Genomic DNA, 103,845 nt, shown 5'->3' with positions numbered 1-103,845 from the left:
GGAATAAAACCCTTTCCATTCAGACTTTAGGCCGTCCACGAGAGCAAAGTAGTGGCTCGTTGGATTGACCTGAAGTGCCTAACTTTAAGATAAGGTTTAAAATTCTTGTAAAAGGGAAAAAGAAGTTTAAATTTAGGTATGTGACTTTTGTCAATTAATTGGTGTTATTCTTATTAAGGTACACTGGATTTGAATTTGAGATCATCTTCTAGGTAATGGGCTTTTTAGGGTTTAAGATATACTTGTCAAAAATAGGGGGATAAACTCTAAATTATTTTAACATATATATATATATATATATATATATACACACACACTACTACTACTACTTAAGAGACTTACCTTGTTTGAGATCTTCAATTTTGATGTTCAAAATATATTTAAAATTACCATTTCGTAAAGCTTAAATAATAAGGTTATATATGTAAAATTGTTAATTTAAAAACTCCTAAATTCTAGCTCCTACCTAAAACATAGCCTACAGAATAGGACAACTCTCCATTAGTTTTCAAACTCAATATTCAGAAAATTGAATTGCTCCAACTCTACTATATTCCTTCAATCACTCACATTTTCTTTGTTCTTTTTTTTGCGCTTTATCAAGACTTACCTTTTTCTTTTTAATTTTCAATTTCCCTTGCTCTCTATTCTCACTACGTTTAATTTAATTTAATTTTTTTTTTCACCTCAATGCATAATATGATTAAACATACACTTAAATCTCATATAGAAAATTAAAAGACTACACCCAATGAGGCTAGTATATGTGTGTGTGTGTTATATACAAACATTACGTTACCCTAAGCCACATTGCATTTTTGGTTAATGACTTTATATGATTTGAGATGTTTATCTCATATTGGTTGTGTGTGTTTAGTGTCCGCTATTTATAACCCCAGTCTACAATTACAAATGTTAGGCCATTTTGTAGTTGTACTTTGGTTATGTAATGTATTATAAACCTAGTTTAAAACACCAATATTACTATTTTCTTGTCTGTTTACTAAAAAAAAACTTTATATGATTTGAATTAGAAAGCTTTTGAAAGATTGGAATTTAATTTCAAAGTTTTGAAAGTGTGTGACATCAGTGGGTGGTGGCATAACTTGCTTAAGTGTTTAACTTGTGATTGATTTACAATAATTTACCTAATCGGTTTTTTGTGTAGGCGGGGATTGAAATCCAGATATTTTATTCAATTATTAGAAACTTTACCAGTTGAGCTAATTAAAATCTACAATAAGATACCTAACCTAAAAATTTATAAATAAATAAGTATTTATTCTATCCAATCGTACCGCGATAAATTTCAGAAATATTTTATAATATTACCAGAAATCGTATATTTGAATGGGTATGAAAAACATGTTTGCCACACAAGCGTGCGGCATATTTCCTTCCTTAATGAAAGGTCAATAACTAACCGTAATTATTCCCTTTTCTTTTAGATAATAGAGTATTTTACTTCTCCACCACCTTTTTATTTTTATTTTTTGGGAACATTGTTGAAGACAACTTGTAGATCTATATTCCGTAACAAGACAAGGGTGGCCCGTGGCTGTCTTATTTGCTATATCGCGACCAAATTGAGAAGGCATCGCACACAGAGATGAAAAGAGGAAAAGTATTTTTCTTTTATTCTGGGACCCCAAAAAAAAAAAAAGTGAAAAGAGATTGGATTCCACAATGCAACTTAAGTGGAAACCAACGACAAAGAACTAGTTCTTTACGTGTTCTAATATTTACCCACTTTTATTCCATGGCCTAGCACAACTGGCTGAAGATTACACCTCACCTAGGAAAATTTATTTGTTTAAATATTTCAATTTTTTTTTATACGTTAAAAAACTCATTCATAAAAGCATTTGACTAATAGCCACCTGCGGCTCTAGAATCATATTTTAGAGGGGTTAATAAGAAATATAAATTTTAAAAAATCTAAACAGATGGGAACTTGAATATATCAATATCACTTAAAAAATATTTAAATATATAAAGTTTTACAATTGCTTTTTACAAGATTTCATATTTTAAAATCGTTGCATAATATCTTCATTATCATTTATACGAACTAATCTCTTTCAATGTATACAATCAATTAATTATTCATCCTGATTGATTGTATACATTAAAAGAGATTAGCTCGTATAAATGATTATGAAGATATTATGCAACGATTTCAAAATATGAAATCTTGTAAAAGGCAATTGTTCATCCTTTCTCAAAAAAAAAAAAAAAAAAAAAAATCAATTATTCATCCACTGATCTTCCACGTGGTTGATTTGTTTCGAATTTGTTATGATTTAAATGAGTTTTTTCTAAGGTTTAAGATTAACAATTAATATTTACTTTCGTTGTTGGGCTTGTTATTATTTCCCAAAATTTAGATCATTTTTTTTTTTTTTTTTTTTTTTTTGTGCGGGTTTAAAAAGGCCAAGATATTGCTAAGAGAATCATATTTGAGCTTATTTTAGTTATACTTAAAAAAAATTAGGTCAAAGTGTTCAAACTTTTATTTTAAGGGAGAAAAAAAAAATTTTAGGGTTTCAAATGGGGCGCCGTCTCTTGTAATTGCTCAATAGTAATAACATTGTTTGTAATATTTCATGTTTGTTGTTTGAATATTATATCCCCCTCACCCACTATCTACCTTTTTTTTTTTAATAACTTAAAAATCCATAAAAAGTACTCAGGTGCTTGACTCAAGTTATACTAAATATGGAAGTTACACAATCTAATAATTTTATATTAAATTAACTTTATTTAATTCAATCCATTTTTAACTATTTTAATGCTAATTATTTAGATCGAGTTATTAATTATTCAATCCATAAAAATCCATAATATATTAAGTAATAAACTCTAAAATTTTAAATCATATAACTTAAATGTAACACTTCTTTATATATATACACATATTCACTTTTGAAGTATTTTTTATTCTTTCTCTCTCCTTCGTTATTTCTTATGGTTGGAATGACTTGTGCTAATAATCTGAACATATGCTCTTTTTATGCAGCTAAGGCACCTTCATGTAATCACATTCACTCGATTCCTTTACTTTTCAAATATTTTCCCATTCACTTTACTTGTGGAAGGCAATAGGGTAATCTTTATTACTAAAGCAGGCATATTCTTCGTCTTTCTTATTATATAAAAAGCTCACTAGGGGTTTCATAACTCCTCAACCTCCATTCGCTAGACAAAACTATAAGAAGAAGAAGAAGAAGAAAAGAAGAAAAGCACAAAGAAACTCACATTAGTTACTACTTGACACATATCCAAATGGCTGCAAGTACAAACAAACCTCATTGGGATTCGCTTCCCACCGTGCAAGCAGAAACAAAGGTAAGCATTATTTTTTATGTTATAAACAATTTCACATACTTAACACCCGTATAGATTAACCTACTATTGTGATTATAAGATTATTTAACAAGGATAAAATATGGGAATATATAGTTTTTTAAGTGCAGTAACATTAAAATTTTCAATTAAATTTAAATATATAAATAATATTATTGTCCTTTCTTAGAACAAATAAATTCAATATAACTGTGTTTGATTTTAATTAAGGAATATAATGTATTAATGCACTTAATGAATTATACCTAAATTTTAACTATTAATCAAATATGTGCGCAAGTGCGTGTTAGAATATTATTGTTACATATTTATATTTATTATAACTTTTTATGATTTTTTGCAATTCAATAACTTATTGTTGGATGAGTATTTAAAAAAATTCATCATTAGATTACATTGTCTCTTCGTACTCTTATGTTTACAATACATCAAGATAATTAGAGAATTTTAAAAATCTTATCTATGCTTGAATTTAAAGTTTTTTTTTTCCAAAATTATATAAAAATATGCCATTTTATAGATTGGATAGTAAATCATATCAAATTAATATAAAATTCAGCCATGATGTTAAATTTCTTTTATATGATAAATACTGAATGCAAATGGTAAATCAATGTTTATATTAATTACAGGATAATAAATATTACCTTTTCGTCCATTTACGAAATACTTCACCATATAAATATAAGTAAAAATAAATGACTTTACTTCCCTAATTTAAGTGAAATTTAAAACTTGTTTACGTTCTTTATATATATATATATATATATATATATAATTGAAGTGGTGGGGCTATTTGATCACAATTGCAAGTTTCCTTTTCTTTTACTCCTTAATTTAAAGACAATTGTGCTTTTTTTATTTTTTATTTTTATATATTTATTTATATATATATATATATATATATATAAGATATAAATTCTATTATAACCTAATCTAAATGTATATGTATGTAAAAGCTCTCTTCTGAAGACTTGAATCCCGATTCTTCCCCCCACACCCCACAAACACTTATACTTGTGCCTTTAATACTTGATAACAAATCATATAATAAATGTGCTTTACATGTTGTGGTTGCATTAAATAAATACTGTCTCCCGTTTTCTTTATGTAATGTAGACAATCCTTTTGCTCTTTTTCGTTTTACATATTTAAGAATTTTTATCCTGATTAACCTAAGATATTATATTTATGGCCTTTGTTAAATGTTTACTACAACTGTACAACATGATATGTTTGTATTTTTGTACATGTATGCTTTTAAATGTTCAAGATTTTAATTTATATATTTTACTAAGACAATGTTTTTACACATACAGACAGAAAATGGCATTGTGACGACTAGATATCCTCCAAAAAAACTCAATATCATATGGGGCAATGACAGTCGATACTGGCGCTTACCACAAGAGTAAGTTTTAAAATTTTATACGCATGCATGTTTCATTTTTTTTTTTTTCCCTTTCCTTTCTAACAACACTTATGTTTAGTGTCAATATTTGTACACACATAAGAATGAGGCTTTTGTTTTGAAGTTAAGCACTTGGGTTCAAATCTAGATATAGTGCTTATAAGAAAAAGTAGAACAAAGTAAAAGAAAGCTCGTGCTTTTGCTTTAACATTATTTATTATTGTCACGAGTCACAACTTAGGCAAGTCGAAATACAATTAGAGTTTCTTATGACTGTTTATATGTTCTTATTCTTAGTTTGATTAGTCTAGTAAACGTCTGATATATAATTTGGTACATGTGTACGCATACAAAATACATGGTTATCCGATTCAATACCCACAATAAGAAGTATGACGGTTATATCAGTGCATTTATTTAATTAATTTTATCTTTTCTGGTATTGTTTTGTTTTGTAGTGCTAATGGCAGTCCTGCAGAATTGATACAAGTGTCTTGGCTGGAGGTAACTGGTACATTCGATGGAACAAAAGGCAAGAAGTATGAAATAGGGTTTGAAGTATCATTGACACCAGATGCATTTGGATGGAATGGATGCCATGTTTACGTGATGGCCAAGGTTGGAAAAAGGGGAAAATACTCTTGGAAAAGATCATCATTGGAGAATCCCAAGTCAGGGAATTTTCAGATTCCTCTTGAAACTCTTGATATCAAAGTTGATGATAATGCCAATAGTACTGACAACAAGATCTACTTCGGTATGTATGAAGTCTGGAGTGGGAAATGGAAGGGAGGTCTCAAAATTTACAACGCAATCATCAAAGAAGTTCCTGTAACTCCTCCCCCTACAGCTTCTTGAAGTTGATAAAACATATAGACTCTATTATAGTTTGTGGTTTGTATTTCACTTATTAGAGTAAGTAGAGCACGAATGAGTGTCGAAATTAAATAAAGAGTGATGATCAGTGGGGCTTATATAAACCCAAATCATAGACAGTTCCTACAATGTTTTGTGGGAAATAATACAATAAGATTGCTATTAATATATGTACACGTACATGTATTTGTGCTTTATGAAATAAATGAATGATTTTTATTTTTGGAGCAGAACATATATAATCAATATTTCTGAACTTCAGCGTTTATGTATGATTAAGGGAGTCTTCCCTTCACATAATTCTAGATTAGCAATGTCCTTATGTTACATAATGGGCATATATAGAGAAATACAACAATATATCAAAAGTCTTGTGACTCAATCAGTTGATATTTTTTGAAATTTGTGAAGGAAATATTTAAAATTTAAATCCTCTGTCCCCGTTTTGTAATGATTGAATTATATATTTATAATGTTTTTTTGAAATGAATTATATATCTGTAATTGATTTCCTTTATGTATTTTTTTAAAAATATTATAAGCACTAATCAATTATTATACATTTCACACTTCAAACTTCATAGAAAATAAAAAACAGAAGGAATTTTTTTTTCCTATTTTATGCTTCAAGATCTATAAATAGAAAATAAGAATAGGAGAAGAAAGAAAAATAAGGATGTAAGAGTATTATTTTCAAAAAAATTAAAATAAAAGAAATAATAAAAATAAAATAAAATAAAAGAAGAAGGAAGAAAGAGTATTAATTTTTTTTACAATAAATGTAGCACTATTTTCTTTCAGGAGTGATAAAAAAAATTGATCATAGATGCCAAATTCCTTATTAATTAGTAATTAATTCTTCTTCATAATAGTTTGTGTAAATAAATTAATTATGGGACAATTACATAAACAAATTCTATCTTTTGATATTTGTGGGGGCCAGTTAATTAGGAAGCATTGTTAAATCAGTATTAACTGGGCTTATGGCCCTATCCGAGGACGTTAGACCATCCGACGAGGACCAAATAAGATTATGAGTAGAACAGAATGAAGAGAAGAGTAGAGACAATATGAGATAGGTCCAATAAGCGTCCGAGGAAAAAAGCCTTCTCGGCAACATGTGTCTAAGGTAGATCTGAGTGTCATATCATCACGAACTTACTTCGGAGTTACACCACAACTAAGGGTGGGACATTGGACTAGGGGTAAGAAAAGAAAGGTAAATAAATATCTTCAAAAACTGCTACCTCCGCATTAAATGCCTCTTAGCCAACTCTCTGACTGCATTAATGTGGAAGTGATGCCTGAACAGTGATCAAGCAGCCTTACAGCTACTGGTTGTTGGTTCTGGGAGGTGCTGGATGGGACAGGAAGGAGTTCCCCGAATCTAACCTACACGTGTATGGTAATGATGACACTAAAATTGTAGTATATAACATGGAAAGATGTACTGAAAAAAAAAATCAAGGAAAAAGACTAGAACTCTGGTACAATTTTATTGATTCAACAACACCATATGATACAAAAAACTTGATCTATTCCGAAGATAGATTTTCTCATCTTACTTGTGTCTAACCGTCTTGAACCGTTAAATCTAATTATTTTTCTTCTAGGATAGATCTAATTCTTCTATCCACGCTTTACAAATTTATTGTTTGGGCCGTTGGGGTTTGAGTCCAATCCGGTTTTGAGACCAATCCAATTTCAGTCCTTACAATATTAATTTTAAATTATATTTTAAAATGTCAAAGTGCGCACACTTTGGATGCAAAGATGTTTCTGATATAGTTTTAAAGTTTTTTTTGAGAGTGATATAGTTTTAAAGTTATTATTAAAATTTGAACATTTTACAGATATAAATTAACCAAAATAACATAAATTATGAAAGTTTTACTTGGGTTCTGTCTAGCTACCAAAATTCCTTTTGAATCTTAAGTAAAATTTTAAACATATTGAAAAAGAACTTGGAAAACAGATTTTCATTTGTAAAAAACCGTAATACGTAAACACAATATAACCAATATGTTTATCTCTCTTTTTTTAGGTTTTTCTGTATTAAAATATCACATAATAATATTCACAATGGTAGGCCTTTCATTTTCCCAATATATTGACTCATGTTGTATGTGTATGTGTGAGAAAGAAAGTTATAATTTTTTTCCCCTTAAGGTCAAATTCTTGCTAACAATGTTTTTTTTTTTTTTTTTTTTTTTTTTTCAACAAAAGATAAGATCCAATTAGTAAAGCCTTTCTATCAATCTTACTTGAAATCCCGATTGTAATAAACTTGCCAACAAGTCAGTTGTGATGGCTTGGAATACCTATACGACAAACAAATCTTGATCTATTCAAGTATATATATTGGATGAGTTCAAGAAAAAAATGGCAGAAGAGTTTTCTAAATAAGTTTGTTTTGGATAAAAAGAGAGAGAAAATAAGAGATTCGAACTAATCATTGCTTTATGAGACATACCCCGCCAAATCAAATGTGGTAGCTTAGATTCTACATGTTCTATATCCCAAAAAAAGAAAAAAGGGCTTAGGGTCTACGTGACACACGTTTTAGCGGGTGATCGAGATCAGGCCATGACAAGAATCACGTTGCTAAAGGAAAGAGAAATTTGGGTAGGACACAACTCTCAGCAATATTCGATCGGGTGTGATTGTTAATTTGCTTTACACTTCTTTATTAAAGTACGAAAGAAACAGTTATTCTTTTGACCCAAAAAAGAAAAAAAGAAAGAAAGAAACAGTTATTCCCAGCAATATCTTACCAGTCACATGATAATATATATATATATATATATATATATTGATAGTTTCGGAGAAGATAAGATTAATATCCTACTATCTTATCTACCTCCTAAACCCTTATACTACTTTCTACATGAACCATGTTTATGTCAGATCTAGCTTCTTTTTTTTTTTTTTTTGAGAAAGATGCATGTCAGATCTAGCTAGTTAACTAATATTTGGAAAGGGCTCATAATTAATTAATATATAGCTAATAACTTGCCTAAGTATAAAAACAATGAACCTCCATCTCCTTTTGATTATAATTAATTAGAAGAGGAAAAAGAGTTGATGACATGCATTCATTAAGCATAATTAATTACATAAATATACTCATTTCTTTGTGTACATTTTATTGTATACCGTCTGCCTTTGCTAAGCTAGCTAGGACAAAAAACAAATATATTTTAGGGACAATTATTAGTTTATATTGTGCTATCAATATAAAATTTATACTATAGACTAAAAAAATGTGTACAATATTATATATATTTATAAAAAAAAATGTACAATATTGTATGCATTTGCATAAAATTAAGTGTAACATTATACACATTTGTTCAGTCTACCATGTGAATCCTATATTAATAAATATAAACGAATAATTTTCTTATACTCAAGATTCCCTATAATAATAATACAATTATTGTTTTTGTTTCGTGTGTACTTGGTGTTAAACATTCACTTTAGAGATAAGACAGTCCTTTACGGTTTCCATTCTTGCCTAGCTTTTGAGAAAAGATTGAAACGTATGATATAAGAGGAAAAGGTTAAAAAAAACAAAAGAAAGCTCAAGGAATATATACGTTGCTTTCGGTTGAATGCTTATCGTAAATCATTACACGTAACTATGACACATTGAGGATAGTGGATACGTAGTAGTGAAGTACCACTTTACGCCATTAATGGCTTCACAATATTGCATGCATTTTTATATATGTACATTCAAGTTTCTTCATCATATATATATAGTTGATAACAATCTGAAGCTATTTGTGAAACCCAAATTTATATAGCTTACAGCTAAAGTTAAGATGGAGTACTCACATGAACATAGAGATGGTCACTCTAATCCGCATCGAAAAGCTGTGAGTATATATATATGTACACTCTTATATTCTTATACATATTCATATTCATGATCATCTTCAAACAATACATTAGAAACTCTAATCGGTTTATATTACATTTGCACACTCGATTCTTAGATTTTTGTATAGTAATGTCATTAATTATGTTGTTTTTTAACTTTGATTTCAAGGAGGATACATTTAATTAATTATTTTTCCACAGGAATCCTCTAATGTAGGAGTCGACCCAAACCCTCAAGGATCATTTAAAGTCCCTATCAAAGCTCTAAACATCATATGGGGAAATGATCCCCGTTTTTGGCAACTGATTAGTCTTTCAGAAGAGGAAACTCAGTAAGAAATTCAATATAATTCTTTGAATACTTGTTCATTGTTTTGAAATAATGGTTTTTAATTGATCCAACTTCGCTATTTATGGTATTTGTTATATAGGTTTTGATTTATAGATGCATTGGCAGATCCTAGTGCCAAAACATATCAGATTCAAGTTGTATCATTAGAATTGTATTAGGGTCATGTCTAATTCAAAAAATGTTCAAAAACAAGCAAATTATATAATCTGCTAAAAAATAATGAGTTGATAATCTTTAATTTATGTCTTTTAATACACCATAATGAATATTTTTTAATCAAACTTGTTTCATTGTAAAAGTTTCTATCTTTCAGTATTTCTTTATGTATCTTTGTTCTCTTTTAATGGTACCTTGGATTCCCAGGTTGACAGGGTTCAAAGATGGTGCAGTGCTGCTCCAAGTGAACTGGATTGAGGTCACAGGGAAAGTACCTTCTTCCAATTTCTCCAAGGAAGCTCCGGCTTCAAAATATGAAATATACTATATTGTGAAGTTCAAGGTGGATGCTTTTGGGTGGCATTCTGTTCCAATCAAATTCAAGGTGAGAATCAATGGAGAAGAGACTGTGAAGAGCATGAACCTCGAGTCCTACCGGGAGAAAAATGACGTGTGGCATGAGATCCCCGGCGGCGAATTCTCAGTTGTCAAGGAGAGTACTGCTGGGAATGTGGAGTTTGGTATGTTTGAAGTTGAGAGTGACTGGTGGAAAGGAGGCATGGTTCTTGCAGGAATCAAAATTAAGCCAAAAGTAGCTAATTAAGAATGGCAGAAGGCCTTAATTTGTTGTGGGGTGTTTGAGGTTAAGACTTGAGACTTGAGAGAGTGTTTAAGTTTTGTTATGTTCCATCATCATTTAGTATTTATACATAGGTATACGCATGCTTTAGTTTTATTGTATTAGAAAATGTACTAGGAAAAAATAAATCAAATATTTGTTTGCAAAAGAAGTAACTTGTATTTTATTCACCTAGCCATTCGGTTCGTCTGGAAAATATGTTAAATATTTGACCCCACTACTTTTAAGTATGTATGTGTCAAATAAACTATTAAATGGTGAATTTAACCATTATTCTGTGTAATACATAAAGGTGGTAATTGACAACATGAACAACAATTTGAATCTACTCCAAGTCACTAGAACTTCAAACAAATTATAAAATGTTAAAAAAAAAAAAAATCATAAACAAGCGAGCAAGATTGACAAAGATTGGTTTGCATATCCTGTAATATTTGAATCGACTGGAGGAAGTCAATTAAATATATAGTTTTGCCTTTTGTTCTTACCAAATAATATAAATCAAATGGTTTTAATGAGAATATTAGGGTAGTAAAGAAGAAAGTGTGTTTCTTTGGTTGTTCTATTTTACATATATATATAGTGGTATGGATGACTTCATGGTGTATCAAAGACAATGGTAGGAGAAAATATTTCTAATGTTTGTTTGTATAAGTATTCTCTCGCATTTTATCCACCCTAGCTGGGGTTTGGCACGGGTGGAAAATATGTCATATACCTGACCCTTGCATGTATAACATAAGAAAGTGATTTGATAATCTGATAATGACAGGTCTGAATCTGCTACAACCTATATATTAAACTTCAAAAAGAAAAGGAAATTGTAAATGCTCACCACAGTTACTGGTTTGCATAAGGTTCAAATGACTTGGAGGAAGGCAACTGTCAAATATATATATTTTTGCTTTTCATTCTGACCAAACAATATAACACCATATATATATAGTTCAGTTGTTTGTCAAAAAATAAATAAAGTTCATTTTGGAAAATATTTTGATTAATAGTTGAGTACCAACATGGAAATCCCCCACTCTATTTGATAAAATTTCACCCTTTTTCATCATTTGAATTCTCTTTCTTCAAATTTTCCCAGGGTACATATTGGCAAGGAGACTACTTATAAGTAACACCCCCCCCCCCCACCCCACCCCCCCCCCCCCCCCAAAAAAAAAAAAAATAGCGGTAGTGTAGCTTCATCCCTTGAATGTTGATTTATGGGATTTCCAAATACCCTGACACAGCGGCAAGCAGCATGAGTTTAATAAATTGCACTGATAAAAGGAGCCAATATGTTTTATATATATGTGGGGACTTGATTTGAACTTCTAGCCCAACGGATGTGTGGATTTCAGCCCAAAGCAGCCCATCACAATAAATTTGTAGAGAATGGGTTGAGGGACTGGGCTTACGTGAACCAAATAGCAGAAGTACAGGTTTTGATGCCAAAAAGAAAAAGATAACAGAAGTTTGTTAAGGAATAATGCTCTCAGACTGGTCCGAGGACACTGATTCTTAAGTATTTTTCACTTAAAGCTCTATTACAGATTTGATTACAATCCCCTCCTCTTCATGGAGGGTTTTTCACGTTATATAGTCCTCTCTGAACCATCTTGATCTTACATTTGTTGGCCATCTAAACCCTTACTTGAGTACCTTTCCCATCTGGCACCGTCCTTGACTTTCTATGAGTCGCAGTTGCCACGACATTACTGTTCAGGGGTTTTCTCTACACAAATGCGGCTAGAAAAGTAGTTGTTGTGCATTTAATGTGGTGGCAGCAGCAGCTTTCCTTCAGATATATTATATTTTTCCTTTGGGGTTTTCATCTCTCTTGCACATTTCGGGGGTACGTCCTTGTCATCAATGCATCCTAGGGGGTTGCTTTGATCATTAGGTCTGGCGTTTGACCCACTCTGAGTAGGTCTGAGGAGACGCTCCTCTTCGAACAACCTTCAGCTCCATGCTCTGCTCGTAAAGTCTGACCCAAAACAATTTGTACTGCTTGCCTGTCTTCGGATCACTTACCTCCTCGGACAGGGCCCAAGGCCTAGTATGTGATCCGGCCCCCTACCCCACAATATATATATATATATATATATTCTAGATTTTGTGATGATGGGCTGATAGCACAAAGAAATGTGATAAGTAGTATCTCAACAATCAAGTGTATGAAATACAACTCCAGTGTAGACAACCTACTGAATACCTTTCCAAATTAAATGCCCTCACAATGAGCTACTACTAAGGTTTTCAAATCCAGACCGTTCATTGAACCGTAAAAGGGAGAGGTTCAAGGTTTTTGAGGTCAAATCGAGGTCGAACCGTGATAATGTCATAATTAATTAAAACCTAAATATAGATATTAAATTTATAAAATTAGCAAAATTGATAATATATCTATATATATGAGGGAAATTTAATGATTTCCAAGCATATATTTAATAATTAAATAAGAAAGTTAATAAAATAAAATAATAACCATAAAAACATTAAAATTTATGATTAATTTTTGAAGTAAAGTTGAATATTTTTGAAAGATTTTAATTATAATTTTTTTTTATTCCTTGTAAGAGATGGATAATTTAATTAACCAGAATAAAATTGTGTTAAGTTGTGTGTGTGTGTGTGTGTATGTTTTTTTTTTTTAATTGCTAAGGGGTTGGACTGCACGGTTCTCACTGGTTCATGTGATCCAACCCCAGTTTTAGAGGTTCACGGAATTAACAAAAAATCCAGTTCTTTAGGCTTAAAAAACAGGTTTTTATCTCGGTTCCCGATTTTCACGGTCCGACCTCCCAGTCCAGTCCGGTTCTAAAAACCTTGGCTACTAGATCAACCAGGTAATGTATCATAATTTCGTTAAATTGCTAGCTTCTAAACCTATTTATCATTTGAGAAAGGAAAGGCTTTGGTGTTGATTTTTTTTTAATAAGTAATAAAATTCAATTCTTATTAGGATGTGTACTTAGATAGAATAAACAAAATAAAATTAAAATAAAATATGTAGAGAAAGGAGAGAGGAGCAAATCACTTATATCAAAAAGAGAACTCTTAGTGGCTACATCTTTACAATTTAAAATCGTTATTTTACCATGAATCTTAAGTAGGGTATATATAAGAACTAATGCTGACTTAAGAGAATACTTGATTGTAGTAAAATCAATGACAATTAATGTTTTTGGTTTTTAGTCAATCAAGGATATAAATATAAAGAAATGTTATGTCTACAACATTTTCACAACAAATCTCATGTGTCAGGTTGTTACTTGCTGTTACTGGTGTGCAAAAAAATCATTTAAGTGGTGGATTCAGATTAAAAACCCATAACAACATGTTATCTAAGATTTGTTGTGAAAGTGTTATGAAATGGTTGTGGATGTAATACTGCTCATAAATATAAGCTACATGCAATACACATGATACACTATCTCTCCTCAAACTCAAGGAAGAAATTTTTTTTTTTTTTTTTTTTTTTTTGGGTTTATAATTCGATCATTCAAGTTCAAGGTGTGGGAATTTGAATCATAAACATCTTTATTGCTCTAAGAAAAACAATGGCTTGACTTTGGGTCCGTAGAAGTAACAACTCTGCTGCCCACACTATTACAAAGTTTGCTCTAGCTTAAGAAGTCTTGTTTTTTTAATTCGGGCAACCTTTCCCCTAGTCTGGTAGATGTTTGTAAGGAAGATGCCCCCATGTGTTTTCTCTTATTTGATTAATGCATTGCAGATTATCCACACACACAAAAAAAATAAAAATAAAAAGTGGCTGGTAGATATTTGTAAGGAAGATGCCCCCATGTGTTTTCTCTTATTTTATTAATGCATTGCAGATTATCCAAAAAAAAAAAAAAACAGTGGCTTGACAATGGCAGTAGGTGGCGGTCCAAGACGACCAACAACTAAGCCAAGCCATGATTGGGCAATAGGCTACTTGAAGTCTAGTGAAACTGAAGTAAAAGGTGTAGAGAGAGTAGAATCACGAAGAATTACGTAATTCGATCTAATAACCTACATTCATATAAAAAAAACCTCAGTGGGTACATATAATCAATGACCTTTTTTTTTTAAGTAAATCAAAAATATCAACATGTGCTAATACGATGTGCACAACAGGATGGAGGAGAGATTTCTTTCTTTTTAAAAAAAAATAATGAAATGTTGTGGAAATACATGCAAAACAATAAATAGCAAGCACTACAAGACAAAAATTAAAGGGGTAAAGATTCAAAACTTCTCCTATCACTAGTTTTTTCTGTCTTTCCTATATTTATAATTTGTAAACATAAAGTCTTTAAAAGCTATTGCATTTTTTATTATAAGAAATATAAAAAGATTATATCAAATGGATGAATTTCATTGCTCAATGAAAGCATAAATTTGAACCAAATTAAATAATGACTAAAAGAATAAAATTTCAACTATTCTCTGATCTCTTTTTTTTTTCCAAATCACACATTCAACTACATACTCATTCATGTACTTATTTTCTCCAATAGTTAGTGATCACTTTTAGATATACTAGTTGAGTTTCCGCATGATGTGCTGCACGATGTGCGGTGCAATTTATTATTAATTTTCTCTAATATTTCAATAAGTTGTAACAAAAATCTTGTAATTTAACTGATTAACACCTCAATTTCCAATAGAAACAATCAGGATTCATATCCCTACCCCAACTATTGATGTATAAAAAAGATATTTCAATAAATTTAATTGTAAAAAATTGTAATCTTTAGTTATTTTATATATAGAAAAAATAGAAATACACTAAGAGTAATATAGTGATTTGATCATACTATATATATGTGTGTTTACAAATTGAAAATTCATGATATAGTAACTAATATAGATAGACATGTTTCATATGCCTACTAAAAAATGCATATATGCTTTTTTTTTTTTTTTTTTTTTTTAAATTGTTGATTGTGTGATACTAAAATTTCCCCTCTTTTTGTTGGACATAGTTTCAATTGTTGCAAAAACAACTAAATTTGAGTAAAAATGCCATATTTCAGATCAATTGTTTCTTACATAAAAAAACCAATTGTTTCTCATATAAATCTTAGAAAAATTATATTAAAATTTCATTATACTTAAAAAAATCAATATAATTAACAAAATAAATATATTTATTATATTAGTAATTGTGGGGCCTGAAATTTGGAATCCCGACCCACTTCACATTAATGGCCCAAAGCCCAAGCCGAGGAGCCCCACTGCCAAGGAGGTATGAGGAGAACCCCTTGATGGCCCAATGATATAGCCAAGGACAACCTCACGCCCAACGCCTCACAAAACGCCTAAAGAAAAGGACAAACTCAGTACAAAAGCAGTACAAGTTAGAAAGCTGCCAACACTATAACGTGGAGCCCAGCACCTGACAAACCCATACCCCATACCATGCTATCCAGCTTTTCCCAACCACTCTGACGTGAAGATTGATAGGACGAGTAACTGCCCCAAACAAGGAGAAACTGACACGTAGATGAAAAAGGGAAATCGAATACTAGTATAAAAGGGAAGAAAGGAGGAGAAAAAGGGAGAGGGGGGGAAGGCCCCCGGAGAAAGGAGGAAGAAAAAGGATGAATGGTGAGAATGTAATGCTCCTCGGACTAGTTCCGAGGAGTCAAACCTTTCAAAATACATTGATGCAAGGCTCAGCTATGCAGTCTAAACTCATCTTTGTATGATCGCTCATGAAACCGGGACCAGACCGAAACCCAGCGCCTAAAAGCAGGCCTTTCCAAACCCACTCTCTACAAATCATATTGTCCGGGCCCTTTACACACGAGCCCAACGTCAACCCTAGGTCGTTAAAAATTGTATCCCTACAATTGGCGCCGTCTGTGGGAAGGCTTACGCATTGGCCCAGGTGGCGGTGGAGTTAACTCTCTAGCAAGTAGAGGTTCGCGGGGTTTCCTCCATCTCCGGCGACATGCAGTTGTTGCTCCGACATAAACTTCTGCTAGGGGCTACGCCCTGCAGTGCCAACGGCGCGGGCAGCTCTAAGGGCTTCCGGCCTCAAGCCAACTCTCCCCGCCATGGTCTAGGGGCTGACCTTCGAAAAACAAATAAATACAGAGAAAAAACTACTCAAAGAAAAATTACAAGTTTTGGACAGAACCAAGGCCTTGCATGGTCCTCGGACTCAAGCCTATGGGGAAACCAAGTACTCAAAAAACTACAAGTTTTGGATAGAACCAAGGCCTTGCATGGTCCTCGGACTCAAGCCTATGGGAAAACCAAGCACTCAAAGAAAAATTACAAGTTTTGGACAGAACCAAGGCCTTGCATGGTCCTTGGACTCAAGCCTATGGGGAAACCAAGTACTCAAAAAATTACAAGTTTTGGACAGAATCAAGGCCTTGCATGGTCCTCGGACTCAAGCCTATGGGGAAACCAAGTACTCAAAGAAAAATTACAAGTTTTGGACAGAACCAAGGCCTTGCATGGTCCTCGGACTCAAGCCTATGGGGAAACCAAGTACTCAAAAAACTACAAGTTTTGGACAGAACCAAGGCCTTGCATGGTCCTCGGACTCAAGCCTATAGGGAAACCAAGTACTCAAAGAAAAATTACAAGTTTTGGACAGAACCAAGGCCTTGCATGGTCCTCGGACTCAAGCCTATGAGGAAACCAAGTACTAAAAAAAAACTACAAGTTTTGGACAGAACCAAGACCTTGCATGATCCTCGGACTCAAGCCTATGGGGAAACCAAGTACTCAAAAAACTACAAGTTTTAGACAGAACCAAGGCCTTGCATGGTCCTCGGACTCAAGCCTATGGGGAAACCAAGTACACAAAAAACTATAAGTAAGCCTATGAGGAAACCAAGTACTCAAAAAACTACAAGTTTTGGACAAAACCAAAACCTTGCATGGTCCTCAGACTCAAGCCTATGGGGAAACCAAGTACTCAAAGAAAAATTACAAGTTTTGGACAGAACCAAGGCCTTGCATGGTCCTCGGACTCAAGCCTATGAGGAAACCAAGTACTCAAAAAACTACAAGTTTTGGACAGAACCAAGGCCTTGCATGGTCCTCAGACTCAAGCCTATGGGGAAACCAAGTACTCAAAGAAAAATTATAAGTTTTGGACAGAACCAAGGCCTTGCATGGTCCTCGGACTCAAGCCTATGGGGAAACCAAGTACTTAAAAAACTACAAGTTTTGGACAGAACCAAGGTCTTGCATGGTCCTCGGACTCAAGCCTATGGGGAAACCAAGTACTCAAAGAAAAATTACAAGTTTTGGACAGAACCAAGGTCTTGCATGGTCCTCAGACTCAAGCCTATGGGGAAACCAAGTACTTAGAAGAGACAATACGGGGGTTGGACACAACCTGGACGTTATATGACCCTTAAAATCTATCCCGCGAAAGAGTTCCCCATTGATAAGTGAGCTAATCCCAAGGCTGCATGTATTTCCCAGCCTATCCTCGGTACCAGAGGAATTGGTGCGACTGCAATATAGTGCCATACGTGGTCAGAACGCAGTTAGAGTCCCTCACTGCTCGGTTACCCCCTCAGATGAATTATTTAGAGTTTATCGTTCTCGGACGATCTCCTCGCATGTATTACGGAATATTCAGCTGTTATCTCGGTTAGTTTCCTTAGTTTAATTTACTGTGAATTATCGTTATTATGCTTGGTAATGTCGGTAAATTAGAATTAGTCGGACTATGTTTCAAGGTTTCCTGCTCTAAGTATCATTGAAGAAAAACACACATGGAGCACACACATTCACAAAGTAGTTGTTGCAAAAAAAAAAAAAAATTCAAAACAAGTAAATAAATTCCTCTTTTATTAAGACAAAGAAATAGTACAGCGTACAATGAAAAACTGGAATAAGCTTATATCAAAGCTAACTACATAAGCGAAAAGAAAGATACAAGAGAATAAAGAGAAAGTCGAGGAAGTAGTACAGAGGAGAGGTTGACTGCTGTTTCAAGACGTTGTTCAAGGAAAATCATTCCTCAATACTTTTACATGCCTATAACTCAGGCAGCCAAAGAGCCCAACTCGGGGCCTGCACCGTTGAAGAAAAGGCATAAAGAGCCCGACTTCGGGCTAGCGGAGTTGAAGAAAAGGTGCAGAGAACCCAACTTGAGGCCAGCACCGTTGAAGAAAAGGTGCAGGCAGCCGGAAGTTGATGGGCCTTCATGGAACCACGCCTGCGGTATCGCAGACGGCGCTGATGGCGGAAAACTTTTCTTCTGACACACCAAAAATCTGGTGTGACCAGAACCTGCTTCGGATTTTGACTGAAAGAGGGGAGGGTACCGTTCCCACCATATCCAAGCGGGAAGACACCTTAAATCTGTGCCTCCCCTGCCCAGACCACATCACTTTAAGTCTTGGAAGGGTCCGGTGCCTCTGTGGCGGGTGAAGTTCCTCCACCTCCACCCAAGCCTCAAACATATGGCACTAAGGGAAGACGACACTGGAGATGGGAACTGGTTATGGAGAAAGGGTTATGATTCTGAAGAGAGCAGAAGGGTTTATATGCCAGGAGAACAACCACTTGTCCTACTTATATAAAGGGTAAGGAGGTGTCATTTAATTTAATTTGAGCAGATTCCCAAGAAACGCTGCAGACAAGGTAGCTCTGGCACAATTTCCAACACCATCCTCCACCACAAGATTTAAAGGTCCTCGTGAAGGCGCGCCTCGAATACTGAAATGACAAAGGGCACTGCGCAGATGAAGAATAAAGTAATGCCTCTTAATTCGGCACATCTCCCATGCAAATGGAAGGACACAAGCAGCAGTAAGGCACGGAACTTGAACAAGTCACGAGGTGGGCTCAACATCACCAAAACCCTCCTTCCAAACTAAAAAGTCGGGAAGCAGGATTTCGAGGGGCTATTGTGGGACCTGAAATTTGGAATCCCGGCCCACTTCACATTAATGGCCCAAAACCCAAGCCGAGGAGCCCCATTGCCGAGGAGATATGAGGAGAACCCCTTAATGGCCCAATAATATAGCCGAGGACAACCTCACGCTCAACGCCTCACAAAACGCCTGAAGAAAAGGACAAACTCAGTACAAGAGCAATACAAGCTAGAAAGCTGCCAACACTATAACGTGGAGCCCAGCACCTGACAAACCCATACCCCATACCATGCTATCCAGCTTTTCCCAACCACTCTGACGTGAAGATTGATAGGACGAGTAACCGCCCCAAACAAGGAGAAACTGACACGTAGATGAAGAAGGGAAATTGAATACTAGTATAAAAGGGAAGAAAGGAGGAGAAAAAGGGAGAGGGGGGGAAGGCCCCCGGAGAAAGGAGGAAGAAAAAGGAGGAATGGTGAGAATGTAATGCTCCTCGGACTAGTTCCGAGGAGTCAAACCTTTCAAAATACATTGATGCAAGGCTCAGCTATGCAGTCTAAACTCATCTTTGTATGATCGCTCATGAAACCGGGACCAGACCGAAACCTAGCGCCCAAAGGCAGGCCTTTCCAAACCCACTCTCTACAAATCATATTGTTCGGACCCTTTACACACGAGCCCAACGTCAACCCTGGGTCGTTAAAAATCGTGTCCCTACAGTAATCTTTCTAATTACATATAATACATATTACAATGTTAGTTTCACAAACACACACAAAGGAGTTAGGAAATTTAAAGGATTAAAATTAATTTTAGTGAATTAACAAAAAAAATTTTGGCTTTTGTGACAATTATTGTCAAAGCAACTAAACATAAGTAAGAATGTCATATTCTAAATTTTTTATTATTATTCCAACTAAAAATTATTTTCTATATAGATTTTATATAAATAATCATATAAATTCATTTTATATAAATAATTAATGCATAACAATAGATAGTTAATATATGCATTTATCTATTGGCTAATTCAATAAACTAATACTTTAATATAAATGCAAATTTTATTGAAGTAGAAAACTAAATAAAGAGAATTTCAAGGAATGTGCCATATGACACAACCTCCTACTCTCCAACATGAGTTTCTACTTTTATATATATAAATATTGATATTATTTTGTGCTTACACAATTTCTATATAATTCATCGAACAAATATTCATGCTACATATGCACATTATTCAAATCAAATGCAGATGAAGAGAAAATGGTATTGCAAAATTGTTTATTATAGCCCATTTACATATCTTTGGCATTTCCCTTAATCCATTTAAAATTACAGCTTTCAAAAAACACGACATAATTTAATATCTCCCAATCATTCAAATATCTTTTAATTCAGTATTATAATGCATTGTAATCCAATTCTTAATCTAAATATACAAAAATAAATCAAAATGTGAATAAATTTAAAAACTAACATTAAATCATTTTCCAAAATAACATCATTAATAACATTAAAGAAGTTAGAGGAAACTTTGTAGTTATTTTTAAGTATGAGAGTGTATAACAATTATAATGGGGTAAATTAATTTGTAAGTCAATAGATCTATTCTCCATGAAATTTCTCCATCTTCTAATATCAGCTATAATTAGAATTTTTATTTTCTCAAATTTCTGTGTTCCAATATTTGTTGCAATTGGTGGTTTGAAGTTTTGATCACAACACATCAATCCCGCAGCTATAATAGACACACACATACATAAACCTTTTTTTTTCATGAATATATATATTATTAACTTTATGAACCTCTCATTCCAATTTACTTACATATTAACATAATAAATAAGTGGCTAAAGGAAACCCAAAATATGGGCCAACTCAAGATACGGTAGCCTAATTGATGTAAGCCTATCTTTTCCTTGTGTCGTAGTGACAGAGTCAATCTTCCTATTAAAAAGAAATCCTCTGAACTTTGAAGCTGGACCAAAAGCCAGTCAATATACTAGCCAAAATTTTATTAACAATGTGGAGGGTTCCTTCCACTACTATCTTTCCTAACTAAATTGCACTCCTAAGCATACAACAAAGGCTTATACGGTAGCAACAGGGCATGAAGTGATTTGCTTGACCCAAGCTTTAATAAGTTTTCCCTTCCAATCACAAACAGTCACACCAGCTTTCTTAATTTAGCACGCAAAGATAGGACAGCAACAACCATCTCAATCTAATTTAGACGACCTAATTTAGCACGCAAACTTTCAGGCTTGTACCACAATGAGAAATCAGTTCCTTTGCTCTTCAATTTCTCTGTTGCAGGTCCAATTCTCTCCAAAAGCTGCATTTCAGAAGATTAAAAAATCTAAGCAATTTAAGAAAACTAGGCAGACCCAAGTGAAAGTTGCAAGTCAATTATGATATGCAACATCAGATACCCAACTGAAAAATAGTCTTAGATTCTTCAAGTTGAATCCCCTCAGAATATGAAAATAAGGTTTTTTATTTTTATTTTTATTTTTTTAATGAGTAAAATGAATTCTTTAAAAAGAGCATAAAAGGAGAGCAGCCCAAGTACATGGGAGTCATACAAATGAACACTGGGGGGTGCAGGGAGAGAACCCTACAAATTTAACATCTAAAATTCATATTATAAATCAAATAAACCTGAAGAGGTAACTGTCCTAGCAGTTTGCTCCCATATGTGTAAAGATCACAAGAATAAAACTTCACCTATATTATCATGAGTTCGCGGCCGTCAAAAATACATGTTACTTTCTCTCCAAATACTCTACATTGAACTGAGACAAATGAATAGCCCCCCAGATTTTGAACTGGACCTTTTTTCCGAAGAGCTTTTTCCAACAATTTAGCACTTAAATAGTGAGAGTGCTCAAATAGTTGTTAGGGTGTTAATTGCATTTAACCCTAGTTGTTAATCAAATCAAGTAAGAGACAATTTCTAAACAGCAATGGATTTGGTTTTATGTTGTCATTATTAAATCATGACTTTTTAGATCTGGCCATAAATAAATCATATGACTTTTTAATCAGTCATGTGACCACTGCAAGACAGATTTAAAATCATCAGATTAGATCTTAATTGATGGTTGTAATCATGTCTTTGCTAGGCCAAAATTTTACCAAATGTTTGTGGCTTTTTTCTCTCCATTTCACTTCAGGATTGAGTTTGGTTGCTCTTACTGATTTAAAAACTTGAACTAGCTCTTAGATTTCCGTTCTTAAATCATTTTTATTCTTCAAGTCATATACGAATTGCATCAATAAAATTTATTCCATGTCAGCACCAAGATAACTAACAAAAAGATGTTGATATTCACTAGATGATTGTGGGGGTGAAAAGCAGCAATAACTAACCTTTTCATGCAGTGCACCATTGGATACTAAAATAGATCTATCAAACACAGAACTTTCCGCCATCCATGCGAGTAACTGTGCCACCAGCTTCTTCAACTATCTGCAATAAAAGGCATGAAACAAATTCACCGAATAAGCAAAAGATGAATTTGGAACAATTTGATTCCTTCAAACAAATAATACCTTTGGAGAAGACTTAGAATGAAAATCCCGATGAAGCATACATAAATAAGCAAAAGATGAATTCGGAACAATTTGATTCCTTCAAACAAATAATACCTTTGGAGAAGACTAAGAATGAAAATCCCAATGAAGCATACATAATCGATTTGTGTCTACATTTTGGTAAGCCACCATGCCCAACACCCTGTTTGCATGTTGAAATGGGAAATTGTATCTCTTGTCAACGGATATAGTAGTACTCAAACAGTGCGCCCCCCATTTGTGTGAACAGAACACAAATGAGCACACGGAGAATATGGTAGAACTGGTATAATTCTAAAGAATATTTAAAGCCCAATTATATTAGGAGTCTAAGCTTTGTGTAAATTATAGCTCAAGATCAGTTGAGGTCTTAGAGGGAAAAAATGAAGTTGAAATAAAGATTTCATTGTCTATGGTTAAATCACCAACCAAAAAGGTAAAAGGATATTATTTGTTATTTCACCAATTTCATAACAAAGGTAGATCATGCATATCTATCAAAACAAACAGTGAAAATTATACACTACCAAAGCAACAGCAGCCATATCCCATGGCTTTAGACGATACTCCCAATATGATCCTGCAATTCCCAAAGCTACATGGCACACGTCAACTGCAGCGGCCCCGAGCCTCCTTACACCCTAAACATAAAATTCAGCAAAATGAAACACTAAGAGGAGACAAAGGCATGAAACAAATCACTTGGAAAAAATATTATAAAATTAAATTAATGAATAAATATAAATAAAAAAAGCTGGTACCCGGCTGACATCAGTGAAATGTTTAAATAAATCTAGGTTGGTAGGCCATGGATCATTATGTTCATACCCAAACCCAGTCACCAGAAGGAATCGCTCCACCTTAAAACATGTGGACAAAAGTGAGCATAACTACCCTTAAGAAAATCATTAAGTGTTTTGTTAGTACTAATCAATTTTACCACATGAAGTCAAAAAAATTCTGTCGTTAACATCTCATTATAAGATCAGAAGCAACATAATGAAAATTTTAGAGGCAAATGGCATAGGAGCACTGCTAGAAAGAGAAAAATTGTCAAGGTATGTAAGGCCCATGCCTCAGCAAGTCCCTTGATCCCAGATATCATCAGAAAATGGCTATCATAATATTAACGATAACTATTCAATGCATCACTTTTATCCTGTGTCACACCAGTATTACACAAATCAGAGAGTATGTGCCCATGTGGCTATAGCCATCTACTTAAATCAAAAAAATTACATATAGATATATTACCATAGATATCCATTAATAAACTTTTTTTATTTATAAGTATCCATTGATAAATGATCACTCACCAGATCAGTTTCAATGAAATGAATTTTTTGGCCATTTCAGAATGCTCCCCCACCTATCATAATGGAGATCAATTTTCCAACCACTAATATATAGTTGACTTAAGAGAATAAAAAGAAGCAAACTGTAGAATGTCAGAGTTTCTTACCAGCAGTTGCAGAAAATATGTGGGTGTTCCAACACATAGGGCCCCGACAAACTCTACCTGAAATTAATACCCACATTAACCTTCCTTTTCATTTCAATAATTAAGCAAAAAGTATATTACAGCTTGTCTTCTACAAATAATAAAGGCTTATTACTATTGCCTCTCTTTTTTCCCCCTCCTGTAAATGTAAATCCTACGTGAACAAAGATTTTGAAGACAGAAGGTCCTTTCATGATTAAACCTTTTTCCTCATCTGCTGGTGCTTTATAACTATGATTCAATTTCTCATGAAAATACATCACTAGTATGGATGCATACTATTTCTCATGCAATCTTAATTTTTATTAAACTAGTCCACCATTGAGTGGCTACAGTAGATGCCATAATATGAAACAAGAGAAATTTGCTTTGCTTGTAATTTGGTCATTGTTCATCGTTAAAATGATGATCACCACTGTCATTGCAATCTCAGTTTTATTCATAATTTTCAGGACTGGGAGATAAGGGACCAAATTCTCTCATGAAACTGCTATACTTTCATATTAATTTTGTTGGTGGACCAGGTCGTATGAGATGGAGACCTACTAGTAATGGCAAGTTTAGTGTTTGACTGTATTATGAATGACCACGAGATACCAAGGGACTTCATCCTGAACTAATCTAGAAAGCTCATCCATAACCAACACAAAGAGATATGGACTCAACATTAATCCTTGATGTAAACCAATTGTGATAAGAAACTCACTTGTGATGCCTCCACTTGTTCTTACACCAGTTACAGTTTTTTTTTTTTTTTTTTTGTAAGTGAATAAAGATTTTGTTGAGGAGAAGACTACTTGATAACAATGCTTTGAACTGTGACCCTGAATATACTTTAGAGAAACTCCTTTATTTTCTAAAACATATAACTTTGACACTTTATTGCATGATATTATTCTAATAAATTGCAAAGAGCCTTGTAGTTCAACCGGTTGACATTTCTTTGTATTTCTAACAAGAGATCTAGGATTCAAATCTCCCCATCCCCAACAGGATTCTATGCATCTTCATCCCTAACTTCTCAAAATTCCTCAACAAACCCTACCAAAGATTTCCTTTAGGCCAGTGAAGTATCACTAGGAAAAGTCTAGGATCACGTATTGGATCATACTATCATGTGGGGTCCTGTTAACAGATGTCTTTAAGACAATTGTTAATAAACCAACACTACTTTTATAGGAAATATAAAAAGCCGTCAAAAAAATTAATTACTTTTTCTTTTCCCATAGAAATTTTCAAAAAACATATCTTAAATAGTGCCCATAGGACATCCATTAATTTTTCCCTATCATGTATTACTTATCAATTTCACTTGATATTGCAAACCTTTGGGAATAAACATTTTATTCTAATAGCATCAGCAAACAGAGATACTCATTAATGAATTTGCAGCCAATAACCTGATATGAAGTCATGCAAATAACAAATCATAAACAATTTAAATTAGTGATCAATGCCACAGCAGCTGCGGCAGGATTCCCTCGAAACAAAACTCCAACATAAACTGCAAAGCTAGGATAACAATGTGCAAAGTTCGTTGTCCCATCTATAAGGATATAAGACATCAGCTAACCTATATGGTGAAAGCAGCTTACTTCTATAAACGGTAACTGAACATATAAAGAAAATTAAAGGTCAAGCACATGTAAGACACTAAGTAATACGTATGAATAGGTGGAGTACATCTGACAGAGTCCATAATGACAGAATCAGTCCTGCAGATAAGTCATTTCAAGATGTAACTCCTATATTCCACTTTACTCATATAATTAAATAAAAAACAAGAAGTCAAATAAAAGCTCAATTTTGCTTTCATTTACATATGTTTAATAAAATTCTGCACTTTGGGGCTCCTATTTTATGTAATTAAGCCCAGAAAGTCCAAGGTATATGTTATCAACAAAGTTTAACATCATTGGAGCTCCCACTGCCCTCTATTAATTTAACTGGATCTAATGCAGAATTTGAGCTGCAGGGTAGGCAAGCGATGCAAGGAGTGAGAAGACAATGTCATTTTAACTTTGTTTTATTTAATTTTAGAAGTCAATTTTTTTTTTCCTTTTTACTACTGATCTAATTAAGTTATAAGTACTGTATTTTATTTCTTCGAGTCAAGGATATTTTTGTAATTCAATAATTTGGCTTGACCTAGGACAATTAGGATTAGGGTTTAGTCTTAATAGTCTAGATAAGCATGCTATTGTACTTGTATGAACTTATGAAGACAAGTTTATGATGAATTTGAGTTTAGTTGGAATTTTTTGAATGGCTTGTAGCTAATTCCTAGGTTTATTTTATTTTATTTTATTTTTTTCCTGTAAATTTCTTCAAAAAAATTTGCATTACATCAAGTTTGGTATCAAGCTCGTTGTTCGGCATCAGCAAGAGATTGTTATATCCATCCTATTCTTTCATATCAATCTAATTTCAGAAGATACAGATTCAAAATTCAAGAAAGTGATCCATATGGGGAGGGTTATTTCCTCTAAATATGGGGAAGGTAAAGGGGGTTGGAGTACTAAAGTTTGTAGGAGGGCTCATGGCTGTGGTTTGTGGCGTAGTATTAGCGAAGGATGAGAGAGCTTTTCTAAGCATTTCTCTTTTGTAGTGGGTGATGGTACCCAAATCCTCTTCTGGCATGATAGATGGGTTGGGGCTGATGCCCTTAAAATCCTTTATCCTGAGTTATATGTGATTTCAGCTAATAAGGAAGCTTGTATCTCTGAGGTATTATGTCATCAGGAGGGGGGAAATGTTAGAACCTAGAACTTGAGATTTTATAGGGAATTCCAAGACTGGGAGTTAGCTGCATCTTTCTCTCTACTTGCTTTTATTCAAGCTCATCTTCCACAAGGAGTGGGCAGCGACACTTTGAGTTGGGGCCTTAATGGAAACCGTAAGTTTGATGCTTGTTCTTTTTATAACAAGTTATGGAAGACTCCTAACTGTATTTTCCCTTGGAAGGGCATTTGGAAAGCAAAGGTTCCCAAAAGGGTGGCTTTTTTCTTGTGGATGGCTGCTCATGACCGCATTCTTACTTTGGATAATCTAGGGGTCACCCTTTCGCGAATTGGTGTTGCATGTGCTGCTGCAGTTGGGAATCTGTGGATCATCTCCTTATTCATTGTCCTGTAGTATACTCTTTATGGGGTACTTATGCTTCCAACTTTCGGTATTCAATGGGTCTTGCTTGGCTCTGTGGAGGGGTTATTACTTTGTTGGAGTTACTGGCTTGGGAAACATAATTCAGATATTTGGAATTTAATTCCAGGCTATTTGATGTGGACTATTTGGTTGGAACATAATCGTCGTTTCTTTGAAGATTCTGAGAAAACGTTGGTTGAGTTAAAAGACTTGTGCTAGCGAAGACTTTTTTATTGGTCTAGGTGTTGGGGTTTTACAAATGGCTTCTCTTCTACAGATTTTTCTTCTCTTAGACTAGGCTCCTAATTCCTTCTATTCTGTTTACTGTTTATGCTTTTCTGTGTTCATCATCATGAACACCCTGTATGTTTCTTTCTTATTTCATTAATAATAGATCTCATATTACCTATCAAATATATATATATATCTACAAAATAACATGTTCCAATATATAGGACCAAATCCTGCTAAGTTTATTTTATTTTAACCTAAAAAGTTGCAAATCAAATTAACATTTATAACTGGTCAATAAAAATTAGCTTAACTCACTTCAGCCTTGACCCCAATTAAATTGTAATTTGATCTGCAAATTTTTAGGATCAACTACATATATTCTTTTCCGTCATTCTAAAATCATACTCTTTGTCACCTCCCTATTTAACATGTGCTCTTAAGCATTTCTACCTATGTTATACTAGACCCCTTTTACCTCTTTTCACTCCATCTACTTCAATTAAATCACTCTTTCTTATGTTTTTCATGGTGCATTAATCGGTCTCCATTTTTTTTATAAGAATGATTTTATTAAAAAGAGACTGCTTCATACGCAAAAGGCACAAAGTAGACTAAATAATTACTACAACAACAACAACAAAAAAAAAAAGAAAAAAAAGAAAAAAGGAATTACATACAAAAAAGACAATGACTCGAAACACCAGCATAGAATCTCTATTCATAAAACCCCTAGCTCGAGACCAAACCATTTTATGCCTATCTATCATCATTTCCTCAATAGAACCACCCCTACATTACCCCCCGCCCCCCCCCCAAACACACACACACACACACACACAAAAAAAAAAAACCTTATGCACCGTGTAACTATTATTCCCAAGAAAAGTGTATAAAAAAAGACAAACCTAAAGGATCGATGCACCAAAGGTAATCAAATGAAGTATCTCCTATAATTCTTCCCTCCTCCCCAAGAATGAAGTGATTGTCAAAATTCTTTTTAGCGACTTCTAAAATAGCAGCCTCACTCATTTTATCAGTCCAGCAAGTAAATTTTGTAATCATGTGAAATTTTGTTGGCCAAAATTAATCCTTTATTATGTAACGGAAAACCAAGCAGATGTAATTCCAAAATCTTAAAACAATAAATCGATGTAAGTAGTTATATATAGAGCATTGAGTCAGAATGGTCAAAAACTTCCAATATCTCAAATAACATATATGGAACATTAAAAACTGACATCTTTAACTTATCAATGAACGTTTCTGTATCACAGAGAGGTAGGGAGGGAGGCAGAGAGAAGGAAATTTTCTCAAAAACATCTCTCTACCTTGAAAGGATGTGAATATATTTGTGAAAAAGCAAACTCAAGGTAAGGACAAATACTTGTATCTTACCACAGCAAGAATTCTTTTCTCTTAAATATATCAAGAAAACTGACGGAAAGCAATCAAGTTCTTTGTATTTTTCATTAACATTTAACAGACTAAAAAAAAAATCTTTCTGTGTTTTCATGCAAAGAATAAATTTTCTTAAGATTATAATCGTATAACGAGAAGTTATCTGAAACATAACAACATAGACCAATTGCAAGAAAATTACAAAAAGATAAGTTACAAAAAAGGTCCTTACTCAGTCACCAAGTCAGTAAGTCCTATATATGTAATATTTCGAGGCTTATTAACAGCTTCAATCACAACCTGGAAAGAAAAGAAAAGAAAAGAAAAGACAGATGTCAGCAACCACAGTGAGATAATTGATGAGTTATAGGCCACATATTTGTTATAACCCTATAATAAACTGAAACAACTAGCAATCTAGTAAAATACTAAGTCATTTGGAGCAAACTACACAGGATGGACGTTTTCCTCTAGACATTCTTCGACAAAGTCAGTCATACTTCTTCATCTAAAATCGATTCTCCATGGCCATTTGAAATCAATTTAACTCTAGCATTCTTCATGTTTTTTTTTAGGTTACGTGACTGAAGAATCTATAATTATAAACTTTAGTTTTCAGATCTGTTAGAATTAGTAAGGACTAGCATAAAACAACAACAACCAAGCCACAGTCCCAAAGTTCTAGGGTCAGCTACAGATCCTCAACAGAGACTAGTCAAGGTCAGCCACATGAATTCTTTTTCACCTTTCTATTCTATCTAAAGTGATACTCTTTGTTATTTCCTTAATTGACTTCTTTTTTTTTTAAATACTTCTGTTAATTCTATTTTTTGTCTTCCTCTACCTTTTCCATTCTCTTAACTCAAATTAACTCACTCTTTCTCCTTGGTGCATTAATCGTTCACCTTTGAACATAATCAAACTTTCTCAAGCAACTGTCTTTTTATCAATAGGGCCACTCCTAAGCAAATTTCCTAATTTCAAATCCTATCTTTCCTTATATTTTCACTTATCCATCTTAACATTCTCCTCTTAGCTACTAATAACCAACTTAGATAGGGCTAGGAAATTTAGTTCTCACTTAGACTCATAGAATACTACTATATGTGCATGGACCCTTTTACCAAAAGACAAGCCCACTCAGCCGCAAATGGTAGCTGAATAAAGCCAAGTTTTGTAAGCTTTAAGCTTCTTATAGACTGGAAGGCAAGTAAAAAATCTTCCATCACCTAACCAAAATAAATCTCTATTGAAACTAGCATTCACAATGAGATCAAATACTAAACATCATGCCCTAAATGGCCAAATCAACTAGATAATCACATGGATAAATTTCAAAGATCATTAACAGCACACTTTTCCAATAAATAAAAATTATAATAAAATAAAACAATCTGCATTTAAACCAGGGAAGGGGGAGAAAAATTAAATTACCATCTTGGTACTTCTTATAACAAAAGAATGTTAGCACAAACTAAGAGGAAGAGATTAAACGTCAGCACCAATCTTAGCAGCAATCTCCACCACTTGAATGAGCTGGCTAGGTGGAATTGGTCCAGTTGATTGGGCACCAATCTTTGGGGTACTGTTTCTGGTTGGGAATTTCAGATAACACAGCCTTAGAGCACTTCTCTTGTGGGTTTGATCCTCAAAAATTGAGTCCCACCAAACCCATGATGGAATTTTTTGGTGAAATCCTAGTGCGGACACCACATTATAGCACATTTGTGGAGATTATCTCTATCATTTATGCTGTTTTTACTTGTGTTTATCTTTAGTATTGGATTAGTATTTGAGATTGTTTAGGATTTTTTTAGGAGAGCTTATCCTTATCATTGTGATTCCTAGAAGCTACATATAAAGCTCCAGATGATTTCTTTTGTATTTTCAGACTATGATTATTATTATTCAGATTATTTGCAAAGTTTGCATTATGTTTGTTTGGTAGTGAATCCAAACACCTTAGGTGGGAAGCTACTGTGGGACTAATCTAGGTGGGAAGCCTAGGTTGTCCTGCATCAACTTGGAATGGAAGACGTTGATTTGGTTGAAATTGTGGTGGAACTGATCTGGGTGTTGGAGAAAACCTGAGAGGAATGCTAGTGGAGAAGACCAAGGACCTCAGTCACCTGACCATTTGAATTTGAATGGAAATTGAATTCCAAGTTCCAAGCTTTTGGGTGCTCTTTTTAATGCTTACTTCACTCACTTAAATAAAACCATCTCATCGCATTATATTGAATATTTATGCACCTAAGCATGAGCTACAATCTGATGAGTTATATTTATGTACCTTGAGATATTTATGTACCTAGGCATGAGTTATATTTATGTACCTTGAGACGCATATATATTTGATGGTAGGACATACATTCCAGATCCCTCTGTCCCAATCTGGGATAGCCTTTCAGCAATTCTCTGGCCAACTTCCATGTTTCCATGGATCCTACAAGCACCAAGAAGTGCTTCCAAAATCACTGAATCGGGTTTTACGGGCATGTTTTGGATGAGAGCTTCAGCTTCAGAAATTTGTCCTGCTCTCCCAAGGAGATCAACCATACAAGTATAATGACAAACCAAAGGGGTAATTCCATAATCTTTGCTCATGGAATTAAAATAGGCCCAACCTTTATCCACAAACCCTGCATGGCCACAAGCGCAAAGAACCCCAAGAAAACTGATTTCATTGGGAAAAACCCCTGAGGCTTTCATTTGTTCAAAAATCGCAATCACCTCTATACCTAGTCCATTCTGTGCACAGCCACATAAAACTGCATTCCATGTGACTATGTCTCGGTCAGGCGTCTCTTCAAAGGCACAAAGACCATCCAGATTCCCACACTTAAAATACATTGTTATAAGAGCATTACAAACAGACAAACAAGAATTAATTCCAAGTTTGTACATTAGGGAATGGATTTGTTCCCCAAGCTTGGCTGCACCAAGGCATGCACAAGCACCAAGGAGGCTGGTAACTGTTAGTTGGTTTGGACTCATTCCTCTAGCTAACATGTCAAGGAACAATTTAAAGGAAACATCTCCTTGACCTGCTTGCTCATAAGCTGAAATAATTGCAGTCCAAGAGACCACATCCCGTTTTGGCATCTTTTCAAAAACTTTCAAAGCATCATCCAACATGTAATTCTGTGAAAGCCTAGAAATGAGTGAGTTCCAAGAAACAACATCCCTCACCCTCATTGTACTAAAAACCTGTGTAACATCTCCCATACTTTTGCACTTTCCATACATGGAGATCAGTCCATTTCCTACAAAAGAATTGAATTGACACCTTGTTTTAATGGTAAGTGAGTGTATCTGTCTACCCACCTCAACATCTCCGATGTTTGAACAAGCAAAGAGAGCACTAGTAAAACTCGAATGACTTGGAACATTTCCTGATCTATGAAGCTCTGCAAACAACTCTAAAGCTTCTCTACTATGTCCATTCTGTACAAGCCCAGAAATCATGGCAGCCCATGAAGCAGCATTTTGCACAGGGATATGCAAAAAGATATCTTTTGCTTCTTCAATCATTCCATTCTGTGCATACGCAGCAACCATAGCATTCCGCATAACCACATTGGGGTTAGGAATCTCATCAAATACATGTCTGGCTTCATATATCATCCCCCTTTGAGCATATGCAGTTATAACAGTCGCTCGTATAGCAACACCCTTTACTGGATCCCTCTCATAAAATGCAATTGCATTGTCCAAACTATGACATTGTGCAAATGCTGAAATCATTGTGGTCCATGAGTACTCATTCCTTTCTGGCATCATCTCAAAAAACTTAACTGCATAATCCAAACTACCAATCCTGGTATAAGCATCCAAAATTGCAGTCCCCACAACCACATCTCCCTCATACCCTGTCTTGATTGCTAGTGTCCTCAAAGTTTCAACCAACTCTAAATCATTCAACCTCATTACCGCTGATAAGGCCACAACCAACACCGCCTGGTCCGGTCTCACCCCACTTCTCACCATCATCAAAAACACACCCCACGCTTCTCCATACTCACTTATCTCAATGAACCCAGATACCATAACCATCCAAGACACCGAATTCCTCTCCCCCATTTCCTCAAATAACTCATATGCCTCCCTTGTCCTACCACAATGGCAATAGCCAGTAATCATTGAATTCCATGACACAACATTTCTCTCAGGCATAACATCAAACAATTCTCGAGCACTCCTCATATCACTATTCTGCACATAGGCACTAATCATAGCATTCCAAGAAACCACATTCCGCTCAGGCATTGCCTCAAAGAGCACTCGGGCCTCATCAACGAGCCCGAATTTGGAATACCCAGTTAACAAAATAGTCCAGGTTCTCACATTCTTGCCTTGAAATGCATTGAAGAGTGTTTGTGCCTCATGTAAGAGACCATTTTGGGTGTACCCAGAAATCATGGAGTTCCAAGAACCCGGGTCTCGGTGAGGCATTGAATCGAACAGGTGGCGTGCCTCGGTGACACGGCCAAGTTTGGAGAGGTCTAAGATGCTTTTGTTGCATTGAAAAAGATGGGTTTTTTGGAGAGGAGAAAGTGTAGAGAAAGAGCGGAAGTGAAAGAAACGACGTATTATCATTGAACATAGTGGGAGTTGTTGGAACCAATGATAAGATCTCTTAGACCAAGTTTCTTTGAAAAGTCCAGAGTACGTTCACTGCAATGGCCTCAATGTCATAGAGGAGCATCCCAAACAACGCTGCTATGCATTACCCTTGAGCATCCCAAACCAAAATTTGATGAGCTTATCAAACTAATGAAATTCCAGTACCGCTCACAAGCAACTAGTCCACCACCTAAAAAAATTTTGGAAAAAAAAAAAAAACTCATTCAATTGCATATAAAGAAACAATGATATTGTCAAAATGCATAACTGACCACATTTAATATGGTTAATTCTCAACATTGCAATGGATATAACACATGCAAATCTAACAACTCAAATCTCCAAGTTGCATAGTTAGCAAGAATATATACCGATGGAAATATTCCAAAGTGAAACATAGTATAATTAAAAGAACTAGATATACATATTGCATTAGTGCTTGTCCTTTGCATATATAAATGGTGTTTATCTAGAAGCTACTTAAGCATGCGATTAAGCAACTCATATTCACAGGCATTGCTAATAAGCAACTCATATTCACCAAGAATAAAGAGGCATTTGTTTAAACATGATCGCACTAAAATAATGAAATTCTATAGCTGTAAGGAGAACAGTCGGTCAAAGGTTTGATGATTGTAAAGACAAATTTTCAGACTATGCTCCAATAATATAGGAGAAAGAGATCCGTAAATATTCCAGGCATACCAAGACCTAAAAAGGGGGCAGTAAATCTAAAGGCATGAGATTAAATAACAAAACCATGCTGTAGGTGGACCCATATAAGACTTCCTGAAGGCTCTAATAATGCTGCCTCAAAAAATGAGTCAATATACTATCAGGGTGGCATTTAGCCACACATTCAAATTCAGTTTAGATCCTATGAAGGAACAATTGTGGCAGGATATACAAGAACTTTGAGGGAGAGATCCAGCTAATCTTGCACTAGCGCTTAGGTTTGCTATATGTCTTCCTAAAGATAAACATAATGGAATCACCTCCCAACCAACTAGATCAAGCCAGATGAATTCAGATGAAATACCAAAACCATGTTATAGCCTTATAGGTAGACAGACAATAGCACTGGAGACCGCCAGGTAGACAAATCAAATTTGAAATGCAAGTAAAAAATATAGAATAAGGAAGCTCTACTCATTCTGCAAACATCTATGGAAGAATAAAAGAAAATAAAACAACGAATGCTGCCTTCCTAATAAAGCCATCCCAGAACTTTGAAGAAATAATAAGAAACAAAATCTTTGGAAAAAAAAAATGTACCTTAAGTGTAAGCTAATTCCTACATGGAGCTTAGCCTTTTTCTTTACTCACAGAGCAACTCAAGCTATCACAAACAGCAGGAAGTTCTTTGACCAGAACTCTGTTAAGTAATACAAATTGGACCAAAATAACTGATCGTTCATATAAAAATTGAATTAATTAAGTAAATAGATAAAAAGTTGTAATTATTTAATTAAATAAATATAATAAGAGAGGATAGCACCACCAATATGAACAAAGGATACAGATCAATTTGACTCTCTAGATGCAAATTCCTAAGGCTTTAAATTATATATACCTGTGTATACAACAAAAAAGATAACCTTTCTCAGCATCAAAATTCCAATTTTGAGAAAATGGGCTAAAAAATGTTCTATTGTTATTATTATTGATAGGGAAATTACACTTTACCACCCTAAATTATACCCCAAATTACACTTTGCATCATAAACTTTCAAAATGCATGGTTAGCACCCTAAACTATATCCTGTGTTACACTTTGCACCCCACTGTTATTTTTGCAGTTATCTTGGATAGCATCATGTGAAAAGGCCCAATTGCCCCCTCTTCTCAATCCCTTAAAAACAAATGAGATATTATACTTTACCACCCCAAACTATACTTCCAATACACATAAACTATACTCTCAATTACAAATTGCACCCTAAACTTTGGTTTTCCCATCAAAGTAAAGAAATATAAAGACCATGTCCTATCAAAAAATAATAATAAAAGCTTTGGTTTCCCAACCAAGATAACAGCAGAATTAACAATGAGCGTAACACAGGTTATAGTTTAGGGTGCTAACCATGCATTTTGAAAGTTTAGGGTGCAAGGTGTAATTTTGAATATAGTTTAGGGTGATAAAGTGTAATGACACCTTCTTATTATTATTATGAAAGCTCAACCACCCTTTTACACATTCTTGAAATCCTGGCAGTTTTTTCTCATTATTAGTGTTATTGTAACCAATGTTATGTAGTTATGAATACCGTTCTGGATCCGTTTCGGTTTATCTAATGGAAAGTAATAGTTCGGTGCCGGTCTTTAACATCAAAGAACTAAATATCAAATAATACAAATCAATTTGGTATCAAGTCTTTAAAATCAATATCACATCACAAAATAAGAAGATTTATAACAAGTCATTACTCATTACATAAGTCCATAACAAGCCAACAAGGTCTATAACAGAATATTACACCTCCTCATCATCATTTACCAAAAAAAAAAAAAAAATTCAAATTCATCATAAAAAGAAATCCCACAGGAACTACCAAGACCCATTGGAAAATTTGTCAAGCCTTGTTCATTGTTGTTGTCGTTGTCAATAGTTTCAAGGTTCAAAATAATTATGAAATAAAATTCAATTAAATGCAGTAGCTAAAATTTAATTTAAGTTTGCTACACTGAATGACTGAACAAACAAACCACACCACCAAAAAAAAAAAAAAAAAACCCAAATGAACAGTTAATCACTACTCAAAATCTCAGATAGCATAAATCACATATCTGAACTCTTAAGTCTTAAACACAAATCATATTGCAAAAATCATTATTTAAAAATAAAAAAAAAAAAAAAAAAAAAAAAAAAAAGAAGAAGAAGAAAGAGAGAAAGAATAGAGTGATACCTGAGATGGGCGGAAAACCGAAGCAATGGGCTGAGGAAGGCAGCGGCAGAGAAGAGAGGAAAACGAGAGTGAGACTGTGAGAGACAGAGAGCTTAGAGCGCGAGAGGTTCAGACTGAAGTTAAAGAATTAGGCTACGTTTGTTTGGTGAGAAGAGAGTTTTTTTTTTTTTTTTTTTTTTCACCCTTCAACCAAGAAAATATTTTAATTTTCACAAACACAAATGTGAAAAATTTGAGGAATGAAAAAATAAATTTACTGATATATCTTTATTAAAGAATAATACTCAATTAAAATAAAAAAAAAGTGACAAATAACCAAAAAAAAAAATCACCTAAATTTATTAAAAAAATAAAAATCAAGTCCTAAAAAAATCACATCTAGTTAATAAAAATAAATAAATAAAAAGAAGAGAAATGCCCTGAACTAGGCCCTAAAAAATCAAAAGTATAAAAACAAAAAACAACTAGACTAAGTCTATGTACACATGGGTATTTTTGTCAATTACGACAAAAATACTTTTTCCCTAGTTTTCTCTCCATTTTGGGGAGAAAACATTGTGGGAGGCCTAAGAATAAAACATTTAGGTTTTACTATTTTTTTTTTTTTTTTCCTACCCAACTAAACACACTCCAAAACAGTTTTTTTTCCTATTTTTTCTTCAAATTTTTCCATTTACCCTATTTCACCTCCAAACAAATATAATCTTAGAGAATAAAGGGGGATAATCAAATGTGAGGAGAAAATATTTCGTCCCAATAATTTTTTATCTTTAACTTTTCATTCAAATTAATTAAAAAAAAATCTCAAAAAAAATTCATAAAAATTTATGTCTAAAATGGAAAACGCATCCTTTATGTTCACCAAAATTCATTTTAGTTCTCTAACTTTGCTTTTGTTCATTTTAGTTCTTTAATTTTCAAGTTTATTCAATTAAGGTTTTTCCATTTATATGTGGTTAATTATCCAATTTTTAAAAAATTTCTTCAAATTTTTTAAATTGAAAAAATTCAATCAATGTTTGAAAAATATTTTCCAGATTTTTTTTTTCAAAAAAATTTTAAATAAGGTTGATAGAAAGACTTTAATTGAATAAATCTGAAATTTATAGAACTAGAATAAACGAAAGCAAAATTAAAGGACTAAAATGAATTAAGAAAAAAACTTAAATGGTTAGTTTTACATTTTGGCCAATTTATTTTTATACCCTTAAAACAATTTTACTCTTTGTGTGAAATTACATTTATATCCTTATTTCTTTATAGATTAAAATGATAAAAGTATAAATACATTCAATTTCTTTCATTTCTCTTCTCCTTTACACTCAAACACGTATTTTCTTTTTCTTCTCTTTTATTTTTTCTTTCTCTTTTTATATATTTTTCTCTTCTCTTCGCTCTAACAAAACATAGTCTTAGATTCTTTTTAGAAGGGAGGGGATAAAACGACATAGTTTAAGGTTTTTTTTAAAAGCCAAAATCCAGAATTGGCCAAATTTTTCATATGATAATTAGATAATATTTGTCATTGTAGTATACTTGGAGAAATTGTAACAATTTTTAAAATTCATTACATAAGAATTATATGTAAAATTTTGATTAAATTATATAATTATATATATATATAATGTAATATGATAATCAGAAAATTGGATGCTATTTGTCATTGTAGTATGTCTAGAGAAATTGTAACAATTTTAAAATTCATTACATCATAATTATACGTAAAATTGTGATTACATTTTATGTATTATAGGTTAACAAAGAATTATAAGTAATGGGGAAAAATTTTATTAATCTATATATATAAAGGATTTAGAAGAAAATGAAAAAAAAAAAAAAATAGAAAAGTAAACAAAAGGATTTAGTAGTAAATGAATCTTTTTAATAAAAATTTTTAATGAGTCTCTTAGTTTTAAGAAGTGATAACGTGTCATCATAGTGTGTTTGAAGAAATGGATATATGCCATGATGCCATCAATGTGTGGATCTTTCAGTTTGGGGGATCCAATTTTTATAATATTAATAATATATAATATAATAGATAATAGATGAGCTGGACAGAATAGAGAGATTTCATATATACAATCTGTTACTTCAACAGTAAATTTTTAAAAGTAATATTTCAATACTTCAAAACTATATTAAGGACCTGAATTGCTGCCAATAGTCTTATGGTTCAATAGCATTAACTGATTTTTTATTGTAAAAAAATTGGGAAAAAAAAAAATACATTGAGAGATAGAGAGAGAGAGAGAGAGAGTATCGAATAACAACATACCCAAAAAATTACACTATGATTCGTTCTGCCAACTCACTTCAGCCCAATGGTACCAGATGCAAGTTCAGTGGTCCACAATTAAAATTGTGTTAATAGATAGCTCTCAAACTGGCCATCTAAATTCTAAAAGAGACAAAAGCATCTTATCTTCCACTTGCACAAAGTAACTCAAGATGCTCATCACCTCCTTTGAACACCACTCTTTCAACTTAACAATTCATAAGGAATATAAATATATATACAATGCTTGTCTAGAATAAAACTCTCTTTAGAAATGGAATGTAGAATCTTTATCCTATTTTATTTTTATGTTATTTTGAAGTTCATCCATGTCTATATATAATAATATCTAAAAACTAAAGCATAATAATATCTAAAAACTAAAGCATAGCATTTATTGTCCATCCAGTCTATTTCCATCTATTTTGGCCTATTTCAGTCTATTACAATTTATTTCAGTCCAATTCGGTCCACTTAAGTAATGCTTTGGGAGGAAATATTTGAGTAGAAAGAGGTAATACTTCATTGACAATTATGTCACATTCTCAGCATAAAGTTGGTATATTCTTAAACAATTTATATGTTGTTAAAGTCTTGTATTTTTTTTTTTCTAATATAAGTAATGAATTTACATCTGTTTGTTCTTTAGGGGATAAGTAATACAATATTGTTAAGAAATTGGAGATAATTCATGCACACAGGTAGTGTACACAAAATACTCCTTAAAAATACACCCTCCCATTGTTACATGCAAAAAGAAAGAGAGACTAGGAGTTTAACAAGTGGATTGTTGCTTTTATTCTGACATATTCTCCTTTTAAAAGTTCTTATTCGGATCCTCTCTTAAAAACTAGCTAAAATCAAATTTTAAAGAATAATTTGACAATTGAAGTAAAAGTAGACTAAATTGAATTTTAACCTTAATAAAAATATATGAAAGATGTTAATTATAGCCAACTCAGATTACTAATTTGACCCAAACATGATATATATAAGGAGTATTTTGCATGCAAGAATGTGACCATGAAGAGATGGGTATAGCACCATCACGAGAGGAGGCTTCAAATTCAGAGCAAATTCAACAAGATAAGTCCAGAGAAGTCCAAGTGAAGGGATCACGAGAGGAGGCTTCAAATTCAGAGCAAATTAAACAAGACAAGTTCAGAGAAGTCCAAGTGAAGGAGAAATCAACAGAAACACAGCCTAGTGCCACTGCCAACAAAGCCAAGGCAGTGGAGAATATTGGAGCTGCACCACTTGCACTTGCACATAACTGCGAAGCCATATTGAAAGATGCAGGCTCACCAGTTGACAACTCCTCCAAGGAGAGGCTGTATGAACAGCTCTATGCTGGAGTACTCTTAAACCAAAATACAAAGGCAAGTCCAATATTTATCACAGCATAAGAAGATTTAATGGAACGTTTTCTAACTGATTGAAAAGTTATATAAAAAGTTATACTTAGTGTACAAAACTTAATCTCATTTCTGCGAGTTTTGGATAGAGTGCTTTGGTCAGCAAGTCTGTCTCAAATACTGTGATGCTTACTTCAATTGAAGAAAACTTCATCATATCTTCAATCAGGATAAATGGGTGAAACTAAAACCATAATCAACTTCTTGGTTTTGATTGTTATGTTTTTTTTTTTTTTTCTTCTTTTTTATTTATTTATTGGTGAATTGATATCTTATATGACTAGTACGCAGCACCCCTCTAACATACATGTAGAAGTCATGCATGCGGATTTTTCCATATGCATGCAAGAGAGGAGCGTTACATATATCTGTTGTATAAGATACTTTTGGCAGTAGAGGTTTACCATGTTCCTCATTTTTATTGTTATTGTTGCAGAAGTATTGGATTGACAAGAAATCCAACAACGCCTTCTTCTTGTATGCAAGGAATCTGTCAATTACTTGGGCTACAGACACCCGTTACTGGCACTGGCCACGTCTTAAAGAAACGAGGTACCTGGTATTAATCTCTAGTCCTTGTCATATTTCTTTTATTCCCTTAAAACATTTTTTGGCTGGAACAGAATGTAGATTAAGCCATATCCAAGCCAAAAATGCATGAAACTGCTAGAAGTGATGATGTAGATCATTACACTGCAATGTTATAACTTAAACTCTAGAAGGCAACCTTTGTCCTAAATATAGATGTACGAGATAGAATTACTCATAAATGTATTTCACAATTCAATTGCTAACTATATTACGGTCTGACACTGCAGTGATGTGTTGGTTGATGTCGCCGAACTATTAAACGTGTGTTGGCTAGAAGTGGGTGGAAAGTTTGAGACAAAGAAGCTCTCACCAGGAACCTTATATGAAGTAGCATTTGAGATAATGTTGAAAGATCCAGCTTATGGATGGGAAGTTCCAGTGAATTTCAGACTTACACTACCAAATGGAAACAGGCAAGAACACAAAGAAAATTTGATGAAAAAGCCAAGAGGGGAATGGATAGAGATCCCCGTAGGTGAGTTTGTAACATCACCAGAAAATACTGGAGAGATAGAATTCTCAATTTATGAATATGAAGGTGGGCAATGGAAGAGGGGGCTTGTCATCAAAGGTGTTGCCATTCGGCCCAAGTATTAGGTTCTAGAATAGTCAACAACATATGTGTTGGGAGATACTGTTCTCTGGATATCAATGTGAAAGCAGGAAATTAGCTAAAACAAAAAATAAATGTGAAGGCAAGAAGCAAGGTTACAATATGTAATGAATAACCCAAAAGATATTAATAGAAGAAATGCTTCACCTTTCAGTACAATACTCAAACTTAACATCCTGCTATCCTCATTGCACTTTTATTCCTCAATTGGTCAGCATAGACAATGCAAACTATTTCAAAACTTTCTTTCCCATAAAAGATATTAATTGTCAGCCGCCCTTCCCCATTGTTTAGAAGTGAAGACTTCAGAATCCAAAAAGTTCTACCACTTTGAAGTACCAACTTCATTTTTATGTAAACTTGGTAATGGACCAAAAATTGCGATCAAATGAGTTTACTTCTGTGTTTTCAAAAGATTAAATTCTACATGGAAGAAATAATATGAGTCCCATATCTACATGGGAAGAGGAGTGGCAAGCAAAATGGAGTTTCATATTCAGCTCAACTCAACTAAGTAATATGGAGTTTCATGATCTTACTGCAGCACAATCCAGTGATCCACTAGTAGTACCATAACAAATATTATCACTGGGACAATAAATTAACAATCCTAATATTTCTATGTAAAATTTCATTTGCAGAAGTATTGCGCAAGAACCATAAATGCAAGCAATCATGGAAACATGTTTTAAGTATCGAAGAAAACAGAACATCATGCTAAAAGAATGCTAATTATATATAGATGAGGGAAAATAGTATACATACAGTCACAAGCAAGCTCATTATGATAGGTACAAAAGTCTAAAAGTTACTAATACATGCTTACCGCTGATTCATAATACCATTAAGTAATACAAGGGCAATAAAAAAAGTGACAGACTAAACGTAATCGTTTCCTCCATCATCAGCATCTTCATGGAATCTTCACAGTCAACAGCATCATAGTCTCATTTTCATCCTTTCTTCTGTGTCCTTGAAAATTCAACAAAAATTTTTTTGTGGATTGCTTGCAGATCCCTGGCTCTATATCAAGATCAGGGAAATTGAACTCCTTTTTATTTCTCTTTTAATAGTTTTATTGATGAAATCTAGGAAAATTGATAAGTGAAAATATCATTGAAAGCACTGAAAGCAACCCAGTTATGCCGCAAGGACACAAACATTTGAATCCCTAATGTGGTGTTTTTTCTCCTTATTCAGTAACTCAAATCACTTGTCAATGATTAAATTGGAGGGGTGGTGGGTGGGGGGATACATTGATCTGTAGCAAGAGAAGTCTTATGTATCATGACCTGTGAGCTAGTAAGCCAGTAGATATTGACTAAGAAAAAAAAAATGAAACCACATAATTGGGAGAATATAAAAATAACAATTCTGATTACAACAGAAAGGAGAAAGCACCTGAGCTGCAGCAATTTTTTTTAGCAGAGTACGCAATAAGTAAACAGAAATCTGGCCATCTCAAAGATCTGCATGCAAACTGTCAGGCTTGTACCACAATGAGAAATCAATTCCTTTGCTCTTCAATTTCTCTGTTGCAGGTCCAATTCTCTCCAAAAGCTGCATTTCAGAAGATTAAAAAATCTAAGCAATTTAAGAAAACTAGGCAGAACCAAGTGAAATACTCTAGCACTTTCTTCCCTTCCATTTAAAGTTATTTTATTTCCCAAGAAGTTGCAAGTCAATTATGATATGCAACACCAGATACCCAATTGAAAAATAGTCTTAGATTCTTCACATTGAATCCCCTCAGAATATGAAAATACAGTTTTTTTTTTTAATGAGTAAAATGATTTTTTTTAAAAGAGCATAAAAGCAGAGCAACCCAAGTACATCGGAGTCATACAAAGGAACACTTGGGGGGGACCCCTACAGATTTAACATCTGAAATTCATATTATCAATAAAATCAAATAAACCTGAAGAGGTAATTGACCTAGCAGTTTGCTCCCATATGTGTGAAGATCACAAGAATAAAACATCACCTATACTATCATGAGTTCTCTGCCGTCAAAAATACACATTTAACTTTCTCTCCAAAAGCTCTACATTGAATTGACACAAATGAAGAGCCTTTTCCGACAATTTAGCACTTAAATAGTGAGAGTGTTCAAATAGTTGTTAGGGTGTTAGTTGCATTTAATCCTAGTTGTTAATCAAATCAAGTAAGAGACAATTTCTTGAAACAAGGATACAGCAATGGATTTGGTTTTATGTTGTCATTATTAAGTTTCCAGGTTACAAGTCTATTTAGATCTGGCCACAAATAAATCATATGACTTTTTAATTAGTAATGTGACCACTGCAAGACAGATTTAAAATCATCAGATTAGATCTTAATTGATGGTTGTAATCGTGTCTTTGCTAGGCCAAAATTTTAGCAAATGTTTGTGGCTTTTTCTCTCCTTTTCACTTCAGGATTGAGTTAGGTTGCTCTTACTGATTTAATAACTTGAACTAGCTCTTCGATTTCCCTTCTTAAATCGTTTTATAAGTCATGTACGGATTGCATCACTAAGATATATTCCATGTCAGCACTGAGATAATGTACAAAGTGATGTTGATATTAGCAAGATGATTGTGGGGGGAAAAGCAGCAATAACTAACCTTTTCATGCAGTGCACCGTTGGATACTAAAATAGATCTATCAAACACACAGAACTTTCCACCATCCATGCAAGTAACTGTGCCACCAGCTTCTTCAACTATCTGCAATAAAAGGCATGAAACAAATTCACTAAATACGCAAAAGATGAATTTGGAACAATTTGATTCCTTCAAAGAAATAATACCTTTGGAGAAGACTTAGAATGAAAATCCCAATGAAGCATCTAAATGATCTCAGTTGCCACTAGGGGCATCTTCTCTAGAAGGATATCTTTAAAAGTTTGACATAATTATAAAACAACTGTTGGACAAATCCTGTTTGAATTGATCTAGAACATCCTGTCCATTTTGAAGAATCTTCAACCCAATGATGGTATGTCAAGCACATGTTGACAACGCAGTCATGATCACCCTAATATCTATTCAAAACTCACTCCTGATGCCTCCACTTGTTCTTACACCAATTACAGGTTTTTTTTTTTTTTTCTTTTTTTCTTTTTTGTATAAGTAAATAAATATTTTATCGAGGAGAAGACTACTCATGCACATGGGAATGAACATAAAGGAGTCAAAAAAATTACAAAAGATTATATACAGAGTTACAATGACTCAAAGAAATCAGCAATGGAGGTCCTGATAGTTAAACCCCACGCTCGGAACCAATCAAACAACAATGATCTTGATAACAATGCTTTCAACTGTGACCCTGAATATACTTTAGAGAAACTCCTTTATTTCCTAAAACATAAAACTTTTACACTTTATTGCATGCTAATAAATTGCAAAGATAGAGGTGGCATAAAATGACCAAACCGAGAGATAAAGGTGGTCTTGGCCTGCAAACAGCCAAGGGGGGGAACATTGACCTTCTTGCTAAATTGAACAGGAGATTGTACACAAAAAAAAAAATGCTCTATGGGCAAAAGTTCTTGGTGCAAAATATTGTACTAGCAGAAGGTGCAACTCCAGTAATGCTGATAAACTTCCAAGCTCTCAGATTTGGACAGCTATCAAAAAAGGAAGGGAGGTTTTTATGAAGGGTAGTAGGTGGACGGTTGGTAAGGACAGCAAGATCAATTTTTGGTATGGGAATTGGACTAAACAAGAAGCATCCATGCTAGAAATTAAGGATGTGATACAAGACTCGGGGTGGGATTGGAACAAGCTACCTTTTGAGTTTCCATTGGATTGCAAGTTAATGCTTTCAAGCTATTCCAGTTTCTCTTCAAGGTAGAGGCAGTGACAGATTAGCATGGGTGGAAAATCCTAGGGACATTTTTGACTTAAAGAGTGCTTATGGGATTGCAATGGGAGATGACACCAATCTGCCCTTCACCACAAATTGGATATGGAAGTTAGCGACGCTATCTCGTATCAAGTTTTTTTCTGTGGAAGTGTGCCCATAATAGCATTGGAGTGAAGGACTGCCTTGTAGGGCGAGGAGTGGGCAATGATAATCAGTGTTCTATATGCAAAGGGGATGCAGAAACTATACTCCATGCTTTAAGGGACTGTCCTCAGGTTCAGCTAATTTGGAGACAACTAGGAGTGCAGGATACTAATCATGGCTTTTGGCGGTCAGATTTGCAGGATTGGTTGAGCTTAAATGGGAAGTTGAGCAAGAGTGTCATTGATGGGCACCCTCCTTGGAAGTTGTTGTTTTCCTTTGCTCTTTGGCATATCTGGAAGAGTAGGTACAATTCTGTCTTCAATGGGAAACCACAAAATCCAAGATTGGCTGCTGAGATAACCAACCAAACCATGGAGTTCATGTATTGCTATTCCTCTTCTAAAATTCCTAGTGGCAGTGCAACCAAGTTGGTGCGATGGGAGAAGCCACCAAGAGGCTGGACAAAACTGAACACGAATGGGGCTTCATTGGGCAATCCAGGTGTAGCAGGTTGTGGAGGTGTTGTATGGGATGAGAGCGGCAACTTGGTGGCTGGGTTTTCTAGGAGGATCAAGATCACCAGCAGCTTTGAGGTAGAGTTATGGGGGCTGAGGGATGGGCTTACCCTTTGCAGCAACTTAAATATTTCTGCTCTTATAGTTGAATTAGATGCTAGAGGAATTTTTTTTCTAAATAACAATAAATATTAAAAAATTTAGTTAGTTGTCACGTTTCAAAACAATGTTGAAAACTAGCATCTCGAGTGTCTAAAACTCAAGTTTCAATATAAAACTCAAGTTTTTAAGTCTCGATTTGCATGTGGTGGTAAATTCCACGTGAAACTCTAGTCTTAGAGACTCGAGTTCCAATGGGTACTTGTACAAGAACAGATCCACGGAGAAAAAGAAAAAACAGAAGAAGAAAACATGGAGAAGAATCGCTGAAGATCAGATCGTCCACCGTCCACCTAGTCACTGAAGATTAGATCGTCCACCAGCACCAGATCGCGTCCAATCGGAGCTCCAGCGTTCTTGCTATGTTCTTCGTCTCTGTTCTTGCTGCGTTCTTCATGTTTCTGTTTTTCTTCAAGTCAGAAAAAAATCGAGTTTGTAAGACTCAGTTTTGGTTTTTAGAGCTCGAGTCTTATAGACTCGAGATCTATGTGGCTAAATTGGTACACGGCAGCAGTAGAACTCAAGGGAGTTTCATCATCGATCTCGAGTTTTAAAAACTCGAGACGCTAGTTTCCAAAATCCTTACAAACATGCGTTAACTTATTATATTCTTGCTCCCTACTGCGTTAGCCTGCAAATTCCCTCAATGCTAAAGGGATTGTTGATATTTTTCACAATGCTAATTATGAGAGTAATATTGTATCTTCCATTTTGGATGACTGCAGGCAGCTCATTTCCAGTCTCGATCAGGTCCAAATTAAGCACATTTATCGCCAAGCAAATCGCTGTGCAGACGCTCTTGCTAGGATGGGTGCTGAGCAGGATATTAGTTTTTTTTATCTCTTTCTTGTCCGCCTGTGGACATTAGAAATAGTTTGGATTTTGACTTATCTGGATTGTATTCGATCAGGCATGGTCCTGAGCTGAACCTTGTTCTTTAGTTTTAATGAATTCGTAAAAAAAGAAATGGATATATGCCACCATTGTGTGGATCTTTCGGTTTGAGGGATCCAATTTTTATAATATCAATAATATATAATATAATAGATGATAGATGAGTTGGACAGAATAGAGAGATTTCATGTACACAATCTGTTATTTCAACAGTAAATTTCTAAAAGTAATATTTAAATAAGTCAAAACTATATTAAAGACCTGAATTGTTGCCAATAGTCTTATGGTTCAATAGCATTAACTGATTTTTTATTGTAAAAAAATTGGAAAATAAAAAAATACGTAGAGAGATAGAGATAGAGAGAGAGAGAATAACAACATACTAAAAAATTATACTATGATTCGTTCTGCCGACTCACTTCTACCCAATGGTATCAGAAGCAAGTTTAGTGGTCCACAATTAAAATGATGTTTTCAAAGCTGTTTTGGATTGTTTGAATTCATGTCATATTCCTAAGGAGTTTAACTTCACTTATGTTACTCTTATTCCCAAAGTGAAGAACCCTGAAAAAATATCTGAATTTCGACCCATAAGTCTTTGTAATGTTATTTACAAGTTGATTTTGAAGGTGTTAACAAATCGTTTAAAACCTTTGTTACCACTTATTGTTTTCGAGAACCAGAGTGCTCTCCAAGCTGGCAAGGTAATTACTGACAATATACTCATGGCTTTCGAAACCTTACATTGCATGAAAAATCATCAGAATGGTAATACAAGTTTTATGGCTCTTAAACTTGACATGAGCAAGGCTTATAATCGAGTTGAATGGTCCTTTGTGAAGGGTCTATTGGAAAAAATGGGTTTTCACAGAAAATGGGTTGATCTTATGATGGAATGTATCACTACCACTGTTTTAAAAACCGGACCGGACCGACCGGTCCAACCGGGAACCGGAAGCCAATCCGGTCCGGTTAAAAACCCCAAAACCGGTCAAAAATCGGTCAACAACCGGAAAACCGGCCAAAAACCAGTCAAAAACCGGGGTTGAACCGGAAATTCCAAAAAAAAACGGTTCTATGTCCGGTTCGGTTTTTAAAACCATGATCACTACTGTCACTTATTCCATTTTGATTAATGGGGAGCCGTCTCACACCATTCACCCTAGCAGAGGGCTGAGACAAGGGGATCCTTTATCTCCATATCTCTTCCTTCTTTGTACTGAGGGTTTGCATGGCTTACTTGCTAAGGCAGCTGCCTCTGGAGAGATTAGAGACATATCTATTTGTAGAAATGGACCTCGATTAACCCATTTATTGTTTGCAGATGATAGCTTACTTTTCTACAGAGCTTCAGTTCAGGAATGTATGCACATCCAGGACCTTCTCTCTATTTACGAAGATGCTTCCGGACAAAAGCTGAATAGAGATAAAACCACTCTCTTCTTCAGTAAAAACACGGATAAAGGGATTCAGGATTCCATCATAGATCTGCAAGGTGTTCCTGAAGTAAAGCAGTATGAAAAATATTTAGGCTTGCCATCTTTTGTGGGAAGGAACAAAAAAGCAAGCTTGGCTTTCATCAAAGATCGGATTTGGAAGAAGCTTCAAGGGTGGAAGGAGAAACTTCTATCCCAAGCTGGGAGGGAAGTTCTCTTGAAGGCGGTAGTGCAAGCCATTCCCACATATTCTATGAGTTGTTTTAAGCTTCCTATCACACTTTGCCATGAGATTGAGGCAATGATTAAAAAGTTTTGGTGGGGTCAACGAGGCACAAGAAGGCGTATTCATTGCGTTAAATGGAGTAAAATGTGTAGGCCTAAATCGCTTGGAGGTATGGGTTTTCGGGAATTACAAAAGTTTAATGATGCAATGCTTGGCAAGCAAATTTGGCGTTTATTACAAAACCAAGATTCTCTATTCTTCAAGTTTTTCAAAACAAAATTTGGCGTTCTAAAGTTCGCATTTGCAGTGATGCTTGGCTACCTGGGTCTCGACAAGGCATTATTTTATCCCCTGTAATAGATGGTCAAGCTGATGCAAGGGTTTATAGTTTAATAAATCACGAGAGTATGTGCTGGAAGGAGGATGAGACTGATAGGTTTTTTGTACCTAAGGAAGCTGCAATCATTAAGGCCATTCCCCTTAGTCTTTTCAATAGGGAGGACACTCCATATTGGCTCCATAACTGGGACGGGGTCTTCTCGGTTAGGTCTGGGTACCGGCTCTGTTTGGACCAAGCTGAAACAGAGGCAGTTAGTAGCTCAGATGTAGAGGACACTACGACGGTGTGGAAGGCTATTTGGCGTCTCCGAGTTCCAAACCGAGTTAAGACCCTTCTGTGGCGTGCTGGGAATAATTCTTTACCAACTCGGGCTAACCTTGTCAAAAGGAAGGTCCTCGATGATGCGCTATGCCAGGAATGCAAGCTTGACACAGAGGATACTCTGCATGCGATCTGGTCTTGTCCGAAAGTGATTGACACATGGAAAGTCCAATTCGATCAACTGCAGGCAACCACGACACATTGCGCATCCTTTCTCGAAGTGATTGATAGAGTTTCACTTGTAAAAACTTCTTTCGAGCTTTTTGCAATGACAGTCTCTGCAATTTGGATGAGGCGCAATAAGGTCCGGCTGGGTGAAACGGCACTTCCACTGGGACAAATTCCGACCTCGACTTTTGATGCTCTTTAGGAATTTCAGCAGCTACGTCCTACACATGCCAAGATACCACAGACAGCTCGTGCAGTACGTTGGAGACCACCACCTGAAACCTGTGTCAAGGCGAATTTCGACGGAGCGGTTTTCTCACAAGTTGGACTAGCTGGCATCGGCATTATAATCCGAAATGAACAAGGATTAGTTATGGCTGCTCTCTCACAACAAATTCCACTACCTGCTTCGGTGGAGATGGTGGAAGTGCTAGCAGCTCGCCGGGCTTTGGTTTTTGATAAGGAACTCGTTTTTGACAGAGTGATAGTGGAAGGAGATTCTGCAAACACTATTACCTCTATTAATGGAGGGCACATGGATCATTCGGCTATGGGTCATGTGTTGCTAGATATCAAAAGTTTATTTTCTTGTTTTTCTTATATTTCAGTTCAGTATATTAATAGAGAAGGAAATTGTGTGGCTCACAAGCTTGCTAGACGAGCTGCCAATGTTCTTTTTTTGGTTTGGATGGAGTCTATTCCACCAGACATTTTTGAGGTGTATCAACTCGATTTATTACGGCTGCAATAATAAGATCTCTACCCCAGAGGGGATTTTTCTCAAAAAAAAAAAAATTGACCGTCTAAATTCTAGAATAGACAAAAGCATCTTATCTTCCTCTTGTGCAAAGTAACTCAAGATGCTCATCACCTCCTTTGAACACCACTCTTTCATCTTAACAATTCATAAGGAATATATATATATATATATATATATATATACACGATGCTTGTCTAGAATAAAACTCTTTTTAGAAATGGAATATAGAATCTTTGTTCTATTTTATTTTTATGTTATTTTGAAGTTCATCCATGTCTATATATAATAATATTTAAAAACTGAATTATTGCATTTATTGTCCATCCAGTCTATTTTCGTCTATTTTGGCCTATTACAGTTTATTTTAGTCTAATTCGGTCCACTTAAGTGATGCTTTGGGAGGAAAGGTTTGAGTAGAAAGGGGTGATTCTTCATTAACAATTATGTCACATTCTCGGCATAAAATTGGTATATTTTTAATAAAATTATATGTTATTAAAGTCTTGTATTTTTTTTTCTAATATAAGTAATGAATTTACATCTATTTGTTCTTCAGGGGATAAGTAATACAATTTTGTTAGGAAATGGGATAATAATTCATGCACACGGGTGTCTCTCAAAAAAAAATTCATGCACACAGGTAGTGTGCACAAAATACTCCTTAAAAATACACACTCCCATAGTTACATGCAAAAATAAAGGGAGACTAGGCGTTTAACAAGTGGATTGTTGCTTTTATTCTGACATATTCTCCTTTTAAAAGTTCTTATTCGGATCCTCTATTAAAAACTAGCTAAAATCAAATTTTAAAGAATAATTTGACAATTGAAGTAAAAGTCAAGAGACTAAACTGAATTTTAACCTTAATAAAAATATATAAAAGATGTTAATTGTAGCCAACTCAGATTACTAATTTGACCCATACATGATATATATAAGGAGTATTTTGCATGCAAGAATGTGACCACGAAGAGATGGGTATAGCACCATCACGAGATGAGGCTCCAAATTCAGAGCAAATTAAACAAGACAAGTTCAGAGAAGTCGAAGTGAAGGAGAAATCAACAGAAACACAGCCTAGTCATAGTGCCACTGCCAACAAAGACAAGGCAGTGGAGAATATTGGAGCAGCACCACTTGCAATTGCACAAAACTTCATAGCCATATTGAAAGATGCAGCTGCCAACAAAGCCAAGGCAGTGGATAAATTTGGCGCAGCACCACTTGCACTTGCACATAACTGTGAAGCCATATTGAAAGATGCAGGCTCACCAGTTGACAACTCCTCCAAGGAGAGGCTGAATGAACAGCCCTATGCTGGAGTACTCTTAAACCAAAATACAAAGGCAAGTCCAATATTTATCACAGCATAAGAAGATTTAATGGAACGTCTTCTAATTGATTGAAAAGTTATTTAAAAAGTTATACTCAGTGTACAAAACTAAATCACGTTTTGCGAGTTTTGGATAGAGTGCTTTGGTCTTACTTCAATTCGATAAAACTTCATCAAATCTTCAATCAAGATAAATGGGTGAAACGCAAACCATAATCAACTTCTTGGTTTTGATTGTTATGGTTTTTTTTTTCTTTTCTTATTTATTTATTTATTTATTGGTGAATTGATATCTTATATGACTAGTACGCAGCACCCCTCTAACATACGTGTAGCAGTCAAGCACGTGGATTCCATATGCGTGCAAGAGGAGCGTCACATACATCTGTTGTATAAGATACTTTTGGCAGTAGAGGTTTATCATCTTCCTCATTTTTATTGTTATTGTTGCAGAAGTATTGGGTTGACAAGAAATCCAACAACGTCTTCTTCTTGTATGCAAGGAATCTGTCAATTACTTGGGCTGCAGACACCCGTTACTGGCACTGGTCATCTCTTAAAGAAACGAGGTACCTGGTATTAATCTCTAATCCTTCTCATATTTCTTTTATTCCCTAAAAACATTTTTGGCTGGAACAGAATATATATTAAGCCATATCCAAGACAAAAATGCATTAAACTGCTAGAAGTGATGATGTAGATCTTTTCACTGCAATGTTTAACTTAAACTCTAGAAGGCAACCTTTGTCCTAAATATAGATGTACGAGCTAGAATTACTCATAAATGTATTTCACAATTCAATTGCTAACCATTTTACGGTCTGACACTGCAGTGATGTGTCGGTTGATGTCGCCGAACTATTAAATGTGTGTTGGCTAGAAGTGGGTGGAAAGTTTGAGACAAAGAAGCTCTCACCAGGAACCTTATATGAAGTAGCATTTGAGATAATGTTGAAAGATCCATCTTATGGATGGGAAGTTCCAGTGAATATTAGACTTACACTACCAGATGGAAACAAGCAAGAACACAAAGAAAATTTGATGAAAAAGCCAAGAGGGGAATGGATAGAGATCCCCGTAGGTGAGTTTGTAACATCACCAGAAAATACTGGAGAGATAGAATTCTCAATTTATGAATATGAAGGTGGGAAATGGAAGAGGGGGCTTGTCATCAAAGGTGTTGCCATTCGGCCCAAGTATTAGGTTCTAGAATAGTCAACAACATATGTGTCGGGAGATACTGTTCTCTGGATATCAATGTGAAAGCAGGAAATTAGCTAAAACAAAAAATAAATGTGAAGGCAAGAAGCAAGGTTACAATATGTAATGAATAACCCAAAAGATATTAATGGAAGAAATGCTTCACCTTTCAGTATAATACTCAAACTTAACATCCTGCTATCCTCATTGCACTTTTATTCCTCAATTGGTCAGCATAGACGATGCAAACTATTTCAAAACTTCCTTTCCCATAAAAGATATTAATTGTCAGCCGCCTTACCCCATTGTTTAGAAGTGAGGACTTCAGAATCCAAAAAGTTCTACCACTATGAAGTACCAACTTCATTTACATGTAAACTTGGTAATGGACCAAAAATTGCGATCAAATGAGTTTACTTCTGTGTTTTCAAAAGATTAAATTCTACATGGAAGAAATAATATGAGTCCCATATCTAGATGGGAAGAGGAGTGGCAAGCAAAATGGAGTTTCATATTCAGCTCAACTCAACTAAGTAATATGGAGTTTCATGATCAAACTGCAGCACAATCCAGTGATCCACTAGTAGTACCATAACGAATATTATCACTGGGACAATAAATTAACAATCCTTGTATTTCTATGTAAAATTTCATTTGCAGAAGTATTGCGGAAGAACCATATATGCAAGCAATCATGGAAACATGTTTTAAGTATCGAAGAAAACAGAACATCATGCTAAAAGAATGCTAATTATATATAGATGAGGGAAAATAATATACATACAGTCACAAGCAAGCTCATTATGATAGGTACAAAAGTCTAAAAGTTACTAATACATGCTTACCGCTGATTCATAATACCATTAAGTAATACAAGGTCAATAAAAAGTGACAGACTAAACGTAATTGTTTCCTCCATCATCAGCATCTTCATGGAATCTTCACAGTCAACAGCATCATAGTCTCATTTTCATCCTTTCCTCTGTGTCCTTGAAAATTCAACAAAAAGTTTTTGTGGATTGCTTGCAGATCCATGGCTCTATATCAAGATCAGGGAAATTGAATTCCTTTTTATTTCTCTTTTAATAGTTTAATTGATGAAATCTAGGAAAATTGATAAGTGAAAATATCATTAAAAGTACTGAAAGCAACCCAGCTATGCCGCAAGGACACAAACATTTGAATCCCTAATGTGGTTTTTTTTCTTCTTGTTTTTTAGTAACTCAAATCACTTGTCAATGATTAAATAGATTAATAAGAAGGTATCATGTACAGTATACACTGTTTGAACTAATAATAGAAAAATGGGTTAACAGTGACATACAAAAAAACTAATTGTTAAAACCATAAGGGACTAGTCATTCCTTAAATTGTTGTTTACAATAGAAATATTTGATTAAGAAAGAACAAATCCTTAACCCATGTCCATCTGTCTGCCTGTAGCAAGAGAAGTCTTATGTATCGTGATCTGTGAGCTAGTAAGCCAGTAGATATTGACTAAGAAAAAAAAAATGAAACCACATAATTGGGAGAATATAAAAATAACAATTCTGAGTATGACAGAAAGGAGAAAGCACCTGAGCTGCAGCAATTTTTTTTAGCAGAGTACGCAATAAGTAAACAGAAATCTGGCCATCTCAAAGATCTGCATGCAAACTTTCAGGCTTGTACCACAATGAGAAATCAATTCCTTTGCTCTTCAATTTCTCTGTTGCAGGTCCAATTCTCTCCAAAAGCTGCATTTCAGAAGATTAAAAAATCTAAGCAATTTAAGAAAACTAGGCAGACCCAAGTGAAATACTCTAGCACTTTCTTCCCTTCCATTTAAAGTTATTTTATTTCCCAAGAAGTTGCAAGTCAATTATGATATGCAATACCAGATACCCAATTGAAAAATAGTCTTAGATTCTTCACATTGAATCCCCTCAGAATATGAAAATACGGTTTTTTTTTAACGAGTAAAATGAATTTTTTTTAAAGAGCATAAAAGCAGAGCAACCCAAGTACATCGGAGTCATACAAAGGAGCACTTGTGGGGGACCCCTACAGATTTAACATCTGAAATTCATGTTATCAATAAAATCAAATAAACCTGAACAGGTAATTGTCCTAGCAGTTTGCTCCCATATGTGTGAAGATCACAAGAATAAAACATCACCTATACTATCATGAGTTCGCTGCCGTCAAAAATACACATTTAACTTTCTCTCCAAAAACTCTATATTGAACTAACACAAATGAAGAGCCTTTTCCGACAATTTAGCACTTAAATAGTGAGAGTGTTCAAATAGTTGTTAGGGTGTTAGTTGCATTTAACCCAAGTTGTTAATCAAATCAAGTAAGAGACAATTTCTTGAAACAAGGATACAGCAATGGATTTGGTTTTATGTTGTCATTATTAAGTTTCCAGGTTACAAGTCAATTTAGATCTGACCACAAATAAATCATGACTTTTTAATTAGTCATGTGACCACTGCAAGACAGATTTAAAATCATCAGATTAGATCTTAATTGATGGTTGTAATCGTGTCTTTGCTAGGCCAAAATTAGCAAATGTTTGTGGCTTTTTCTCTCCTTTTCATTTCAGGATTGAGTTAGGTTGCTCTTACTGATTTAATAACTTGAACTAGCTCTTCGATTTCCCTTCTTAAATCATTTTATAAGTCATGTACGGAATTGCATCACTAAGATATATTCCATGTCAGCACTGAGATAATGTACAAAGTGATGTTGATATTAGCAAGATGATTGTTGGGGGGGGGGGGGGGGGGGGGGGGAAGCAGCAATTACTAACCTTTTCATGCAATTACTAACCTTTTCATGCAGTGCACCATTGGATACTAAAATAGATCTATCAAACACACAGAACTTTCCACCATCCATGCGAGTAACTGTGCCACCAGCTTCTTCAACTATCTGCAATAAAAGGCATGAAACAAATTCACTAAATAAGCAAAAGATGATTTTGGAACAATTTGATTCCTTCAAAGAAATAATACCCTTGGAGAAGACTTAGAATGAAAATCCCAATGAAGCATCTAAATGATCTCAGTTGCCACTAGGGGCATCTTCTCTAGAAGGATATCTTTAAAAGTTTGACATAATTATAAAACAACTGTTGGACAAATCCTGTTTGAATTGATCTAGAACATCCAGTCCATTTTGAAGAATCTTCAACCTGATGATGGTATGTCAAGCACATGTTGACAACGCAGTCATGATCACCCTAATATCTATTCAAACACTTTCACAGGTATAAATCTGTATATATTAAAACTGTGCAGAAGTACAAGTGCAGCACTTCAAATCCTTTCTTTACTCTCTAAAGGTACTTCTGCATGCATCTATAATATGGTCAATTTTCAAAATTGCACAAACATAATCGGATTTGTGTCCACATTTTGGCAAGCTGCCATGCCCAATGCCCTGTTTGCATGTTGAAACGGGGAATTGTATCTCTTGTCAATGGATCATATAGTAGTACTCAAACATAGTGCCCCACACCCCCCCCCCCCCCCCCCCCCCCCCAAATAATAATCATGAAATGATAGATCTTCAATAAAATGTATTTTTCTGTTTGAGTTTTTAAGTCATTTTGTAGTCTTTTTTGGTGCCAAAATACAGTCTGGGATTCATGTGAAAGGTGTTCAGATAGGAAATAAGTATAGTTGAATTGGGTTTTTGTTATTTTTAGTTCAAGGAGACTTACAGGGTATTCAAATTGCAATTAAAACCATCAGGTTGAGATTAATGCAATTGAAATTTCAAAGTTTAATTTGAAACCAATGTCAAACTCTGGGATGTTTTATGTGATTATTATTAGAAAAAGAGAAGCATCACGTAGCATTTATCCAAGAAAAAATAGATTTCTAAATAAGGATTTCAACTGTAAACAAAAAGCTCACAACAATGCCCCTAGTTTTTCACGTACCCATGTCTGTCACATTGTCAATCAACACGACAACTATATGGCTTAGTGCGAAGTCCGCGTAACAGAATTATCAACTGGTACAGATCAATACCTTACTTTATTAGGCCTATATGCTGAGAGTTAGTGTTTAATCCTTTAATAGATAATCACGTTTCAAGCCACCCATTTGTGTGAACAGAGTGCACACGCTCACACAAAGAATATGGTACAACTGGTATAATTTCTAAAGAATATTTAAAGCCCAATAATATTAGAAGTATAAGCTTGTATAAATTATAGCTCAAGATCAGTTGAGGTCATAGAGGGGAAATAATGAAGTTGAAATAAAGATTTCGTTGTCTATGGTTAAATCACCAACAAAAAAAAGGAAAAGGATATTATTTGTTATTTCACCAATTTTATAGTAAAAGTAAATCATGCATATCTATCAAAACCAATAGTGAAAAATATACACTACCAAAGCACCAGCAGCCATATCCCATGGCTTTAGACGATACTCCCAATATGCTTCTGCAATCCCCAAAGCTACATGGCACATGTCAACTGCAGCAGCCCCGAGCCTCCTTACACCCTAAACATAAAATTCAGCGAAATGAAACACACAGAGAGGAGACAAAGGCATGAATCAAATCACTTGGCCAAAAGATTATAAAATTTAAATTAATAAATAAATAAAAGCTGGTACCCGGCTGACATCAGTGAAATGTTTAAATAAATCCAGGTTGGTAGCCCATGGATCATCATGTTCATACCCGAACCCAGTCACCAGAAGGGATCGCTCCACCTTAAAACAAGTGGACAAAAGTGAGCATAACTACCCTTAAGAAAATCATTAAGTGTTTTGTCAGTACTAATCAATTTTACCACATAAAGTCAAACAAATTCTGTCATGAATATCTCATTAGAAGATCAGAAGCAACATAATGAAATTTTTAGAGGCAAATGGCATAGGAGCACTGCTAAAAGGGGAAAAATTGTCAAGGTATGTAAGGCCCATGCCTCAGCAAGTCTCTTGATCCCAGATATCATCAGAAAATGGATGACATAATACTGACAATAACTGTTCAATGCATCACCTTAATCATGTGTCACACCAGTATCACACAAATCAGAGAGTATGTGGCTATAGCCATCTACTTAAATAAAAAAATTACATATAGATATGGTACTACAGAGATCCATTAATAATTTTTTTTTATTAGTATCCATTAATAAATGATCACTCACCAGATTAGTTTCACTGACATGAATTTTTTGGCCATTGCAGAATGCTCCCCCACCTATCATAATGCAGATCAATTTTCCAACCACTGATATATAACCAACTTAAGAGAATAAAAAGAAGCAAACGGTAGAATTAGTCAGAATTTCTTACCTGCAGTTGCAGAAAATATGCGGGTGTTCCAACACATAGGGCCCCCAACAAACTCTACCTGAAATTAATACCCACATTAACCTTCCCTTTCATTTCAATAATTAAGCAAAAAGTATATTACAGCTTGTCATCTACAAATAATAAAGGCTTAATACTATTGCCTCTCTTTTTTCCCCCTCCTGTAAATCCTACGCTAATGAAGAGTTTGAAAAGAGAAGGTCCTTTCATGATTAAACCTTGCTCCTCATCTGCTGGTGGTTCATAATTATGATTCAATTTCTCATGAAAATACATTCACTAGTATGGATGCATACTATTTCTCATGCAATCTTTATTTTTATTAAACTAGTCCACCATAGAGTGGCTACAGTAGATGCCATAATATGAAACACAAGAAATTTGCTTTGCTTGTAATTTGGTCATCGTTCATCGTTAAAATAATGATCATCTCCATCATTGCAATCTCAGATTTATTCATAATTTTCAGGACTGGGAGATAGAGGGGCTAAATTCTCTCATGGAACTGCTATACTTTCATATTAATTTTGTTGGCGGACCTAGTCGTATGAGATGAAGACCTGCTAGTAATGGCAAGTTTAGTGTTTGACTGTATTATGATTGCCCGAGAGATACCAAGGGACTTCATCTTGAATTAATCTATTGAAAACTCACTTGCGATGCCTCCACTTGTTCTTACACCAGTTACAGTTTTTTTTTTTTTTTTTTTTTTGTATAAGTAAATAAATATTTTATCGAGGAGAAGACTACTCATGCACATGGGAATGAAAATAAAGGAGTCTAAAAAATTACAAAAGATTATATGCAGAGGTACAATGACTCAAAGAAATAAGCAATGGCGGTCCTGATAGTTAAACCCCATGCTCGGAACCAATCAAACAACAACAGTCTTGATAACAACGCTTTCAACTTTGACCTTGAATATACTTTAGTGAAACTCCTAAAACATAAAACTTTGACACTTTATTGCATTCTAATAAATTGCAAAGAGCCTTGTAACTTAACTAGTTGGCATTTCTTGGTATTTCCAACGAGAGATACAGGGTTCAAATCTCCCCATCCCCAATTATCAATGTATTTTAAATATATCATTCTTATAAAAGAAGAAAAAGGAATGAGTAATACATTGTCAATCTCCATGTTCCCATTCCCCAGCTATCAAGTTGACTGTTATCCTTAATTTTCTTGATGGGAGAATTATCGAGAACTCCAGAAGACTTTTACCGTTGGCATTTTTCATATTTATAGTCTACATTATGTAAAGTTGAAGCTTGTTGGGATCATATACAAGTCAATTGTATGTGTTTCATCAGCTGCCTAAAACATGGATCTTGGGATATGAGGAACAGAGACATAAATGCAAAAATCCCCCAACTCTGGCAATACAACGGACATAGGCTTCTATGCATCTTCATCCCTAACTTCTCAAAATTCCCCAACAAATTCTACCATAGATTTCCTTTAGGCCAGTGAAATATCACTAGAAAAAGTCTAGGATCATGTACTGGATCATATTATCATTTATTACTTATCAATTTCACTTGATATTGCAAACCTTGGGGAATAAACATTTTTTGATAATAGCATCAACAAACAGAGATAATCGTTAATGAATTTGCAGCCAATAACCTGATATGAAGTCATGCAAATAAGAAATCAAAAACAATTTAAATTATGTGATCAATACCACAGCAGCTGCAGCAGGATTCCCTCGAAACAAAACTCCAACAGAAACAGCAAAGCTAGGATAACCATGTGCAAAGTTCGTTGTTCCATCTATAAGGATATAACTCATATAAGACATCAGCTAACCTATACAGTGAAAGCAACTTACTTCTGTAAATGGTAACTGAACATATAAAGAAAATTAAAGGTCAAGCACATGTAAGACTCTAAGTAATACATATGTATAGGTGGAGTACATCTGACAGAGTCTATAAAGACAGAATCTGTCCTGTAGATAAGTCATTCCAAGATGTAACTCCTATCTTCCACGACAATTCAAATAAAAGCCTGATTTTGCTTTCATTTACATATGTTTCATAAAATTCTGCACTTTAGTGCTCCTATTTTATGTCATTAAGTTCCAAGGTATATTAATTATCGCCATAGTTTAACATCATTGGAGTTCCCACTGCCCTCTATTATTGTAACTGGATCAAATGCAGAATTTGAGCTTCAGGGTAGGCAAGTGATGCAAGGAGTGAGAAGACAATGTCATTTTAATTTTGTTTTGTTTAATTTTAGAAGTCAATTTTATTGTCTTTTTCTTTTTTACTGTTGGTCAAATTAAGTTATAAGTTCTTTATTTAATTTTTTTCAAGTCAAGGATATTTTTGTAATTCAATAATTTGGCTTGACCTAGATCAATTAGGATTAGGGTTTAGTTTTAATAATCTATATAAGCATGCTATTGTACTTGTATGAACTTATGAAGACAAGTTTATGATGAATTTGAGTTTAGTTGGAATTTTTTGAATGGCTTGTAACTAATTCCTAGGTTTATTTTATTTTCTGTTTTGTTTTTCCTGTAAATTTCTTCGAAAAAATTTCCACTACATCAGCTTTAATATCAAGCTCATTGTTCTGCATAAGCAAGAGATTGCTATATCCATCCTAATCTTTCTTATCTACCTAGTTTCAGAAGAAACTGATCCATCAATATCTACAAAATAACATGTTCCAATATATAGTACTAAATCCAGCTAAGTTTATTTTATTTTAACCTAAAAAGTTGCTGATCAAATTACAGTTTATAACTGGTCTATAAAAATTAACTTAACTCACTTTAGCCTTGACCCAATTAAATTGTACTTTGATCCGCAACTTTTACAATCAACTACATATATTCTTTTCTGCAATTCTAAAATTATACTCCCTATTTAACATGTGCGCTTAAACAATTCTACCTATGTTATGTTACGCCCCTTTACCTCTTTTCACTCCCTCTACTTAAATTTAATTATTCTTTCTCATGGTGCATTAATCTGTCTCCATTTTTTTTATAAGAATGATTTTATTAAAAAGAGATTGCTTCCTATGCAAAAGGCACAAAGTAGACTAAATAATTACAAAAAAAAAAATACAAAAGAATTACATACAAAAAAGACAAAGACTCAAAACACCAGCATAGAATCTCTATTTGTAAAACCCCTAGCTTGAGACCAAACCATTTTATGCCTATCTATCATCATTCCATTTAAAGGAGCCACTCCTACATTTTCCAAAAACAAATCTTAGTATCATGTAACTATTATTCCCAAGAAAAATGAATAAAAAATAAATAAATAAAAAAAGACAAACCTAAAGGATCAATGCACCAAAGGTAATCAGATGAAGTATCTCCTATAATTCCTCCCTCCTCCCCAAGAATGAGGTGATCGTCAAAATTCTTTTTAACAACTTCTAAAATAGCAGCCTCACTCATTTTATCTGTCCTGCAAGTAAATTTTGTAATCATGTGAAATTTTGTTTGCCAAAACTAATTCTTTATTATGTAATGGAAAACAGAGAAGATATAATTCCAAAATATTAAAACAAAAAATCAATGTAAGTATTTATATATAGAGCATTAAGTCAGAATGGTCAAAAACTTCTAATATCTCAAATAACATATATGGAACATTAAAAACTGACCTCTTTAACTTATCAATGAACATTTGTGTATCACAGAGAGGGAGGGAGAAAGGGAAAGAGAAGGCCAAGGAGATTGACAGAGGGAATTTTTCTCAAAAACATTTCTCTACCTTGAAAGGCTGTGCACATATTTGTGAAAAAGAAAACTCAAGGTAAGGACAAATTCTTGTATCTTACCAAAGCAAGAATTATTTTCTCTTAAATATATCAAGAAAATTGATGGTAAGCAATCAAGTTCTTTGTATTTTCATTGACATTTAACAGACTGAAAAAAAAATCTTTCTGTGTTTTCATGCAAAGAATAAAATTTCTTAAGATTATGTAAACGTATAACAAGAAGTTATCTGAAACATAAAAACATAGACCAATTGCAAGAAAATTACAAAAAGATAAGTTACAAAAAAGGTCCTTACTCAGTCACCAAGTCAGTAAGTCCTTTATATGTAATATTTCGAGGCTTATTAACAGCTTCCATCACAACCTGGAAAGAAAAGAAAGGCATGAGCAATCTATTAACTGCAGGGAGATAATTGACGAGTTATAGGCCACATATTTCTTATCACCCTATAATAAACTGAAACAACTAGTAATCTAGTAAAATACCATGTCATTTGGAGCTACTACACAGGATGGACGTTTTCCTCTAGACACTCTTCTACAAAGTCAGTCATACTTCTTCATCTAAAATCAATTCTCCATAGCCATTTGAAATCAATTTTCCTCTAGCATTCTTCATTATTTTTTTTTTAGGTTATGTGCCTGAAGAATCTATAATTATAAACTTTAGTTTTCAGATCTGTTAAAATTAGTAAGGACTAGCACACAACAACAACAACCAAGCCTTAGTCCCAAAATTCTAGGGTCAGCTACAGATCCTCAACAGACTACTCAAAGTCGGCCACATGAATTTCTTTTCACCTTTCTATTCTATCCGAAGTAATACTCTTTGTTATTTCTCTAATTAACATTTTTTTTAATACTTCTATTAATGCTATTATTTGTCTTCCTCTACCTTTTTCTGTTCTCTCAACTTGAATTAACTCACTCTTTCTCATTGTCGCAATTATTGTTCATTTCTCTGAACATGACCAAATTTTCTCAAGCAACTCTCCCTTGTGCCACTCCTAAGCGAATTTTCTAATTTCAAATCCTTTGTTTCCTTCTATTTCCACTTATCTATCTTAACATTCTTCTCTCAGCTACTAATAACCAACTTAGATAGGGCTAGGAAATATATAGATTACTAATATATGTATATGGACCTTTTTACAGAAAGACAAGACCACTCTACCGCAAATGGTAACTGAGAATAAAACCAATCTTTGTAAGCTGTAAGCTTCTCAGACTGAAGCTAAGTTCTATAAAAATAAATAAATAAATAAAAATCTTCCATCACCTAACCCAAATAAATCTCTATTGAAACTAGTATTCACAATGAGATAAATACTAAACATCATGCCCCAAATGGCCAAATCAACTAGATGAGACATGGATAAATTCAAAGATCATTAACAGCACACTTTTCCAATAAATTAAGATTAAAATAAAATAAAACAATCCGCATTTTAAACCGGGGAAGGGGGAGAAAAATTAAAATACCATCTGGGTAATTCTTAAAACAAAAGAATGTGAGCACAAATTAAGAGGAAGTGATTAAACCTCAGCACCAGTCTTAGCAGCAATTTCCACCACTTGAATGAGCTGGCTAGGTGGAATTGGTCCAGTTGATTGGGCACCAATCTTTGGGTACTGTTTCTGGTTGGGAATTTCAGATAACACAGCCTTAGTGCTCAGTTTTCTTGTGGGTTTAGCCCTCAAAAATGGAATCCCACCAAACCATGTTGGATTTTGTTGTGAAAATCCAATGGAAGACGCTGGTTTGGTTGAAATTGAGGTGGAACTGATCTGGGTATTGGAGAAAACCTGAGAGGCATGGTAGTGGAGAAGACCATGGACCTGACCATTTTGAATTTGAGTTTGAGTGGAATTGAATTCCAAGTTCCAAGCTTTTGGGTGCTCTGCTTTATTATGCCACAATCTCAAACTCTATATATATATATATATATATATATATATATAGTCTGTAAAATGGCATGAGATGAAGATGAGTGACTGAAGTATCCTCTGTCACACACATGACACACGTTGTTTTGTTCTACTTTGGTTTATTTTTAGTTCGTTGGGTCGTTTGTTTCTTTACTTACCTCACGATATGCCAATATGCCATGCCCTTTCTCAATTTTTAAACTTGGGCACATTTTTTCAAATAGGTTGTTTTATTTTGACTTTTATATTTGCAAAAAAAAAAAAAAAATTATAATTTGTTAGTTTATGTTGGATTCCATTTTCATGTTGATCATACCATTCATTTTCATTAGAAAATCATACTATATATTAAAGTCAAAAGCACAAAAACTGAGATTATTACTTCACTTACTTGCATAAAACTATTTCATCATTACTATATTGAATGTTTACATGCATATAAGTGACAATCTAGTAGTGAGTTATAATTTCAAGCCGCCCACACATATTGGCCCTACCGTACCATGCAGAGCAAGATTTCTCACCTTCCCACAAAATAAGGGGAAAAAAATCATTCATTAATTTCATTAAAACATAAATGTAGGGAAATCAAGATAGCATTGACTTAAACTCAAAAAATTAAAATAAAATTAAAATTTGAAGTAGAAGATAACATTAACTTGATTTAGAATATTGAACAGAAATATATGAGCAATAATCTATCTATCTATATTATCTATAAGAGAATTCTTCTCTTTGGACTGAACTTTTATGTGATTCAAAATACTTATAAACCTTACGTTTAACAGGTGAAAAAACTTAAGGACAACCCGGTAAAAATATATCTTCAACTCCACTTAAAATGCCTACAAAATAAGACACTTTTCTACTAATTTATATTTTCAAAACAAACTTATCCAAAATTTATCCAAAAAATAGTTATCCAATTTTTTTTTTAAAATAATTACAATAGACCAAAAAAGAAAAGGTCTCATTGCCAGCGTAAAGCGTGTGTGATGAGGATAGTATATATATATATATATATATTGGCTAAATTATATGAGCTATAATTGATAGGATAATGAACATTTGAACCTGATATGAGATCTAGATGAAATTATAATTGGATGTGTGGATCATTCAGATCCATCCAACATGTTATCAATTTCGGGACCTCAACAAATTATTAACTATCCTTGCAAATCATCTAGAAGCATACTATTTTATACCCAAGATTTTCTCCCTATTTTATTAACCAGAATGCATTATGCATCAACAACATACACACTAAACAAAGGGGTATAAGAGAAATCTTACATACACAACATTTTCACGATACTTTCACAACAAATTTTAATTGGCAAGTCGTTATGAGTTGTTATTAGTAGGCAAAAAAAAAAAAAATTCAATCATTAGTAAAATTAAAACTAATAACAACTTACCATCTATAATTTGTTATGAAAGTGTTGTGAAAATATTGTGAATGTAGCATTTCTTGAGGTATGAACTATAAACTCGTGATTATCACAAGAGATATACCTTAATACATGTGATTTTTTCATGGCACACAATTCTTCCTCTTCTTATCAAGAGACTAAGTCAACCTTAAGCTCTCTCTCACTACGTTAAGGAAAACTAATTAATTTTATCATCATCATCTATAATGTAGCTAGATGGTTGTTTTGAATAGTATTGAAGGAAGGAATGATTCTTCTTATCTCTTCCTTATCATATTTTTGTTTTAGGTCACATGACTAAATAAGGGTCCCTCCCTTTATAACTTGCCTTTTGGTTTTCTATTCTCTTTGCTATGCTGTTTGCTTAGCCAATGTTTACTAGTGTCACATAAAAATTGTTTATGCAGTCATTTAAGTTTAACTACCCAACCTGCTAAAATATTTAAGTGACAGATAATAAATAAACACTCCTAAAGCTTCAATCCTTGACCCTGCCATTCCCATTCTCTCTCAAATCAATTCTCAGTAATCCATTTTCCTTGACATACAAAGTCATATTTGATTCTTGCTCATGAGTCACTCCAGCAACCCTCAGGGCCCAGGTAATTTTTATCAAGATTCTATGTTTATTACTGTGATCATGTTTTATCACTCAGATATCATTTTTTTTTCAAGAAAAAACTACAAGTCCAACTTAAGATAATGAGAATCACTACAATTCTCAAGATAATGAACCTAGAATTGTGATTCTCAAGATAATGAACCTACCTCTCAGATTAATAAGCATTTTAATATTACTATTAATTGTTCTTCCAGAACCATAAAATTTTTTGTTTTATTTTTCAAGATAGTTTGGTGTTAGCAACATTCTGTAGAATTTAATTGATGCCTTTGGTAATTGATTTTGCAGTAGATTATTATCCTCCAACTGGTGGTGCATATGCTCAAAAAGGTGAAATACACCATCAGCCTCCTCCTGGTGCTGCTGATCCTCATGTGTCTTATCCACCACCACAGACAGCTTACCCACCAGTTGGTTACCCCCCCATGAACTATGGTCCTGGAGGTTACCCTCAACAACCACCTCCCCAAGCCTATAATGCACCAACTAAGAACAAGGGTGATGGGTTTTTGAAGGGATGGTAATTAAGCCTTTTCACTCTCTCTTTATTTTGTTAACATTTTTTTTTCTAGTTCTTTTCCAAAGACAATCTTTAAACCCAAAATTTTAATGAATTATTTGTTACTACTCTATTACAGTTTTGCTGCCTTATGTTGCTGCTGCGCTCTGGATATGTGCTTTGACTTTTGAAGGATTGTAAATTTTTTGCTGACTTGGTTCCTTTCAAAATATCAACTTTTTTTATTTTCCTGGGTGATATTTTTGTTATTTTCATTGCGAATTACTTTGCAATGATACAAATTTATCATGTTATCAAGACCTTTTTTGGGGGATCATCAAGTTTATGAGAATGGGTTGGACAATGTGCATTGTACATTGACAATGTGATCTGTCAAATTAATTGTACATTGAAAATAAATTATATACATTGTACATACATATTGGGTGCACTTCCAAAGTATTTTCTAAATATTACCAGTCAATGGCTACTCTACAGCCACCGGCGGAGCTAGGATTTTTATTTTTTCAAAAATTATTCTTGTAAGTCAACAATTATACAAAATGTTATTGGCACCTGGAGCTTGATATTCAATTGCACAAAATGTGATGGGGATGTACCTGGAGCTTGATCTATTATGTTGGTTGTACCCAAGATTCAAAATACTGTCCATACAATTATTAGGGGAATTTCTGGTATTTTAGTACACTTTAGAAGCCCAAGTTCCTTTATTGTAATTTCACATATGAGTGTAACCCAAGTGACACACACATGTGTGCGCGCTCGCGCTAATGATCCATGTAACTTCTATTGCATCTATTATAATTAAATTGCAGCAACCCCTTGGCTTTTCGACATGGTCTCTACCACCAAATCTCCACCATTTCGTTGTGATACCACCATCAACGAGACAACCGTTGATTCAATCAATCCAACCGTCAATTTAATCTTATTGAATTGGTCATCAACCCAACTGCCTCTAGTTGACTGCAGTTTACATACTTTTTTTTTATACAAGATAAAAATTCAATTCTAGTCTAATCTAATGGGATGTTTGATATGGGGTAATATTTTAGGATTCTTAGGAATGTTTAAAGATTCCTATGTTTCTTTGTAAATCATGCTAGGAATCAAATGCCAGGAGAATTTGGATTCCCCCTTTAAATTCCTCTCAGTAGGAATGTGGATTTCCTTTAAAACAGACAGGTATTTAGATTCTCAAGCGTAAAGGAAATTGTATTTTTTATAAATTAACAATTTTAACTATTTTTCCTTATCATTTAAGCAATTAAGATAAAATATAAAACAAATCATCAATATCTTTTCTCTTATCTTTACCTTTTCCCACCAAAATAACATAAACAGGATAAACAATTTTGTTGGTATATTTTTTAACAAAGTTCTATTTAGGTTTAACGTGTGGAAAAAATATATATATATTTGAAGGGAACCTCCATTATTGTCAGGTATTCACTTTTACTGTTGTATGTGTATTGCTCAACAAATTATTAATAGTTTATATTTTGCTTTTCATTATTTATTTAGAAGAAGATTTTTTTTAAAGGACTTGGTAATTCACATTCAAATCTAAGGATAGAATGAGAAAAATAAATAATTCATTTAAGATTCTTAAGAATAAACCAAATATTATCATCTCACATTCTTAAGAATCTTAAGAGATTCCCAATGAAACCAAACATAGGAATAACTACATTCCTAAGCATCCAGATTGTAAGCAATCACATTTCTAGGAATCTAGATGCCAAGAGTAATGTATATTCCCCTGTACCAAATGCCACATAAATGTATATATGTATGAAACTCTCTTCTAGAGACTTGAATCTCAACCCTTGCCCCCCACTTTCCACAAGAACTTATACTTGATGCGCACACACATACTTTCAAAAATAAAGTGATTGGGTTAGTCGCACATGTTAGTCTTATTTTTTTGGAGAAAAGAAGTTTCACTGATGACACAGAATTTTTTTGTACGAAATGGATCCCTTCTATCAATAATCTGTCCATTTATTAATAGAGAGATCACATGCCTCTCACATAAGCTATTTTAAAACCAAATTGTTCGTATGATAGCCACAAATCCATCTTCAGCCGACACCAGAGTCAACACTCCTCATCACCATGATCTATCTTCTATCTTCCTATGTAAATATTACAAAGACCCATTGCCAGTACCTAAAGAAACCAAAATGTCTAGAGAAATACAAACCATGCCACCAACGACCTACACCTAAACTATCACAACCTCAACCTGAACAAAGCCTAACATAGAAAGAAAACCAATTAGGCCCATATTAAAATAAGACTTCTTCTTTTTTGATAAGTTAAAATAAGACATTAATTTCAAAATTTTTGGGCATTTAAGCCTGCATTTCCATGGAATATAAGTTACATTTGTTACTCTTCTTGTAGAAGTATCACATACAAAATTTTGCTCGAGAGACCACTAGGGTCAATACACAAGATATTGTGACCACCGGTACATTGTGAATCACATAAACTATCTTAATAAAAAAGAAAAAATTAGATAAATTTTAATTAATTATAAAAATAAATAATAAAAAACCCTCTATTGCAGAGGCAACAGCACCCTATTGACCCCGCCTATCTAATGCATTGTAAACTGTCGTTTATCATCTCCATGTCCATGTCTACCGTAAGGGTTGCTCTCACTGAAACCATGTTTACCTCCTTCAACTTTTCGCATTTTCCTTCTGAACTTTGAGGCACCACTATCTATGTTCAGATTCACCTTTGGTGGGTTTGAAAAACAGAAAGAAGCAGCGACAGCCTGCACAAAATACCCAGAACATGAGCATTATATTATATGTTGTATATTATGGCACAACAAATAGAAATTCCTCAATTTGTCTTTTAAAAAAAAAAAATCAGAATCAGAATCATTTGAACTTATGTCAACAAGTATGCCAAATCGGTTACACAGCTACACCTCCAGCCTAAACAAATCAAGTCGATGTCTACTCCAGCCTAAACAAATCAAGTTGATGTCTAATAATGTCAGGGTAAGTAATCAGCACAGTCTGAATCTTGATATCTTTTTTTTTTTTTTTTTTGATAAGTAAATAAGTGGGGTGATTTTTTTTAAACATCGATAGTTGGGGGTGAAGGGATTTAAACCTAGATGTCTCTGTTGGAAATGGCAAGAAGTGCCAATAAAGCTATAGGCTCTTGGCCTTGACATCTTTGAACCAAATACATGCTAATCACAAGCTACAGCATAGCTGGTTCTGGTTGAACCAAAAAATTCAGTTGTCTTCTCCCAAATAATACTTCAAATGCCCTGAGCTCCAGCCTGATGAGAAACAAATGCCTCTCCAAATATAGAAACCAGTCGAGCTGATTTCCTTTTTTTTCATCCCCTCATGGAACATACCACAAATGCCTAGAGGTTACAGCCTAAAGAACATCCAAAGTTCACAGATGATGAGATGTTATTGTAACCCTTAGATGAGGCATTCAAGCTCTATGTTGATCTAGGACTTTTTCTTTTCTTTTCTTTCTTTTTTATATATGATTAGATATTTTCCCATGCATATGTTTGGTTGGATAACATCTTTAGGTTCACAAATATGGAGAGGAACCTAATCCCAAAACTGAGGGCTTAGAACCAGCCCATTTGGATTCAAATGGAGACTCCATCTAGAAATCCATTGTTTTTTTTTTTTTTTTTTTTTGATAGGTCTAGAAATCCATTGTTCTATATGAACATGCCATAAAAATAAGTGTTAAAGAATTTAATAAAAATGTGACATCTTTTCACAACGTGCTTAGCGCCATCCCTCAAGGATCAAAGAAAATACAAATTTTCAAAATGGGACACTCCAAAGGAACCTAAACTGAAAGGGTCCTTTCCCAGATTTAGTGGATATAAAGCTAACCCAAAACACCAATTTAACCAGCAAGGTGATACTTATTTGGAACCAAATTGCTCCAGACACGTAAATTCAAAAAAAGGCCATTACATTTTATACTGGCTAAAATATTATTTTTGTCTCTAAAAGTTCGAATGAAATTTGCTTTTCATCCCTAAACTTCAAAAGGATCGTTTTTTGTTCCTAAACCTTTTAACGAGTTCCTCCCCCCCCCCCCCCCCCCCCCCCCCCAAAAAAACCAAATAGTTTAGGGGCGAAAAGCGAGATTCATGAAAACTACAGGGACAAAAACAATATTTTAGCCTTTTATATTTCTAGAACATTCCTATCACCCTTAAAATTGTTGTCAACAATACATACTAATATGTTGACACTGAATGACTGCAAGGATATTTAAAATGATAGAAGCTCCCGTTTACCAAGGAGAAAAGCTTTTACCTGCAGATCAAGGCGGTGAACATCAAAGATGTCTTTCATAGAGTGAGAGTTATATGCTAATATGTAGGATCTGTATGCATCTTTAGCTGACTGATTCAAGTAATAGTTACTGCCCACCAACTTCTCCTGCAATAATCCAAATACTCCAAACTAAATCCTGCAGTTTAATATAGAAGATATATTGACCATAAAATGTGGAAGCAGTAAAGTACCAGTTGAGACTGCACATTAGCCAACTTCTTTTGATCAAATTCATACTCTTTAACGGTGACTTTTTCTGCCTGAAAGTAGACATATCATCTTAGGATGCAAAACAAGCAGCTATACAGCAACAATTTATTATGAGAAACAAAGAGAAAACCTATTGGCCACTAATTTAATCCCTGCTCATTTTCTTCACAGGACATTCCTCCACAAAGCAATATAGTCTTCTTCTTCTTCTTCTTCTTCTTCTTCTATTTTATTTATTTATTTATTTCTAAATATAGGTAAATTACACATGCACTTAATGGGCCTTGGACCCAAGTCCCCATCCCCATTATTCATTTTATTCTAAACTTTAAGTTATACAATACCAAAAAAAAAAAACCCTAGCCTCTTCACTTCCTACTATAGATAGAGGTGTCTACTTTAACATAAGGATTGTCTAAATCAGTGGCCTCCAGTTTGGTTTGTGGATAGCTTTTCCTTTTCTTATTAGGTGCTATACCTTTAGATAGCGAAGAAATTGCAACTCTTCAGGTATCAGAAAAAGCAGAGCATTTCCTATTGCACCTTCCCCACGAGCTGTTCGGCCAACCCTATGAACGTATTCCTGAGAGCAGTAACCCCAAGCTAAATTACAACAGTATTCTGTATTCTCAACATAGACGAATAGAATAGAAAACAGAGATTATCTTAATTAGTGGAGGACGGGGGTATGGTGAAGTAATTACCTTGGGATCATCAGGGGGATCATACTGCACAACCCAATCCTACAAACGAAGAAAAGGGAAAAATAATAATAATAAAAATCAAAACCATATCAGGAATAATAATTACAGAAATTAATTTTACTGAAAACATAATAATTGGGTCACTTAGTAAACAAAAGAAGCATACCACATCAGGAAAATCAAGCCCACGAGCAGCAACATCAGTACATAGCAAGATCCCCTTCTCTGCTTTGCAGAAGTTAAAAAAGGTAGTTGTCCTTTTCAGCTGCTTTTGCTTTCCATGGTAATCAAGGCAGTCCACCTGAATGTATCTCAGTAGTTCGGAATGGAATTTGACCGAGTTGCATGAAGAGAAGAAGACCATTACTTTCTTTGACATATTCCTTTTCAAGAAGGAATACAAAAGAATAAATCTCTTGGCGCTGGGCACAACACAATAGCCTTGCTGCAGCCCTTCATTGGTGACCTATAACACCCATGACCTTGTCAGATTTCAAAGGTAAGGGCTGCAGAAGAAGCAACATGATATAAATTCAGGACATCCAAACTAAGTGGTTAAATGAACAAGGACACTGACACAGGACATGTGGACATGGAAATTCTTGAAAAATTAGGACACCAAATGGTGAAGATACGATATTTAATTACTTAATCAATTAATATATATTTTTAGGCATATTTTATGTTTATTTTAAGTTTTCAAAATAAATAAAAACTATCAAGAGATTCAAGACCTTTAAAATATCTAAAATCCAAGGAATTTTTAGAACATCTTTTTTTTTTTCTCCCAACACACTGAGGACAAGCATGCAGTCCACAGCATTATTGTCCGTACTTCTTAGATTTCCACATGAAGAGGGTCTCATTCTTAAAAAGACGATATTACCAGGCCATATTTTAAAGCCACAGCCTTATACTCAAAGACATCCAATAACATTAGTGTGAAAATGTACAATAAATATCAAGTTAACACATGTGACAGCAGTAAAGCTGTAAATAGCAATTATTTGATAGAAGACCGCTCACCGTCACAAAAAGCTATTTCTGTGTACTGCATGTCAAGTAGTAGTATGTAAATTAAATTTATCTACCTTATTTCTCCCGGCATCAACATCAATATAGATAGGAGTTGTCTGAAATGATAAGCGTGCCAGATCCTCAACCTACAAATTTACATAAAAATTAGAATCCAAAGTAAAACCAAACTATTAAATTTATACACACACACACAAGAAGAGAAAAAGTATGTTGATACAAAATTATTTTCACCAAAAAATAATGAATTTAAAATGATAAATAGCATAAAATATTTTTTAACGTAAAACATAAAAATGATTAACTACCATGTAGTTTGGAAATGACTAACCTTCCTAGTCTGGGTAGCTGAAAATAAAGCGGTTTGCCTATTCTGCACGTTGAGTAGTGATGCACAATCAGTTAAATAACCTTGGATATTACCACAAATGTTATAGCAAATGATTTCAACTACTAACTGAGAGAGTAAATGGAAATGAGAATATTTCCAGATCTAATCAATACATTGCCAAACAAAGCTGAAGCTTTTCAAAAAAATAAATTGCATGCTATATGTAGAAATTGACTAATAAATAACAACTATGTCCTTAGCAGCAATGTCCTACTCCTAGCATCAGAGCCACAATCCTAATTCCAAGTGGTAGAATATTGGAATCTATGAATTAGCTGACATAGTGTGTGTGTGTGTTTATATATCCTCACCCTCCAATCATTCTTGTGGGAGGAGAAGTGTCATAGGACCAAAGCTCATTGAAACCAATAAGTGAGACGGTTCTTTCAATTAGTACATCCATTCCAAGGAAGCAAAGTTATCAACCAAGACCCAGGTTGAAAAACTAGTTATTGCAACTACAAGAAGTAAGGCATTTTATCAACTTGCTTTGTCAGTAAAGTTAACAACAACATAAAAAGCCTTAGTCCCAAAATTTTGGGGTCAGTTGTGGATCCTTGACAGATTAGTTAAGGTCAGCTATATGTATTCTTTTTCTCCATTCTACTCTATCTAAAATCATACTCTCTATTATTTCCTCAATTGACATGTTCTTTTTATTATTTCTACTAACGTGATTCTGTCAGTAAAGTTAACATTGTGTTAAAAAATGCACGTCTGCTCAGCCCAGTAATATAACCTTCTTCAGAACAAATAAATATTTGTTCACGCACAACTTTACTTTCCCTCCACTGGGATCTTGGGAAGTACCAAATGGAGGAAGGAAAAAAAAAATCTAAATTAGTTTAGAAATGCTAGGGAAACAAAGTCAGTTTCACACCATTACCCTCTCCTTTCTATTTCTTTTTCTTTTTCTTTTTTCCTAAGAACCAAACACAACCTGGTTCTACGGTTACATTTGGTGAAAGTTTGACACAGCATAATTGCCATATAGATTACCTTTGGTAGCAGCTTAATAATCTGCTTCATTTCTTCCTCAAAGTTTGATTCTAGTATCCTGTCAGCTTCATCAATCATTAGACACTGCAAGTTCAATTTTAAAAAGAAAACAGTAGTTAGAACGTGTATAGAGAAATTGCATGGTATAACTAGCTTTAACTTAAGAAAAAATAACATTATTCAAGATATCATCACATAACAACTTAAAATTAAGGCCCCTTGCAAATCTTTTACTGGTCTGTTTTTTTGGGTCAAGACAATTTTTTAAGTGGTTAATAGAATCAAAATGGCACAAATGATGTGAATACATTTTTTAAAAAACAAAATTAAATATTAAACAAATTGGCCACAACAGAAAACCCTACTAAGATAGGGATCATGCATTGACTATTTTATATAATCTCTAGAGACTAAGGATGAACAAACCAACTTTTTCTTTTCTTTTCTTTTTTCTTTTTTTAATAAGGATGAGTAAATAAGCAATATATTGGCTACGATCAATGTCACCTTTGGGGAATTTACAATCAATCAAGTCAGTACACATTAGGGATTTAAACAGTATGATGACTCAATGAAAGACAAAAGAATGCTAGTCCAACTGATTGGCATCCCATAGTGTTTCCAATAGAGACATCTGAGGTTCAAATCTCCGAACCCCCAACTATTTAATTATCCAAAAAAAAAAAAAAACCAAGAGCCTTGTAACTCAATTGGTGACACCACCTAACATCTAGGGTTCAAATCCCCCTCCTCCAACTATCAAATTATCAAAAAGAAGCACAAGAGAACACAATATTTTTTTGTTAAGTAAGTTTTGGCCCCATGGAAGGGGAAGTTCAACCTAGTGATCTATGCTTCATGGGGCATGGTCCCTAGCCAATTGTGCTACCCTTGGGGTTACAATTATATTAGTCTTTTGTGAACTGAAATTCTTCCCATTCCCATCCCTAGTCTCAAAGAAAACTTCGCCCGAGGAAACAAATGGACTTCAACTATATTGATGCTCATAATTTATAAAATAATTAATGTGCCTCATTCCAAAGAAATTAATTAAATATGCATTATAAGCTAAAGACTCTATCTAATGAATAAATCACACCCCAGATTTATTAGAGGCAAATGTAATCAAACACAGGAGTGAACTCAAACCTAAGCAAGAAACTAGCCAAAATTCAACTCAAAATCCTCTCAAAAACGGACCATTGCCATCACTCATATGCAATACTGAGAAATAGTACGTATTTATTAAGCAAATATCAAATTCTTAAACAGTATCTATCCATATCATCTCTTCTTTGTTGGTAGGTTGTAGGCCCATAATGCAATCCAAGAAGGGCTTGTTTCATAATGTTGTAGCTTTGTGACAGCTGCTTGAAAGAAATGCTGTATAAAGCAGCTGCGGCATTTTTGCTATAATATTGTTTGATATATGATTTGTAGAAGCATCCGTGTACATTCAAAATGCTTTGATTAGTTTAGTAAATATTATTGAAGAAGTGCTGTAAACATTTGAAGTTACCAAAATGGATATCATGGTATGATTTGAGGACAACATTAGAATTTATAACAGCAATGCTTTTTTTTTTTTTTAGATGACGTGGAAACTCACCAAGTAGGGCCCTTTGGACCCACTCCTAGGAGTAAACCACCATCAATCAGAACCGTGTATCACGTAATCCAGGGAACTCCTAGTAGAGGATCAAACAAAGGATGTCTAGGTCTACAACTCATCCCAAGCATCCAAACACTAGGATGCACCCTGACGGGTTACAACAGCAATACTGTTAAAAGTTTAAAGTTACAAAACAAGTTCCAAGGAGAAAATCACCCATAGCAATATTCTCCTAAACAGCTAATAGCGCATAATACATAGAAAAATATTAACAACAACAACATCAATAATGTTAAAGAATTGAGTGTGCAATACCTTCAAGCTTTTATACATGAATCCCTTGGTATTTTGAAGATGGTCAAGCAGTCGACCAGGGGTTGCAACTAATAAATTCACTCCCTTGACAATACGCTCTGCTTCCGTTCTTCTAGCTGAACCACCAATAACCAAACCAAGAGTTTGGGAATGGTACTTAAGAAGGTCTTTTGCCACAGCATGGGTTTGTATTGCTAGCTCCCTTGTTGGGCAAATAATGATGACTCCGGTTCCATTACGAGGAGCAAAACGGATGTGATGTAACAACTCGACAGCTGGTATTAGAAAAGCAAGAGTTTTCCCAGAACCTGTCCTTGCAGCTCCAAGAACATCTTTACCAAGCAAGAGTGGCGGAATTGCTCTCGCTTGAATCTACATTGCATTTTTAAAGAAAAAGAAGTAAAAAATAGTAGTAAGCATAAGCATTCTTCCTCAAACATAAACTTACAACAAGAAAGTATAATAAAGACACTATATTTGATTAACACACAAGACATAACATAATGACCCATGAAACAATTATGCATGAAATCCATTCTCTAGCTCTATACAAAGTGAGACAATTTCCATTGCTAGAGACTTTTACATAATCACCCAAATATTTTCACAGCAAGTTGTTAATGGTCAAATGTTGTTAAATAATGATAGTTAAGCTTCAATTGAAACGAGGAAACCAAAATTATAAGAAATAAAACATAGTGAGAGAGAGAAAGCAAAAGAAACCTGAGTCATATGTTGAAATCCTATATCCTTAATAGCATTGCGGGTGGGTTCAGAGAGACCCAGAGATTCAAATGACTCAGAGCTCATAATCCCACCACCACCACTCTTCACCTTCTTCTTCTTCTCCTCCTCCTTTGATTCCTCGCCATTCTCTCTCTCTTCCTCTTCCTCTTCCTCTTCCTTCTCTTCTTCAATCTTCAACTTCTTCTCCTTCTTATCCTTCTTCTTCTTCTTCTTCTGTTTCTTCATTTCATTCTCCTCCTCGACTTTGTTAGCTTCTTCTTCTTCATGGTTTTGAGGCAGCTCAACCTCCTCAGCAGCTGAATTCTTGTTAGGCCTATTTCTCTTCCGCTTCTTCTTCTTTGTTTCATCCACGACCGTCGTCGTCGTCGTCGTCGTCGTCGTCGTGTGCTTTTGCTCTGCTTCTTCTTCGGCCATGGGAGCAGCTGATTCGAAATTCGGAAGAAGATTGTGTGTGTTTCTCTCTATAGGGTTTTTGGTCAGCGAATATTACTAAAACCCTAGCGGCCCACCAGCCCAGATACTCACCATTTATAGATTCGGGCCGGACTAAGGCTAAAACCCAGTTCCACGAATAGTTGGGTTAATCATTTTTTTTTTTTTTTTTCATTTTAGTTTGTTAAATTTAAAAATTGACATTTTATTCCATTGAATAAATTAATTTTTATTCTTAAAATTGCAAAACGATGTCGTTTTAGGAGTGTTCGGTGAAATTTTTTAACAGCAAACACATATTAAGAAATTTATACAAGTAGATGAGATAAGTATCAAGTTTATGCGAATCTCAATCATCTTCCCATTAAGGAGTTATACAATATAACGTCTCCATGTCCTTGCTCGGTTTGGGGTATTGACATCACAGGGAGGATTGCCCTAGGGCTTCTAATGAACATTATTATATCTTAGTGATTATAAACTACTTTACCAAGTGGATAGAGGCAGTATCTTTATTTGACATTGAAAGCTAAGCATGTGGCTTGATTTATTGAAGTAATATCATTTGTTGGTTTAGGATTTTGCACAATGCAGTTACTAATAATGCCATGCACTTGATGTTCAAAAGGTTATTTCAAACATTCAAAATCATCATAAGTTTTTTTCCTTACAAACCTCAGACCAATGGAGCAATGGAAGCGGCAAATAACAACATCAAGGTCATCTTGGAGAAAATGATTAAAGGCCAAAGGAAATAAGCTAAGAAACTACTGTTTACTTTACGGGGTTATAGGACATTGATCAAATCTTCTACATGGGAACACCTTATTCTTTAACCTATGGTACAGAGGCGATTCTACTTGTTAAGATCAAAGAAGTCAAAGGCGACAAGGCGCCAAAAAGGCGTTAGCTCAAGTGTAGCGAGGCACCAAATTCTAAATATAGTTATTTTATATATAAGGTTCCAATCTAATGTATTTATGTATAAGAATATTATATAAACAAACTTGACTCCGTTCCTATTGGATAGGAGCTGGTCTATAGAACCAGATTTGGGGTTTGAATCCCAGCTAAAAAATTAGTCTCCATCCAAATATCAACTAAGTCTAAATATTAACCACAAATCACCATCAAAAAATTAGTTTCCATCCAAATATCAACTAAATCTAAATATTAAACCAAAATATTGTTCATAACTTCATATTAAAAAGAAGAAAACTCCTAAACAAAACATTGAACTTCATGACTATCCATGACAAAACAAAAGCATTTGAAGATTGAACATTCTAATAGGCTAATAGCTTGAACATGGTTGTTAGTTTTAATCTAAAGGTCATCATCAGACTCTTCACTCAAGTTTCCATCACTTTCAAAGCCACTTGAAACAAATTTATAACCATCAACGTTCTCTTCCTCAGTCTCATCAGAATCAACATATTCCTTTTCAATATTTGGTTGTGATGTTGAGGCCTTTGAGCTTGCCCTTGATTTTGTTTGGAATATAGTTCTTTGGTTCTCCAACACCAACAACTCTTGCCACTACACCCCATGTCAAACCATCATCGTCCTCATCAAAAACCAACTCATCTTCAACATTCATATATGATTCAGCACCCATTTCCCCCAATAGCCATTCATTACTTTCATCTATATCATCTAAGGTGATAGGATCAATAACATCACACTTATCATATCGTGCCTTCATCTTTTGATTATACTTCACAAAGACTAAATCATTTAGTCGTTTTTGTGCAAGTCTATTCCTTCTTTTTGTGTGAATCTACAAGCATTTATGAAAACTAAGTATTAGACTATTAGTGAATAATTAAACCATTAAAATTTTCTATGAAATAAAGTAGCTCATCAAAGGATAAAATCTATTTATCATACTTTAAAACTCACCTGTTCAAATACACTCCAATTACACTCACAACCACATTCACTACAAGTCAAACTCAAGATTTTTACAGCTAATTGTTGCAAATTCAGAGTTAAGCTCCCATACAGACTCCACCATTCAGCTATCTTAAAAAAATGAATAATGATATACGATATACATAGAAGTTAGATTTTTTATTTGTAAAAGTGCCACTGTTCTAATCATTTTAAGTTAGATATAAATGCTTTCTTATCCGGAGCCCTTGTCTTTCTTGGTCTTTCCACCAATGGAATGCCAAAGAGTCCTTCAGCTTTCCTATACATGGATAGCTCAAACATGATTTTGACCTGAATTTCAATTCTTGGAACTAGTCTTTCTATACAAGCATACAATTCTTCATTTTTCTCTATCTTAAGATCGAAATAGAAATACTCTAGATTCAAGAAATGACCTACTGCATGCAAAGGCTGATGTAGTTGACATTCCCATCTCTCATCAATGATTTTAAAAATATTTGAATGCCTTTCTTTATTCTCATTAAAAGTTTTTATAATAGCTTCTTTGGCCTTATCCATTGCCTTATATATATAACCCATAGTTGGTTTTCTCTCGTTATCAACAAGGTGAAGAACTCGAACAAGAGGGCCCATAACTTTAAGAATGTAAACTATAGTATTCCAAAAAGAAGGCATCAAAATCCTTTCTACTACTCGTCTAGCATTTGCTTCCTTTGCCCATCTACTACGAACCCACTCCTCAAAAGTAAACATGACCCTTAGGTTAAGCCTTTGCTTATAAATGTAAGATGTGAAGTGCAATTTTCCCAACCCTAATTAGCTCTCTTTGGTTTATGTATTCTCTCATCATATTTAACACACCCCCATGGTTGTAGATATATCCAATTAATTGAATGGCTCTTTCCAAAGTTTTTGCAATTCTAGGAATTTTTCCAATGCCCTTCAATATAAGGTCAGTGCAATGTGCAACACATTGAGTCCAATACAATTTGGTCATTTTACTTCCAACAACTTCCCAACCAACACATAATTAAATCCATTATCTAATACTACTTGGACTACATTAACCTCCCCAATCTAATCTACAAATGCATCAAGTAATTCGAAAGTTTTTTCCCCAGTTTTCATAAAAGATGATGCATCAATTGACTTCACAAACATGGTTCCATATGGGCAATTCACCAAAAAGTTTATCAAGGTCCTATTGGTTCTACTAGTCCACCCATCAGACATAATAGAACAACCATGTTTCCTCTAAGATTCTTTGTGACCACTCAATAACTCATTTGTGTAAGCCACCTCCTTTTTGAGAATTGAAACTCTTAACTCATGGTAACTAGGAGGCTTCATATTTGGATTATACTGCCCAATAGCTTCAACTGTCCATTTAAATTCATCTAAGCAAGCAATATTGAATGGTATACCGGCTATATAAAATAGCCGGCTAATATACTGACAAGCTTGTGCTCTTTTCTCTTTGTCAAATTTATCATAGATGTTAGTTTGCTTCATCCTACCATGTTTTCTAAGCTCAACCACTTTTTTTGGCTTTAATGTCACAAAAGAATCCATGGGACCTTTCAATTTTTTAGACTTTGACATTAATTTCACAGTTTTCATTCGGGTGCTACTACCAACCCCTTTCCTATTAGAGTTAGACATGACAAAACGGGTTAGAATTTGAGAATCAACCCAACCCGGCTCGAAAAATACCTGACTCGAACCCGAATTTTTTAAATCGAAGCAAAACGGGTTGACCCATGACCCGACCCGTTAAAAAAAATTCGCTAAAAAAATATTTAGACTACGTCCTGATACTAGGTGCATAAAGCACAAAGTACCATAACCAATAGTCAATAGATTATAGATATTCACACTTCACATGAGACAACAGACAAGACAAGACTATCACTAAGAACTTCACATTCAATTTGACTATTTGAGCTTCACAACCAATAAGAGCTTCACAGACATGAGAGTGTGAGACAAGACAACCATTAAAAAAAGGAAAAGAAAAGAAAAGAAAAAACCTCATTAAATTTGACTAGCTGACTAACTGTAGTCCAAAGGCACAAACGTGAAACGTGACAAACCACAAACGCCAAAGCTTCCTTAGTTCCTCAACTCTTGTGCCTCTGCCCTTCTTTTCACACTTTCACACATTTCACACTTTTTAAGTTTCACACAAAGCTTGCGCCTCGACCCTTTCAGCTTTTCTCCGCCTCTACTCTTTTCTTTTCATTTATCTTCTCCTCTTAGTTCTTTCAGTCCTTAAATCTTCACTCTTCAAACCAATCTTCCTCTTTCTCGGCATATATGCTCTACACTCCACTGCTGCTTTCTTACTTTTGTATCTCTCACCACCCACAGGTCACACAGCCTAGATCTCGCCACCTGCTGACCCATTTAAGAGGAGCACAATCATAAATCATCAACAAGGGTGAAGGTAAGTTAAATCCTTTTCATTATTTTCTTAAATTCCTAAATGTTTTAAGTTTTTGGATTGATTTTTTAATATTATGATTTAGCAATAGTAATATAGTATACTGCTCTACTAACATTATATTTAATTGTTTGTGTGTTTGATTGTTGAAAAAATTGAAAATGTCATTGACTCATTGTCATTTGGATGAATGTCTTATGTTCACAATTTCTTTAGATGTTTTAAATAGACTAGAATTTTAATTATATATTTTGCTTTGATAATTAGAGTACACCGGCTTCTCCGACTGTAAATTTGGAAAGTGATGATGATGCTGTAATTATAGATACTTCTACTAATCCTTCACTATCTTTAAGAGTTAATTCAAAATCAAAGGTTAAGAAACAAAAAAGAGTTTCAGGGGAAAAAAAAAAAAAAAGGAAAAATAACACACTTCTTTAGTTTGGAATGAATTTGTGAAATTGCCTATTGATGAAGAAAGGGTTAAGTAAGGCTATTTGTTAATGGTGTGGGAAAATATTTTTGGTGGATAGTCATAATGGAACATCAAACTTGTATTGCCATATTCTCAAATGCTTAAAACGAAATGAAATAAAATAAGATGGTGAAGAAGAGGGTAGGGTATTACAAAACAAGATAACTCAAGAAGAGTTTCGTAAAATGTTAGCGGAGGCTATTATTAAACATAATTTACCATTTAGCTTTGTTGAGTATGAGGGCATTAGACAAGTTTTCAACTATCTAAATTTAGATGTTAAACATATTTCTAAGAATACTTCAAATGCTAATGTTCTAAAACCTTACAAGAAAGAGAAGGACGACGTTAAAAATAAGTTGAAATCAATTCTTGGTATAATATGTTTGACTTCGGATTGATGGACCTCTGTTACCAGTGAGGGATATATTTGTTTTACGGTGCATTACGTGGATGAGAATTGGGAATTGAAAAACATCATCTTGAATTTTTGTCATATGCCACCTCCATACACGGGAACTCTTTTATTGGAGAAAATTTTAAGTTTCTTGGAAGAATGGGGTATTGAGAATAAAATATTTTTCATTACTTTAGATAATGCATCTAATAATGATAATTGTCAAGATTGTAGGATTATGGCTGGGTTTGGATCCACGTCCAAGTTTTGCGTTTTGCGTTTTGCATTTTTTTTTTTTTTTTTCTACACACGTTTCAGGGGACAAGCCCTGTTTTTTTTACTTTTCTGTCAATCAGTGGGTCCATGCACTGTTCATGGACCCACAAATTTCATTTTTTATCAATTTTTTCATTAAAAATGGGTCCCACAGCACTATTCACACATTTAAAAATTATTTTGCTACAGTGTTTTCAGTTTTCAGTTTTCAGTTTCAGCAAAATAAGTTCTATCCAAACACACCCTATATCTCCTTAAAGAAAATTATATGCGGCCCACATTTGAAGATGAAACTCATGTCTTAAGTTTCCTATTTGTGAAAGTTACATTTTAGATATAACATCCTTTAGTAACTCTCAAATGGTGTAACCCATTTGGTTAATAAACACCATGAAGTTAGAACTTTTAAGCTCCTTGATGGAAGGAGAGTTATGGAAATCTTCATCTAAAAGGGTCCCTAGTCTAGCCTATATATATAGCCTGTGTTTCCATCAAAAGGATATGTGTGAGGAAAATACCATAGATTAGAAGACCCTTTTATATACACTATCATCATATAGTGAGTCTTTTTTTCTTCAAAGATTTAAACAACTATGGCTGGAGGTATGTGTATTTTATTCCGCAACTCTAAGTTTATCTTACAAAGATTTCATAAAGAAAAAACTTAATGAGGGGGGTTTATTATTATGTGATGGTATCTTTTTTCATGTGCATTGTGGTGCTCATATATTGAATCTTATTGTTCAAGAAGGATTGAAAGTAATAGATGACTCGATGATTAAGATCCGAGAAACTATGGAATATCTTAAAGGATCAAAGAGTAGAATGTGCAGATTTGATGAATGTACTAAGATAGTTGATATAAAGAGAACAAAGGGTTTATGTTTAGATGTGTGTACAAGATGGAATGCAACATATGACATGATTGACAGTACTACGAGATTTCATTCTGTGTCGAACCATTTAGCAGAGGAAGATGCTAATTTCAAGCATTGTCCATCAAGGGATGAATGGAATAGAGTTGAAAGGATAACTCGGTTTTTAAAACCTTTCAATGACATCACAACTCTATTTTCTAGAACTGATTACCCTATAACAAATCTATATTTTCAAGAAGTGTCTCAAATTGAATTGCTCTTACTTGAAGAAATGGAGAGCCAAGATTCATTTATCAGTAATATGGCAGAACATATGAAATGTAAATTTGACAAATATTGGGATTGTTATATTGTGGTGCTAGTTTGTGCCATTGTTCTTGATCCAAGGTATAAGTTGGATTATGTGGACTTTACTTTCAAGAAAATAGAACCAATTGAACACATTACTGAAATGAAGGTGGAGAGCGTTCAAACTATATTGTATAAGTTTTTTTCAGAATATGAATGCCCCAAGCCTGTGGCCACTACAAATGTTCCATCTTGTGTTGGGAGTTCTAGTCATACTAGCGGTGCTGTGGATGATCCCGATGATGATGAAGATATGGAAGATGATGTAAGTGAATTGAATTTTGTTTGGTATATGTTGTGCTATGTTTTTTTAATAATAAAGATTGTAATGCTGTGTGGTATTATTTTTCATTGCAATTTTTTTTAATGATTAGGAATTTGAGCATTATGAAAGTGGACGTGGTGCCAAAACAAAAAAATCTCAGTTGGACTTGTATTTAGAAGAACCTAGACTTAGTAAGAAGAAAAATTCAAAGTTGGAAGTTCTCTCTTGGTGAAAAGAGAATTACAATCGGTTTCCAGAGCTCTCTTTAATGGCACAGGATCTCATGAGCATTTTGATAACCACTGTTACTTCTAAATCAAGTTTTAACACTAGGAAAAAAATTCTTACTCCGAATCGATCACGTCTTTTACCTGAGAATGTGGAAGCTACGTTGTGTACTAAAAGTTGACTATGTGGATTTGAAGGTAATTTAATTTATTTATAGTCATAATTATACAATTTTAATTCTTTATTGATTTGCTTTCATGGTACCTTAAGTTATATTAAAATATTGTATTATAGATAAAGATGCTGACGAAATTGGCCAACTTGAGCTACGATTTGCAAGTATGAATATTTGTAGTGCTGAATCTGCTACTAGCGTAGAGTAGATTGAGATTGAAGTGTAATATTCATAAAATATTTACTTATTCTTCTTTACTTAATATGTTATGTTTATTTTGAAATATTTTTTTGTTTAGTTTATTTTTCTAAGTAATCTGACTTTACTATTATTTTAAATGCAATTGGAACATGTGCACTTAAGAAGGCCAATAACTTGATATGGTCCATGACATGTGGTTTTTTTTTTTTTTTTTTTCTTTTTCTTTTTCTTTTGTGGGAATGATATTATTAGTGATGTAAACTTAAAATATACTTTTTATAAGTTTACAAGTTTGCTATCATGTGTGTGAATTACTTACCTTTCTACAAAAAAATCAAACATTTATTTTAAATATTTTGATTTTCCATGCTAATTATATATTTAAATTTTTACAGAGTAAGAATCTGAACTTTTTGTACTGGTGCTAAACTTATTGATAAGGATAGGTCATGATTCATATTTAATGGTTACATATATTTATTTATTTCTTGATTCATGGACACTTTCTCTGGTGGCACTAGTATGTATAGAAGTATTGTCCTCATGTGAAGTGGTGTCCTGTGACCTAAGTATGCAAATACTTCTTTGATAAAGGAGTTTGAATGTAGAAGCAAACTTTAGCTTACTAGCAGGATTCCCCTTCTAACACCCATTCTATTTTGGCGATCTTTAAAGCTGATTAAGTTGGTCTTGCTAGCTACTACTGGGTGGCTTTTCTACATATTGGTGTAGGACAATAAATTGTACAGCTGATATTCAGATTAGCTAGTTTTATTGACTTTTGCATCATTAGTAAAGCTGATTAAGATGGTTTGCTGGCTTACTTGTTTTGTTTTGTTTTAAGATCTATCTATTTTTGAAGTTGTAAACTTGTAATTATATGCATTTTGATAGTGAACTATTAACATTGAAGACTTTTTCCATCATGAATTTATGACTATAAATAATTTTTATCATGCTCAAAACTGTCAGAATTGAAATGATATTAACAAGTGGCATAAAGTGCAATTCATTTCTTTAATTGATTTTATTTATTCTCTCTAAACAAGTTGTCATTGATTTGTTTTTGTAATTGAAAAAGAAAAAAAAAAAAAAAAAACTTGTTTTAAAAATACAGGTCAACCCAACCTGACCCGCGACCCGACCTGAACTGCCCGTTTTGCCACGTCTAATTAGAGTATGATTTTTCCCTTTTTGGATAACTTCTACTTCCTCTACCTTATCATCATTTACATCCTCAATTTCAATCATATTATCTATATCATCAAAATCAAGCATTTTGTCATAGTTTTCCTTCTCAGTCTTCTTCTCGGCCATATAATGTGCAAGCTCTTTTCTAACATGATCAGGACATTTTAAACACTCTGTAATGTTTTTAAAATTCCCCACTTGATGTTGCTTTACTCTATGTATCCCTCCCTTTGTGACTTTATTACAAAAGAGGCAAGTCACTAAATTTTTGTCTTCAACATTAACTAAATAATTATATTTTCATCCCGGATCTTTTCTCTTCCCATTATTTGAAGCCATTCTACATATAAAAAAATAAAACCCAATACAATACATTTAATAGGATTCTATATTAAGCTAGCTATGTATCATTTACTATGGTTTAAGCTCTAGAAATTGAGGGAAGCAATGAGTTTAAGAAAAGGAAAATATAGGAAAAGAAAATAGCGAAAGATAAGGGAGAGTTGCTGTGAGATAGTCAGAGTCTGAGAGAGAAGGGTAAAGGAAAAAAAAAAACAGAGAAAAAATAGAGAAGGAAGAGTTGCTGGAGATAGTTAGAGTCCAAGAGAGAAGGGTAAGGAAAAAAAAAGTAGAGAAAATACAGAGAGGAGAGAGTTGTTGGAGACAGTCAGAGTCCAAGAGATAAGGGTAAAGGGTAAAGGGAAAAAAAAAGTAGAGAAAAAGTAGAGAGGAGAGAGTTACTGGAGACAAAGAGTCCAAGAGAGAAGAGTAAAGGAAAAAAAAAAAAAAAAAAAGCAGAGAAGAAATAGAGAGGAAAGAGTTGCTGGAGCCTGGAGGCACCAAGGCAATGAGAGAGTGTAAAAAAGTAAAATAAAATAAAATAATAGGAAAAAATTACTTGATGTTGGTTGATTGCCAGCAGCCATTGGCCCACTCTTAGTGGACCCTCTCTTCCAAACCCTAGAAGAAGAAGAAGAAGAAGAAGAAAGACCAATGCTATGCTCTGAAAGTTGTTGAAGAAGAGTGGTTCTCAAAATTTCTTTTTGAATCTTTTGTTTTATGCTTATTTTTTTATTAATTTATTTGAACTAATGCATGACAATTCATCCCCACTAAAGATAACAAGTTTAAAACTAACATTGCACCCCTTTAAATTTACAAAAAATGCCATTAATGGCTTTAAAGTGACCAAATTTACTGAGGTGCTCGCCTCTCGCCTAACAAATTATGTTTGGGTGAGCGCCTAGGTTCTAGAGGCGAGCACCTTATGAAAGGCGCCTTGCCTCAATGCCTTTGAGGCGCTTTTCTGGTGCCTCGTCTTGCCTGAACGCATAGGCAAGTGACTGGAGCGCCTTTAGCTACACTGGTTAAGATAGAGGTAAATTATTCAAGAATGCTCTTGGAGTCCCATATCCCAAAATAAAAATGGATGAGGGGTTGTCATGATGAGTAACTATTACTTACCGATGAGAAATGACTTAGAGCACTCTATCACTTTCAAGAATATAAACGACTTATGGCAAGATCGTTTAATAAGAGGGTGTAGTTGTGAGATCTTAAGGTTAGGGATTTGGTTCTCAAATAGTTGAAAGCTGTAGTTTTTGATCTTAGAGAGAAGTTTTGGCCAAACTGGATCGATCCATATATAGTCAAAGTCATTCTTTATGGAGGTGTAGCCAAGCTCATGAATTTGGATGGGGATGAGGAGTTGGCCTAGCTTGTGAACATAGACTGACTTTAAAAATATTGTAGGTGAAAACAAATATATATATATATATATTTATTTATTTATTAATTTATAATATTCTATAACTATATCCAAAACAATTGTTCGTTTTCACTTTTATGGTATGTTTGGTTGTGATGATTTTGGGGAGAATGGAAAAATGTAAGGGGGAAATAAGAGAGAAAATGGTTAAGAGAGGAAGGGGAGAGAAAACTGGAAGGGTCCTACTGTTTTCCACCTAAACTCACCAAAATGTAATATCTACAAATTAGTGAGAAAATAGAGAGGAGAATGGGAGTTTTAGTCAAATTACTTAACTACCCTTACTTCACAAGTATTTTAAGCCTTTAGAGCATTCACATCAGCTCTTGGATAATTGTGTATAAATGTGTAAAATACACATTTTGACAATTTTTACATATTTTGAAGCAAAAAACACACTACATCAGTCTTTGTAAAATCGTGTAAACCCGTGTATAATTTTCAATGAGCTACAGTACCCGTGTAAATTTACACGGGCACTGTAGCCCGTTTATAACTTAAAATAATATTATAAGTACAGTAAACAAAACCTCATTTTCGCTCTTTTTTTTTTCTCTCATCTCACTGAGCACACCAACGCCTCTCTCACTCTCAGCTTCCCTCTCCCTCTTGAGTTCTTTCTCTCATATTCTTTTGCTCATTCTCATCACCGAATTCTTTTGCTCATTCTCATCACCACGGGAAATAAAATGTGATCGGTTTAGGAGTTTTGCAGTTCCGGTGAGGAGGGTGGATCATTGGGTTGACGGAATCTTCTCTATTGACAGACGTTGGGGCTGATTTCTCTAAAAAAGGTATGAGTTTTTCTTATTGAGATTTTAGAGTTTTTTGGTTTCAATCAAGATTCTTGGGAGTTTCTCTAAACTAATTTTTTTGGGGGTTTCTTGTTTCAAATTTTTTCTGGTTTGGGGTTTTTTTTTATGGATTCTTCAAAGCACACCCGAAGTTATTTTTGAGAGCTGGTGTGCTGTTTTAGTACCTCTATGGGATAGTTCTACATAAACAAGTTTTAATTTATGAACTTTGTTCTTGATAGGTCAAAAAAGTTTCAATCTATGTTTTAATTTATGAACTTTGCTCTGTTTGATGTTCATAGTTTACAGAGTTCTAGCTGATTTACTGTGTGGATATTTGGTTGTTAGCTTTATTGCCGTGATTACCTTGTATTTGGTTAGTTAGCTGCTGAGATTTTGTGCCTGGTCAGTGTGTATGTATAATTGGACTTGGCTGTGTAGTTTAGCTGGTTTTGTCAAGTTGTTGTTTGGGGTAGCTTGCCCTGTATTGTAGCCTTTGGCTGTTGTGGCTGGTTTTGTTGCTTAGCAAAAGTCACTAGATTATCGGGCGGGTGTATTGAGTCTTGTCTGGGCAGCAAAAACTAGTCATTTTCCATTTCCACTAACATTTCTTAGATTAGAAATCTTCAACATACAGCCTAAACTACTCATTTTCCCCAACCAAAAAGAAAGCCATATAAATGCTGTGGAACAGGACAAAGAAGACTAACCCTTAATAGAATCAGTATTAGCACTAAGTAGCTGCAGCTAGAAGCACCCACCAACACGGAGACGGCGATTAGGAGTCCCCTACAGCGTCCAATCTTCAACTTCTGCCTCTCATTGCGTATGTCTCTGCCTGTGGAGCAATTTTAATCTAGGACTAATCTTTAATTTTTTATTTTTATTCTAGGACTAATCTTATAGGTTGCAAACAGTATAGCTAACTGCTTGTCTTTCTGTCTCTCTTTTGCAAGCCAAATTTGATAAAATCAGTCTTTTTTTAGTTCTTCATTTGAGAATAATTTGTGGGAAATCGGTTTAAATTTTGGTTTATTTTTGAATTATGTTGAATACTTGTTATTTCTAAGGTTGAATTTCATGTGGGTTTTATCTTGTGTTTGAGGTTTGAGGTTTGAGGTTGAATACTTATTATTTCTATGGTTGAATTCCATGCTCTCAATTCTGTTACTTTGAGGTTTGATTTTCTTGTGTTTGTACATGAATTGGTCAATGAATTAGACCATAAGGGTGCTTGGTTATGAATTAGACCATAAGGGTGCTTCATCTATGCTTGGTTGTGGTTGAATTCCATGCTCTCAATGCCATTTCTTTTTTGTTTTCAATTTTGTTGCTTATTAGTGCTGCTTCTGAATTACTTTGGTGTTTGTTAGGTGATGGACTCACAAAATCAAAATCCCTTCTTCCTTGACATTTTACAAGACAATAAACAAGGTTTTGAGTCTTTTGACAGTAGTAATTTGATGTCCACTCAGCATTCAGACGTCAATGTCCATCAATCTCCACCCCAAGTTGAAATGGGACAATCTATACCCCCTATTGCAAAAAAATCAACTACTAAGAGAGGTCAACGGGGAATCAACTTCACCATAGATGAAGACATTAAGCTAGTGTCGGCGTGGCTCAATGTTAGCTTAGATGCCGTGACATCGACGGACCAAAAACACACAACATTTTGGGAGAGAATTTGGTCTACCTTCCACAATGACAAGAAATTTAACTGCACTAAGGATTCTTTAAATAGTCGGTGGTCAACAATTCAAAGGGAGACCAACAAGTTCTGTGGATGCTTGGCCCAACTTGAGAACCGGAATGAAAGCGGTAAAACTGAGCATGACAAGGTATTTCAACTCAACATTTAATATGTATTGTACATCCAAACACTTTTAGTTTTATGATTCTTACTATTTTCAATTTTTTACTTTTGTAGATTGAAGATGCAAAAACTATGTATCAAATTAATTGCAAAAATGCATTTCAATTGGAGCATTGTTGGAGAATTTTGAGGAATGAAGCTAAGTGGTTGATTCTAAGAGATAGTTTGAAGGCCCGCACAAGACAACCAACCACACGACCAGCCACACAACCAGCCATGCAATCCTTTGCAAGCTCAATAAATGTAGATGAAGATAATGAAGAGATGAACTCCGGCGAAACCTTGGAGAGACCTATAGGCAAGAAGGCCAAAAAGGAGAAATTAAAGAAAAGAAAGAATTGTGATGACGTGATCCCAACACTTTCCTCCCAATTGGACGAAATCAAAGAAGAAAAGAGAAGAATGCATGAGGAGAAAAAGAAAAGTATGCTCATTGCATTAGAAGAACGAAGAGAGGCAATGAGCATTGCATCCGAAGAACGAAGAGAATTGATTCGTATCAAGGAAGAGAAGAATGAAGTAGAAAAGAGGAAAATGGAAGATGAACTTATGATGAAAGATACAAGAACTATGGATCCTGAGCAAAAAGAATACATTCGTCTACGTCGTTTGGAAATCTTGGAGAGGTTAAGGTCTAAATATGCATCATAATGGAATATTATTATTGTCAATATCTAATCAAATAATTTTTTGTATAGTGCAAAGATACTAGCACATAGTTGACATAGATGATTTGATGTTAGACATCTCTTTTGTAGTATTTACTTGTGCAAGAAATATGATTATTCAATCTCTAATCATGTTAGATATATTTCTGTAGTCTTTACTTGTACAAGGAAATAGATGCAATGTTGTAAATTTTGTATTGTGCACGAACAATAGCACTTGATTATTCAATTTAATTTGTGATTCTGTTCTTGTCATTCTATTTTGGGTGAAGCAATGTCTCTGTTGAAGGTGGTTGTACTTGCTGATTTTATTGGTTGTAAATGTTATTTGAATGTAAATATGCTATTTTATTGGTTGCTGATTTTATTAGTTGTATATGCTATTTTTCTGCACTTTCTCAACAGGTGGCTGTACTTGCATTGTGTCATTTTTCTGCATAATGTTATTTTTCTACATAATGTTATTGTTCTGCATAGTGTTATTGTTCTGTAGTGTTATTTTTCTGCATACTGTTATTTTTCTGCATACTGTTATTGTTCTGCATAATGTTATTTTTCTGCAGTTTTATTTTTCTGCATACTGTTATTTTTCTGCATAGTATCATTTTTCTGCATAATGTTATTTTTCTGCATAATTATTTTTCTACATAGTGTTATTTTTTTGCATAGTGTTATTGTTTTGCATAATGTTATTTTTCTGCAGTGTTATTTTTCTGCAGTGTCATTTTTCTGCATAGTGTCATTGTTCTGCATAGTGTCATTGTTCTGCATAGTGTTATTGTTCTGCAGTGTTATTTTTCTGCATACTGTTATTTTTCTGCATAATGTTATTTTTCTGCATAATTATTTTTCTGCATAGTGTTATTTTTCTGCATAGTGTGATTTTTCTGCATAGTGTCATTTTTCTGCATAATGTTATTTTTCTGCATAATTATTTTTCTGCAGTGTTATTTTTCTGCATAGTGTCATTTTTCTGCATAGTGTCATTGTTCTGCATAGTGTTATTGTTCTGCAGAGGCATAGTGTTATTGTTCTGCAGTGTTATTTTTCTACATACTGTTATTTTTCTGCATAGTATCATTGGGTTTAAAGTTAAAAAAAATATGATCTTTAGGTTTGAATTTACCATTGGGTTTAAAGTTAAAAAAAAAAAAATATATGACCTTTAGGTTTGAATTTACTGTTTGAATTTCAAAATTATGACCGGTGGATATAACAATAAAAATTATGACCGTTGGGTAAAAAAAAAAAATGACCGTTGATCGAAGACATCGATTCAACAGCATCAATTCGGTCACCGATTCTAGTAATACGGTGGTCGGAGACATCGATTCGGCGGTGGTCATCGGAGACATCGATTCGGCGGCAGTCGTCGGAGACATCGATTCGATGGCAGTCGTCGGTGACACTATTACAACAATCGGCCCATCAGTGATGGCGGTACAATGGTCGGAGACACCAATCCGGTGGGCCATCGGACCTCCATCACAAGCGGCTCTATTGGCCGAGCCACCGGTGTTGGTAGTTTACTTAAAATATAAGTTTAAATTAAAAAAGTATAACCATTAGGGAAAATAATAAAAAATTTATGAATAATGAATATTTTATTGAATAGTCTTGTAAAATAGATAAACTGATGTGGGTGTTTTGTAAAAGTAATGGTGTAAAATAGAAAAAGTAGGTTTTTTGTGTAAAATAGACGTAATTTTTTCCACGAGCAGATGTGGTTGCTCTTATATGTTACAACTCTTTTTTATTTTTAATTAATTTATTTTGGATGCACCCACACTTTTTTTTTTTTTGGTTGTACACCCAACCATATCAATGCTGTGTCCTTTTATTTATTATTATATTTTATTATAATAATTATAATTTGTATTTTTTTTAAAGAAAATTTTGTATTTAATATAAAGATACATAATGCCCAAAAAAAATAAAAATAAAATAAAGGTACGTAATAGTAAACTTAACAAACAACATTTCTATCTTCACAACCAAAGTTTTCCATTCCACAAACTCATCTCCAAATTTTCCTACCATGAGAGGGAATAGTATTTTGGGGAAAAAAAACCGACCCATACCCGAATCCATTAGTCACCGGATCTTGTTAGTTGGAGACAGAGAGCACTGAGATTGACTGCAAGAGCAGCAATATTTCAATTTTTATTTCTTTCCTTTCAAAATTGAGACTTTCGAACTCGAACGGACCTCATGGCGAAGCCCGAGCCCGAACCCAGGGCTCGAACCGTCCTCGAACCACTCACCCAATTTGACCTCTCTACCCACTCACAATCCCCGACCCGATCCCTCGCCATCACCACCGTCTCCGATTCCCAAACCCTCATCTACATCGGAACTCTCGCCGGAACCCTAATTCTCCTCCAATCCTCTCCTAAAACCACCTCCTTTTTGCAAGCCATTACGGTCGCCGACGGTTCTCCGATCGATCGCATTATCGTCCTCCCCGAGATCGCAAAGCTTCTCGTTCTTTCCGATGGATCTCTGTTCTTGCTCGATTCGTTTCTGTCACAGCCCGCCAAGAAGCTCGCTTTCTTCAAAGGAGTCTCCGCGATCACCAGGCGATTTCGTAGCACTGGTAATCAAACCGAGAGTACGGATTTCATCGACAGCACCGCTTCTTCTTCTTTGGAGCACGCGAGCGCGAGTCAACGGCTTTTACAGAGGTTGAGTGGTGGAATCAGATCAAACGGTTTGAAAATCAAAGAATCCGAACAACAACAACAACAGCAGCAGCAGCAGCAACAGAGTGAAGCTAATAATTTAGGTCATTTCGTTTTCGCAGTTGTGATTGGTAAACGATTGATACTTGTAGAGCTCGTTTTTGGCAATAGAGTGAACAAAACCGACGTTGATGTTAATGGCGTATACGGTTCTCTTGTGGTTTTGAAAGAAATTCAATGTATCGATGGGGTTATCACACTTGTGTGGCTTGACGATTCCATAGTTGTTGGTACGGTTAACGGTTATAGTTTGTTTTCGTGTGTTACGGGACAGAGTGGGATTATATTTACGTTGCCGGATATGTCTACCCCGCCACGGCTCAAATTGTTGTGGAAAGAGTGGAATGTGTTGTTGTTAGTGGACAATGTGGGTGTTCTTGTTGATGAACACGGCCGGCCAGTTGGTGGGAGCTTGGTGTTCAGGCGTGGCGGACCGGATTCTATTGGGGAGATGTCTTCCTATGTGGTTGTTGTGAGGGATGGGAAGATGGAGGTGTATCATAAGAAGTCGGGTAGGTGTATTCAATCGATAAGTTTTGGTGGGGAAGGAGTTGGAGCTTGCATTGTTGCTGATGAGGAAGTTAGGAGTGGGAAACTTGTTGCTGTTGCAACACCCAACAAGGTATGTAAAACGAGCTTGATGGGGCTTCACCCATTTTTACAATTGATGGTCTATTTTGTTATGTAAAGGGTACAAGTTGTGTTGTATTTAGATGTTCACATTATGCCTTAACCAATAGCTTTTTTTAGTTCTGTTCTCGAGGGGTCTTGATAAATTCTCCTGTTTCATGTAAAATGGTTGCTAGGTTATTTGCTATCGTAAATTACCTTCTGAAGAACAAATCAAAGATGTTTTGAGAAAGAAGAACTTTAAAGAAGCCATTGCCTTGGTGGAGGAACTTGAGTGTGATGGTGAATTGTCAAAGGATATGCTCTCCTTTGTTCATGCTCAAGTGGGTTTTCTATTGCTGTTTGACCTGCATTTTGAGGAAGCAGTAAATCACTTTTTGCAGTCAGAGACAATGCAGCCTTCTGAAATATTTCCATTTATAATGCGAGATCCAAATCGCTGGTCACTGCTGGTATACATCTTTTCTAATGTCTATGTTTGGTCTACTCCTACGTTCTCTGTTGTCAAAGATTGCTTCTACCTCATACCATTGATTATGCTAACTATAAACTCACTCAAAAAAACCAAAAATGTAAAATAAAAAATACAATATCTGCCTAATAATTGATGATACCATACTTTCAGGTTCCTAGAAACCGATATTGGGGTTTGCATCCACCCCCTAAACCTGTTGAAGATGTTGTAGATGATGGGTTGTTGGCTATCCAAAGAGCTACCTTCCTGAGAAAAGCAGGTGTAGAAACTTTAATAGATGATGATTTTCTTTTGAATCCACCAAGTAGAGCTGATTTATTGGAGTCAGCAATCAAGAACATTATCAGGTGCTTACATTTCTTGACTTGGTGTGTCTTTTTTTTTTTTCTTTTTTCCTTTTTTTTTTCCTTGTGTAATTGCTGCAGCATGCCTCTCTCCCTAACCACTGCAGTGCCATGGGGTAAAGTAAACGGGGGAGGGTGTTGCAGGATCAGGTATTGGATTATCTAGTTTTCAATTTAAATTGTGCTAGCATTCAGATAAGAATGATCCACATTTTTTTCCCTCATCAGATTGTTTTAATACTTTTTTTAATGTTTTTTTTTTTTTTTTTTTTTTTTTTTTTTTTTGTGGCATGTGATCTGAGTAGTGGTGTCATTGTTTAACTCTATTGCTCTTACTATAGGTATTTGGAAGTTTGTCGGGAGAAAGAGTTAACATTGCCAGTGAGAGAGGGAGTTGACACACTATTAATGTACCTTTATAGAGCTTTAAATCGTATTAATGACATGGAGAAGCTGGCATCTTCAGAAAACAGTTGTATCGTGGTATGTACCAATATATACATATCACACACACAGACCTGTCTGATCACACACACATACATACATTTTGTATATCCTTTGCTTTCTTAAGTTAATATATTCATTATTTGTCCAGACTAATAGGGGACTTATGACAGAACCGCATCCCCCCCTCCCCTTTCCAAAAAAAAAAAAAAAAACTGATTTCTTCATGTGTAAATAATTGTCGAGGGGAGTCAAAGAAGAACTAGAAAACCTGAGCATTAAGAAGTTGGAAACATTGAATTATGGTTTCTAATAAAATAGAATTTTGAGGAAAATGGATGAGAAAAGTTCTCTGAAATTACTTGTCTAGAAAAATGGTTCTCAGTTATTCTGGTTACCTTTTCTAGGAGAAACAAAAAGAAAGTAAAATCAGAAAATTCACATTTATTAGATAAGAGAATCCTAGGAAGAAGTGACTGAACGAACAGTAAGATCACAAACAAAAACTAATTTTGTCACTCTAGATCCATGCTTTTCTTACACAGTTTTAGATTTCAACCACTAATCAAGCTATGCCTGGCTTTTCCATTAAGATGTATATTGTAAATCAAACAAACGAAATGAAGTTTTTAATAAGATTTGATTAAGATTTGATTAAGAATGAGAACACAAAACAATTAAGCAGTAGTGTACTGGGAAAAAAGAAGAAGGGAGATTAAGTCAACTGACATTCTTTTATCAGACAACTATACAGTGGTCTCATCAGCTTGGTCCCTGTGGCCTGAATTCGAACCTGTGTTCATGCTAATGTTCTAAAAACAAACAATTATGAGAGATAGAGAGAGAGAGAAATTGGGGGGGGGGGTGCTTTCTTCAAAAACAGTATAGGGTTTGAACTGGAAGGGTTGACCATCAGATCCATCTAAAATTGTTATGGATTTGGAAACATTGCATTTTTGTTTAGTTGTTGGGTCTGGATCAAGTTATTTTATAGACCTCAAGACAATGCAATATGTGAGGTTGGTGGTACACTGGAATCTTAGTATTCCAATGCATTGAAAAACAGAGTCCGTTGTCTGGAGCTTGCTTGAAGGATGACCGGTCAACTTGCATGGACGGTGCAGGAGGAGTTGGAAACTTTATTAGATGACTCTGGCCACCAACGGACGCTTGCCTTCCTCTATGCAAGTAAAGGGATTAGCTCAAAAGCTCTTGCTATTTGGCGCGTTTTGGCAAGGAATTATTCAACTGGTCTCTGGAAAGACCCCACTCTGGAGAATGACATACAGGATACCAGTAATAATGGTATCTCCAGTAAGGAGATTGCTGCAGTTGAGGCATCAAAGATTCTTGAGGAATCTTCTGATCAAGATTTGGTTCTACAACATCTTGGATGGGTATGCGCATTTCTTATACAAGTTTGGTGATCTTTGAAGAAAGCCTAATAATGAATGTGCTTGATGTACTTAATGGCTAATCAGGATCTTCCCGATGTCTCTTTTTAGGTTGCTGATATCAACCAGGTGCTTGCTGTTCAAGTTTTAACATCAGAAAAAAGAGCCAATCAACTTTCCCCAGGTGGGCCCCATGCCTATAAGAATGGTCATGTCATGATGAACTTTGGTTTTGATGTTATATATTTATTACACACGCACACACGTATGAATATATGCATGTGTATATTGATTCAAATGGGTGCCAATCTTTCTTTCTCCTGCTATGGCCAATAATTTTGTGTTTTCTCATGTGGATATCATAGGTGGTTCATGCCATCCTATTTTGTGTTTTGCAACGTTTGGAAATTTATTTCTCATCGCACTGGTTTTCCTCTTTGTTTCTTTTTATAAATCCTTTAGTGAAAATTTTTGTAAGCATCACGTTGTACCAATATATAATTATTTTTTAAATGTAGGGAGCTTTTTTAGGAGAATAATTTATTAGGAAGAAGAAATGCTCAAATGTGAGTGCCCATAAAGAATTATAAACAGACACTCATGAAGTCCAAACACACAATACACCCCCCCCCCCCCCCCCCCCCCCAATAATATTTGAACAAAGATCTCAAAAAGCTATTTTTAATATCTTGCATGGATTTCTCTTTGTTCTCAAAGATCCAATGTTTCCTCTTTCTCCATATGGTCCACATAATGCAATGTGGTGTACTTACCTCACAACCCTATTATGATGACTTCTAAACGCCTCTCTCTAGATGGTTAACAAATCAATGACCTGGCCTGGCATCACTGAAAGTACCCCAAAAGCCATAAATGCAAAAGACCATAGCTCCCTTGCAATAGTGCAATGCAGCAACAACTGCTCAATTGTTTCGTTCTAATAGCCACAATAAGCAACTCCATTTCACATGATCATAAGCCTTCTCTATATCCAATTTGAGTACCACTCTAGGTATCCTATCCCTTAATTTATTTTCTAGGCACTCATTAGCTATCTAAGATCTGTTGTCCTCGGACAAGAGTATTTTGATATTTAGATACTAACTTCCCTAACACCATCTTAAGTCTATTGGCCAAAACTTTTGCTAATATTTTTATACAGGCGACCCACCAAACTAAATATAGGGAACTTGATAAGATAGTTCAATATCTTATCAAAACTCAATAAGATAAAGGTTGCATATTCATCTCTTTATTTTCTTGGCTGTAGCAAGATGAGTGTCGACCCTCTGATTTGTGTCACTTCTTGGATTAATTTTATTTTTAAAATTTTTAGCAGCAGTTGAGTATGTAGCCTGTATGCTTAAATTGTCATCCTAGATTGTTTTACACTTCAATTATTAGTACAGATATCATCATTTCAAAAAGAAAAAAAGGAAAAAGAGTTCATTAAATTTTGCTAGCTGCAGACCTCTGTAAATTTTTTCCTTTCCTTTTTGTTTTTGTTGTAACCGGTCTAATATATTATTTCATTACTTATCACAGATGAAGTTATTTCAGCAATTGATCCAAGAAAGGTAGAAATTTTTCAAAGGTATGTTCATCACATACACTGCACCCCAGCTTTGCAGCAGTATAATTGTATGAAGTTATTTATATCAAAGGGTGCTCAACCTCTCATCTTCCACCTGCTTGGGATCTCTCTCATTTTGATTCGTTCACTTTTTTAGCTTTGTAAAACGATGATAGATAGACCACAAAGCTTCCACTTGGAACTAAAGCTAATAGATCATATTTATACTTGTAAAATAAGAATTATGTTGGTAAAAAGATAATTACTTCTGTTCCTTTTTTTTTTTTTTGTGTGTGTTATTATTTGCCCGATTACAGATCCATAAGCTTTAGCCATTGCTGTAAACATGCAATGCTGCTTGTTAATATTGTTTACAGTTTCTATTTTGATTTTGATTTTTGGTAAAGAAACAATAACTGTAAAGACTGATTAAAAAAAAAAAAACTGTAAAGAAAATAAAAATGAAGCTTGTTGGGTAGCCCTTGGCCAAGGCTGGATTTCTACACTCATTATCCAAAAAAAGGGGAGGGGGGAAACCTTGCTGTCAAAACTGTTGTTCAATTTTTCAAAATAAAAGGCCATTTTTTTTTGTGGCTGTGTGTTTTTCATTAAGAAACTTGTAGATTGGATATGGGGCTATGATATCCAGCCTACTTAAGAGAGCAGCTAAATCATATGAATTGTGAAGATCCATAGACTCTGGGACTGGTGTCAGAGCACCAATATGCGGTCCAGAATTTGTTGTATGCCTTCCTAAATGATATATGAAGGGAAAGTCAGAAAATAGTACTGATTCAAATTGCCCTTCTCATCTATCATGAGCATGTAGCAGGTTACTTTGATGAGGTAGCCTCAATTCTTTGTCTTTGTGATTGTATTTGGAAAGGTATTGATTAACATCTTCGTACTTGACCTTCCCTTTTCTTTTTTTAATAAAATTTCATGTTAAAAAGAAAAAAAGAAAAAAGAGGGAGCCTTATCTGTGTGTAACATATATTGAATGACAAAAAAGAAAAAGAAAATATATCCAATACTCCTAGGATATTCCTCTTTTTTTTTTTTTTTTTCTTTTTTTTTAATTATTATATATATGGAAACTCCTAGGATATTCTTTGATACAGCTGAAATTCATGTCAAATTCAATTTAAAAGGTGTATATTTTTAAGGTTGTAGGAAGGGTATAAGACGTCTTTTTCTTGAACTATACATTAAATTATTGAAGACTATAGTTGTATGACCTAAAATTATAAGTCATGCAACTATAGTCTTTAAGAACTGAAGTGTCCTTGCCATAAATTTGTTACCATTCAGGTAGTGTTGTTTGACTATCTATAACAGTAAGAGATAAAGGATTCATATAACTAACGGTACAGTTTGCTCTTCTATAAGTCTATTTTTCTCATCTGTGAGATTATTTCAAAGCTATATATAATACGGGTCTTTCATAACACAATTATGTGGTATCTTTTATTTTTGTTACAAAATTTTGTTCCTCATGTTTTTCTCAACCCCTTTTTCCCCCCTATGCTTCTGAAGCTTCTTTCTTATTTTATGTGCCTTTCAGAGTGTGAATTTGTTTTCACCTCTTTTAATTTCGCAGGTACCTCCAGTGGTTGATTGAAGATCAGGACTGTGATGATACTCAATTCCATACATTATATGCTCTATCACTTGCCAAATCAGCAATTGAAGCCTTTGAAGCTGAAAATACTTATCAAAACAGTGACATTGGAAGGGTAGATGAGACAGTAATTTCTGATAATAGAATGAACTCGATCTTTGAAAGTCCACTTCGAGAAAGACTGCAGATATTTTTGTCGTCTTCAGACTTGTATGATCCAGAGGAAGTTCTTGACTTGATTGAAGGATCGGAGTTATGGTTGGAAAAGGTCCATTGGAACTCTTATAATTACTTTGTTGTTGGTTCTGCCCATTGACTTGGCTGAATCTTCTGATTATGTACTATTGAGATCGTTTACTGCCTAATGATTTGCATCATTTCTTTCAAACTGTTTTTAGGTCAGGCATGAATGGCATTGATACTTTTTTAGTGCCAAATGGTAAATGGTCTTTGCTTATTGCTAAATATTATTCCTGACTTTGACAGGCAATTCTTTACAGAAAACTGGGTCAAGAGGCATTAGTGCTCCAAATTTTGGCATTGTAAGTTTCAAATTTTAACTACAGTCTTTTTACTTTTCCATTTCAATTTTGTTTTAGATTTGTTTTTAAAAGGCACTTCTCGTATATGAAAATTTGCGTGTAAGACACCTGAGGGCACAATACTTGTGTCCTGCACTCAGAAGATTTCAATAAAAGAATTTATCTTGTTCTGTCTTATGTGGAGCCAATGGCAGGAGATAAGTTTTAGGGTACTAAGCATTATGTAATTAAGCTGAAGCTATTACTTCTGAGATAACTCATTAATTGGATTATAGCAGTTAGTGGCTTCTCTTGTACTACATTCTTTAGTCTTGTTTTTAAATTGCAGATGTTTTTTAATTACTTCAGGGGGGAAAAAAATTTGCCGTCATTTACAGAAGGATAGGAGAAAAGTTGTTTTACATGGGTCTTATGCATTTTTTCTCAAATAATGTTTATAAGTGATTATACCTTTTCCTATCAATTTAAGCTTTCGGGATCAGTGAAAGTTTTTAATGAAATTTTATTTACCTGTATAAAAAAAATTATTTTTCATAGTTTCAGAGCAAATGGTCCTAAGTTTGAACGTTGTCTTCTTCACTCTTCCTCCCATTTAAAAATTTAAAACTTCCATTTATTGGGCCCCACTTTATTAATGGGGAGTATGGGCCTATATGTGGGGTGTAGTGTTAGAATAATAGATAATTGATTAAATTCACAATTTTCTATCAGCTCAAGCTTTTGGGATTAGTGATAGTTTATCGCGTTTGTTTTCTCTATTTGGTATGTGGAATTGACATGTTGATCATTGACCTTAAGATGTTGTCCCATATGAACTGCCTCATGTTGGTGTGCATGGTATCTCAAATCTCTTCCTCTCATCTTTTTCTCTGAAACCTTAACCAATGCCTTAAAGTTCTACTAAGATTGGAGACATCAGGAGAAACCTCTGCTTGTTTGGCTGGTGGTTTAGCTTCCATGGCTGGGTGTATTGATTTTTTGATAATTTGATAGTTACAACTCAGGAGAGGGGATTCAAATTTTGGTTCTCCTAATAAAGGAGAGCTTACTATGATACTAAACTACAAGGCTCTTGGCACTGGATGTATAGTCTATCAATTTCCTTGTTCTTGCAAGATGCATTACAGAGGGGAAAAAAAAAACAAAAAAAGCGTTGAACTTCTAAATTTTATTTCTCAAGAATTGTAGCTAATGTCACTTTGATCAGGTCGTAATAGTGGTGGGATTTTTGAGGATGTGGGATAGAAAACCGTTACAATATTTTTTGTGTGAATGCGGATAGCTTTCTAAGCATTTTACCTCAGAGTTGAATTCGATGCGACTGTGTTTCTGTTCTATACATATATATATATATATATATATTGCGTAAATCTGCTGAAGAATTTTGTTCTTTCATTCTTAATTGTGTATATCATGAGATAACATCTAGCAGTCTCCTAACATGCCCAGTCCATGCTCCAATGGTACCTCTTGTCCAAGAATAGGCAGAGGATCTGCTTGTGGTTGTAGCTGTGGCTGTGGCTGGAAGACCCAATTGGTGTGTGTATAATTTACTTAAAAAAGAAAAAGAAAAGAGAGATGTGGTTTGAATTAGCATTAGTTTAGATAAATTCTTTGTTGGGTATATTTTGTGGAATTTTGAAAATATAAAGGAATTTAAGCCCTAAACATTCATGGTTTAGGAGCACGTGCCAGCTTGTGAGTTTCATGTTATCTTAAAAGTTGTCAGTGAGAAGTGAATTGCTGGATATATGTGATTAATGTACACTTGTCTTTCAGGAAACTGGAAGATAGTGAAGCAGCTGAACAGTATTGTGCAGAGATTGGCAGACCAGATGCCTATATGCAGTTGGTTTTTTTCTATTCTCCCTAAATTTTTTATTTGTGTATATAAAACAAGTGTGTAGCTTTTTGTTAATGCACTTTGTCTCCTTTCTTTGTTTATGATGACTCAGGTTACTTGATATGTATTTGGATCCACAAGACGGTAAGGAGCCAATGTTTAAGGCTGCTGTTCGCCTTCTACACAATCATGGAGAATCATTGGATCCTTTGCAAGTTTTGGAGGTATTACATCCCCTTTCAGTCACAAGCATGCATGACCTGTTTGTCCATTATTCACTTCTTGCTTTAAGAATTGTTTTGCTTTCTACAGACTTTAAAGCTTATACTCTGGTTTTGCCAACGAGCTATAGCTCAATTGGCACTTCTTTCTCCCACAATAATTGGTTGGAGGGTGAGGTCGTTGGTTCAAGACCCATTAGGGTGTGTGTAACTTACCAATTAAAAAAAAAAAAAAAAAAAAAATTCTCACATCTGGTTTTACATATTGAGAAAGATTGGAGTGTAATCATTTATAGAAACTTGTCACATAGAGTAGTGCAAATCCATTGTTTTCGTCTATAACTTGTTCCGGAATATGAGAACTATATTATAGGTGACTGGGCACTTACTAATACCTCTTACTTCAAACATTGATTTTTTATCTACAATAACAATCAAGTCTAGTCGTAATTTTTTTGGGTTGGCGATCGGTGTTGTATGTGTTATTGTAATGAGGAAACTATAGGTCATCTTCTCCTACATTTTCCTGTAGCTCACTCGTTGTGGGTACGAATGTTACAGGTATTTGGGATCCAATGGGTCATGCTAGGTTCTGTGGATT

At 34.4% G+C, this 103,845-nt stretch overlaps 11 protein-coding genes across 18 annotated transcripts in view; 6 read left to right on the top strand and 5 right to left on the bottom strand.

Annotated features, from left to right (window-relative positions):
- The first annotated feature begins 3,179 nt into the window (after positions 1-3,179).
- On the top strand, positions 3,180-5,886 carry LOC126706441 (protein PHLOEM PROTEIN 2-LIKE A9-like). Its single transcript, XM_050405892.1, has 3 exons — positions 3,180-3,348; positions 4,686-4,777; positions 5,236-5,886. The coding sequence occupies exons 1-3, from the start codon at positions 3,286-3,288 to the stop codon at positions 5,633-5,635; spliced, it is 555 nt and encodes a 184-aa protein (XP_050261849.1). The 5' UTR covers positions 3,180-3,285; the 3' UTR covers positions 5,636-5,886.
- A 3,478-nt stretch (positions 5,887-9,364) lies between these two features.
- Positions 9,365-10,916, top strand: LOC126706759 (protein PHLOEM PROTEIN 2-LIKE A2-like). Its single transcript, XM_050406302.1, has 3 exons — positions 9,365-9,534; positions 9,740-9,870; positions 10,254-10,916. The coding sequence occupies exons 1-3, from the start codon at positions 9,481-9,483 to the stop codon at positions 10,648-10,650; spliced, it is 582 nt and encodes a 193-aa protein (XP_050262259.1). The 5' UTR covers positions 9,365-9,480; the 3' UTR covers positions 10,651-10,916.
- A 10,369-nt stretch (positions 10,917-21,285) lies between these two features.
- LOC126705872 (phosphatase IMPL1, chloroplastic-like) lies at positions 21,286-57,541 on the bottom strand. Its single transcript, XM_050405098.1, has 4 exons — positions 56,403-57,541; positions 44,603-44,846; positions 44,418-44,519; positions 21,286-21,864 (listed from the first exon to the last, which is right to left on the bottom strand). The coding sequence occupies exons 2-4, from the start codon at positions 44,639-44,641 to the stop codon at positions 21,754-21,756; spliced, it is 252 nt and encodes an 83-aa protein (XP_050261055.1). The 5' UTR covers positions 44,642-44,846; positions 56,403-57,541; the 3' UTR covers positions 21,286-21,753.
- LOC126705868 (pentatricopeptide repeat-containing protein At4g02750-like) lies at positions 23,633-37,082 on the bottom strand. Of its 5 annotated transcripts, XM_050405092.1 has the most exons (9): positions 36,915-37,082; positions 35,529-35,581; positions 35,284-35,369; positions 31,719-34,198; positions 29,615-29,682; positions 24,568-24,624; positions 24,422-24,474; positions 23,867-23,965; positions 23,675-23,746 (listed from the first exon to the last, which is right to left on the bottom strand). In XM_050405092.1, the coding sequence occupies exons 4-5, from the start codon at positions 33,979-33,981 to the stop codon at positions 29,672-29,674; spliced, it is 2,274 nt and encodes a 757-aa protein (XP_050261049.1). In that variant the 5' UTR covers positions 33,982-34,198; positions 35,284-35,369; positions 35,529-35,581; positions 36,915-37,082; the 3' UTR covers positions 23,675-23,746; positions 23,867-23,965; positions 24,422-24,474; positions 24,568-24,624; positions 29,615-29,671. The 5 variants fall into 5 exon arrangements, with proteins under 5 accessions (XP_050261050.1, XP_050261049.1, XP_050261048.1 ...); XM_050405091.1 differs by lacking the exon at positions 35,529-35,581 and having other exon boundaries at positions 35,284-35,414; XM_050405089.1 differs by lacking the exon at positions 35,529-35,581 and having other exon boundaries at positions 35,284-35,383.
- LOC126705870 (protein PHLOEM PROTEIN 2-LIKE A1-like) lies at positions 39,442-53,337 on the top strand. 3 transcript variants are annotated; one of them, XM_050405095.1, is made up of 5 exons: positions 39,442-39,706; positions 39,842-39,893; positions 51,566-51,972; positions 52,413-52,528; positions 52,793-53,337. In XM_050405095.1, exons 2-5 carry the CDS (start codon positions 39,884-39,886, stop codon positions 53,160-53,162), a joined length of 903 nt encoding a protein of 300 aa, XP_050261052.1. In that variant the 5' UTR covers positions 39,442-39,706; positions 39,842-39,883; the 3' UTR covers positions 53,163-53,337. The 3 variants fall into 3 exon arrangements, with proteins under 3 accessions (XP_050261052.1, XP_050261054.1, XP_050261053.1); XM_050405097.1 differs by lacking the exons at positions 51,566-51,972; positions 52,413-52,528 and adding exons at positions 40,189-40,571; positions 41,044-41,159 and having other exon boundaries at positions 39,592-39,706; XM_050405096.1 differs by lacking the exons at positions 51,566-51,972; positions 52,413-52,528; positions 52,793-53,337 and adding exons at positions 40,189-40,571; positions 41,044-41,159; positions 41,426-41,964 and having other exon boundaries at positions 39,607-39,706.
- LOC126705869 (phosphatase IMPL1, chloroplastic-like) lies at positions 53,891-64,190 on the bottom strand. The gene is given in 12 exon segments (XM_050405094.1): positions 53,891-54,198; positions 54,737-54,895; positions 55,974-56,075; positions 57,548-57,661; positions 57,776-57,874; positions 58,318-58,370; positions 58,466-58,523; positions 60,171-60,259; positions 61,787-61,920; positions 62,533-62,600; positions 63,779-63,951; positions 63,954-64,190. Coding segments are annotated over 11 exon segments (1,119 nt in total). The 5' UTR covers positions 64,084-64,190; the 3' UTR covers positions 53,891-54,198; positions 54,737-54,796.
- A 1,779-nt stretch (positions 64,191-65,969) lies between these two features.
- On the top strand, positions 65,970-67,160 carry LOC126706482 (protein CYSTEINE-RICH TRANSMEMBRANE MODULE 13-like). The gene is made up of 3 exons (XM_050405976.1): positions 65,970-66,203; positions 66,512-66,743; positions 66,862-67,160. Exons 1-3 carry the CDS (start codon positions 66,173-66,175, stop codon positions 66,911-66,913), a joined length of 315 nt encoding a protein of 104 aa, XP_050261933.1. The 5' UTR covers positions 65,970-66,172; the 3' UTR covers positions 66,914-67,160.
- Positions 67,161-69,081: 1,921 nt separating this feature from the next.
- Positions 69,082-77,583, bottom strand: LOC126705885 (DEAD-box ATP-dependent RNA helicase 51-like). Its single transcript, XM_050405112.1, has 11 exons — positions 77,082-77,583; positions 76,359-76,730; positions 74,432-74,515; positions 73,373-73,414; positions 73,098-73,169; positions 72,173-72,472; positions 72,007-72,045; positions 71,781-71,885; positions 71,284-71,352; positions 71,072-71,197; positions 69,082-69,531 (listed from the first exon to the last, which is right to left on the bottom strand). The coding sequence occupies exons 1-11, from the start codon at positions 77,517-77,519 to the stop codon at positions 69,349-69,351; spliced, it is 1,830 nt and encodes a 609-aa protein (XP_050261069.1). The 5' UTR covers positions 77,520-77,583; the 3' UTR covers positions 69,082-69,348.
- Positions 77,584-78,981: 1,398 nt separating this feature from the next.
- Positions 78,982-79,991, bottom strand: LOC126704788 (uncharacterized). Its single transcript, XM_050403791.1, has 3 exons — positions 79,662-79,991; positions 79,440-79,562; positions 78,982-79,317 (listed from the first exon to the last, which is right to left on the bottom strand). The coding sequence occupies exons 1-3, from the start codon at positions 79,989-79,991 to the stop codon at positions 78,982-78,984; spliced, it is 789 nt and encodes a 262-aa protein (XP_050259748.1).
- A 3,626-nt stretch (positions 79,992-83,617) lies between these two features.
- LOC126704787 (zinc finger BED domain-containing protein RICESLEEPER 2-like) lies at positions 83,618-85,126 on the top strand. Its single transcript, XM_050403790.1, has 4 exons — positions 83,618-83,627; positions 83,776-84,515; positions 84,625-84,706; positions 85,038-85,126. The coding sequence occupies exons 1-4, from the start codon at positions 83,618-83,620 to the stop codon at positions 85,124-85,126; spliced, it is 921 nt and encodes a 306-aa protein (XP_050259747.1).
- Positions 85,127-93,415: 8,289 nt separating this feature from the next.
- Positions 93,416-103,845, top strand: part of LOC126707547 (vacuolar sorting protein 3) — a 14,724-nt gene continuing 4,294 nt past the window's right edge. The window contains exons 1-12 of one of the 2 annotated variants that reach the window (XM_050407261.1): positions 93,416-94,779; positions 94,964-95,239; positions 95,413-95,609; positions 95,948-96,089; positions 97,175-97,447; positions 97,556-97,628; positions 98,990-99,038; positions 100,618-100,906; positions 101,125-101,180; positions 102,960-103,028; positions 103,136-103,247; positions 103,806-103,845. The exon at positions 103,806-103,845 is cut by the window's right edge and continues 1,156 nt beyond it. In XM_050407261.1, coding sequence (XP_050263218.1) covers positions 93,628-94,779; positions 94,964-95,239; positions 95,413-95,609; positions 95,948-96,089; positions 97,175-97,447; positions 97,556-97,628; positions 98,990-99,038; positions 100,618-100,906; positions 101,125-101,180; positions 102,960-103,028; positions 103,136-103,247; positions 103,806-103,845 — 2,728 coding nt within the window. In that variant the 5' untranslated portion in view covers positions 93,416-93,627. The remainder of the gene's footprint in view (positions 94,780-94,963; positions 95,240-95,412; positions 95,610-95,947; positions 96,090-97,174; positions 97,448-97,555; positions 97,629-98,989; positions 99,039-100,617; positions 100,907-101,124; positions 101,181-102,959; positions 103,029-103,135; positions 103,248-103,805) is intronic. The other variant, XM_050407260.1, reaches the window with a different exon arrangement.

The sequence above is a fragment of the Quercus robur genome, chromosome 11 (assembly GCF_932294415.1).
Source record: "Quercus robur chromosome 11, dhQueRobu3.1, whole genome shotgun sequence".
Taxonomy (NCBI): domain Eukaryota; kingdom Viridiplantae; phylum Streptophyta; class Magnoliopsida; order Fagales; family Fagaceae; genus Quercus; species Quercus robur.
The sequence above is the reverse complement of the archived record's forward strand: the minus strand, read 5'-3'. Positions and strand labels throughout refer to the sequence as shown.

Bases quoted from the DNA above. Each gene is read 5' to 3' on its own strand.
- LOC126705885 (XM_050405112.1), bottom strand. From the start codon at position 77,519: ATGGCCGAAGAAGAAGCAGAGCAAAAGCACACGACGACGACGACGACG. The intron at 73,415-74,431 runs GTAATCTATATG...CTCAACGTGCAG, and splicing joins TTATTAAGCTGCTACCAAAG to AATAGGCAAACCGCTTTATT. The intron at 71,886-72,006 runs GTAATTACTTCA...TACTGCTCTCAG, and splicing joins ATCCCCCTGATGATCCCAAG to GAATACGTTCATAGGGTTGG.
- LOC126706759 (XM_050406302.1), top strand. From the start codon at position 9,481: ATGGAGTACTCACATGAACATAGAGATGGTCACTCTAATCCGCATCGA. The intron at 9,535-9,739 runs GTGAGTATATAT...ATTTTTCCACAG, and splicing joins CTAATCCGCATCGAAAAGCT to GAATCCTCTAATGTAGGAGT. The intron at 9,871-10,253 runs GTAAGAAATTCA...TTGGATTCCCAG, and splicing joins CTTTCAGAAGAGGAAACTCA to GTTGACAGGGTTCAAAGATG.
- LOC126705870 (XM_050405095.1), top strand. The intron at 51,973-52,412 runs GCAAGTCCAATA...TTATTGTTGCAG, and splicing joins TCTTAAACCAAAATACAAAG to AAGTATTGGGTTGACAAGAA. The intron at 52,529-52,792 runs GTACCTGGTATT...CTGACACTGCAG, and splicing joins TCATCTCTTAAAGAAACGAG to TGATGTGTCGGTTGATGTCG.
- LOC126706482 (XM_050405976.1), top strand. From the start codon at position 66,173: ATGAGTCACTCCAGCAACCCTCAGGGCCCAG. The intron at 66,204-66,511 runs GTAATTTTTATC...TTGATTTTGCAG, and splicing joins CAGCAACCCTCAGGGCCCAG to TAGATTATTATCCTCCAACT. The intron at 66,744-66,861 runs GTAATTAAGCCT...ACTCTATTACAG, and splicing joins GATGGGTTTTTGAAGGGATG to TTTTGCTGCCTTATGTTGCT.
- LOC126705868 (XM_050405093.1), bottom strand. From the start codon at position 33,981: ATGATAATACGTCGTTTCTTTCACTTCCGCTCTTTCTCTACACTTTCT.
- LOC126704788 (XM_050403791.1), bottom strand. From the start codon at position 79,991: ATGGATAAGGCCAAAGAAGCTATTATAAAAACTTTTAATGAGAATAAA. The intron at 79,563-79,661 runs GCATTTATATCT...CATTTTTTTAAG, and splicing joins CAAGGGCTCCGGATAAGAAA to ATAGCTGAATGGTGGAGTCT. The intron at 79,318-79,439 runs GTGAGTTTTAAA...AAATGCTTGTAG, and splicing joins ATTGGAGTGTATTTGAACAG to ATTCACACAAAAAGAAGGAA.
- LOC126706441 (XM_050405892.1), top strand. From the start codon at position 3,286: ATGGCTGCAAGTACAAACAAACCTCATTGGGATTCGCTTCCCACCGTG. The intron at 3,349-4,685 runs GTAAGCATTATT...TTACACATACAG, and splicing joins CCGTGCAAGCAGAAACAAAG to ACAGAAAATGGCATTGTGAC. The intron at 4,778-5,235 runs GTAAGTTTTAAA...TTTGTTTTGTAG, and splicing joins TACTGGCGCTTACCACAAGA to TGCTAATGGCAGTCCTGCAG.
- LOC126704787 (XM_050403790.1), top strand. The intron at 84,516-84,624 runs GTAAGTGAATTG...TTTAATGATTAG, and splicing joins ATGAAGATATGGAAGATGAT to GAATTTGAGCATTATGAAAG. The intron at 84,707-85,037 runs GTAAGAAGAAAA...ATTGTATTATAG, and splicing joins TTTAGAAGAACCTAGACTTA to ATAAAGATGCTGACGAAATT.
- LOC126705872 (XM_050405098.1), bottom strand. From the start codon at position 44,641: ATGCTTCATTGGGATTTTCATTCTAAGTCTTCTCCAAAG. The intron at 44,520-44,602 runs GTATTATTTCTT...CTTTTATTGCAG, and splicing joins ATTCTAAGTCTTCTCCAAAG to ATAGTTGAAGAAGCTGGTGG. The intron at 21,865-44,417 runs GTTAGTTATTGC...TCTGAAATGCAG, and splicing joins ACGGTGCACTGCATGAAAAG to CTTTTGGAGAGAATTGGACC.